Here is a 143,527-nt window from a genome sequence, read left to right as displayed (position 1 = left end):
TGGATAATTTTATAATCCAAAGAAAGCAGAACCTATTTATTGCTGGATCCGCTGCAGAGTAAGATAAGCCGCAGAATGAGCGATCAAGATGCGTTCACCCGGGGACTACCTACAGTACGATGCTCAGTCACGGAAACTCTTCCTCAGAAGGAATATCCGGAAGCAGCTTCAGCCCTGGAAGAAAATCAGAGCAGGAACGTGGCCTTTGCAAAGGGTCATTGAAATGTGTCGGGGGGGGGGGGGCAGCACACCCCCCACGTGGGTCTTTTCCAGAATTCTCGCTCCCCTGGCCCTCTGCCCACCACTGCCGTTCCCATCCTTGAGGGCCTGGGTCAACCCTGCCTCCTACAGCGGCCACCCCAGCCCCTCCCTTGGGTGAACTCCCACGGGACGTGGGATGTATAGGTTAGGACAATCTAGGTCAGGCCACGGCCCTGTACGACCTCAAATCCTACATGGCACGTCCTACCTGGCCTATAAGGCTCTGGTCGTCAGAGTCACCCAAACGGACGTGGGCTCCATCGGTCACGTGTGCCTGAGGTCAGGGCACGTGCAGAAGGAAACAGGGCAAGATGCACACTGACCTTTCGAGGTTCCACTGAGTCAAACGGCCACAGAGCGGATGGGCAGTGCCCTCGTACAAGAGCCCGGAAAGGAAGAGCCACGAAGGTCTGGTAAAGAACTCTAGTGACTTCCACGGGGCCCGGATCACCACATGAGGTGCCAGCTTGGCACAGGGGTCCACGTCTGTGCAAATGCCATAGCAAAGAGCCCCAGGCCGGAGGCAGGGGAGGCCCACTTGGCCAGCCCGGGCCATCGGATCCACACAGAGCGTCCAGTTCTGCATGAGAACAAAGGCCTCGTTCTCGGGGTGGTTGGGCCCCAGCTGCCTGCCCAGGGCCCGTGCCGGGGGCTGCTCCGCCGACCCAGCACGGTAACCGGTGCCTCTGGGCTCATCACGGTCCTGGGATACAAGACGTGCCACCCCTCTTACGCCTTCGGCTTCCTGAGGACAGGGGCTTGTCTTACCCTCCGTGCCTTCGTTGATTCGGTAGCATGTGCTGGGCACTAGACTCAGGATAGGAAGAGCAAACAAAGCCCAGTCTCTGTCTTCGAGGGTCTCAGACAGACCCTACTGTGAAACACGTGATCGACGTGCTGAATGCGGCGATCCCACACCACAGACGTCTTCACGGGGCCCGGGCGGGTGCACGTGGGAGCAGGAAGGGGCCAGGACAGGGTTCCGTCTTCTCCCGAGAGACCAGTGAGGAAGAACACAGAGAGCCAGAAGTGCTTTTTCTCCCCATCGGAAGGGTTAGGGATGGCCGCCGGGGTGGCCAGCCGAACTCCAAGGGCGGAGAGTGAATGTTCTAGGCTTTGCGAGCCACATTTTCTGTGTGTGTGTGTGTGTGTGTGTGTTTTATAACGCTTTAAAAATATAAAAGCTATTCTTAGCTTGCAGCTTGTACACAAACACAAACGGGCCAGGGCACACCCACTAAGATAGAAGGCTTGTAATCGAAAAGACAGATAATGACAAGTATCGACGAGGCTGTGGAGAAATGGGAGCCTCATACAGCGCTGGTCAGGGCACAGAGTGGCGTGGCCACCATGGAACACAGGGTGGCACTTCCTCAAAAGGTTAAACATAAGGGCACCCGGGTGGCTCAGTCGGTTGAGCGTCCACTCCAAGGAAAAGACCCGAAAATCTGAAAACCTATGTCCACAGCCAACTCGTACCCGAATGTTCACGCCACATTATTCGTGACAGCCTAAGAGCAGAAACAGCCCAAATGTCCATCAACTGGTGACCGGGTGGGTGAGACGTGTTCCGTCTGCACGATGGGATATTACCCGGCAACGCAAAGGGATGAAGGGTTGACACGCTACAATGCGGATAACTTTGAAAACACACGAAGTTAAAGAAGCCCGATGCGAGAAACCCCCTGCTGTCGGGCTCCGTTGATACGAAATGTCCCAAACAGGCAAATCCACAGAGACAGAAAATAGATCAGTGGTCGGGGGAGAAAATGGGGAGTGACTGGTAGTGGGTACAGAGTTTCTTTCTGGGGCGATAAAAATGTTCCCGAATTAGATAGTTAGGACGGTTGCACAGCTCCGTGTAAATACGCTAAAACGCACTGAGTTGTACACTCGGAGGGTGAATTCTATGGATGTGAATTACATCTCCATTTTTTAAATGTTTCCATCCTGCCGGCCTGCCCTCTGGATCTCGGACTTGCCCGCCCCCACGATCACGTGAGCCAGTGCCTGGAAATGCATTTCTTCCTGTATCTATGCTATTGCTTCGGGAGAACCCTGACCGTCCCAATAACGTTGTCTACTTTACAGGTGAACTAAACCTTTTAGCACTTTGGTAACCCCCCAAAATCTAACATTGCAATTCAAAATCAGTTGGGTTCCTAGTTTAAATTCATAAGCAGCGACTCTGGTCAGTTTGGGCTGTTCCCCACCCTCACCCCCTTCTTCTTATCCTGGGTGGCATCTGGATTCAGGGGAGTTTTACCCGGCACCTGAATGTCACAGACAGAGACGTCCTTGACCTTCTGTCCTTTCTGGCCTCTCCCGAGAGCTTTCTTTTGAGAAACAACGCGGGCAAACAGCATAGAATTAACAAATCAGGGACCTGGGTGTTCATCTCAGCGGTACCATTACCCTACATGATTTGGGGCAAATTCCTTAATTGTCTTGTGTCTTGATTTCCACCCCAACGTAACAGGGAGAAGGATAGGGGGGAGCTGTCAGCTGTTGCAGGGTGGGCATCATCTGGCGTCCCCTGGGGAGAGCTCAAGGGTCCCGGGATGCGCCCCGCGTGCGCTCAGAAAGTCCTTTTCTGGATTGCCATGAATATCACTCCCAGAAAACAAATTACAAATTAACAAGCCCGAATGACTATACTGATGCTGTCACGTGAACTGTTTCTATTCACACCCCCTCCGACATCAAGTGCGTGAGTTTGTTACCCCACACCGACACCAGCTGGGCGTCCACGAGTTCAGTTCGGTTCTGACCTTACCCCGGGTTAGAGCCAAGCCCACAGGTGAAGGGCTCAGTGCGCATGACCATCCTCACTTCAGATGCCTGGATCACCGGCACTTCTGCTCCAGTGGCCATGAATCAGGGGTTCCCACACCCCCGTCCTCAGGTTGGACAACTTGCAGCTCACAGAACCGAAGAAAGACCTTCACTTACGGCTATTACTGGTTCCCTATAAAGGGGACCGACTCAGGAACAGCGAAACGGAAGAGATGGGTAGGGCAAAGTAGGTTGAGACGGCATGGAGCTTCTGTGCCTTCTCACGTCACCTTCTGGCACCGGGATATGGCCGTCAACCCCCAAAGCTCCCCAGCCCCTTGATCTGGGGGGTTTTATGGAGGTTTCAGTACACAGGGGTGACGGATGACATCTTCGGCCAATGGCCATTAGCTCGATCCCTAGCCCTCTAATCCCACCTCGGGTCTTCTTGGTGACCAACTTCAATTCTGAGAGCTGTCTTTGGGCTCCCCAGCCCTTGGGCCTCTCATTAACATATAAAAGACCCTCATCACTCCAGAGATTCCAAGGGTTGTGGGAGCTGTGCACCAGGAACGGACAAAGGCCGAAGATTTATTTCCCGTGGTACCACTCCAAGTATAGAATACTGCATATTTGTGTGAAGCGGTCAACACCTCCTTGGCCAACAGCAAAATCTAACCCAGTCATCCAACTGGATGTAGGTATGGGACCCATGGGAGAGCATCATGGGGGTGGAATAAGAGAGGGAGCCCCCCTCCACTAGAGACGAGAGGAACCCAACCTCCTGAGAAGATTCCTCAAGTATTAACCGCCCCCCCCCCCGACCCCCGAGAGTTTTTTCACAATGTAGTTGACATGTTTAGAGCAAAATAAATCAACATCAATGGTCGTGGTTGGAGGCCTGGGCGTAAGGGATCGGGGCCGCGGTAGGGCCAGCCAGGAGGGACGTGTGGGGGCAGCCCAGGCCTCAGGCCCTCCAGCTCCTGGAGAACCGGACTGCACTGCCGTGTGGTGCTTCAGAGCCCGCCCGCCTCCCCCCTCCTCCTCCACAAACCGCGTTCCCAGGGAGGCGGAGACTGAAACCAATTTTTCCTGCTGGGACTGGGCAAAGTAGGGTCTTGGCCTCCAGCTTCTGGTTCTTCAGGGTCTTCCAGAAACCACAAAGGCCTGGCTGGGTGAACAGAGCAGAGGCAGAGCAGAACACAAAAGAAGCGACTCATGAGTTAATTACTCGTAAATCTCATTGCAGAAACCACATTACTTTCACATTTTTTTTTTTAAACCACCTGAACATAATAAGTTCCACTGGGGGATGCCTGGGTGGGCTCTTTAAGATCATTGGAATGAGAATGAGTACATACATACATGATACGTTAAATTGCATTGAGGACCCTTTGATCCTCGTCAGTGCCTGGGCGGCAGATTTCTCTTACCCTTGTTGTCCTGGGATCAGGGTCAGAGGATACGGTTTCCCTCTTTCTAAAAACCAAGGATTATGTCATTTCATTACTTTTTCCCTTTTTACTCTATGTTCCTTTTTTTCTTTTACTTACTATTATTTCAAAAACATTTCTATTTTTCCATAAATCTATAATTGGGGGGGGGGGACGAAACCCTTTGCATATAGCCTACATCTTCTCTTTTAAGACGACTTATCTTTTTCCAAGATGTAGCACAAAGAAATGTTTTCCTTCCTCCTCTAAAGAAGTGGGACATCTAGGGGCACCTGGGTGGCTCAGCTGGTTGAGCGTCTCACTCTTGATTTCAGCTCAGGTCATGATCCCAGGGTGGTGGGATCGAGCTCTGTGTCGAGCTCTGAGCTGACAGTGAGGAGCCTGCTTGGGATTCTCTCTCCTCTCTCTCTCTTTCTCTGCCCCTCCCCAACTTTCACTCTAAGTAAGTAAGTAAGTAAGTAAGTAAATAAATACCTTTAAAATACAATTTACATTTCTGACTTCTGGCAACGGGATTACTTCACACCTAGCGTGGATTTACTTTTCACGATGACATTTGTGTTGATGTGAGGCTTGCTTCACCCCGGGCCCTCTGTCCGGAGGGCGGGCAAGCCCCCAGCAGCGATCCCCGATCACTGAGTCCACAGGGAGGCGGTGGCAGAGATGGTGTGTGAGTTGTCGTTCGGGCAGCTCGGCCTGCCAGCAGCCGGGGCGGGGGGGGGGGGGGGGGGGGGTGGGATGCTCATGAACAAGTTCTTTGTCCTCAAGGGATGAAGAAAGCCCAGGTGTTCGTTTACCCGAGAGCTGCCCTCGGCATCCAGGATTCTGCTGACAAAGCCATGGCGGGTCCTCAACGCACACTCATGACCCTCAGCACTCACACCGGCCGGAAGTGTGACTAGATTCTCCTTTTAGGCTGCCTTACAGAGAGCTGCCGTGGCTGTGTTGGCTGGGAGGTGGAGGGCGTCAAGGTCATCAGGAGACCAGAATTTCCCGGTCCTTTTCACTGAGCCGTCTGTGGCCCTGCACCGGTCGGTCCACGTGTAGTTCTGCTGGCCTCGTGCGAAAACTCTTCCTACGGGGCTGCTTGAAACCCTGTGGGCCCAGATAGGACATGTCCTCCTGGGAGCCGGGCAGGATCCGTGGCGGGCAGGACGGCACAGCCTTCTGGGTGCCGCCCCTGACCCGACCCGCTGGTGGGCCCGACCCAAGGCAGTAATTTTATGCTGGCGTAAGGGTCAGGCACTTAACCGATACCACCCCGAGTCCTAAAACCAGCTCTGGTGTTAACAAGCCGTATGCCCACAAGCAAACCCTGCACATCTGTCTGGGCCCCTGACTTTCAAAGTCCCTTCAATTCCCACGTCTATGGTATCGTGATTTCCTTTGCTGATGCAAAGGAAGGAGCGAGAAGATTATACTCTAAAACTCGGAATCTGTCATAATAAGAACACTGTGCTTTGATTTCTAAAGCAGCCCTTTTCATTTGTTTTTATTTTTTAAGTTTTAGTTATTTAATTTGAGAGAGAGGTGCAGAGAGAGAGGGAGAGAGAGAGAAGCCCAAGCAGGCGCCGAGCTGTCAGCACAGAGCCTGACATGGGGCTCGATCTCACAAACAGGGAAATCGTGACCTGAGCCAAAATCAAGACGAGGACGCTTAACCGACTGAGCCACCCAGGTGCCCCATAAAGCACCCCTTTAAAAAAAATGCAACAGATAAGGAAATAAAGAAACATACAAGACACATCTGGCCCAGCCTTGGCTCAGCTTGGAAGCTGAAGGACAAAGCAAAATCCATAAAATCTGATCACGGCAAGCACTCATCCAGAGAAGGGATGTCTCCATCATCCGCTCTACCCCCACAGGTCTGTCTTTATTAACCACAAAGTACCGTCCGTCCTTCCCAGATTTTTTAAGTCAGGGGATTGCTAAGAAATGGCGATACCTAGGGGCGCTTGGGTGGCTCAGTCAGTTGAACATCCTATGTCAGCTCAGGTCATGGTCTCGTGGTTGGTGGGTTCAAGCCCCACTTTGGGCTCGCTGCTGTCGGCCTGTCGTCACGGAGCCTGCTTCGGATGCTCTGGACTCCCTCTCTCTGCCCCTCCCCCACTTGGTCTCTCTCTCTCTCTGTCTCTCAAAAAATAAACAATAAAAAACAGAAAAAAAATGGTAATCCTAGAATGTCTAGTGGAAGTCCAATCTGGCCATCACCCATTATGCTGTTTGTCCCTTCTCAATGAAAAGTTTGGGACAAGTTCATCTCTGAGTCGGCCTGTGTCTCCTGGCGAAAACTGATCTGTTTCCTTTCGCAGACAATGTGCTCTGTGTAACCCATCCCTCCCCGGGCCTGCCTGTCGGAGAATTTCAGAACAAAGATCTGGTTTCGCTGAGTACCTTTTCTTACCTTGAGCTCTCTCCACGGTAATTGTACCTGACACTTCATTCTTGATTTCATGGTTTTTGGTTTTACTGAGGCCCTGAATTGTTTCAAATGAGTTATTTCTTTCAGTCATTCAATCAAGCAGGCTTACAGAAAAATGGACCAGGAGGTACAGAGACTTCCCATATTTCCCTTCTTCTTTCTTTTTTTTTTTTTTTTTTAATTTTTTTTTTTCCAACGTTTATTTATTTCTGGGACAGAGAGAGACAGAGCATGAACGGGGGAGGGGCAGAGAGAGAGGGAGACACAGAATCGGAAACAGGCTCCAGGCTCTGAGCCATCAGCCCAGAGCCCGACGCGGGGCTCGAACTCACGGACCGCGAGATCGTGACCTGGCTGAAGTCGGACGCTTAACCGACTGCGCCACCCAGGCGCCCCTCCCTTCTTCTTGTATATTGTGTCCCCGGTTATTAGCATCTTGCACTAGTGAGGTGCACTGATTCGTTATGAGCCAGCATTGACGCGTTATTATTAACGAAAGCCCATGGTTTACATCAGGTTCACTCTTGGTGTTGTGTTTTAACAAACATAGTGCCACGTGCCCACCATTTCAGTATCCTCCAGAATAGTGACCGTGCCCTAAAAATCTCCCCTCCCTCCCCCATAACTCCAGGCACCCCTGATCTTTCTGCTGCCTGCATAGTTCTTGCCTTTTCCAGAATGTCACGGAGCTGGAATCATACAGGATGTTTGTAGCCTTTTCAGCCTGGCCTCTTTCACTGACCAATATGCGTCTGAGTGTCCTCTGTGTCGTTTTTGTGACTTGCTAGCTCACTTCTTTTTTTTATGTTTTTATTTTTTTATGTTTTTATTTTATTTTTGGGAGAGAGACAGAGTGTGAGTAGGGGAGGGGCAGAGAGAGAGGGAAACACAGAATCCGAAGCGGGCTCCAGGCTCCGAGCTGTCAGCACAGAGCCCGACGTGGGGCTCGAACCCACGCACCACGAGATCATGACCTGAGCCGAAGTCGGACGCTTAACCGGCTGAGCCACCCAGGTGCCCCTCACTTCGTTTTATCACAGAATAATTGTGTTGTACAGATGTGCCATGGTATGTTTGTCTATTCCCCCACCAAAGAACATCTCGATTGCTTCTAATTTTTGGCAATTATGCACCAACTGATTTTCATTGCTATTATTTTCTTGTAAGCCACCTCAAAGCCCCTATGGATGTAGATGGGAGTATAAATTAGGACTGCGACGTGCTCCAAAGGCGGTTCACATGACATATTTCTATGTATTCACATTCACATGTATGTATCTATTAAAATCATACCTCTTGAAAGCCAGCTAATTTGAATCAAGTTCCCCACGGACGTGGCTAAGAGAACTGACCATGTGTGAAGACCGTGGCGTCCCTTGTGCTGAGTCTGATGTGGACCGAGCCCAAAAGACCTCGGGGGGACCTCAAGACGTCTGAAAATTTCCGACGCCAGAACTCTCTCTCGCTACCTCGCCGGACCATCACTGAAATTGTTGTTTATCAGAAACAAGCAGATACAACTGTACTTCCTGCTATTAATGACACTACAAGGTTCTTAGCCTGTAACTAATTATCTTCATTTAATAGCAAAATGTCCGCACTAGGCACTTAGCGTGTGCGCAGCCTGGGTAATATGCCAGAAACAGAAAGGGCAGAACATCTCCATGGGGCATACACTGGGTTAGGCTTGCCTCTGCAAGATCGGAGCCCCAGTTGGGAATTGAGTACAAGCCCAAACTGGTTTTATAATTTTAATTTTTATCGAGGCAAAGCATGAGTGTCTGGTTCTTTGGGGGGTTTTGTATGCTTGTTTTATCAAGTAGTATTAAAAGGCTTCTTACAAAGCAGAAACGGAACAAAAGAGCTGTCGATTGCCCGGCTCAATTTCTTTGGGTACCTTTAACGCTCCGCACTTTCTTCTGATTGTTACTTCCGTATGTTTAAGCACAGCCATACCACTCTGTCGCGATTAATCCATTTCAGAATCATCTGTTACGATAGCGCAGGATTTAGTGCTCTTGCCTCCGAACATAGTCACAGCATTACTTTTGGTTGGATCGGTGTTCAGGATTTATGCTATTAGAGGCATGTAAATGCTCTCCGTTGCCGAATCAAGCGATAGACCATGATTATATTTCCTTTCTTTTACAACATTTTTTGTCCCAAAGTTAATAGTTGCCTTATAGTTGGACTTACTTTGTTTTATTTGCACCTGTGCTGTCTCCCCACACCCCTTAACACCTTCTCACGCTACGGGGCTAAACCTATCTGATAATCAGTCGGTTCCATTTTCGTTTCCAAGAGACTCTTTCTTGGACGCTGGGCTCCCACATCTCAGCTGGTCTGTACTCTTTGCGGCTGTATAAATTAGCCCTTGGACTTTCCATCACCACCACCCTGGAAATTCCCTGGGCGCCTTGAATCCCTCCTTTCTGGGATTTCCTGTCTTCCTTGTTCTTGGCTATTGTCGGTTCCCTCCGCATCCCGATGGACCACATCTTCCAGTAGCTTCCTAAGAAAGTATGCAGAGCTAGCCGAAAGTTGGGTGTTGGAGCCAGAGAGATGGGGATCAAAACACCAGCTTTCTCACCACTGAGGCTGTTTGGAGAAGGCGGCTTCTTGTCCGCTGGCCAAGGAAGCGTCCTCCCACTGCACCCTAGAATTACATGCACCCACTCAGCTGTGCCGGAACATGGCAGCCTCCCCAATGGGCACAAGTGGCGGGACACCTGCTCTCTGCAGGCCAGCAGAGCCCAAAGAGCAGAGGAGGAAGGGCACAGAGGTGGTCCTTCTCGACGTCCCCGGTCACACAAGTCACAGCATGGAGGGGTTTGGGCTGGTCTGAACATCAGCATTTTTCAAGGTGCTCAGGTGATTCAATGCAGCTAGGACAAGAAGCTGGCCGTGAATCGGGCGGAAGCGAGAGAAACGAGAAGGCAGGATCTAGGGCTGCTTATGAGTTCCCCTCAGTCGTCAGCCCTCCCCTCGCCCCGCTCACTCGGCTCCACAGGCTGTAGGATGCTTCCCTGCCTCCACTGCCCTGCTTCCTCATCAGCGACAGTTCAGTTGTATGATTCTGTCCAGTTTCATCCAGGACTGAGCTTGTGTTTCCGTCTCTTGTTCTTCTTGTTGTGAGAGGGATTTCCAAGAGTTGGTGGTAAAAAGGTGTCCTCTGTCATCTCAGAAGCAAACTACTGAGCAAAGCCAAACTGAATGGTCTCTTTTACCAAGCGTTTTGCTTAAACATTTGAGAAATGACCCAGAGAGATAACAAGTGGGTCTCTTTCTATGGAAACATTTGTTGTTTGAAAAAAGGAGTTACAGATAAAGGGTCATGGGAGTCCAGGGCAAAGTGTAGATGGCCTTCAGCCCACACGTGACCCCGGGGGGACCCAGACCTGCCCATGCAGACATGGGGTGGGTGCGGTGGGGGGGGCACCAACAGACACTCTCCTCTTTAAATCGTTTGATATAATTCCGTGTATTACAGCAATTTCCAAAAATATCCCCTTTACACAGCACCGCACAGCATGACCATCCTCCCATTCCCCATGTGAGCAGGGGAGTCCTGACTCTGACACTCCCCTGGGCTGAGGCATCTGACCAGAGGCACCAAGGTGATCACACACGAATGGGTGTTTGTGGACTGGGAGGCGTTCATCAGAGGTGTTGCCATTAGAAAAACCCGCCCGATATTTTTTCCTTCGGGCCAAACAGGTCATCTCAACTCTCTGCCAGTTTCCCCACAGAGTGTATGCTTCTGCACGACCAAATGAGGAAGGGGGAGGGGGAGGGGAGGAGGAGAGAGAGGGTGGAGGGAAGGGAGGAGGGAGAGGAGGGGGAGGAGGGACAGAGGAGGGGGAGAGGAGGGGAGAGGAGGGGGAGAGGGTCTTCTCTACTTTCACATTCAAATACAATCATCAGGGTAAGGAGAAAACAAAACGTAAAGACAAACATGAAATACCCTGTATATTTAAACCAGTTGTGCAGCTAAATTCTTACACCTATTTTGGGAAGGAAGAGTTTGGGGAAGCACGGACTAGATTTCAGTGAGACACCAACTGGGGGCAAACCACTCTGCGGTAGTCTGCCCCGGGACCGCCATAATGAAATACCACACACAACAGCAGAGATTTATTATCTCCGTTCTGGAAGCTAAAGGTCCAAGATCAAGCGTGGTCAGGCTCTGGTGCCATCTCTCTTCCTGGCTTGCGGAAGGCCGCCTTCCGGCTGTGCTCGCATGATGGAGAGAGGTGAGCTGTGGTGTCTCTTTCCCTTCTTACAAGGACACCAGTCCTATCAGATCAGGTCCCCACCCTCATGACTTCATTTCACCTCCTTAAAGGGGCTGTCTCCACATACAGTCACACTGGGGGTTAGGGCTTCAGCAAAGGAATTTGGAGGCCGTGGGGGGGGGGGGGGGGGCGGTACACAATTCGGGCCACAGCAGTCAGCCTCCTTCCACACATCAGTTCCGTCTCCCCGGACGAGCAGTACTAGAAGATCGTAATGTTCTGGGGCTAAGACAAAAGCCTAGTCTAAACCAGAAGTCGAAATGAACGGGAATTCGCATAATTAAGACTATGGATTGAGGCCAGGCTGGTCTCACAGGCTTGGAGAGCTTTCTAGACTCTGGGGCATCATCAGTAAGCACTGTCTCCTAAGAGCCCCACTCTCTGCTGTCCGCACATGAATGCTCTCGGGTAGAGTTTGAACCCTCGTAAACTCTCAACCACGATCCTACAGCACAGCTGTCCTCATTCGAGGATTCTGGAAGCATTTCCCTTTGAAAGCCTGTCAGAAAGGGCTACAGAAAGACCGCTTTTCTGACTCTGAAACCACATGAGGATTGAAGGCTCTGTGTGTTGATGGTGAGGTCAGAGAATCTGCCAGCACAGAATTCAGAGTTCTCTGCGGTTTGACGTGATAGCTACCTATTAAGTCCGCCTTCCGCCTGACCTGTGGGACTGCCATTTAAGAAAGAGAAAGCTATCATCCATCGTGTGTCTTCATAAAGAACTTCTTTAACCTTTATGTTGTGAAACTGTGTTCGTAATTATTTAGCTGAGCTCGGTTTCTGGAACAGTATACAAGATGTACGAACGGAGGAAACTCGTAACCCTCTAGGATCAGGCCAAAAATATCTTCCAAACCCACAAGAATAAAAGGGTACTGTAATTTTTTTTTTCTTGAAAAGGACATAAATCATAATGAAACATGCTCATTTGAGATTGACTTTCAACCAAAACATCCAGATTATGTCCTGGTGTTAGTTGCGTTATTCCTTCAGTAGGCCTCGTCCAACCTCTTTCTGTCGACAACCCCCCCCCCCCAAACGGTGATAATTAATGCTCAAAACTAACGCTGATTCCAAGGCACAGTAAAATCCTGAATCATAATTCACGATTGACTACTGCGCAGTAGAATACAGAAAAAATACACTAAAATATTTAGCTGTCGTTGATAGTTTGCTAACTTTAAGTCATATAAAAACAATGGCTTTATGTATACTTTTTAAATTTCATCATTGTGGAGTGTGTTGTCAAGGTACAAGGTCATTAGCGTGGTTAATTTTTTGAACTTGGACACGACGTGCAAGCCTCCACCTGTACTCTCACCTAAGCCCCACAAAGGTCAGGGCAGGCCTACCCACTACAACATGAAATTTCAGGCTCTTTCTGTCTTTCTGCTCCATCACTCTGAGCATAAGACTTTTAGCTCATGTTTTTTACCTCATGGCCTCAAGATGGCTGCTCCAGCTCCAGACTCATCCTTAGGTCCATATTCCAACAGGAAGAGGAAGACAAAGGGAAGGAAGATAAGGTGGTGCTTATGAGAGCAAAGAAATTTCCAGAAATTTCTGGCACATTCCCCACACAACTCAGAGCCATGTCACCTGGCCAGCCCTAGCTGCAGTGGCCTTGGGAAATGTGGGTATTTTTGTGGGCACTGGTGCTACCCTGAACAAAATTGGACTTCTAATAATTAGGGAAAAGGGGAAAATGTTTCTCAAGTAGGCAAGTAACAGTGCCTCCCACACACAAACGTCAAGAGCAGTGACTCCTAGGAAGGCTTGGTCTCAGGCCTAATGGGTCACACAAGAGACAGAATGGCCCATTAATCACGCCCGGGTGACTATGTCCACACCAGAAGCTACCAGAAGGTCAAAGTTCTGATCAACCCATATGTGGAAACTGGGATAAGGCTCGGACCGCCAAGAAGAGATCATCGGAGAGCCCTGCTTAGAGCAGCCACAGAAGGAAGAGGCAAATGGACCAAAACACAAAGCTCCTGAAGTTGTTCTAGGAGGTAATTTGGCAACTCTTGAGTTGCCAGATCGCCAGAGCTGTTCTGAGACCTGTGACTGGGCTTCTTCCGTCCCTGAGGATCACCTGACACGGTCTTTTGTTCTTTCCTCGGCCAGCGCCGGTTTTAGTGGCGGCCACGAATTTTCCACGCCACGGGCCCAAGGGACAGTATTCCGGCAGGATTTGCACAGCAAGATGCTGGCATTTTCAGATTACGGATTATTTGAGTCGTCCGAGGGTGAGTGGGGGTCAGGAACCAAAGTCCTATTCCCACTCCGTCCATTACTGCTGTGATTGGCCAATCTCTACGGCAGCCCCCAAACCCAACTTATGTAACAATATTTATTTCAACTTTATCATATCTAAGGGGAGACATATACCGTTTTACTTAAGATTAATCACATTAGGAAAAGTATGACTTACCAACAAATTTTAAAGCGATATATTTTGTGATAAATGTAGGCTCAACTGTGGATTAGAAGTCATGCACGTAATACAACATTTAAAAAAAACTGATTCTAGGAACTGCTTGGAATTTTTACATTTTGAAAAATCAGTTTTGGGGGTGCCTGAGTGACTCAGTCGGCTAAGCATCGGACTTAAGCTCAGGGCGTGATCTTACGGTTCCTGAGTTTGAGCCCCACATCCGACTCAATGCTGACTGTGGAGTCTGCTTGGAAGTCTCTCTCTCTCTACCCCTCCCTCCCAACTCTGTCTGTCTGTCTCTCTCTTTCTCTCCTCTCGAAATAAATGAATAAACTTAAAAAAATGAGTTTTAATAACTGAGGTTTTTTTATACACATAGATCTCATATTTTGCTTCTACGTGAAAAGTAGAAGGAAAGGTAGAAGGTTAAGACAGAAGGTTCCAGACTGCTTGTGGTAAGAGCGCCTCAGCAAAATATACGTGGGCATGAGTAATCTTTATTCCTAACAAACGACAAGCAAAACTAGACGTCATAGTCATTACATTTTTAGCTTCTCATATTGGACAAATTTAATGTTGATCCAATGAAAAAGACTAAGAAAGCTGGGAAAATTCATGTTATGGCCAATTTGTAGAAATTTTATCATTCCGTTCTCTTCGTTAGTCCCTTCCTTTTTCTTTTTTTTTTTTTTTTTTTTAAATTGTTTTAACGTTTTAGTTTTGAGAGACAGAGAGAGAGAGACAGAGAATGAGTGGGGGAGGGGCAGAGAGAGAGAGAGAGGGAGACACAGAAGAAGCAGGCTCCAGGCTCTGAGCTGTCAGCACAGAGCCTGACGCAGGGCTTGAACTCATGAACCGTGAGATCATGACCTGAGCTGCAGTCAGACACTTAACTGACTGAGCCACCCAGGCACTCTAGTCCTTATTTTCATAATCACGTTCCTTAAGTTTGCCTTTAATCTGAGATGCATTATGGGTATGAATTTTAAACTGGAAATGGCTTCACAGCGTATCTTAGCTGTTCTAGGGGCGATCGGAAGATCCAGCTTGAGGGCCCGAGGGGTCAGCACCACTAACCGCTCCACCTTCAAGGTTAAGAGACTTTAAGAGTTGTTTTACTTTAAACAAAATGGAATCAGGAGCACTTCTCTGCCTTCGATGATACGAACTCTTTGGTCCACTTTGACACACTTCGTTCTGCCCCAAGTCTTTGTTTACTAATCCTTCAGATCCCCAAGTTGAGGGGCCATCCTTTCCAGCTGACTGACTCTTCCCCAGCTGAACTCTGGGTCAGACGTCCGGAGCAAGGAAAGCGGTCACTTCTGACCAGAGAGAAGCATCCAGCCATGCTGGCCCTCGGTCAAGATGAACTAAGCCTGCCGTCGTCCCCGGGGAGCTGGTAAGTCGGCAGCTGTAGAAACATTCGGCTCTGTGTTTCAAAACGCAAATGACCACATTTCCCTGACCCGGGGTGTTCTCCCAAACATTCCCTACAAATGACTATCAATCCTGCTCTTGGAATGTGGTAAATTGAGAAACGTAACACAAATACCCCAAGCTGATAACTTTCCTTCTGGCTTCCCACAGTATTGTTCACGGAACTAGATTTTACGAAACGAATTCCTCTAGGTTTGAGGTTTTAGGCCTATTTACTTTCTAAATGAGAAACTGTAAATTCGTTAGTGAGAGGAAGTTCCTCTTCCTTTACATAAAGAGACTGGGGGTGGGTGTTGGGTTTCAGCTGTCCTGTGGCCATTCTCCCAGGCTGATAGCACCTGAATTTCCTTTTATGGGATTAGCTCTTCCCCTTTGGGGAAATCTGATGGAATGAAAATCCCAGCATGCTCCTCCCACTGGGGGGGTGTGGAAGAGGCTCTTTGGAGCCAGATTATTTCCACTTCCAAACCCCATGAGTGCCTCAACCTCACATCCCTTCTAGGAGCTCCCGAAACCCTTCCAATATAGTCCCTTTTGCTTAACCTAGACTCTACCTGAGAATCCTCGTGTCTGTCACAGGAGCTCACCCCATCTGCTCCAAACCAGCCTCCCGGGCAGGACCTTGTTGTATCTCAAATGTATATTCTTTGGTCAAAACACATGTGTTAGGTGCAGACTAGTTTCTCAGACTTGGTGGAACTCTGGCCCATAGATACATCCTCAAGGGTCCACGAGTTCTTTACAACAGTGTTTTACAGGTTTTCTTTTCGATGAAAAACTTCAAAGGGTTAACACAATCATCTTCCGGGGGGGTGATGGTGCTCACAGCACTCTAGGTGAAACATTCATATTAATGGATATTGACGCAGAGTTGGAGGGACAATTTCAGGGACATTGACTTTCCAGAACAGTAGGGATCTGGAGGCAGCGATGGGGCTCAGGGAAGCCCAGATTTTCCATTTCTCTCCCCCCTAAGGAACTGCCCTTGCTGAAGCTGAGTTTGGTTCAAGAAACAGGAGCACCCAATGCTGGTAAACATTCTCTTGAACGAAAGCCATTGATTGCTCGAGCAAATTCCTCTTGTTGAATTGTGATCGTAAATGCAGCGTATAAAAGTTCAAGGGCATAGCAATACTCGTGGATGGTGATGATCAGCCCTGGTGGGGAAGCCAGGGGCGTGGCCAGTGCTGGTCCAGGGGGAGCCACACTGAGATGCATTGCTTCTGTTTCCTATATGCCTCTTCCTACTCCTATAAGTTTCGGTACCCTTGCCTAAATAAATAGGGAATTTAATCTTACAGCGAGGGGGGTGTATGGCTTCTTCCGATTAGTCGTTTATCCAACTGACATGCTACAGCTGGTGTCAAACGTGAGATTGGTGTTACCATGCTTACAATACTCGGCAAGCTGGAAGAAGAAACAGCAAACTAAATATTGCTGAGAGAGACACAGACTAGCCCTTGGCGTGAGGCCAGGGGGTGGAAGGAGTTGCATCAGTGGAATTCATCCAGTTTTCCTGCCTGAAACATTCACGTCGGTGATTAAGAAAGGTGAGGTGAGGGTGGCTTAGCCCAAAGGCTGTTCTCTGACTCCCTCCCAACCCCATCAGCCTAAGAAGTGGGGACCTCGGTTCAGCAGCAGCTGGGAGGGAGTTAAGAGCTAAGGACCCTCAGGTGTTCTTGCCAAAACGAAACAAACAAGCAACAACAGCAAAACCGGGAATCGTCTCCAGTCTCTGGAGGGAATTTCCATTATACCAGGAAGATAGAAAGGGCCAGATTCAGAATGTGGGGAATTTCTACCCACCAACAGCCGGGTTTATTTGTCATGGAAGTAAATAAATGTCATTAAAAAGAGAAAGAGAGAGAAGGAAGGGACACTTATAAATTAAAAGAGATTCAAGAGAAGTTAACAGTCAAACGTAGCATGTGGATCTTTTCAGGACCCCGGTTTGAACGAACCAGCTGTACAAACCCATCATCAAGGCACTGGGGGGATATTTGAGCATGCGCTGGAATCACATGATCATGATGATCTTGTCATCTTGGCTAAGCTGGAGCTAGATTCCCCGAAACCCCTTTCCCGGGGTCACTCTAGGCTAGCAGCAGCCAGGAGAGGAATACCCGTAGGAATTGGGATGGGGGCAGACAGCAGTTACTCTCCCAAGACTGTTATGGCAGGACAGACAGACACAGAGGGGTTGATGAGTTCCAGGCTTGTCCTCCTTCCCGTGGGTCCCCACCCAGCCCTTCTCCCTGACCACCAGCTCTGCTGACCAGCTGCGGCCCTGAGCCAATCCCCAGATGCTTGGCCCAAGTCCATGGTGACCCAAGCGGTCATTATGGAAGGATTTTTGTGAACTGTGTTAGGTTGATAATGGCGTTGCCCTTAGAAAAAAGAGAAAGTCCCAGGGCACCTGGGTGGCTCAGCGGGTTGAGCATCCAACTCTTGATTTCAGCCCAGGACATGACCCAGAGTTGTGGGATCGAGCCCCGCGTCGGGCTCTGCTCTGAGTGTGGAGCCTGCTTGGGATTTTTCTCTCCCTCTCTCTCTGCCCTTCCTCTGATCACACATGCACGTGCTCTCTAAGGTAAATAAAATGAAAAAAAAAAAATTTTAAGAAAGAAAAGAGAGAAAGTCTCCATCTGTTATAGGTACAAAGTGAAGTACTTATGGGTAAAATAATGTTCTAGGACTGGCTGTAAAGGAGTGCTTAAAAACAAACAAAGGTTGGGTTTTGTAGGATATGAATGAACAGCAGGGAGCCATAGGAAGGGTTGGGAAGGCTGGGAGGGGGGCACAGGGAGGGCCACTGCCCCAGATGCCCTACGCATCTGCGATGCCACATTTGTGTGTGTTCGAGAAGCAAAGGGGGAGGCAAGAGCCAGTTGAGGAAATGCAAAGATCCTCAGGACTCCCTCAAGAAACCCCCGCCTCCATTGAGCACCAGGCAAAATTGCACAACTGCCCCAAGGTGAGATAAGGGGAAGAAGGAAGGAAGACAGGACAATCCTTCAGTGCTCCCAGAGCATGTGGGCTAAAAACAGGGAGGAAGGTCTAGAGGTGACAGGAGCCTGATTAACACGCTCACACCCAGAAGAAGAAAGAGAACCAATGAAGTCTCACTATTACTTTTAGCCCAGAGTGAGACATTTTAACGTGTGTGAGCAGGTCCTGGTGTGCTTACCCACAAGGGGAGAGAATCTGCGACCTTGGGATCCTGAGTTGGGTGGGAGCTGTTGGTTGTTGTTTTTTTTTTGTTTTTTAATTTTTTAATGTTTGTTTATATTTGAGAGGCTGTTGGGTCTTTTTAAAATGATGTTTGGAGGACAGGGTTTCAGACATACATATGCATTTTTTAAAAGGTGCCTTCAAAATTGACATTTTAAACTATATAATTGAGACATAGAACTTTTTTTATAGGAAAACTAAAAATCCTCATTCTTGGGGCGCCTGGGTGGCTCGGTGGGTTAAGCGTCTGACTTCGGCTCAGGTCATGATCTCACGGTTTGCGAGTTCGAGCCCCACATCGGGCTCCTTGATGGCAGTTTGGAACCTGCTTGGGATTCTCTCTCTCCCTCTCTCTCTACCCCTCTTCCGATCCTTGTGTGCACTCTCTCACTCTCTCAAAATTAAAAAAAATAAACTTAAAACAAATCCTCGTTCTCTCAGGCATTGTTTTGGCCAGGACAGAAGATAATGGTGTAGGACCGAGTGCGGCCAGTACAACGGCGGGGAAGGTGGCAGGGGGCGGGGCCCGTGCTTCTGTGCGCCGATGTTCTCCTCCAAGGCTAAGCTTCTTGGAAAAGGATTTATTTTATACTACTCCCCACCCAGCTCCACTTTTTGGGTCAGTTTAGGATTTCAGCTGGTGGCCACACAGCTTCTTCAGGCTTTTGAGCCAAACTCTGTCTTTTAAGACAGTGAGGATTACTTAAAATGGGAATTGTTTTCTAAAGGGGGATTATTTACGTAGAGGAACGTTGTATGGCCAATAGTAAGCAGAAGGGAATATTTTGTATTGGAAAAATAAAGGATCAGCGTTCATGAACTGTGTTAAGGTCAGCAAATCCAGACAACACGTAAACCCAACAGAAACAAAGTCAAAGAAGAAAAATACTGCATGATGTTTTAAAAGAGATAAAAGGTATTCTGAGTGCCCTCTCTCAGGATAAGAGAGCAGGGAGGGAGGAAGTGGGAGAGTCAGCTGACCTGAGGGGTGCCCAAGGCAAGAGAGAGGGAGGTGCATGCGGGCTGGCAGACATAATGAGGAGGTATTCAGACTGCAAAACACCAGCCCCTAGAGAAGAGTCAGCTCAGTCCTCCAGGCAGACTGACCCCAGGTCCTCATACCTCTTTGTCCCACAAGAAATTGACAGTAAAATGGTTGGGCAGTTGGGTGGGGAGCAAAGGCACAACATCTTCTAAAATGTTCAATTGCTGCTGGTTTTCCCTGGGAAAGGGATCAGAAGACACCACCCCCACATACGCTTCGTTGGCATAAGTATTATTCTGAGTAGAAGGCAACCGAGACTCAACAAGTGCAGGGAGAGATCTCTCCTCTCCGGTCCACTGTCTAAAAGCAGGGCATAAATTTCCCTTTGTGAAGGCATCTCCTGCCCCCCACCCCAAACTCTAGCCAAATCCCATCCCTCCTCTACCCCCATACCAGGAAGACGAGAGAGCCCTTATCACCAGACAGTGACGCCAAAACAGGTTTGCAGAAAACCGACTTTTGAATTTTTTTTTTTAGTTTAATTTGCAGGCCCTGGGGACTGAACAAAAGAGGGTAGAGGAAAAGTCTTTCTTCCCCGACAAATGCATGCGAGGACTATTTAAACACACACAACGGGAGCCCTGTGGGTTAATTACCAGCCCCCACAAAAACAATTCATCTAAGGCGGTTAAAATCCTTGAGGCCACCCATGTCCTAGCGAGAGCAGGTGGAAATAAATGACCGGCCCCAGCCGTTTCCAAGTCCAAACAGAAAATCCAACACCGGGTTGACACAGCTACCAACTACAGAACTGGTGTTAGCATTATTGTACGCCATAATTTTTTTTTGAAAACAGCCTTATTGAGACATAAAGTAAAACAAACATGAGATATACTGCACATTTTAAAAGTGCACGGTTAGAAAAGTTTTGACATACACGTACACCCATGAAACTACCACCACAATCGGGATAGCGAATGTACTGGTCACTCCCCAGAAGTTTTCTCATGCCCTTTTGCTATCACAGGTTTTTTAGGTACCAAAGTAGCCGTATGTTTGTGGGTGTAAAACCATTATGTTGGGCTTTAATGGTCAATTTGCTTAGATTTCTGGTTTTCTCTTCAATCCCTTTTCCCTGTATACCCCTCCCAACCCCCTCCTGAGCATGACACCCTCACCCCAAGACCTCCCAGCTGTCATCACCACTTACCTCCTGAACCTCCCACCAAACCCTCTTGCCCCCATCCCACAGCTAAGTCAGGACACCAGACACTGGGAGATGTCCTGTCTTTATGGAGGCAAAGTTTGATCCAGTCCACCATTACACGAATTTGAAAAGTTTTAAATAGAATACTGATGTTATTAAAAACGGCATTTTAATATTACCTGGGAAAAACACTACAATATCGGTACCATCATTTCAATGTGATATGGGCAAAAGGGCATCTCATGGGACTATGCCACCAGATGACCCGAATTAGGTAACTTTGATCTCTGAGGTGCTCGTGCAGTTAGCCCAGAATAAAAAAATCTGGGGATGCCACATTTTAATCCACTCAAGGATCTGGATGTTTATAGTAGAACTTTCTGTGGCTGTCCTGATCTTGCCTCTGTTTCAAAAATCCCTGAAATGTGACACTTCAAAAATGGTGTATTTGGGAAGCGGATAAAATCAAAATTAAAATTTCAACCGGAATGTGTTGTGGCTCCGATTCCTCTGAGAGTTTTTTCTTTCTGTTTGTTTATCAATTCATTTTAATGGAATCAGACAATATGGGTCCAAACTTCCTTTTGAAACGTCACACTTACATTCAGGGGGTACACTTACACTTAAAGCCTCTCGTAATTTTTGATACGAACTTTAGCATCTTTCTGACGTTCTTAATGAGCTTTAAAAGAGTTACATTGATGTGGTACTGAGGGAATAAATACCTGTTCTTATTTAAATGACCAAACTACCTGCATAAAAGATAAATAATGGTGCTAATTCCATTTTTAAAAACGGACCAAGCGTTTAAAAAGATACATTTATCTGTATTTTTCCCTCTCAGAGATAGGATCTCATAATTGCATGAAATTGCATCTGAGATATCAGATGTCCTGTGCCTCTATCTTTTGTGCGCCTCTGGAGAGACGTGAAAATTCTTCGTGCTTTTCTGACATGAAAGGCGCCTCAGTAAAGCTGACAAACTGGCTGGTCCGGAACTGCACACCGGAGAGCGGAGACCAGGATAGATGGATCGTCCGATACAGAAAGAGAGGTGGAGGGAGGGGTGCAGAGGTGGCTCCACCGGGGGCGTTTGTGTGATGTAAACGTAAGTTCCGAAATGGTGGTGTTTAATACAGTGCTCCAAAGGTGAGAAAACAGAAGCTAAAGAAATGTGATTGGCCCTTCCTGATCTCCTTCCCGTGCCTCTGGCACTTCCTCTCCTTTTTCCCCTCCTCCTCCCCTTCTCCTTTCTTTCTCTTCCTGTTCCTTTCCTGGGCAATCCTGCCCTGAAGTCACGAAGGGACTCAGAGCCCAGATGGGGCAGTCGAGCCTCCGTGCGTGTGGCAGACCCAGCTAGGGCGCAGAGCCGGGCAGGGTGAGGAGGGATTCCACGTGGGGAGGGCGTGGCCAAAATAGACCCCACACAGGGACTCGATCAAAGAGTACCCTTGGAATGACAGCAGCCGGGCCTCTCGCTGTTGGAGAAAGGAGTTACACACGTGGAAAGGGAGGACACCAGAGTGAGGCCTGTGGTTTGGGGTTGGAGCTTGAGGGAATTGGTATACACGCTAAGATTTCAATAAAAATAGATACCAAAACAAATGTCTGTCTGTGAGGAGGCCCCCGGAGCAGCAGGAGCTCGATAGCAGTGAGCACATCTGGTGCCCAGATCTTGGTTTCTAAATACCATTTGCCACGAGAAGCTCCCGGGAGAAGTCGCTGATGCCGAGGCCAGCACAGGGAACGTGAACGCTGGGAACGTGAACATAGAAGTTACACCTGGCACGTCCATCTGCGTCAGAAAAAATGGGGATGCTCAGAGGGTGATGGGAACGTTGTGGAAAGGACACAGAAATCAACCCAGAGGGGCTACCAACTGTGGGGCAACTTGGGCATCCAAGAAAAGACGGTGAGAGATTTTTTACGCGGTGGATAAAGTAGGAACTCATCAGTCGATACTAAATCGAGAGTCTGATGCGGAGGGGGATGTTTTTCAGTACCTCCCTCAAAACACACATTAATTACGGAGTGCAGGAGAGAAGCTTCGCGGTGAAGAAGTCTAGCAGATGCAGCCGAATCAGGTGATTGGTAATGAGGCGGGTCAGAATCCTGCACCAACCCGAGGGTGCGGGGGGAGGCGCACCACCGCCTCTGAGCAATTTCTGCTCTACCGATGTGCGCTTAAATCTAATCATGAGGAACCGTCATACAAATGACAACGGAGGGACAGTCCACGCAGAATAAGACACTGTCCTATTCTCTACAAGAGTCGCGTGAGCACCAAGGTCAAGGAAAGGCAATGTTGACCGTGACCTGGATCTTTTCTCCGTAAAAGACCGTTCCTGGGACAACTGGTGAAACTTGACGATTAGGGGGGTGTGAATGACTGCTGGTCCTCTGATGCTGATGATCTTTGTCACTTACGTAGGGGAATGTCCTTGTTTCCAGGAAGCGTTGGGTTTGATGGGCACCAGGTTGGCTGGGGGGGGGGGGGGGGGGCAGGGGAGAGGCTTTCGGACTGTAATTGCAGCTTTTCTGTAGGTTTGTGGCGGTTAGTAAAAATAGAACAAAAAAATTAAATAAATAAGGGATCGTGTTCTTTTCTTTTAGGTGCATAGCTTAAAGGGGATTATTCACCACCTCAAAGAAGTCAGTCAGCCTTTCAGGAGACGGACTGGAAGAGGGGGGCCTTCCCTGGTCTGGGTGAATCATTCCCTCCATTTTGCCTTTTCTGATTCAAAGTCTAGCCAGGAGCCCTCCTTAGAAGTTTTTGCATGACCCTCGACTTTGCCCATCACAGCGTTGACTCTACTATCATTGTAACTGCCCGTTTGCCCACAAATTCCATGAGATTAGGAACATTGACTTGCCCACCACTGTATTCCTTATGATCAACACAATTTAGAGGTTGTCCAGGAAAAATTATTTTTTTTTCCTCCTCTTAATACTTCACTTCTGACTCCAGATGTGGGGCAAGGGGAAGTCCCCACACCAAATAGTTCTGCCACCCTCCTGCAGGCACCCCACGGGCATCCTACCATTTAACTCAATTCTGACCCCCTCTACCTGGAGGGAGCATCTGATCCCACAGGTGAAGGGCTCAGTCCCCCCGGGACTGTCCACTCCAGAGGCCAATCGGACGTCCAGGTGGTACCCTGGGCTTCTGAGAAACACTGTTATCACCCAGGAAATTACATGGGTTTCAGGAGCTCTGTGTCAGGAGTTAGAGTCAAAGACCCAATATTGGAGCCAAGGGCAGAGACACACATATATACTTACTATTTCACACAGGTACACAACAGTTCCTGAACAAACATCTGCTGAACAAAAAAAAAGAATAGTTCCCACTGACCCCAAAGAAGTCTTCCCTGTAGTTTTAGAATCTGTTTAATCAGATAATGAAAAGGTAAAGACCAAGAGATACAGCTTGATGATTAGCGTGTTCCTCAACGCTGATGGGGTCTTTGGCTTCCCTCGGGGACTATTACAAGGTTTTATTATCGGCTCTTGAGTCTTTGCAGTGGAGGGCATGACAAGGCCTGGCGTGAGTCACTGCCATAGATCAACATGACCTTGTTCTCTGAAGGGCTTACCGTGGGGAAACCTAAAAAGGAAGAAAATCTGAGTTCCACCAAGGCTCCTGAGCAGAGTCAAGGGCTACAGGCCAGACACCAAAGCTCCAGACTCTTCATAAATTATCGAGGCTGCAGACTCTCCTTCCCTTCCCAAACTGAAGCATCATGGCGGGCAATTCTGAAGCATTTAGAACAAATCCCTGTAAAGAAAACTCTGCTGAGAAACCCAGGGACGGACATTTCTGCCTAAACTTTGGAAATAATGTCTGCAGACTGCCCACAGAGCAAATCTCCCTGCATTTTCTCGCTGCAAAGCTGGGCGGCCTGGCCGGCCCATGGAGGCAGGGCTGACATTTTCTTCTGCCTGGCCTGTCCCCCAGAAAGAGTTTGTGTAAAGACCAGAAGAAGCCGGTAGTCACTCCACAACAGGGGCGTGGCCCTGTTCGGAGCTGTCACCGCCCGACCCGACCCGTGAAGTGTTTACCTTTTTGTTTTACAACCCCACAGGAAGTGAGGGGCCCAGGATTTCTGATTCCCAGATTCCCCTCTGCTCAAGGATAAAGGACGTGGGTTGTTTCTCTAGATGCTCAAAACGGAAACAGTAACAGGTAGGAAATTAGCACTTGGCCAAAGACTCTGGGTCACACGTTTGAGTTTCAACCAAATTCTCCAGCTTCCCAGGAAGGGCAGAGAAACGAGCTTTAGTCAACCGTCTCCTGCTTTCCATGTGCCTTGGGGACGTGGAGCGAGTGGAGCTGAGCATTTTAACCGTCGGTCTATTGAACGCCGTCAGCGGTCAAGATATAAAGCTGGGCAGAGGCTGGGCTCTCAGGGCTTCCCCGTGCTATGCCCTCTGCTGCACGTGCATTCCTCAAGGGCAGATCACCACCCCGTGCTGGCTTCTGGGAGAGTCAATGTCGGTTTCAAGATGCATCCACAGAACGGTCCAGCCAGAATGGACACCAGAGATAGAGATAGGAACGGGGGCACCGGAAAGCAGAAGTGAAACCTCTCTGGGCTAACCTCTCCTAACACGCAGGTTCAGGTCATACAGCAGAATACCTCTTAGGCATTTCCAACTTTACGATTGCCTTGCAAAATAACAAAATTTTATTTCAAAAAATTAAAAATTTGTACTTTAGTCTTAAACGAGATGGTCATACCTAAAAATCACTGGTTTGCAATACTTTGATATATTTCTAGATTAAAGTCCCAGTCTCTGTGGGGCGCCTGGGTGGCTCCGTGGGTTAATCATCTGACTCTGGGTTTCAGCTCAGGTCGTGAACTCACGGTTTGTGGGTTCAAGCCTCACATCAGGCTCTGTGCTGGCAGCACAGAGCCTGCTTAGGAGTCTCTCTCTGCCCCTTCCTTGCTCAGGCCCTCTCTCTCTCTTAAAATAAAATAAAATAAAATAAAATAAAATAAAATAAAATCCCAGTCTCTGAGTCTGGAAGGTTTGGGTTCAGATCTTGTCTCTCCCACTTACTGGGTGTGTAAGCCAGGGGACGCTGCTTAACCTCTCTGTGCCCCAGTTTCCACATCTATAAAGTGGGGAGAAATGACAATATGAGTTTCATAGGTTTCCGTGAAGATGAAAACATAAACACGTGTTAATTCCTGGCACATCGCGAACACCCAATAAATGCTGACCTTAATCACTTATTGTATTGCCATGACGCTTTAAGAATTTTCTGTGTGAGGGGCGCCTGGGTGGCGCAGTCGGTTAAGCGTCCGACTTCAGCCAGGTCACGATCTCGCGGTCCGTGAGTTCGAGCCCCGCGTCGGGCTCTGGGCTGATGGCTCGGAGCCTGGAGCCTGTTTCCGATTCTGTGTCTCCCTCTCTCCCTGCCCCTCCCCCGTTCATGCTCTGTCTCTCTCTGTCCCAAAAATAAATAAACGTTGAAAAAAAAATTAAAAAAAAAAAAAAAGAATTTTCTGTGTGAGAAAGAACGTGAATATGGAAAACAGAACAAAACCGAAATGAACAGATCTGCACACAGAGTGAAGATCTGCACTTTCAAATTTCAAATAATTTCTTACCAACACTGAATTTCTGGTTTTTCAGACCACAAAGGGGAATTCACTAGTGCTTTCCGAGGGCTGTTCATATTGTATTTTTAAGTCTCCTCTTATTGTAAGTGGTACAGACTGAATTCACACTAGCTTAGGCAAGAAGAGGTACAGTGTGGGCGAGCCCGGAGAAATGCATTGCAGAAAAGGCAAGGACAGAATTTGAGTCAAGAGCTGGATGGGACTCATGTCCCCTGAATGCCTCGTCACTCTCATCCACTGAGACAATGCAACCAGCATCCGTCAGACTGGCTGGGTTTGAAGCCGCTGAAATGTCATCCTTCTGCAGACACTACCCCCCACACGTGGGAGCCCTGGCCACCGGCAGCACCCAGAGCCACACGCTGAGTCCGAGAGCATGGAGGAAAGTGGATTTCCTCTCTCTCTGGTCCAGTTTGAAAAATCTTGAGGAAGAACTCCGATTGGGGTACTTTGGGTCACCTGGAACCTACACCAGGTCCCAGAACTGGTCCCTGGGTGGGGAGAGGTAGGCGGGCAGACGAGGGGGATCTATCAGAATGATGGCAGAGAGGGAGGCAGACACGGCCGTCGGATGTTCATCACGACGTCTCCTGAATCTAGAGGAACCCAGGCTCCCCTTTGTAAGCGCCTTATGAACCAGAGGGCCTATGGAGTAAACGGACTTCCCAGCGGGAAATCGCAGTCCCGGGGACACAATCTTTCACGATTGTCCACCCGTTCGAAATCCACCGAGATGCCCGCAGGACGTAACGTTTTGTCCATTCAACAACGGGCTGCTTCCCGGCCACCAGGCCCCGGGCAGGCACAGGGCAGAAGGAACGAGGACCACGTCCTGCCCCCTCTGGGGGTGAGACAGGGAGCCACTCACCCAATCCTCAGGGAATGACTTCATTACTAAGCTGGGGATAGATGAAAGAAACAAACCAGCGTTTCCAATTCCCTGAATCCGCCGGAGTTCCGTGGGCTTCGTGTTTATGTAATTTCCACTCTCTAAATGGGTTATAAAGTTGGGTGAAATATTTTTTGGGTCTAGCTCTGCACTCTGACTTCCTTACACCTTCAAGTTCATTTTTGAGTCCCTCAGGTCTGTCTGGAAGTTCTAAGAAAGACCTTTTTTATGGATTTTGCTCGGTGCTGCAAAGGAAGGGTTTGTTTTCATTCGTCATGTACTGACACAGGCCCACCTCCAGGCCTCTGGGGAACCATATGAGGCAGTTTCCAGAGTTATTTCCAGAATAAACAAGGCTTGAAAGGCTGGCCTTGCTTAACCACTGCCCACAGCTTTACTTCTCCGTTCCAGGCAGGAGGAGGAACTCCTTGACCCTTCTGTAAATATTTCAACACAGCCAATTCTCTAAGGAATTAGAATTTGTATTTTTTTTGTGTGAAGCCTGAAACATCTGGAGAAAAGGCACCTTTTTTTTTGTTTTTGTTTTTATCGCTATGTGTGCGCTGTTGATGTTGAAAGTTTAAACGTTGTATTTTTAGGGCGATTAACAAAAGAGTTTCACATTCCAAGACCCTCTGGCAGGAAGGGCACAAGAGAAAAGTCTAAATAATCAGACTATAGGGGTTGCTTTTACCCAGCCATCGGCATGGGCAGAGCTCAGGGACACTCTACATGATTGAGAAGTATTTCTGGCCACTCTCGTGGTCTGCTCCATTGGGAACGCCCAATACTCTGAAAATGGGTCTTAGTAAATGGAAAACTAAGATGGCAAGAAGGCACAATGTGATGTATTAAAAGCATGTAAACTGGCCAGTTTGTCACTGGCACAAATATCCGGGAGAAGCTGTGGCCTGTGCTGAAAAAGAGATTCCTACGACTTCCGCTGGTCCCTTTGCCGTCCACATGCAAGGGTCCTTATACGGATCATTATGGGGTAAGGGAAGCCCGAGACATTTGGGGACTAGCAGCTACTTCCTTGTGCAGCAAAAGGCGGGAACTTGACCTCACCTTTGCCTTCAACCCTCCCCAGTTTAGGGAACTTTCGATGAACCTCGAGTCGTAGAGACTATGTGTAAATGACATCAGCCTCCTAGTGTCAATAAGGCTGTGCGTGTGGAGGGGACCTTGGTGAGCTGCGGAGGACACATCTGCCCCAAAAGACAACCCTGCTCACCTCCAGACAACCCATGGCAATGTTTCATTCCGGCAGTCCCTTCTGATTTTTAAAGAGAAATCAGATCTCCAAGTTTTTTGTATTGCCAACTAAAATTGTTTGGCTGTGAGCTAACACTGAAAAACCATGAAGACATCCAACGAAGTTCTGATCTTCCCATGATGACTTCTTCATGACTTTTCCCAAGATTTCAAACATAAAATTGCTTCAAAGGATGCTTCGGTACCCAACCTGGGTGTCACCCACATCATCCCCATGGGGCCGGCCGTGGAATGAGCAGAGGCAGCAGAAGGGCACCTGTGGTCTAATGTGGAAATAGTTGTTCTTTGTCCTCGGTGCCTGGCACGGAGCTCCTAAAACCCTTGGTATTTCCTGAGTGATGGGAGTGTCTCATTATTCCTAATGAGCCCCTTGTGATCACACCTGAGTGTATGCTCATGGAGTGACGGGTTGGGGCTCCTAGATAGCCTCAGATGGGCTGGTCCCCAGAAAGACCGAGAGATTAGAGGGATGGAGCTTTCAGCCCCACCCACCCACCTCTGGGAAGAAGGAGGAGCTGCAGACTAAGCCCTATAAAAACGCTTGAACAAGATTTGATGTGCTTTCAAGTTGGTGACCACTTGGAGGAGTCAGGGGAATAGTGTATCAAGAGAGGGCACGGAAGCTCCCAGCAGCCCGCTGCTCCCCTAGACTTTGCCCTCTGTGTCTCTTCTGTCTGGCTGTTCCTGACTCGTGTCTCTTATAATGATGGTAAACATAAGTGCCTCCCTGAGTCCTGTGGGCCATTTTGGCAAATAATGGAAACCTAGCGGTGGGTCATGGGAACCCCTGATCTATAGCCAGTGCGTGAGAAGGTGGCCCAGGACTTGCAACTGGGGTCTGAAGTGGGGACAGTCTTGTAGGACTGAGTCCTTACCTGTGGGAACTGCACTCACTCAAGGCAATCAGTGCCTGGATTGAATTGAATTGTTGGAGACCCAGCTGGTGTCGGAGAATCAGAGAATTGGTCGGTATTGGAGACCACTCCACAGCACCCAGATCTCCAGGCTTGGGCCTCGGGCTTTACAAGTCAGTGCATCTGGCATCCAGTCTGAAGCTGCTAGGGTCAATTTCTGTCATACCAAAACTTTCAGCAAAGCTTTTCTGGAAGTAATAGCCTAGTCTTTGCTCACCTTAGAAAGTCATAGATGCACCCTGCATAGATGTCTAGCTATGGACACCCAGCATAGACATCCAACCAGAGCTGAGGTGTCCACCTAGACGTGGTCTTCCCCTGATCTTTGATTATTCCCCCTCTCTTCCGCCTCTAGCAGGTGGAATCTGGAATCATAGGACAAGAGCTCGCTCAAGTGGTTTTGTAGACAAGTAAGTAGCTTTGCGGGCCTGATGACAAACAAAACTTCTTGCAGTCAGGGAGGTAAAAATAAGGATGACTCTAGCTCCATTATTAAAGAAAGTGTGACGTCACAGGACAGCAAACTCCAAACAGGCGGGTTACATGAAAAACATGAAGACACACAGCTGTCCTGTTCCCTGTCTGCCCCTCCTGTATTCCTTTTCCTTCCCAGCCTTGTCTCATCTGCTGGGACCTTGCTGTTTTCGGTCAAGCTCTGAGATACTTTATACATGCTGAGGAATCAAGAATGCAACCTTGAATATCCTCAGTGCCCAATAGTGGTCTAAAATGTATACATTATTTACTATTTTGGGGGGGGGATATTTTATACTTATACTAATTTTATACTTATTTGTTTTTAAGTGAATCGACCTTTTTTTTTTTTTTTTTTAAGCAGCTTTGGGTTTACAGAAGAAATCAAGTGAAAAGTCTAGAGTTCCCATATATCCCCTTGGTCCTTCCAATTTCCCCCATTATTAACAGCTTCGTTAGTGTGGTATATTTCTTACAACTGATGAGTCAATGGAGACACATTGTTTTTAACCGAAGTCCATCTACATCAGGGGTCACACGCTGTGGGTTTTGACAATGTATGGTGATGTGTATCCACTGTTCTGGTGTCATACAAAGTAGTTTCTGTGCTTCCAAATCCTCATACTCACCTCTCCCACCCTCAGGTCCCTGGTAACAATTGAACTTTGCATTGTCTTTGTAGTTTTGCCTTTTCCAGAAGGTCATAGAGTTAGAAATCACCTGGTATGTACACTCTTTGGATCGGCCTCTTTCACTTAATAATATGCATTTAAGTTTCTTCCATGTCTTTTGGGGTTGATGGCTCAATTCTTTTTATCGCTGAAGAACATTCCATAATACAAATACACCAGTTTGCTTGTCATTTGCCCACTGAGGAACATCTTGGTTGCTTCCAAGTTTGGGCATTTATGATAGAGCTGCCGTAAGCCTTCATGCCCAGACTTTGTGTGGACATGAGTTTTTGACTCATTTGGGTCAAGGCATTTGATTCATTCAAATGCCAAGGAATGCAATGGCTGATCACGTGCGAAGACTATGTCCCATTTAGGAAAAGGCTGCCAACTGTCATCCAAAGTGGCTGTATCATTTTGCATTCTTTCTGTGCATTTTTAAGCCATAATAGCTTTGGATTTATAAAACCTACAAATATCTACCATTTTCCGGGGTTTGCTTATTTTTGTATTCTCAGATAGGGAACAGACCGTCTTTCTTCAAAACTTTAATCATTGCGTAGAATTTCATGGAATTTCACGACATTCCCTCTAACTCATCATCCGTATGGACCAATCCATTCTCTTGTCCATCGGAGCTCGTCTCACATTTCAGGAGCAGGGCCTTTGGGAGGATCTCCTCCCTGGTACCAGCAGAACCACAGAGCTGCCTCCATCATGTTTCTCTCTCCTCCCTGCAGGACCTCTCCTCCTACACATCCACCTAGACGTGGTCTTCTCCTGGTCTTCGATTATTCCACCTCTCTCCTGTCTTTTCTTCAAACCCTTCCTCTCTGTGGGATCATGCTTGTCAGCACTCCAACCTTCTCCATGGTCTCCCATCCTCTGACAAGAAAATGAGGGGCAAATAACCTGACAAGATGGGTCTACGCCCTCCTTCTTTACCTTTCCTTCTGCCGCCTTTCATAAACAAGTCCTCAAGAGTGTTCTACACATCTCTCCTTGATAACTTCTTTTTAATATTTTTAAAATCTCCCTCCCCTCACCAAAGCCAATGTGCTTCCTCTTACCTCCAACCCAAGCTTCTATTCCAGACAGTACCACAAATGAGTTTTTAATAAACATCCAATGACAGAAGTTTCCTCTTCTAAAAAAAAAAAAAATCCATCTTATGCAAATTGTTTCAATAGGAAGAAGAAAGAAAGAAAGAAAGAAAGAAAGAAAGAAAGAGGGAATAAGGAAGGAAGGAAGGAAGGAAGGAAGGAAGGAAGGTGCCTGAGTGGCTCAGTCAGTTAAGCAGGTCATGATCCCAGGGTTATGGGATCGAGCCCTGTGTCAGGCTCTGTGCTGACAGCATGGAACCTGCTTGAGATTCTCTCTCTATCTCTAAAAATAAAGAAAAGAAAGAAAGAAAGGAACAAGAAAACTTTGAGGGAAAAAGCTGCTCAACTGGTTTAATGAGAATAATATAACTCTGATTCCCAAACCGAAGACTGGATGAGAACATTAAAAGGAAAAAAACAGTAGGCCATTTCACTTCTAAAACAGAGATGAAAAATTTGGCAGTGGAAATGAATATGTGAATTATAGGAGAGGCTTGACTAGTTTAAAGGTAAATGAAACTTTACTCAGACTCACTAGCAGTCAGATACACTAAGAGAATATTTAAATTTCATTTAATTTTAAATAATTTTAATAATAGTTACATAATAAAACACTGTGTTCCATAAATGCAAGGATGGATTAACATCAGAAAACCCACAAAGGTAATTCACTATATTGACGATTTAATAGAGCAAAAGAATATTACTTTAATAGATACAGAGAAAACATTCAATAAAAGTCAACATTTAGTAAGGCTGTACATACACCAAAAATATCAAACATATATTTTGCTTAATAAATTTTCGATACAAAAAGTCATTTGTGAGAACAATTGTAAAAAATAAAAGCACACACATGTGCACACACACACACACAAATTCATAATCTTACTGTGGTTGGCAGAATTCTGTGATGCAATCTCCCCACCGAAATTCCAGGTTCCTGGAGTGGAAACACCCTCTTCCTCTTATTCAGTTGAGCATTAATATAGGTACTGCCCTGCAGAGGATTTGCAGATTAACTAAGGGGCCAAATAAGTCTAAATTGAAATAGGGAAAATATTAAGTTGGGCCTGATGTAATCACACAAGCCCCACCCACCCCCTTTTTAAAGTATTCTCTTCACCCAACATGGAGCTCAAACTCCCAGCCGTGAGATCAAGAGTCACATGCTCTACCCACTGAGCCAGCCAGGGGCCCCCAGATGTAAGCCCTTTAAAACAGAGTTTTGAGGCACCTGGGTGGCTCAGTGGGTTAAGTGATTCTTGATTTCGGCTCAGGTCATGATCTGATGGTCATAAGATCAAGTCCCAGGTTGGGTTCTGCACTGAGCATGGGGCCTACTTAAGATAATCTCTCTCTCTCTCTCTCTCTCCTCTCTCTCTCTCTCTATATATACCTATCTCTATCTCTGTCTACCTCTATCTATCTCTATCTTTCCCTCTGCCCCTCTCCCCCACTGGCGCACTCTCTCTCTAAAAATAAATAAATAAATAAATAAAGTAAAAACAGAGTTTTCTCTGACTGGTTACAGAAAAGGAAGTCAGAGGAGCTCCTGGGTGGTTCAGTGGGTTGAGCGTCTGATTCTTGATTTTGGCTCAGGTCATGATCAAACCCCAAGTGGGGCTCCACACTGAGCATGGAGTTTGCTTAAGATTCTCTCTCTCTCTCTCTCTCTCTCTCTGCCTCTCTCCCCCCACTTGTGCTCTTTCTCTCTAAAGTAAACGTAAAATAATAATAAAACAAACAAATAAATAAAAAAGAAAAGGAAGGCAGAGAGTCCAAGCATGAGGGGGATTCAGCACTCAATTGCTGGCCGTGAGACGAAATGGGTTGCACGGCAGGGAACGTGGGCACCTTCCATGTGCTGAGAACAGCCGCCAGCTAACAGCGAGCAAGGAAACAGGACCTCAGTCCTCCAACCCCCAAAGAGCTGAATCTCACCAAGAATGAACTTAGAAGCAGATTTTCCTGCTGAACCTCCAAAGAAGAACTAAACCCAGTCTCTACGTTGATTTCAGCCGTGTGATATTCCGAACAGAAAACTCAGCTGCACCATGCCGGACTTTTGACCTTCAGAACTGTGAGCTAACAAACAGGTGTCTTAAACTGCTAAATCTGTGCTAATATGTTGCATAGCAATAGAAAATAATCCCTCCATCCAAATTTTTTCCCAGAGCATTTATGCATGCAGTGCATTTATGCATGCATTTTCACCTTTCACAAAATGCAATCTCATGGTATATACTGTTTTATAACCAGCAACCTAAAGATTCGGTTTGCCAGATTTCACCAAAACCAAACAAAATACGAACCAGTTGTTAAAATTTTCATTGGAATAACAGTGAATCAATAAATCAGGTAGAAGGCGATTGACAAGTTTGGGAAGTTATGGAAACAAGTCAAACAGAGAAAGACAAATACTGTGTGGTATCACTTCTGCGTGCAGTCTGCGAAAGCCAAATTCATAGAAACAGGAAATGGGGGGCTGCCAGGGGGTGGGAGGAGATGGGGAGATGTTGGCCAAAGACACACACTTCCAGTTAGCAAGTGAGCAAGTTCTGGGGATCTAATGCCCAGCACTGTTATTGCAGATAACAACACTGCGCTGGACAGACTGGTAAGTTGCTAAGAGAGGAGATCTTAAATGTTCTCACCACACAGAATAAATGGTAATTGTGTGATGTGACGAAGGTGTTAGCTAACACTAAGGTGGCAATCATATCGCAACACGCAAGTGTAGCAAATCAACACCTTGCCCACTTGAATGTTACACAACGTCGTATCTCAACAAAGCTGGCAGGGAGCAAAAGAGGTTATGTCTTCACACACATGATGGAAGTCTCCATTTATTTAGGTCTTTGATGTCTGTAGGGCAAATTTTAGAATCTTCTGGATAAGAGTCTTGCTCATTTTTATTACGCTTATCCCAAAGCCGTTTTGCAAATGGTATCGTTTTTATTACCTGTTTTTCACTGGTATTGGTTTAGCAACACCATAGAAATGGAATTGATTTTTGTGCTTTGATTTGGCAGCAACCTTTCTAAAACCCTCTATTAATGTATGTGTGTATTCTTTAGGATTTCCTAAGGAGCCAAATACATGTTGAATGGTTTCTATTTTACGTTTTCCTTTTCAATTCTGTAACTTTTCTTTGGTCTGTTATTCTGCTGTGTTGACTGTCTCCATCACCATGTGGACTAGAAGACATAGAACTTGGTGTCTTTGGGTTGTTCCAAATTAAAAAAAATTTTTCTTAACATTTATTTATTTTTGAGAGAGAGAGAGAGAGAGGGAGAGAGGGAGAGAGTGGGAGGGGCAAAGAGAGACAGAATCTGAAGCAGGCTCCGAGCTGTCAGCACAGAGCCCAGCAGGGCTCAAACTCACAAACAGCAAGATCATGACCTGAGCTGAAGTTGGACACTCAACCGACTGAGCCACCCAGGCGCCCCTGGGTTGTTCTGAATCTTAAGGAAAATGTTTTTGGTGTTTCACCATTAAGCTTGAGGTGTGCTGTAGTGTTGTTTGCTTAAACAAATTGTCTTTATTATGTTAAGGATATTCTCTCCTACTTTGTAGTCTGTTAAGATATTTGGGGGGGTGGTCATGGATGAATATCAAATTTTATCATCTGTTTTTCTGCATTGATTGACACAATGACATAGTTTTTCACCTTTAATTGTTCGAGAGGGCAGATTACAATAGATTTTCCTATTTTATCTTCCTTGTACCTTCCTTGATTTTGTTTGTTAATATTTTGCTTAGGGGTGCCTGGGCGGCTCAGTCAGTTAGGCATCCCACTTCGGCTCAGGTCACTATCTCACAGTTCGTGAGTTTGAGCCCCGCGTCGGGCTCTGTGCTGACAGCTCAGAGCCTGGAGCTGCTTTGGATTCTGTGTCTCCCTCTTTCTCTGCCTTCCGCCCCCCCCCCCACCCCCCTCCCTCTCTCTTTCGAAAATAAACATTAAAAATTTTTAAAATAAAAAATATTTTGTTTAGGGTTCTTTCAACTATAATTCGTGAGTGAAGCTTGTCAGGAATTCTCCTTTCTTGTACCATTCTTGCTGGTGTTGGTGTCATGGTTACACAAATTGATTTGAGTTTCAATCAATGAGTTAAGGTGGGTTCTTTTCATCCCTATTACTTGGAAGAGTGTGTGCAATGGTGGAATGATTTCTTCCTTGGATGTACAGTAAAATTTAGCTGCAGCATCACCTGGCCTTGACGTTTCCTCAAAGGAAGATTTTATCTTGTGTTTCATTTTCTCTAATAGGTTTAGAACCAGTCAGGTTTACTATTTCTTCCTGAGACACTGTTAAAAAGTTATATCTTTCTAGGAATATATCAATTTGTAGTCCTGAAGATGTTCATAATATCCTCTGCCCCGTCTGTATTGGTGTGTCCCAATTCAGTCTTGGTACTGTTTATTTGCCCACATCAATTTTATGGGGGTGTGTACTTAGCACGGGGCATGCACAGTGCTTGGAGAAAATAATGAGTGATTCTCTTATGACAGCATGCCATATACATTATGGATAATGCATAATGTATTATTATATCTTGTGCCAGTAATTAAGCTATGCTGCTGTTCAGGCAGAAGGTGAGAAGGGGGTAGGATGAGCAGGTCCTCCTGGTGATGGTCAGAGCCAGTGACCAAGGCTACAAAGGACTGTATCAGTGATATAGAGCCTGCAGACCAATTCTTGTTGCCACACGGGCCAAGATCTAATTTCTGGATAAAAGACTAGAAAAATCTTTCATTTTACTACATACCAACTCTGACTGGATCTTAGCGATACAATTCCATTTACTTACAATCACTAAATAAATGTATTACTAAATACAAGTATTAGTAAGTGATACTAAGTATGACTAAATACTAACAAGATAATCCAAATTTTAAGAGTCTACGGACATTCTACGGATCTCAAATCTGTTTTTTTTCCAAATGTTGGTTCATCTTTGAGAGAGAGAGCATGAGCAGGGGAGGGGCAGAGAGAGAGAGAAAGAGAGAGAATCCCAAGAAGCCACTGCACTGCCAGCACAGAGCCTGTCACAGGGTTTGAACTCATGAACTGCGAGATCATGACCTGAGCTGAAGTTGGACACTCAACCGACTGAGCCACCCAGGCGCCCCTCTTTTGGTTTCAAATGGGGGGGGGGGGAATTCCCCTAAAAAACCCCATTTTTCTTTTTCCTGCTGTGCCCTCACACAGAATAGGTTGTCACAGCTGGACTAAATGATTCATTTACTATTTAATTGTGGCCTTCCAATCAAGAGGCCTCCCATTGGAAAACAAAATTAATAAGATAGACTCTACACACCCAAGAAGCCTGGTTCAAGGAAAAAGAAAAGGTATCCATTTTAAATAGAAAAAATATTTTTGGGTTCGTCCTGAGGGCCAGGAAGGCAAGTAATTCACTAGATTTGTTCATTCACTCATTCATCCGTTCACCATGTGTTCGCTTAATGGCACAGTAATATAATTTGCTTGTTTCCAACATCCCTGCAAATGTCCCCCAGCATTGTGTTTGACTTGATAACTCCTTCCTGGGTCATAATCAACTGCTCAGACTGCATATTCCTCTTAAATATAGTTTAGATGATATTTCCTTAAGTACTTCGCTATATACTTATCCACACGATGCTCACCTACTATTTGTCTGGTCACGCACGCTGTCCATGCAGCTGGGATCCATTACCTTGAAATCTTAGGTAGCTGTGGCCACATTGTCTGCCTGTACAATAAAGGTTTCGCACCTTAGGGTGCTCAATAATCATTGAAATAATAATAGATTCCATCCTCGATAACCACTGACTTCAAAAAATTGGGCAGTTGCCTTTGTACCTCACTACATTCAGTACAAACTGTAATTACTTGCTGCTATGAAATCTATCTGCCAGTGACAATATGAAATTATATGATGTGGAACATGTGTCTTAGCTGCATGTCAGGCTGTGATTTCAGACACATCAAGGTATGTCTATAAAAGCAGAACTAGGAAGTAAGTGTCCCTGGGGCCTCAGGCAATCCCCTGACCCTAGTCTCATTCCCTTTGACTTTCACTTCCCTTTTTCTGTCTAATAGAAATTCTCTTTACCTAATGTGCTCTTTCTTCCCTGCCCATGCACGTCATTATTCTGCCACCAGTTTTAAGCCCACTGGGGTAGGGGATGAGGGGTGGTGAGAAAATGTCCTCCTGCGAGATGGCATTGGTAGAGTTCTGATGGTGACAACCAAGAGATAACACAAGTGACAGCAGGTACCACGAAGAGCAATGTCAATGCAGAAACTGGGACGTGGGGTGAGAGACAGGGCGATGGGGCAAGGAGGAAGGCTGCTGTGCACTATGGGAAATCACTCTAATGGCTCCTCAAAAATTATATTTGAATGGATAAACTTTGAGGATGTTATGCTAAGTGAAATGAGCCAGTCACAAAAAGAGAAATGCTGTATGATTCCACTTCCATTAGATACCTAGAATAGTCAAATTCATCGAGACAGAAACTAGAATGGTGGTTTCCAGGGGCCAGGGGAGGGGAGAATGGGAAGATGTTTAATGGGTATTGAGTTTCAGTTTGGCAAGATGAAGGGAGTTCTGGAGAGTTGAACTCATACATACTCTTTTTGTATCTGGCTTCTGTCACTCAGCATGTTTCTAAAATTTATCCGTATGAATCATCAATTTGTTTCTTTGCATTGCAAAATTATATTTCATTGCATAGGTGTATCATGATTTATTTATCCATTCACCTGTGGATGGATGTTTCGGTTGTTTCTAGTTCTTTGGTAATTACGAATAAAGGTGAACACTTGCACACAAGTTTTTATGTAGACCTATGTTTTCATTTATCTTGGATAAATACCTAGCAGTGGAATTGAATCATGTGTATAACTTAAAAAAAAAACTGCCAAGCTGTTTTTCAAAGTGGTTATTCCATGTTGTATTACTAACAGTAATGTATGAGAATTCCAATCGTTTCATATTCTTATCAACACTTAGTATCGTCATGTTCTTAAATGTTAGCCATTCTGGTGGGTATGTGTGGTTTTAGCTTGTATTTCACTGATGCCCAATGATGTTGATGTTCGTGTGCTAATTGTATTACAAATACAGTCTCCTGATCTGTGACTTGTGTTTTTATTTTCTTCACCATGTCCTTGCCAACAGCAGAAGTTTTTAACTTTGATCAAGTCCGTTGTTCAATTTTTTATGGTTCATATTTTTTGTGTATTTAGTTTATATTATAGAATATGATCCATTTCAAGTCAATTTTGTTTAGGGTGTAAGGTGAATATCAAGGTTCCTATTTTCCACGTGGATGTCCAGTTTTTACTACAAATTTGTTGAAGAGATTCTCCCTTCCCTCAACTGAATTATCCTGGCCACTTTGTCAAAAGTCAATTGACTATATATACATGGGTCTATTTTCAGTAGCTTCTAAACTGTTTCATTGATATATATGTCTATCTTTATACCAATACCACATTGATTACTGTAGCTAAATATTACATCCTGAAATCAGATAATGTGAATCTTCCAATTTTGTTCTTCATTTTCAAAATCATGTTTGCTTTTTGTAGGCTCTTTCCATTTCCATATAAATTTTAGGATCAGTTTGCCAATTTCTGCAAAAATACCGCTGGAATTTTATTTGGGACTGTACTGAACCTACAAATCAATGTGGAGATAACTGACATTTTTTTTAATTGAGTCATCCCATCCATGAATATGGTCTATCTATCTATTACTTTTTAGCTTTTAAAACTTCTCTCAGCAATATTTTGGAATTTTCTGTGTACAGGTTTCGTACATACTTTGTTAAGTTTATCCCTGAGTACTTTGTAATTTTAGAAGCTATCATAACTGGTATTTTTTATTTGAATTTTCAATTGTTCATTTCTAATATATGGAAATTCAACTGATTTTTGTATGTTGACCTTGTATCTTGCAACCTTGCTAGACTCGAATATACCTAATTACATTTTTTTGTAAATCCTTAGAATTTCGTACATACAAGATCATGTTGTCCATGAATAAAAATAGTTATACATCTTGGAGCACCCGAGTGACTCAGTTGGTTGAGCATCTGACTTCTGCTCAGGTCATGATCTTGTGGTTCATGAGTTCAAGCCCCACACTGGGCTCGTTGCTGTCATAAAAGAGCCCACTTCTTTTTTTTTTTTTTCTAACGTTTATTTATTTTTGAGACAGAGAGAGACAGAGCATGAATGGGGGAGGGTCAGAGAGAGAGGGAGACACAGAATCTGAAACAGGCTCCAGGCTCTGAGCTGTCAGCACAGAGCCCAATGCAGGGCTTGAACTCACAGACTGTGAGATCATGACCTGAGCCGAAGTTGGACGCTTAACCGACTGAGCCACCCAGGTGCCCCAAGAGCCCACTTCTGATCCTCTGCTCCCCTCTCTCTGCCCCTCCCCTGCTTGTGCTTTTTAAAAAATAAATAAACATTGAGAAAAAAACAATTTTATGTCTTTCCAATATGTACGCCTTTTATTTATTTTTCTTGATGTTGCACAGGCTAGGACCTCTAGTACAATGTTGAATAGGAAAAGTGGGAGTGGACATCCTTGTTTGGTTCCCAGTCTTGGGGAAAAAGTATTCAGTGTTTTACCATTAAGGACATTGTCAGTGCTAGGGTTGTTGATGTCCTTTATCAGGTTGAGATAGTTCTTTACTATCCCCAGCTTGTCAGCAATTTATAAACAGGTATTTTTGCCAAAAGTCTTTTGTGTTTTGTTTTGTTTTGTTTACATGGGAAGGGGGTGCATCTGTGGAGATACCGCACAGAAGAGTTAACAGAGCAGGGCTGAACCTACTACACTTTAAAAGGCCTGTTTGCAAGGTTGTCCTTTAGCTGCCATCTAGGGACTTAGATTTCAGGAGGGTTCCCACCATTCCCAGGACTGGTAAGGGGGGTTCACTGTGCCTGAACTGTTTGCACCAGCAGTAAGCACCTGCTTTCTTTCTTGGAATCTGGAATCTTGGTATATGCCACCCAGAGGATGCCTATGCAAGCTGCCCCCAATAAAAACCTGAGCAGAGTCTCTAATGAGCTTCCCCGGGGAGGGGGGGTGGTGGCAACTCACAATGTGTTGCAAGGGGATTAAGCACAGAGAGAGGATCCCTGGAAGGCTAAATCTATTCTCTTCCAGGCTTCACTTTGTTGCTGATTTTGCTTTATTATCCTGTCGCTGTGATAAACCTCAGCCATGAGTATGACTATATGCTGAATCCTGTGAGTCCTCAAGAATCACAGAATTTGGAGGTGGCTTGGGGATCACGTACACAAATGCCGTATTCTTTTTCTCTTTTATTCTGTGAGTAGTATTAATTGATTTTGAAAATTAAACCAACCTTGAATTCCTGGATATAAAATTAGATTTGACTTGCTAATATGTTGTTAAGGAATTTGCCACTTACTAATAAGGGATATTGGCCTATAATTTACTTTATTTATAATAATTTTATCTGACTTAAGTATCAGGGTAAATGAGACTCGCAAAATGAGTTGGGAAGTGTTACCTCTCCTAGTTTCTGAAAGTTTATGTGGGATTAGTATTGTTTCTTTCTTAAATATGTGATGGAATTCTCCAATGGGGCCATCTGAGCCTGGTGTCTTCTCTGTTAGATGTTTTAAAGTTACAAATTTAACATCTTTTTGTTTATTTATTTTTTGAAGGGGAGAGAGAGAGAGAGAGAGAGAGAGAGAGAGAATGAGCGGGGGAGGGGCAGCGAGAGAGGGAGACACAGAATCCAAGGCAGGCTCTAGGCTCTGAGCTGTCAGCACAGAGCCCAATGTGGGGCTTAAACTCACGAGCTGTGAGATCATGACCTGAGCCGAAGTCAGATGCTTAACCGACTGAGCTACCCAGGCGCCCCACAAATTTAACATCTTTAGTAGACATAAGCCTTTTAAGATTTTCCATTTCTTCTTGAGTCAGTTTCAGGATTTGAATCTTTCAAAGAATTTGTCTGTTTCTTTAAATTTATCTTTTAATGTTTATTTTTGAGAGAGAGATAGAGCACAAGTGGGGGAGGGGCAGAGAGAGAGGTAGACACGGAATCCTAAGCAGGCTCCAGGCTCCGAGCTGTCAGCGCAGAGCCCGATGCGGGGCTTGAACCCATGAACTGTGAGATCATGACCTGAGCTGACGTCAGACGCTTAACCGACTGAGCCACCCAGGGGCCCCTGAATTTGTCTGTTTCTTATTTAAGTTGTCAAATTCGTTGGCATTAATTGTTCAAAATATTCCCTCGTAATCCTTTTAACATCTGTGGAATTTACAGTGTTGTCCTTCTTTCACTCCTGATCTCCTGATATTGATAATTTGTGCTTTACCTCTTTTTTCTTTTATCATTCCGGCTAGAGTTTTATCCCTTTTACCAATCTTTTCAAAGCTTCCATTGATACTTCTCTGCTGCTTGATTTCATTAGTTGCCATTTTTACCTTTACTTATGCATGTTTTGTTTTGTTTTTTTAGTTTCTCTACTTGGAAACTTAGCTCATTTATTTTAGATGTTTTTTCCCCTTAATATGTGTATTTAATTCTATAAACTTCCCTCTGAGCACTGCTTTAGCTGAATATCACAAATTTTTATATATTGTGTTTTCACTTTCCTTCAAAATATTTTCGGGGTGCCTGGGTGGCTCACTCAGTTAAGCATCGGACTTCAGCTCGGGTCATGATTTCGCGATTTGTGGGTTCGAGCCCCACGTCGGGCTCTGTGCTGACAGCTCAGAGTCTGGAGCCTGCTACGGATTCTGTGTCTCCCCCCTCTCTCTGTCCCTCCCCCACTCGTGCTCTGTCTCTCTCTGTCTCTCTATCTCTCAAAAATAAATAAACATTTAAAAATGTTTTAATATTTTCTAATTTCCATTGTGATTTCTTTTTAGACTCATGAGTTCTTTAGACATGTGTTACTTATTTTCCCAATTATTTGGAGACTTTTCAGAGATTTTTCTGTCCTTTGTTGTTTAGTTCCTTAATTTTCGCTGAGTGCCTGGTGGCAGGGGTTAATAATTGGTGCCATCCCTTGGCTGAAAGCTTCTCAGACATTTAAACTATTGAATTTACTGTACCGCCAATTTTTGTCCATGGCCCCTGCAAAGGTAAATCTCAGACACGCGTGCTGAATCAATGAAATCTTAGTATTAATGTTGACATTTAATATGTGACATTGTATATTTAAGCAAAAAATATTAATGATTTTAAACAACCACTAACTTTAAGTTAAACACTTAGGTTCTTGTGCTTTTGTCAACTTCTGGATTTTCACTCATATTTAGATCATTTAATTTGAAACTAAAAAAATAAGATGTCTGAGGAGGCAGAGCCCAGAGGTTTTTAGGGCAGTGAAATGACCCTGGATGTTACTATAATGGTGCATACATGTCTCTATTCATTTGTCAAAACCAGTGGCGAGCACAATGCCAAGAGTGAACTTTAACGTAAACTATGGACTTTGGGTGATCGTGATGTGTCAGTGTGGGTTCACCGATTGTGACAAAGGCACCACTCTGGTGCCAGACATTGATAGTGGAGGAGGCTGTGTCTGTGTGGGGGCAGGGGGCATGTGGAAATTCCGTACTTTCTATTCAGTGTGGCTGTGAACCTCAAACCGTCCTAAAATAAAAAAATAAAGTCTATTTTTCTAAAGTGGTCATAAGGTCTTGTGACACTCTGAGTGTTAGATTAATGTTTCGTAATAGTTCCACATTCATTACTGCCACTAAATTAGTTTCTCAACTCCCATATGGTCTCAAGGGTGACTTTGAAAAATCCGCCTTAAACTTTAATAAGCTCAACCAGTTGACAGTAAAATAACTTAGATGAAGCCTGTATTATTTTAGAAATGAAGGATTTTGAGGACTCCATCAAGTCCCTGGGATGTGAGTCAGCTATTAAATTAATTACGATCTTAAGGAAAAAGCACCCCTTTTACTACTCACTCACTGCCTTCCCTGCTGAGTGTATAAGATTAGCATTACATGTGTCGTATAGCTGCCTCTCCTAGGCGTCCAGCGGAGCTTGGTAAATAATATCAGAACTGAGTCATTTATGGTTGAATGACACAGAATGAAAAATAAATGACTTTCAGGCAGTTCCTGTTGCCTAATATGGACCAAGAAGTAGACACTTTAACTAAAGGGCCCCACCTGTGACCCAAATGAACCTTTCCCTATAAGGATATTGATCTGATTTCCTGATCAAAAAAAAGGAATCCAGAAACACCGTAAGTGATCTGTCTGGGCCTGAAAGCAGGCTTATTTTCTCTTCCCAAAGGCCTTGGCAATATAAGTGTACCACATTGCTTTTATTTAATTCTTTAAAGTTTATTTATTTATTTTGGGAGAGAGGGAGAGAGAGAGGGAGAGAGAATGAGTGGGGGAGGGGCAGGGGGGGGAGAGAGAATGAGTGGGGGAAGGGCAGAGAAAGAGGGAGGGAGAGAGAGAGAGAATCCTAAGCAGGTTTTGTGCTGTTGCTGCGGAGTCCTATGTGACGCTCGATCCCACGAACCGTGAGACCATGACCTGAGCCGAAATCAAGAGTCGGACGCTGAGCCCACTGAGCCACCTAGGCGTCCCGCCACATTTCTTTCTTGACTAGTGGAGGGTGTTTTGTTTTTGTTTTGAAGAATTACAGGTAAGGCCACGATTTCATCCTAGTGGAAGGACATATCGTCCATCAGTCCTCAGGCGGCTTGAGTTCCCTGCTCTAGGAAACGGAAACAAGGTAATGTGAAAAGAGAACTCACATTTCAAACTTGGAAAACCGGGGCTGGTATTTCCATAGGGTTTTGGTTTTTTGTTTTCAGGACCACTTTCCATTCTGCAGTGATTCGGAAGTTCAGAGCAGTGATGTCTGATACAACTTCCCTCCATGAGTCCCCAGCCTCCCACGTGGTAGCAAAGGTAAGACTGGTGTATAACATCTTCTTTCTTTAAAAGGAAACACAAGGCTAACATGACAGCTTTCAGATAACTGAATCGAACTTTAGGAAGCCATAAAGAAGGGGAGCCCTTCTCTCTAAGGAAGTGATTCGTAAACTGCGTGACTCATCAACTGCTTTCAAGTTGCAAAACTGATTATGAATCACCAAAGAAAAACTTCAAATCTCACCAAATTGGAGTTTTCTTTTCAGAATCAACAAATAGACCCTCTGCTGTGCATGAACATATTCTTATTCACCGACCTGAAATAACATTATGGTGATGCTAATATAGGTCAACCTGTACAACACACTCCTTAGAAATTCTTGTTTGAAAACCTTGATTGGGCTCTGGATTTCTTCTGAATGAATCATAAGAGTCTGGATGATAGAAAGAATTATGTTTAAAAAAAATATTAGAAACAGGCATTGGATAAAAATATAGAAATTTCTTTTGGTAGAAATCTGTGTGTTTCTGAGCCCTTCTTCAGAAGGTGGTTCTTTTGAAATAAGATTCTGGTTAAATAACAATCTGGAAAGGGAAGACGTGGCCTTGACAATCATGACCACCGGTCAAGAGGGGAAATGTTCAAAAGTGGAGTTCTACAGGTGGTTCTTTATATAAAAAACCATTCACAACAGGTGGAAATCTCTAGAGGTCAGAATCCATACTGTGCCATTTAAGAACCTACATTATGCTGTTTCAGAACTGCAAACTAATGGATTACCCAAGAAATGGTGAATAATGTCCACTCGAAGACTTTAATCATTAACTTCAGAGCAACCTTGGACACGTATGTCCAGGTTCAGGAGCAAGTGAGAAAGGACGGTAGCCAGAAAGATGACATCGTTTCCAACTGACTGGAAGCTTCAAGATAGTGAAGGTAGATAAAAATAATATTTGAGTGTTGGGAATTTTTTCTCATGTTTATATAAGGGCAGTTTTACTATCAGCATGTAGGAAATTGAAATATAAATAGACAATAAAAATTTATCTAGACCATGTAAACATCATGGGCTTTACAATTTGGCCTGAAAATCTCCTAAGATTTGCTTGCTGGATTTCCATGCGATAACCTTGTTGAACATTAAACCCCAAAATGAGGACGGGAGGCCAGTGACAAGGGATTCTGAAACCAAACGGCCCTCAACTCCGAAGTCTGTTTGTCAAGAGAAGTTTTAATTCCCTTTACGCCACAGTGTGGGCAATTTGTTTCCATAGATCCAGAGATGAATCTGTTTCCGGAGTTTTGATGTCACGGGGTAGCCTTGAGAGAGCGGAAAAGCAGAGAATTTACAACCTGGGCACCTAGGTTTTGATCCCTGTTCTGCCACTTACTAGTAGGAGGTTGGGAGGTTGGTTATTCAACTTGTCAGAGCCTCAGTTCCCTCATCTCTAAAATGGAGCTGGTAAAACTGCCTCACAAGGTTGCCGCGGTCACTGCATTAGGTAGGATAGGTGAGAGTGTGATGTGGGCACCCCGTGAATGTTCAGCCAGGGTAAATCTTAAAGCCAACGGGAATCATTGTTTTTATGTATGAAGTATTTCCTGGTTAAAAGCATTTTAGGGGCACCTGGGTGACTCAGTCGGTTGAGCGCCCAACTTCGGCCCAGGTCATGATCTCACGGTCTGTGGGTTCGAGCCCCGCGTCGGGCTCTGTGCTGACAGCTCGGAGCCTGGAGCCTGCTTCTGATTCTGTGTCTCCCTCTCTCTCTGCCCCTCCCCTGCTCACACTCTGTCTCTGTCTCAAAAATAAATAAAAACATTTTAAAAAATTAAAATAAAAAAAATAAAAGTATTTTAAAAATAGGGGCGCCTCGGTGACTCAGTCGGTCAAGCGTCCGACTCTCAATCTCAGCACAGGTCACGATCTCACGGTTCATGAATTCGAGCCCCGTGTCCGGCTCCTCGCTTAACAGTTTCGAGCCTGCTTAGGATTCTGTTTCTCCCTCTCTCTGCCCCTCCTCTCTCTCTCTCTCTCTCTCAGAATAAATAAACTTAAAAAGAAAATCATTATTATTCAGGGGAAAAAATATTCCCAGGGTCATTACCAACCAAGGACACTGGTTTCAAAGACTGTATTTGTGAAGGCTGCATCGCATAGCAACAAAGGATTCTAAATTCTCTCCTGCAAATCCCTCTAATTACCTTAGAAACGATTCTATGTAAGTAAATAAATATTACAGTAAAGAACAGAAACCGTCTCCTCTGTGCTGCAAACAACCTTCTAACCATAGTAAATACTCAACAAACGCGTGTTGAAATGAGTGTATACAGGAATTGTGAGGGATTTCAGTGTTTTCTTGCCTTTTGCCCTTCAGTTCATTGCCGTGTGGAAAGCGTCCCTGGGGCTGGACCAGAGGACCAGCCGCCAGCCTCTCCTGATTTATAGCCTTTTCCTGTGAACCGCTTCTCTCAGAGCTAGAAGCAGAATGTCACGTTCATTCTTGTTTTATTTCTTGCCTCTCACCAGGCACTTACATCAACTCGGATTTAAAAACCAAAATGTCCACCATGCTTTTTGATCTTTGGTGGAAGTGTCACGGGTGCAGAAGCTCACTCCCTACACACACACACACACACACACACACACACACACACACCCCACCAGCCCCGTCTCCAGTGGATGCTATGGAGGAGGCCACCACATCTCACTGAGAAATACAGAGCCCACTTGCTCTTGGAGAATGGATGTGTCTCCCTATGAGTCCTTGGTGGCTCTCATGAGAGTGGGGTAGCCAAACTTTTGGGTTCCTTGAAAAAATTAAACCTCTGCCAGGATTTAAAAAGTGAAGTCAATGAAGTGACTTCATGTTTGAATGAAAGAGGCAGTTCATTGGGTGGAGTTAATGAGGGCAGAGGTGACTCATGGAGTCCTGAGTTGTGCATATAATTACAGCTCATTTAGAAATAAGCACGTATGTACATGACCTTTATTCTATTCTCCACCAAAGCTGCACAAACGTCCGCTTCCATGCTGACACAGACAACCAGTGGAAAGAAATTCAAACAGCAGGAGCCCGACATCTGATCACGTTCTAGGAGATTAGATGGTGCTGAGCAGATGAGGCGTTGAGAAACACCACGTGTGCATTAATCAGACACCTCAAGAGGTCAAGGTGCCTGGCTGACGGCAGGCTGGTCTCCATGACTCTGCTGGTTTGAGCTGATATTCGTTCACCAGACTGACACTGCGTCTCTGAACTTTCCTTCCAGCTTCGTGCACATTCAACCCTTTAGAGAAACCTTGGCCTCTTCCTTCCCTTCAATGATCCCCGATGCTTGGGTTGCTCGTCATGGTTCATGGTCCCCAAGTCGTGTTAGCCTTTTTCCCTTCGGATCTCATCCTCGCCCATCTCTCTGATTATTTTATATCTCATCGATTCTCTCCCCTCTCCTCTAACTTGCACTGTTTTGATAGCCTCCTCATTGCTGCTTTCCTTCACCCTTCAGCTCCTCCTATACGTCACTGCCAGATTCGTGTCCCTAACATGCCCCTTGCAAATGTCACAGCTGAGCTCAGAGATCACCCCTTCACTGTCTGCAAGCTTCTCAGCCTGACTTTCAAATATAAACTCTGACCCAAATCTGCTTCACCAGGGTTTTCTCCCAGGGTTCCCTTGTTCCTGTCTAACCGAGGCCCCCTTCTATAACACACCTAGTGGGTTTCAGGCCCATGATACCGTCCTCCTCTAGTGTCCTCTATGCCCGTGAGGTGCTCCTGGCAGGCGCACGCCCTCTGGGAGGCCTCACCCAGCCACCACTTGGCTTCTTCATTTCCTCTACTTGAAAGCACCACTGCCCTCCTTCCCACCTCCGACCCCCAGTCATCATGTCCTCCACAAAGCATTCCCGATCTCCGAGCCAGAAGGATTCTCCTCACTGCCACCTCTGTGGCACCCTCATGACTGCTCGTGACACATATCACAAACTGCCTGACTTTATAGTTATTTCCCTGTTAGATTAAATAAGCTTATTGGCAATAGGCACTGTGTCTTACTCATTCTTTTATGCCCTGCAGCACCCAACGCAGTATGTTGTCAAAAAATATCTGTTGAATGAATAAAGAAAGTATTTAAAGGGGCGCCTGGGTGGCGCAGTCGGTTAAGCGTCCGGCTTCAGCCGGGTCACAATCTCGCGGTCCGTGAGTTCGAGCCCCGCGTCAGGCTCTGGGCTGATGGCTCAGAGCCTGGAGCCTGTTTCCGATTCTGTGTCTCCCTCTCTCTCTGCCCCTCCCCCGTTCATGCTCTGTCTCTCTCTGTCCCAAAAATAAATAAACGTTGAAAAAAAAAAAAAAGTATTTAAAGGGCCTGACCAGAGCAACAGACTTCTTGACCCTAATTGATAAAGGGCCTTTATTTAGTTCACTACTTCAGGCAACGTCATACTGATCATCCTGTGTCTTTAGGGAAGATCCACCATGATCTACCTCGTTCTTCATCAAAAGTGCTGCCACATTATTTGATATTTCACAGTTTTGTTGGATACATTTGTGTGTAACAAGGAAAATAAACATCACATATCTCAATATACCTACAATTATCCATAGCCTATCTGTTAGAGGTCAACCCTGCCAGCCTTTTGAATACACTGCTCCAAAATACAAATTACCCAAATAGGACAACAACTGAGTATAAATAAGGTGGAGAGGTGATACATGGAGTGAGGGCCAGATCCCGGGTCTAGGAGGTGATCACCTTACCACGCACTGTCTCTGTCCTGCATCCTGCCAAGCGTCCACCCCTTTCCAGCAGCATGGCAAAGCCCCTGCCCGAATACATCAAAAGGTCCTGAAATTAAATGTCCTTCTCCTCACCTCTCATCTTTTTCCAGTTTCACCCTAGTCACTCCCCATCGCCCACAGCTTTTCCTGTACACGAACCTTTTTGAAGTGCTAAAACGCCACGTATTTCCGATAACAGTGACACTAATTGGCCACCACTGCGGTTCTGTGTCATGTCCATTTCAAAGACTCAGAGATTATTAACATGTTAGTAACTGACAAAATAATTCCATAAAGTAATTAACAATTAGGCTCTCCACTGGGGAAACTAAAGCTCGGAAAGACTTATGTAACCAGCCCTAGGATGTTACAAGGTCAAAATCGGGACCCGAACTGGAAACACGGCCTCCTAACTCGGTGTTGCACTTGGAAGGTCATGCTTCCTTATCTTTTCCCCGTGGTGTGCTCTAAAAGATACAAGAAACCAGTAGCAGGGTATTAAAAAAAAATGCTATCTTCTAAAAATAACATCACACATTGAATCCCCAACTGCTCAGTTATCTGAACAAGTGTTCTACGTTCTTCTTCTTCCTTGTCTGGAGAGACCTGGCCTGCCTGTAAACGTTGGAAATGGTCTTTCCCTTTTTCACAAGAGCCTCTGTGCCGCAGTCTCGGGTTCAGCGTTCTTTCTGCTTTGGGTGCTAAGATGCAATTCGGGTCAGGTCACTTCTCCCCTAAAACCTTCTAGCAGTTCTGCCATCCTTCAGAGCAAAAACCAAAGTCCTTACTGGGAGGCCTATCATGATGTGGCCCCTGTGCCTCTCTCTCCTTGTCCCTAATGACTCCCTCGCCCTCATTCACTACATTCCAGCTATGCTCTTGTGTTCCTCAGGCACACTCCTGCCTCAGGGCCTTTGCACATGCTCTTCCTGTGCCTGGAATGTTCTTCCTCAGATGTCCATGTGACTCACACACTGTTGAGGTCTTTATGCAAATATCGTTTCCCCAGTGACGCCTTTCCCCGGCCACCTTATCTGTAATTTCAACAGCTCTCTGTCTCTATCCCAGCATGTTTAAGAGCCGCCTTTGCCCAATTTTTTCCCCGTAGCATTTGACATTATCCAACACATTTTACTCATTTGTTTGTTGTCACTACCCAGTACGGCAGCCCAGTGAACACGGTCGGGACAGAAACATACATCTTTGTGTGGCGGATACTATGTGCAATTGTGACTAATACTGTCATAACCTCTGCTTGCTCGATGGCTCTTTATACTACTGCTGAGCATGATTACAAAGTCACTTGTGGTTTGAATTACTTTAAAACTCAGAATACTATTAATTTCCGGTGAATAATTCCAAGAAACATGGTACTTGGGGAAGAATTAAGATGTTTTCAGAACAGCACAAAAGGCTGCCTGCTGTGGATCTAGGGGAAAAGACCATCCTGCTGAAATCATTTTCCTGTTTAGTAAACCACAACAGGCAGTTCAGTGGATATTTTGAGATTTACTGTACTCTGATTCATGCAAAATGAGATTCCACATGACAATTTGTTTCTTTAAAGTGTTTTGGAAGGAAGTCATTCCATTCCAGTTCATGTTTTTATTAAAAAATAAAACATAAAAAAGCATTTATCATTTCCAAGTCTAGAAGTTACTGAATTTATACCAAAAAGTTTCTTCCAGGTTGCTAAGATTTCAAAAAGAGAGCGAGAGAGACATTTTAAATGGACCCACCTAGACAATTAAATTAGCATTCACTGAACGCCTTCCATGGTGTGTCCTGGGCCAAATTATTGAGCCACCCTTTTGCCTCATTTCGTGCACGCTAAGGCGTGACGGGGCCTGTGGCCTTTTGCAGATGCCTCCTCCCCGCCGTGCCATCGGAGGCCTGAGCGGTGGCTGGCGGCTCGGTCAGCACTGGGCCCGGCTCCCACCTCGGTGCCAGCGGTGGCCGCCACAGGTGAGAGCCGGCACCGCGTGCGCCGGAAATGCCTGCCCGTAATACTCCGGAAATGGCCGCACTGCATGCACCGGAAATGCCGGCCCCACATGCGCCGGAAATGCTTGCTTCCTGATGCCATCCCCCTTTGGCGGCACAGCTCCGGGCTCGTGTTAGCCCCCGTTGTGTTCCCCTGTCTTCCCCCGCTCCGGCAGATCCCTCTCCACCACCCTGAGCCCACACGACAGCTGCAAAAGCCAGGACGCAGCTTCTCAACAAGGACTACTTGTTTGGAGGAGCACCGCATTGCTCACACGACTTGGAGCACACAACTGAGATGATGATTGGGGTTCTTCTCGGGAAATCCTGTCTCTGGTGGCGTCCGAATGTCCCTTGAATGCCCTAAAACATCCATAAACAGCCCTCTGTCTTCCTCGTGCCTGTATTCCCAAAGATCTAACGCAGTAATTGCGTACAATCAATGTTCAAGAAATAGTTACTGAGGGGCACCTGGGTGGCTCAGTAGGTTCAGCGTCTCGGACTCTATTTCAGCGCAGGTCATGATCTCAGGGTCTGGGACTGAGCTGCGCACTGGGGTCCTTGTTGAGCGTGGAGACTGCTTGGGATTCTCTCTCTCCCTCTCTCTTTCTGCCCCTCCTCCCCCACGCCTCTCTCTCAAATAGAATAGTCACTGACTTAGGTTTTTGTTGTATGAATTTTTCAGTATTAAATGTCTTAAAGTACATTTATCTGTCTCTACAGAGAGAATCTAATCGTGTTTTAACACTGAGCTTTCTGAAAGGAAAGCACCATGTATGTGTGCACAAGGCAAAACATATAAAGCTGAATTACTTAAAATAATTTAAAAGATGTGTAGCACGGCACTGTAACACCAGAAGAATCTGAAGCATTAGATGAAAATAAGCCAACTCCACATCAACAGAAAATCTACACTGTTCATCCTGCATACACTGGTATGTTTACACAGCAGAATGCTAACACAATAAAAGGAATGAGCTAGAGATACACACAACATGGATGTATTTCAAAGACAGGCTAGAGTGGAAGAAGCTTCATGCAGAAGAGTACACATTGTATAATTCGCTTTTAGGAAGCCTAGAACAGGCCAAACCAAACGATGGTAGAAAAAAACTTAGAATACCGGTTGTCTCAGAGCTGGAGCAGGAAACTTATGAGGTTATGGGAATGCTCTACGTTTTGTTAGGGGTTTGCATTACACAAGTATATGCATTTGTCAAAACGTATTCGACAGTACACTTAAGATTCTTGAGTTTTATTGCGTGTGAATTTTACCTTGAAAGAAATAAAAGTGAAAAAAAAAATAGACAAAAATTGAAACCTAGTTAATGACGGGCATGCCAAAGTGTTTAGGGTAAAAATGTACTGAGAACTGCAACTTTCTGTGAAATGCATCAAAAATAAGGTGGATTCATGGAAGAAAGAAAGGGAAACATAGAGGTGTTCATGAAGCTGCTAACATGTGCAAAAGAAATATAAGAAGGATAAGCCAGAAACAAATGAGATTAGTCACCTGCAAAGAGTGGGAATGTGGTAGAAAGAATAGGGAAAGGGCAGCACTTCTCTGGGTGAACATTTCTTTATTACTCCTACTTTAGAATCATGGCATTGTTGGGGCACCTAGGTGGCTCAGTGGGTTAAGCATCCAACTTCGGCTCAGGTCATGATCTCACAATTTGTGGGTTTGAGCCCCATGTCGGGCTCTGTGCTGACAGCTCAGAGCCTGGAGCCTGCTTCGGATGCTGTGTCTCCCTCTCTCCGCCCCTCCGCCAATCTCTCTCTGTCGCTCACTCTCAAATATAAATAAACATTAAAAATTTTAATAAAATATTTAAAAAATAATCACAGCAGTGTTTCACATATTGCCCACATATACACCAAGAAAGTATAAATTTTTTACATCAATCAAGATATGGAGGGAATCCAAAATAGAATACAAGCAGTAACAAATGAACCTAACTGTATTATTACAAACCAATAACTCAACCACCCTGAAGAGGGTGGGGAAGAAAAGAACTAATCTAAGCAACTTTTGGCCACAAACTATAATGCTAAGGACAAAAAGAATCATGTACTAATATTGGACTCTAATTAGTAAATTTGTCCCTCCAAGGAGGTATGGATTAGCAACTCTGAAACGACTTTATGTGTGTACGAGGATTGGACAAATAAGTAAATATACTATGGATAAGACAGCCAGGTTTTCCCCTGCAGAGCTAGAAGCTGGCAATTAAGAAAAGGGGAAGTCCTGAATAAAACCGTAGTGTTCAGTTGGACTCAAGGGCATCTGCATGAGCTCAGGATTTAATATATAGAGGAATATGTATATGTAAATATATATGTGCACATATCTACTCACATACACAGATGGATAAATACAGAAATATAGATGTTACATATCAGTAACACACATACACTTTCTAGCTCCATCCACTGGGAAGACAATGGTACTCTCACAGCAGTAAGCACACTTAATGCCCAGATCTTGGTTTCTAAACACCAATCTCTCATAAAAGAACCCAGAGCTCCTTAGAGAAAATAGGGAAAGTACAAAATAAGTCTGCAACATCTTGTGTTGCCAGAAAGTAAAGAAGTGCTCAGGAAATGCCAGGGCAGGTCAAAAGGATGCAGGAGCTAATCTGAAGGGAGTTTCCAATGATCCAACAGACAGAGCAACAAAATAAATTGGGATAATACTGGATTGGAACCCAAAGAATGAAAGAAAGATCCCTGACTCCGTCTTGACATAAATAAATAATTGAACAGATAAATAAATGGGGAAGAGGGGACACCTCTTCCTTAAGGTAGAACCCTAGCTAATCAATGTAGAAAGAATGGGGGTCATGGGAAAGCACCATTAGAGAGCCACAGAAATAACTGCTCCAGGCAAAACCCCCCAATGCCTGCTAAAATTAGTAGGCGAGATTTAAGGAGAAGCCAGATATTTGAATGGTCTCAAAGGATCTCCTCCAAAACACTTATTTTTTACAAACTGAAAAATAATAAATTTACAGTGGAAAAGCCTGGCAGACAACTCCTTAACCAATTGATAAAAGACACATCAGTAGCAATTTTACAGGGTGATATGATGCCCACCCCCCACCATGTGATGAACAGAGAAAGGCATAATCTCATTTCTGTGGTATTCTTGTAAAAAAATGCAGTCTTGGTGTAATCATGAGAAAACTTCAGACAAACCCAAATTGAAGGACATTCAAAAAATAAATGGCTAGGATACATCAAAAGGGTCAAGAGTATGTGAAACAGAGGAGCTGTCATAGGCCGGAGACAAAGAACATACTACAACTACATGAGGGCGGGAGCCTGGATCGCATCCTCCACCAGGAAAAGAACCTTAGTGGGAAATTTGATGAAATTCAAGTAAGATGTGTAGATTCATTAATAGTGTTGCAGTATCGTTTCCCAAGTTTTTATTTAAAGTCCAGCTGGAAAAAAAATCTTTTTAATAAAAAAATAGAAACTCACTGTTAGAAAGGTTCTTGAAAATATGGTTATATTACTGGCAGTGTTGTGTCAGATCATTCTAATGTTGACTTGATCATTGTGTTATGGTTCTGTAAGATGCTAACATCGGGGGAAGCTGATGAAAGGTATTTGGGAACCCTATGCACTATTCTTGCAACTTTTCTGTAAATCTAAAATTACTTCAAAACAAAAAGCTAACATGATAAGATGGATTGACGGGTGGATAGATGGTTATATAATAAATAAAAATACTAACTGTGGACTCTGGGCGACAGGTAGAGGGGTGCTCCCTGCACAGTTCTTTCAACATGTCTGTATAGTTGAAGCTTTTAAAAATAAAATGTTGGAAACATCCCTTTTTAATTTTTTTTTTAATTTTTTTTTCAACGTTTATTTATTTTTTTGGGGACAGAGAGAGACAGAGCATGAACGGGGGAGGGGCAGAGAGAGAGGGAGACACAGAATCGGAAACAGGCTCCAGGCTCTGAGCCATCAGCCCAGAGCCCGACGCGGGGCTCGAACTCACGGACCGCGAGATCGTGACCTGGCTGAAGTCGGACGCTTAACCGACTGCGCCACCCAGGCGCCCCAAACATCCCTTTTTTAAATTAAGCTTTTTAATTTTAATTCCAGCACAGATAACATGCAGTGTGATATCAGTTTGGGGGGTACAGTATAGCGATTCCCCAATCCTGTACATGACCTACTGCTCATCACGGTAAGTGTCCTTTTCATCCCCACCACCTATTTCCACCATCCTTCCCCCCCATGCAAAAACAGCCAACGTTTGATAAACTCAACTTGACTTCGATTCTGGTGGTAACTTATTTATTCCTAATTGAACGTCAAGAGCTTTGTGACCAGTGACACCGGCAGGGTGGGATAAGATGACTCTGGCTGACCAGGATGTCACAGGAAAGAGAGCCTCATTCTGGAGGTAGCAGGCAGAATGAGCTTATCTGAACAACAAAGGATGGAGTAAACAATAGCAAGAGAAGAACACTCGAGGGGCACTGGCGGCTCGGCTGGTTTAACGTCTGACTTAGGCTCAGGTCACGATCTCAACGGTTCATGGGTTCGAGGCCCGCATCAGGCTCTGTGCTGACAGCTCAGGGCTGGAGCTTGCTTCGGATGCTGTGTCTCCCTCTCTCTCTCTCTGCCCTTCTCCCACTCACACTCTTTCTCCCTCTCTCTCAAAAATAAATAAACATTTAAAAAAATTAAAAATAAAAAAGAGAGAAGAACACTCAAAACCTCAAAAGTGAAAGTGTAATCCTTATGAGAGGAATGCTATGTTTTTAGATTCACAGCGTCCTCTGCTTCTTGAAGTCCCTGAGTACAGACAGGGCCTGTTGGGAAGCTCCCGCTCTGGCTCCCTGACAAGGCCTATCTCTGCGAGCGCAGATCGACCTTATCAAGCCACTGATAGGAGAGGGCAGAAGTAATGAACCCAGCCGAGACAGGGGCTGGTGTAGGTTGGTACAGTTGCCTTCTTTAATATTCTCTTATTGCTAAATAAACCGATTGGGTGAATCAGCCCCACACTAAAATGATGTAATGAGCCATAAATCTGTACTGCCAACCTTTGGTGTTGTGTTATGAATGTACACTCTTGTAGCTCACATATTTATCACCGAACGCGGGAAACGGTGGAGTTGTAATGAAATACGCACATGTTCCTTGGAGACTGAGAGTCAGGAGATGATGAGGGGAAAAACATGATCTTCAGGCTCTAAAAGATTCACAGATCAGGAAATGTCCTATGAGATAATTCAGAAAGCTTCTGGTTCCCAGTGTAGAACAGGAAACGCCAAAGGTTCGATTCAGCCCTAGGAGGATAGACATTTAGGGAAAATTCCAAAACCTAGTTCTCCTGGGAACTCAGAAAGGAATCGGCCCAGAAGGGGGAGATTCTGTCGGCTGCTGAACTTCCCTGATTCTACCAGTGAACCGTGATCACCTGAAACCTTGTAATACAGAAATCAGTTTCAGAGCTGCTATGGAACTGAAAGCCACTTTCCCAGCAGTACATGGTCTCCTTTGAAGGCGTGGGGTATAAAACCTGGGTATGTCAGTCTAGAACTGAGAGACCATACGGGTAGAGGAGGAAATTGGGTACACAATCGTGACCCTTCAGGGTACACATTGAGCCCTAGGAAGTTAATAATCCTAAATAATAATACTTTTTAAAAATAAAAGCTAATATTCATTAAGCACTTCAATGTGCCAGGCCCTGTGCTCAGCAATTAGACGTATGAACTCACTTAACAAGAATCATTTCCTCCCAGAGTGCTCACCAGACCTCAGCAGGACGCAGAGCTGACCTACCGTTTACTGGAAACTTCGAGAGATAGAGTGATGGCTGCTGAGCGCCTACAGCATTTAAGCCTCCTCCACAGCTTTTTTTTTTCCTGTACACACTGAAGGTTTGCCAAGGGTTGAATCGAAAATTATCCCAGCTGCATTTATTTCAAGATTGCCAAGCAGAGCTATTCCTCCAGCCGGTACCGCACTGCTCATTTCTAATTCAACATGGCGCGTTCCTACCATGCTCAGAGGATACACATTTTTCTCGCAGAGAGAAAAGCCATTTTGTGACAAAGCCGTACCCCTGCAGCATGAGTCGTCACAAACACGTAGATTCACTCGGAGATTCTGCAGTTGGATCTGATGTGTTGAAAGAGTCCCAAGTTTCCCACAACTGTATCAGAAAGGGGGAGGGATGAACATGAATCCCTCAGATCATTTTTTTAAAGGTCAACTAAAAACCCGATCTCTTTTTCTGAGGTAGGACATTAAATAGGCACATTCGACTTGACAGATCTGACATATGATTTCTCACTGCATCTTTCTTAGTAGACTTAAAATCAGTGTTGATTTTTTTTTAAGTTTACTTATTTATTTAGAGAAAGAGAACAAGCAGGGGAGGGGCAGAGAGAGAGAGAGGGAGAGAGAGAGAGAATCCCAAGCAGGCTCTGAGCTGTCAGTGCAGAGCCCGAAGCGGGGCTTGAACTCACAAACTATGAGATCATGACCTGAGTCGAAGTCAAAGAGTCGGACACTTAACCGACTGAACCACCCAGGTGCCCCAAAATCAGTGTTGAGTTTTAAAGATTGATTGGCCTCACTGGTGTCCCTACGGGAGGACTTAATTGTTAGCATGAAATGCAAGTTAACATGTCATTTGAAATTCAGACTTGTGTGGGTGCCTTGTCTGTAAGACAATGATCCGGTTCTCCTGAGTAACAGCTCGAGTGTCTGAGATTTGTGCTTTTCCTTATTGTACGACACCCACCACCCAATGTTGGGCAAACCACCTCACGGATTCGGGGGAAAAGGAGATTTCTGAACACAGCTCGAGACAGCTGTTGGACATTTGCACATTTAAAGCTCCCTGCCTGTTTCTAATCATAAAACTGAAACATGGGCTCCAAGAGGTACTGTGAGGGTCAGGCAGTGTTTGTGCACGTACACAAATGGTAAATGTGTCCCTTCCATGAACGGTCTTAGAGTTTCTTGCTGTTCATCCTCCAGAGCCTGATGCTAGCCTATTATTTGGAGGCGGGGGGTCACAGCGTCACCCCAAAGCAGACACAAGCCCCCCTTCATGAACCAAGTCTTCATGTCTCGGTTTGCCTCCTTTCTACCTGTAACCACACCTGCATCTTCACCAGCCCCGTCTTGGCGATTTAGAGAACGGTGTTTCCGATTCTAGTAGCCGTGTGTCCCCTCCGGGTTTGTATGTCTTCAAGCTCGCTCTCTCCACTGCTCTTTCCCTTTGCCTACAAATGAGCTTCGGTATTCAGCACCTGAAGGAGAACTTTACTTTTCGCAGGACCTCCTAAAGCACTCTTTAAGAGAGAAGGTAGCGTTCTCTCTCCTACCTTCTGATGCTATTTCAGCTCCTGCATGATTCCTGACACCCTCTGCTCCTCTCCATCTTCTCTGCCAGGATGCTGGTCCAAGGTTGTACCATTATTCCTCACCTGGATTCTTCTATTTGGTTTTGAAATGCAAAGCCGTGCGCAACCATCCACAGGTTAGCAGTTTCCTGAATGTTCTTAGACGCAGCTCTTTATGCTCATTGAAAAGACCCAGCATGGGCTCCTGTCGCTGGGCTTCCCTCGCTCTCTGTACACCTCATTCTTGCTTCCCTCATTGCCTAGGATGTTCTGCTCTCTGCCCCCCTTCTCTTCACTATTTCACTCCTATTCACCCTTCAGGTCTGAGCTCAAAGCTCACTTCTTCAGGGGTCCTTCTTTGACCCCACATTAGGTCATGCTTCAGTGCCGGGCACCACATTTCTTCCCAGTTTGTGATGACATGCTTACTCTGTGTCATTATTTGATTAATGCCTATCTCTCCCACGAGACCTTAAGATCCGTGAGAGCAAAGCCTATGTTACCTTGCTCACATTTATGTCTGCAGTGAATGGCCAAGTTCCAGCCCTTCTCAGGAACTCAGTAGATATTCACTCTTGTCAAATGTTAACCTTCCAGAAAGAGAAAGCTGGACTTAACTTCCCGGCTCCCTGAGTCCCATCCTCCACTTATCACGATGTGCCTCCATTTACACTGCTCTCCTGAAAGTCACCAATGACTTCCTAATGGTCAATCGAACACATTCTTTTAGCCCTACCCGACCTTAAGATACCATTTAACCTTGTTGCCCTGTGCCCACGCATTCCATTGCCTTCCGCATCCGCCTGACTTCCCAGATAGATTTCTGCCTTCCCAATCTCTTTGGCCTTTTTCCATGGCTCTTCTCTGAGAACTCCTTAAATGTTGATTTCCCCTCAGAGTTCTGACCTTCTTGCTCTCCTCTTCCCATTCTACATCAGCGATTTCTTAACCTTTGGATACCTCTAAGAACCTGACCAAACTTACAAACACACTCCATCCCAACATGCCAAGTGGAAACTCAAAGAAAATATTGCTCATAACTTCCGGTGGCTATAGAGCCCTGACCTTCCATCACCAGAGCCACTCTGGATCCCAGTTAAGGACCCCATTCCAGGGATGCGTGGGTGGCTCAGTCGGTTAAGCGTCCGACTTTGGCTCAGGTAGTGATCTCGCGGTTCGGGGTTTGTGAGTTCGAGCCCCACGTCAGGCTCTGTGCTGACAGCTCGGAGCCTGGAGTCTGCTTCGGATTCTGTGTCTCCCTCTCTCTGCTCCTCCCCCACTCACACTCTGTCTCTCTCTCTCTCTCTCTCTCAAAAGTAAAACTTAAAAAAAATTAAAAAAAAAGAACTCCATTCCACCTGCTCTCCCCAGGCACTGTCCCCCATTTCTAACGACCACTTCCACTGTTAAATCTCTTTCCAGCCCTGACTTCTCTCACACTTGAGCCCTGATTTCAAATGGTAATTTCTGTCTCTTCTTAGATGGCCCACGATACTGCCAGTGCAGAAACACTCATTTCCCCAAATCGGCTGTTTTTTTCCTGCTTTGCCCCAAGCTAGGTAGCTTTCTAGTTTTCAAGAATTCCTTTTCTTCATCCATGGCATCTCTATAAAGTCATCCAGGGTCCCAGGAAAAACAGAAAAGAAGAAAAAAAGAAACTTTAATGTTCTCAATCCAATTTTCAAATGCTGTTTCAAAATGCATTCCACCTCTTTCCTGAAAACAAACCAATTCCAGAACAAACTGATTAACAAATAAAACATCCGCATGTAAAGAAGGGAAATATGACATCACGTTGACAGGTCCCGCCCACACCTGAAGACTACAATAAATGCGCTAAGGTACAAACGAAAAGTGTGTCCTCAGCATGAGATAGGGAGAGAAAGACTATTACTTTGGTGTCCATCCACCCACAGCACCTCCGAGGGGCCCTGCTGTTGTATTTGGCTACCCTACCGTCCCAGTTATTCTCCAGAACGTCTTGCCAGGCCTCCTCCTTGACCCCATATTTCATACACTAACCCTCTGCTCTGCCGTAGTTACTCTTTCGACCTGGCATGTGTCTCCGCTCTGTTTTGACTTTGCAAGTTCTTCCTCAAGGCCCAGAACGAATGACTCATATACAGGCAGAGTATGTCACTGGCCAACCTCCCCTCTCTATCTAAAGCTGGGCCCAAGCTCTGCCTTTTCCACAAAGCCTTCTCCCATTCAATTATGTCAGCAAATGTTTACCTGGCACGTGTTATGTGTAAAGTGTCGTGTCCCGTGCAGGGGCCGGAATGTACTAGAATAGGGAGATCGAAAGATGAAAATAGCATGGCGTGTGACTCCAGAACAACTTTTGCGAAACAATACTAATACCAGTAAAACACAAGGCTGCAAGACACAAGCACTGGGGCACAGACTGACCTGCCCCGCAAAAAAAAAAAAATCTCTCCTTTCTCTGAAACTGCATCTGATTTGCCTTGCTTTGGGAATCTTTGATTCTCACTTGTTAAATCTGTAGCCACAACCGGTTTGGAGGCTTTCTGAGGCCAGGTGCTGTGCTCTCCCTTTCTCTAGTGAAGCCTTGAGAATGGTCCTCTGGGCAGAGGAGAGGTATGGTAGAGAGTCAAAGAAACACAGCAAGATGCCATCCCGTTTTAAGAAACTAGTTCTTAAGGGGCACCTGGGTGGCGCAGTCGGTTAAGCGTCTGACTTCGGCCCAGGTCACGATCTCACAGTTTGTGAGTTCCAGCCCCCCGTCAGGATCTGCGCTGACAGCTCGGAGCGTGGTGCCTCTTTCAGATTCTGTGTCTCCTTCTCTCTCTGCCCCTCCCCGCCTGCCCTCTGTCTCTCTCTCAAAAATAAACATTAAGGGGCGCCTGGGTGGCACAGTCGGTTAAGCGTCCGACTTCAGCCAGGTCACGATCTCGCGGTCTGTGAGTTCGAGCCCCGCGTCGGGCTCTGAGCTGATGGCTCGGAGCCTGGAGCCTGTTTCCGATTCTGTGTCTCCCTCTCTCTCTGCCCCTCCCCCGTTCATGCTCTGTCTCTCTCTGTCCCAAAAATAAATAAACGTTGAAAAAAAAAATTAAAAAAAATAAAATAAAATAAACATTAAAAAAAAGGAAACAAGTTCTTATAAAGGTGGTTCACCTCATACTGATTGTAATAGTAACAAATAATAACCAAGCCTGAAACTAAGCATAACCTTTGTTCATCAAGAAAGTGATCACGCATGCAGAAAAGCACATGAAGGGCCGTTGTAAATGATGACCGGCCTTCTAGCATCCTAAATCAAAATTACGCTTCCAGGTGACCGCTGAGATCTTTTAGTAAGAACTGAGAAATACAATTGGGGAAAAATGGATCCAAGGGTCTATGTATCTAAAGCCCACCTTTGGCGCACCTGGGTGGCTCAGTTGGTTAAGCGTCCGACTTTGGCTCAGGTCATGATCTCATGGTTTGTGACTTCGAGCCCCATGTCGGGCTCTGTGCTGACAGCTCGGAGTCTGGAGCCTGCTTTGGACTCTGTGTCTCCCTCTCTCTCTGTCCCTCCCTCACTTGTTCGTGCGCGCGCGCTCTCTCTCTCTCAAAAACAAACAAACAAACATAAATAAATAAGGCCTGCCTTTACCACAGCCCATAAAGGTAAGAGCAACAGTTAAGACAGTTAATAGCCAAGCAAGCAGGGGTCCAGCAAAGCAGCTGCTGCGCTGTGGCCGGGCCAGGGTCTGGGGCCAGCTGTTACAGTAGGTGGTTTGCTCACGCCTGTGAGTCACACACGAGGGAAGCTGCAGTCCTTGACCAGTACTGTAGGCGCTTAGATCCGGTATTTGCTTTTAGACCGTGGGAGCAAAGACTAATAAGGAAAATACACCAGAACAGCTGGGAAATCAGCTCCCTTCTGACTGCACAAAAATCGCGACTGCCAAGGCATTTTCTGTCCTTGAGACAGGGAGGTCTTCGAAGGATATGTGGTTTTTTGTTTTTGTTTTTTTTTTGTCCTTCAAATTCATTTCTTTTGCCTTTCCTCCATCCAGCCTCACCGATCACTTTATACTCCGTGCTTGAAATGATACTAAGCTTCAACTGTTTTGTAACACGAAGGATGGCCAAAAAGAAAAAAATCAAATCAAATCAATGTATTTCTCGTATCCTTTCAAACACTGCGTATTTCATGACTTTGAGACTCCAGATACAGGTGATGTCCATGTTTGCTTGTGTGGTGGCCCAATTTTACTTCGTCTTACCACGACAATTTCATACCTTCATATAGTCTTGTTGTCTATACAACTGAAATGGGAATTCAGACTTCATCAAACACTGCTGGCCTGAGAGAGAATTCTATAGCCGAAGAGAATGCAAATTAATGCTCACCCCTTCTCCTGGCTTCAAAAGCGTGTGAACAGCTTCATCAGAAAATCGCCGGTTCTCTTGAAAGACCACTTCGATTCCAGCAAAAATCCTGAATAATCCGAGTAAACCAGCTGTTGGAAGAATGCATCCATTCTAGGAACTATGCTTTGTCATGCGGTGGTTAGAATTAAAAGTAATTTTTGGACCAGGCAAAAATTTTTTAAGTTAACTCAGTGATAAATCCATTTTTCTGGATACAAATATCTAGCAACATATCTGACTTTATTAACATTAATTTTCACGGCATACACAGTCTTCCAGTTTCGAAAACTCTTCCTCTGAAATGGCTCTTTCTGCTCATTGGGGCATCTTCTGTAAAAAATACTATTCCTGGGGGGTGGGGGCACCAGGATGGCTCAGTTGGGTAAGCATCTGACTCTTGATCTTGGCTCAGGTCACGATCTCATGGTTTGTGGGATCGAGCCCTGTGTTGGGCTCTGTGCTGACGGCATGGAACCTGCTTGGGATTCTCTCTCTCCCTCTCTCTCTATGCCCCTCCTCAGCTTGTGTGTACTTTCTCTCTCTCAAAATAAATAAACTTTTAAAACTGTTTTTAAAAAAAAGAATGCTATTCTTGGGGGGAGTATATAAAACTTATCTAGCCGAGGAAAAGGATACAGACCAGTTCTGCATAGACATAGTCATGACTATACTCTTGATTATCTGTATCTTGTCAGATGTCATCCACTAGTAGCTTTTCAGCATCAACCCGGCCCTTGGCCTGTAAGCATGGCCCCCAGCAGCTCAGGCAAAAAGTTAAAGTTGCAGAAGGGAAAATGCAAAACTAGTAACAGCCCACTTATCTAAGAATCACATATGGCAACCTCAGCTCATTGGAACTCGCCGGGAAGGCAAGGAGAAGAGAAAGGAAAAGAAAAAGGTATTTCAACAGTCAGAACAGAAATGGAAAGCAAGTGTGCTAAAAATATCATCTGTGTGTATGTGTGTGTGTGGCGGGGGGCGGGGCGGGTGGACACAAGGAAAAAAAGCGGGAAGGATAGAATGAGCGAACACCATGGCAAAAACTCCAACTCACCCAAGAGACCTCACATACCCGTCACGGTGACAGTGAGGAGAGCTACCAGGACATAGGAGGCCCTCAGCGTGCCCAGCGGGCAGCTGCTTACTCTAAGTGGTGACCCAAGACCTCAGTCATTGGATAAATTGTACTTAGCATCATTTTACTCAGGTATGGAAATAGAGTAAGTTACCTGTTTTTTTCCCCAACAGGCTTACTATAAAAATAAGTTTCTTAGGGGTGCCTGGGTGGCTCAGTTGGTTAAGCATCCGAGTCTTGATTTCGGCTCGGGTCACGATGACAGCTCGGAGCCTGCTGGGGATTCTTTCTTTCTCCCTCTCTCTCTGCCCCTCCCCTGCTCACACCTTCTCTCTCAAAATAAATAAACTTAAATAAAAAAGTAGGGGCGCCTGGGTGGCGCAGTCGGTTAAGCGTCCGACTTCAGCCAGGTCACGATCTCGCGGTCCGTGAGTTCGAGCCCCGCGTCGGGCTCTGGGCTGACGCTCAGAGCCTGGAGCCTGTTTCCGATTCTGTGTCTCCCTCTCTCTCTGCCCCTCCCCCGTTCATGCTCTGTCTCTCTCTCTGTCCCAAAAATAAATAAAACGTTGAAAAAAAAAATTTAATAAAAAAAAAAAAAGTAAATAAATACCTTATACAGTGAAGCAAACATCAGCGGTGCACAACTCTACTGGTTCAAAAACAGGATCCGGGCTGACGTCTACTCTGAGAAACATGGAATCCTAGTGCACGCGCACAGGAAATGGCCAGGCACAGAATTTTACAGAAAAGGGCAATCTTGTGTTTCCATTTCGGGGGTGGGGGGGTGGGAGAGATGTATGGTATTTCATTATTTCCATATATAGATTAAAGAAAATTGCCGTCTTAGATGCATTACTTTAGGACGCAAAAACATGCCGGTAACTAATAGGCATCTTAAGTATGTGGAAGCTGAGCTCCTCATCTTTCCCCCGAAACCTGCTCTACCGGCCACCTGCCCGTCCCCTTACCGGCAGCTCCATCCTTCTGGTCACCCAGGCCAAAGCCCCTGGGTGCCATCCTTGCCACCCGCTTTCCCCACGTCCCACATCCAGCCCATCAGCAAATCCTCTTGGCCCGTCCTTCAAAACAGATCTAGAAGCTAACTGTTTCTCACCACCCCCACTGCTAGCTGCTGGGTCAAGTCACTGCTATCCTTCCGCCTGGATTTTCGAAAAGCTTCCTTAACTAGCGTCCTGGCTTTCTGCCTTATCTCCCTTGAGTCAGTAATCTATACATAGGTCAGAGGGATCCTTTTAAAACGTAAGTCAGTTGGATTTCCCCTACCTCCTCTGCTCAGACCCCCGGCAGAGTAAAGTTCAAAGTCCTCCCTCCTTCCTCCTTCTCCTGGCCCATGGTTCTCCAGCCTCCCGCCCGCCCATCCGCCCTTCGAGCTGTTCCTTGAAACCACCTGCTTTGCAGGCTTCCCTTCCGCCTGAAATGTCCTTCCAGCTCAATCTATAGCTGTGTCGTTCAGTGCTGTATGCCCCGCCCCCAGAACAGTGCCGGGCAGAGTAGAGGATTAACAACTGAATTAATGAGCACCATAGTGGAAGAGTAAATGATATAGCTTTGGCTAGGTGGCACTATCCTTTCTTTAAAAAAAAAAATGTTTTATTTATTTTTGAGAGAACACGAGAGGGGAGGGGCAGAGAGGGGGGACAGAGGATTTGATAGGAAGCAGGCTCTGCGTTGACAGCAGCGAGCCCGATGCGAAGCTCGAACTCACAAACCGTGAAATCATGATCTGAGCCGAAGTCAGACGCTCAACTGACTGAGCCACCCGGCCACCCTGGAACTACCCTTTCTATTAAAATGAACCCATTACAGGCACACTCCTACCTGAGGCACGCCATCTACGCGAGGCACACGGCACTCGGCACGTTCTGGAGGTGCAGAGGTGAACAGGAGAAGCTTGCTCCTGCCTTCATGGAGTTTACAGACAGCTCTACGGGACGAGGCAGGCCAGAGGAAGAGTCAGGATCACATCACAAGGATGCTCAGTCTGGTCTAGGGGGTCAGGAAAGGCCCACCACCAAGAAGTGCCATTAAAACTGAGACCCGAACGATAGTACAGTTGGCCAGGCAAAGACAGAAGAGAATATTCCATGCAGAAGGAAGAGCAGAACTAGGTCTGGGGTGGAGAGAACTGAGTGCAGCTGGTTGGAGGAACTGAAAGCGACAGAGAGAGAGACAGACAGACTGACACAGAAGAGAAGGATCCTGAGAAAGAGCCCTGGCCAGCCAGGGGGGGGGCCTCCCGAAGGGCTCTCGGTCAGTAGGAGTACGATCAGATGTGCATACGGGGAACGTCTGCTCTGTGGGTTGGAGGCATACGGGGAACGTCTGCTCTGTGCTGTGAAAAGTGGGTTGGAGGCAAGAAGGGGAAGTACGTTGGGAGGCCAGAGATGACAGTGGCTTGTGCGAGGCTAGTGGTAGCGGGAGGTGAGCACTAGGCAGGAAGCATGGGCTTCTACAAAGTCATTAGCCTTATTCAGGTAGTCGGCTTCCCTCAAATCTCCAGGATTCCAAGCAATCCCTCCGACAACCCAAACAAACAGGAAGTCCGGAGTTACAGATGAGCCGAGAGAAAAAGGACAAGGCTCTTGTTACAATGTTACCCATCATTTGAGAAATGCTGCAAAGTATCTGAATGTTGTCATTTTTCAGGAAAATGAAAACCAAACAAAACGTCTCAGAGCATTTGCTTATGGCGCCGTGAACAAAAACCCAAACCGCGTCTTAACGTGGCTGAAGAAGATAAGGCATTTGAAGGTGCTTTTTTGCTCCATTTTTCAAGTGAGGATGTTGAAGCACAGAGAGGTTGTCACTCTCCGAAGCTGAGAAGCGATAGCACGCTTCCCGAGAGCACAGGGATGTCTTGGTGATAATGTAGCTAAGCAGTGAGACTACTAGGACTTAAGACTGGCCTTCTGGACCCCAAACCTGGTTTCAATCTGCTGACCTTCCCACACAGCGTAAGTGCCCAGCAGAATCCTTTGACGTGTCACGCTGTCTGACCGAATGCCTCATCCGGGTCTTCGCTCGTGAGAAACACTTCCACTTGTCTACTTACTGTCCCTATGGACACAGCGCCAGGATCTGTGGGCATCGTGATGGATGAGAGCAGGCCCTGACTTCGAAGGGCTTAGGGTCTTGTAGATGGACACAGGTACCGCTACCTGCAAAATGCTCGGGGACAAAAAGTATACAGTGTTAGGGGCCCATGTCAGGGGCGCAACCTGGACTTGGGGAGGGGTAGAGCCGGGGAAAATTCCTTGAGGCACTGTCATTTAAGTTACCCATGGAACGGGGCACCTGGCTGGCTCAGTCAGAAGAGCAAGCGAGTCTTGATCTCGGGGTCATGAGTTCGAGCCCCACGTTGGGTGTAGAGATCACTTAAACAAGTAAATATGAAATTGCCCAAGGAAGACTCTTCCCAATGACTGCTGCGACCTCGCTCCAGAATGAATTCCCAACATGGACGCCCTTGTCCTGCCTGTCTCATGTTTCCTTCCAGAATAATGATGGCACCGTGCTTTCAGAAAGAGCCTGAGCGTTTAGAGAGACTTGGCGTGCAGTGTCTCATCGGATTCCCACAACCATCCTAGGGAAGCAGGCCACCCCATTTTACAAGCGAAGGAGGTGGGGACTCAAGACATTAGATGCAATTGGACAATTTCACACAACCCATCAGTAGGAAGCTAAGCCTAGAACCCACGTGTTAGACTCTGGTCCGTTGTTCTCTCCACCAAATCACAAATTTTTCACTTAGTTGACATTCCATACTCCTTACTCTTTCCTTCCTGACCGGTTTCTTCTCCTAGAGAAGCTTCCCTTCCCGTGCTGTGTGTGGGTGGGAGGACACTTGGAGTCCAGGGGTTGGCTGGGGGGGAGATTTACGGAATAATACACGAATGAATGAAAGAGCTCTGATAGACCAATGAAGAATTTTTCAACACGACTTTTGATGATAATTTTGCAGGAAAGGGAAAGAGAAAGAATGACAGGAATGAAGTGCAATTTACTCCTCCTTCCCAGGCCTGGGACGAAATGTACTCCTAGGTTCTAGGAGTACATATGCTGGTTTTATCTAACCAATTAGTCACAGGTTAAACGAAGCAACTTTTTGAAAAAACGGCGCAAGAAGGAGTCCACGCACAGAGGCTGGTCATCAGAGAAATATAAATAAATGTATCCCGAGCTATGAAAAATAGGAAAACAAAAGCACTTGAAATAAAAACTGAGGGTTGATGGGGAGTGGGAGGGAGGGGAAAGTGGGAGAGGGGCACGGAGGAGGGCACCTGTTGGGATGAGCACCGGGTGTCGTATGGAAACCAATTTGGCAATAAATTTCATAATATCAATCAATCAATAAATAAATAAATAAATAAACAAACAAACAAACAAATAAAATCTGAAGAAAAAAAAAAAAACCCGCCAGCATCAAGGTCGCTTTTACTAAAGAGCGAATCTCAAAATAAATGGGAGGGGAATGGAGGGATCCGTAGGGTTAATCACCACCATGGGTGTCCAGGCTGTCAGTGTGCGTAACCTGAGGATCAGGGACACCATCTCTGTTCAAGGTACTGCAGGGCCGCCTCACTTTCTGACCCTAGAAAGTTCTAGAATTCATTTTCTACAAGTCAGGTCTGAAAGTGCAGCCAGATCTAATGCACTTTTTCTCTTGAACAAAGGAGCAGCCATTCCCAAGGCCCAGTCCAACCTGAAATACCAGATTTCCTAATGAGAAGTCAGCCCAGAGGCCTGTCCTGGCACCCTCCTGCCATGTTTAACCCCTTCCTTCCCTCCTGTAGGTCCCCAGATTTTTACTTTCGAGTATCATGAAGGCCCTTTCTTTAAAAAAAATATATATGTGATGGGGCGCCTGGGTGGCGCAGTCGGTTAAGCGTCCGACTTCAGCCAGGTCACGATCTCGCGGTCCATGAGTTCGAGCCCCGCGTCAGGCTCTGGGCTGATGGCTCAGAGCCTGGAGCCTGTTTCCGATTCTGTGTCTCCCTCTCTCTCTGCCCCTCCCCCATTCATGCTCTGTCTCTCTCTGTCCCGAAAATAAATAAATGTTGAAAAAAAAAATTAAAAAAAATATATATATATGTGTATATACATACATATACATAGTGAAAAATATATATATACATATACAGTAGAGTGAAAATCCCCGTGTCTAACTCCTTTTTAGCTATAAATATGCATTAACGTTCCTTTATACGTACATAATCATTCCAGAGAGTACCTAATAAGAAAACTGTAGGAAGTAATAAATAGTACCACCAATCATCACAAAGTTATGTATTAATCTTTCTAATTCATACCTTTTTGCATAAAAAGAGAATAAAATTAACTGTTCTGATCATTTTTCAAACAATGTCACCAAGAGATCTTGAGTCGCTCCACAAACCATGTATGGCAGAGGTCTCTGGGGGCAGCTGGGTGGCTCCGTCAGTCGAGCGTCTGACTCTTGATTTCAGTTCAGGTCATGATCTCACAGTTCGTGGGTTTGAGCCCCCCATGAGGTTCCATGCTGACGGTGTGGAGCCTGCTTGGGATTCTCTCTCTCGCTCCTTCTCTCTGACCCTCCCCTGCTTGTGTTCTCTCTCTCAAAATAAATAAAAACTTTAAAGAAATTAAAGGCTATCACTCATCAAACTCTACGCAGTCCTATCCAATAAGTGAAAATATTAAGCTCCAGGCCGAGCTTCTTTGATTCCCACTGTTTTTGGTATTCCTCACGTCCCTTTTTAAAAGTGAGTCTTGGGACTCTGGAGTTTAAAGTCTTTGCGAGTCTTCTTATCCAAACTTACTACACACAGTGGCAGTATTAGCAGGTTTCTGTTCATGCACCTCATTTATGAAGATTTAAAAGAAACGTACTGAATACGAAAAGTTTTGATTATTAAAAGTCTGCGGTCAGAAAAAGAGTGGAGTCTAAAGCATAAGTCTCTTATTAAAAATGAATCTTTTATTACAGATGAATAAGGAAGAGAAATGAGGGTGAATATCTCCTCCCCTGTATGAGCAAAACACCTTCTTCGTATGTCTTTTCTTTCCTCTGGCTTATGAAGGAAGGAAATAATTAAAAAAAGAAAAAAACAACAACAACAACCAAGATAAAGCGGTGCCTGGGTGGCTCAGTCACTTGAGCGTCTGACTTCGGCTCAGGTCATCATCTCACAGCCTGTGAGTTCGAGCCCCGCATCAGGCTCTGTGCTGACAGCTCGGAGCCTGGAGCCCGCTTTGGATTCAGTGTCTGTCTCTCTCTGCCCCTTCCCCGCTCACACTTTGTCTCTGTCTCTCTCTCTCTCAAAAATAAATAAATATTAAAAAAAGAAAACGAGATGAATACTCAGTGATAGCAGAAGTGTGGAGGAGACAGGACACTTCCAAGTGCTATTGGTAGGAGTATAAATGAATAAAACCTTGTTTGGAAGGTAAGCTAATAACTAATATCCATTTATTTCCTTTGAGTCAATCATTCTACTTTGATCGACTTGCTCTAAGGACATAATTAAAGGTGCACAAGAGTTTTGGGTAAAGGATGTTCACTTCAGCATCGTTTATAATGGTGAAAAATGGAATCACCCACAGAAAGCGAGGAACCTCATGGCCGTTCCCTGAATCGCATGGTCCAGGAACCAACACCAGAAATCTTTGCTTCTTACCTATGGTTCTGCTGTGTGGTTAAGGTAACTCAGAAACCGAGTAAACGAGCTGGGTAAATTGCAGATAAGCTGCCGATCAGTCAAGGCTCTGACTAAAATTACTAATATTCAAACTGCAGTAAACTTCTCTGCCCAGGAGTATAACAGTCCTTTATTTGAAAAGTTTCTCGTTTTTCTAAGAACTCTACGGACAAATAGCAAGTTGTTGCTACAGATTTTAATATTATCCAATTACTTATCTCACAAGTAAGCACAAGAGCAGAAATAAAATGCTTTTAAAGTATTTTCTCAAATAAGATCTATGCAACTCACATAATGGCTTTTCCGCGGAATCAGTGAAGCACCCAGCTTGTCCCAGCCAGGGTTCCAAAAGCTTTGCACACATTAATTCACCGAATCTCCACTACAGTCCCAAGAAGTGGGCACTATTAATATCCCCACCTTACAAATGAGTAAACCCAAGTACAGAGAACTTAAGCCATTTGTCAACTTAACCCCGCTAGGAAATGCAAAGCTAGAATCCAAATCTAGGTGGTCAGCACACTGTCATTAAAATACAAGGATTAGGGGCACCTGGGTGGCTCAGTCGGTTAAGCGTCTGACTCTCGGTTTCAGATCCAGTCATGATCTCACAGTTCATGAGTTTGAGCCCCACATCGAGATCTGTGCTGACATTGCAGGGCCTGCCTGGGATTCTCTCTCTTCTCCCTCTGCCCCTCCCCTGCTCACGCTGTCTCTGTCTCTCTCAAAATAAATAAATAAACCTTTAAAAATAATAAAATAAAATAATTAGATAAAAACATAATAATTAAAATAGATGGCACCCAGACTGATATTGAAAACACATTGGGATTGTTGTTAAGCAGAAGCAGAGGGAGCAGGAAGAGACTGTCAGGGAAGGCTTACCGAGGAGGAGCCGATGCCAAAACCTGGGGATCGGAGGCAGGCTGGCGAAGAGCATCCTCGACCAAGAGCAGTTGGATCGAAGGAGAGACCTGGGAGCCACCGGCTCGGCCCTGAGGCTAGAATAGCAGGGGTGCCAGAGGAAAGGTGGACAAGGATCATGAAGCGGGGGCTCTGTGCCCCATCTTGTCTTTATCTTTCTTTCGTGTCTGTGTTCTACCTTGTCTTTCTCTTCTGCTCCTTCTCCCCCGCCCCCTTTCCTCCCACTCTTCCTCCTCCTCCTCCCTCCTCCTTCCTCCTTTCTCCTTCTCTTCCTCCTCCTCTGCCTTCTTCCTCCTCCTCCTCCTTTCTCCTCCTCCTCCCTCCTCCTTTTCCCCCTCCCCCCTTCCTCCCACTCTTCCTCCCCTTCTCCTTCTCTTCCTCCTCCTCCTCCTTTCTCTTCTTCCTCCTCCTCCTCCCTCCTTCCTCCCACTCTTCCTCCCCCTTCTCCTCCTCTTCCTCCTCCTCCTCTTTCTCTTCCTCCTCCTCCTCCTCCCTCTTCCTCCTCCTTTCTCCTCTTCTTCCTCCTCCCCCTCCCTCCTCCTCCTCCCCCTCCCTCCTTCCTCCCACTCTTCCTCCCCCCTCTCCTCCTCCTCCTCCTCCTCCTCCTCCTCCTCCTCCTCCTTCTTCCTGTGAGAAATGAAGGCTTTTCAGTGGTAGAGTGACATGATCAAGTACATGTTTTCGAATAAGCCACCGCCATGGTACCAGGACAAAAGTCGGATCAGGGAGTGGAAGATCCTGGGGTCAAGGGAGACCAGTTCAGGAACAAGAGGTAAAGTAGCTATAGGGCGGCAGGATTGGAGGGGAAGGGACAGATTAAGAGCTTCATTTAGCAGTTGGAATTTAGGCTTTGATCAGCAATTAGATGTGAGGGATTAAAGAAACAGTGATGTGACAGAGATAATTGGCTAAAGAAAAATTACTTAAGTACACACACATCTATTTGAGAGATGCTATGCTAGGTAGACTACTTTTCAGCAGACTGCTTACGTTCTGAAGAGGGCAATTTACTTTCTTCCTTCCTTATGTCTCTCCTCTTCATAGTAGAATCCTGAGTCACTATTAGTCTGCTTTCTCATTTAATTACTAGATCACCGCAACATAAACAAAATATAAAAGACGTAGTTTCTCAAACACCTTTCCACAATCAAATTTCCTTGGAATGTGTTAGGGACCGACGAACTCACACTGAGGATAGACACTTCCTAGTAACCTTGTTTTTTTGTAAAACATAAAAATAGTTCGTAAAGTACAGACCTGATTCTGCTTTACAAATTCAAATACTAGGGCGCCTGGCTGGCTCAGTAGTTAAGAGCATGAGCCTCTTGATTTCATGGTTGTGAGTTCAAGCCCCACATTGGATGTGGAGCCTACTTACAAGAAAAAAAACAACAACAAAAAAGTGGAGGGGGGGACATCTGCGTGGCTCAGGCCGTTAAGCATCTAACTCTTGGTCTTGGCTCAGGTCACGATCTCACAGTTCATGAGTTCGAGCCCTGAATTGGGCTCTGTGATGGCAGTGGAGCCTGCTTGGGATTCTCTCTCTCTCTCTCTCTCTCTCTCTCTCTCTGCCCCCCTCACTCTCTCTCTCTCTCTCTCCCCCTCCCCCTCTCATGCTCTCTCCACCCCTCTCTCACAAAAGAAATAAGCTTAAAAAAAAAAGAGGGGTGCCTGGGTGGCTCAGTCAGTTAAGCGGCCAACTTCGGCTCAGGTCATGATCTCGCGGTCCGTGAGTTCGAGCCCCGCGTCGGGTTCTGTGCTGACAGCTCAGAGCCTGGAGCCTGTTTCAGATTCTGTGTCTCCCTCTCTCTGACCCTCCCCCGTTCATGCTCTGTCTCTCTCTGTCTCAAAAATAAAACAAAACGTTAAAAAAAAAAAAAAGAAATTAAACTACCATAAAAATCTCCATTTTACCTGCTTCATCCCTAAGGCAGTCAGTTCAGTTTTCTAAAATACATCTAACGGAATACAATTATAAATCTGTGTTCAGGGGGATAATTAGACAACCAGGCTGAGTATCTCTTGGTCCTCAGTAAATGTGCCCTTGTCTGGTCTAAACTGCAGTTCAACCTTAACTCCGGACAGCAAGTTGTTGACGCAGTTTTCAGAGACGGGACTTAATTAGGAGCAGGTAATTATACATTTAAATTAGGGAATAAAAGCCTTTGGAAACTACTAAAAACACTAGAAAACAATTCTCCCCCAGGAGCCAGAAAGCGGCATCTGAAAAGCCCATAGTAGACGCAGTTTGCATATGATACACCACGGAGACATGTAACAACCCTGCTGTCCCCAGAGACGGGATGCACGTCTCTGCTAAAGCTGCATGTCCCGACCTCCAGGGCCACGAGGCTAAATCGCGGCCTAATTAGATCCCAAAAAGAAGGCTCTGTCTGTCTTCTCCCAAGAGGTGCAAAGGTGAATCTGGAATTGTAATTTGCTGGACGGCCTGGGCCGAGGAAGATTGTGCCCCATCGTCTGAAGTAAAAGCAAAGTGTAGAACAGAAAGGGCTTTAATGGAAATCTAAGACATGGCAACAATTACCAAAAAAGCTATTTTAGAAAAATGATATTTAAAATACATTTGAAGTCATTTTCTAAATCCGGTAACCTTCCCTGTTAGCAATACATGCTGTCACTAAGTAATAATGGGAAGAAGGAAAGGTACACAGGCTTTGAAGTCAGACAGACCACCACCACTCAGTAGCTGTGTGACCTCATATAAGTCACGCAGCCTCTCTGATACGTCATCTCCTTCATTGGCAAAATGGCGGTAAGTATACCTACTTTCACGAGATGGTACAAAGATTAAGTGAAGTGACATATGGAAACAAATACAGCCTCTAGCATAATGCCTGGTGTGCGACAGGCTCCCATAAATGGTCATTAGAATAGTACTCCTGAAGCTTCTTCCTTGACATTGTATTTCTAAAATCTAAGTTATGAGGGATTGTTTTCCCTTTTTTGCACCAAGTGAGGCAAAGTTGACTCTTCTCCTGCCTGCCCAACCCCCCTCATCTCATGATTTGAATCATGGCAAAAACACAACAAAACCCTTGTTTTGTTTTTAAGAGAGAGAGAGGAGAGTGCGAGCAGGGGAGGGGCAGAGAGAGGGAGAGAGACAGAGAATTCTAAGCAGACTCGAACTGCCATCTCGATCCCACAACCCTGGGATCGTGACCTGAGCTGAAATCAAGAGTCAGACACTCAACCGGCTGAGCCACCCAGGCGCCCCAAAGCATTTGAGGTTTGTCTCCTGTATGTGGCCAGCACCTTGCTAAGTGCGACGGTAGATGTGAAGGAAAGAAAGGACAGGCTGTGGCATCACAGGCAAGGAGGCTCCACAGATGAAATGACTAGAATAAAGCTTACCAAAATAAGGTCGAGGGCCAGATTACATGACACACGCCGAATTGCCACCGCGAGTCACAGGTGGGATTCTCAAACTATGTGTCGTGAAGAAGCACTTTTGTTCTCATTTCCAATCCATCGTGAACCAAGTGGTCCTGTTGCCCATGCCTGTAACACAGCTCCCGTGACAACCAGCTCATTGGGTGAGTGCGCCAGCACCTGGAGTGGCCCGTGCCCCATCAACAAGACTAGCTCAGGGACCACGTCCTTGGACATTGTGGCATGCCAAATTGCCCAAGCCTCTTCACTTCCCCACTCGTCTTGTCGCAGACCCGTAACAGTTTTCGAACTGGTTTTGAACTCGTAATCCCCGGACTGCTTTCTGAGTCGCACCCTGAGCTGGACCTAATGGGGGAAGCTTCCGTGTTTCCAGGGGCATCCCAGAAGCGGCAATAAAAGACAGGCAAAGCAACGGTCCAGAAGCTAGGGAAAAAATAAAACAACCTGCGTGTGCTTGCGATAAATATTTTTATCGCAACTTGGAACAAATTGATAGACTTTGGGTCAGGGTCTAAAAAAAGACTATCAAGAACTTCTCTGTCTCATGACTTGAGGGAACAGTTGGTTCGGTAGGGTTCTCAGAAATAACAAAAAGGAGAGGACCGACATGAAGGTATTCCAAAACCATCGCCTAACTGGCTTATCAGCTGGCGAGGAACGGAATCCAGAAGTGCACTCCTTGGTAAGAACAGTCAACGTCTCCTGTTTGGGCACCACATCTCAGGAGGCCTCTTAGGCATCAAAGGGAAGGAGACAGGAATGAGTCCAAAGTTTGGGTCAAGCCCACTCGTCACGAGTTAATGAGCTCAGGCTCTCAAGCCACACTACGGGGCTTCAAATCCTGGCTCTTCCGTTTAGTAGCTATGCAATCTTGAGCCACTGGCTTGATCTGTCTTTGCTTTGGCTTCCTCAACTAAGAGGGGGCAACAATGGCACTTCTCTCAAAGGGTTGTCGTAAGAACTGAAAGAGGTCACGGGTGTAAACCCCTTAGAACAGTGCCTCGCACACGGCAAGGGCCAGCTGCTGCTTTTAGCCTTCTCTCCTCTGGCAGGTTCATCGTCAAGTCCGACTGTAGAGGGATTTAAGAAATTGTGCTCTGATACCCTTCAACTCAGATGATGAGACCCCGGCGTTCAAAAGCCCTAGGTCTACGCAGAGCATGTGGGGACTCAGTTAGTTGCTACTCACATCCTTCAAAGCCCAGTTCACATGCCATTTCCTCAAGTAAGTTTGTATTGACTAGGAACTGCACCCAACTGCGTGATATAGAAACCCCTCTTCTGTGGCTTCATCAAATAGGGGCTCATTGTTAGCACCTCATAAGAGGTTGGGGGATAGAAACCCAAGGGCAGGGGCACCAGGTCCCAGATATCGTCAATGCCTTTGTGACTTCGGTCTTCGTATCACTCCATGGACACCCCTATCAAGGAGGAAGTGGAAAGAAGACTGAGGACGAAGAGGCGGAATCTACTCCAGGAAAGCGAAACTCAGCCGGCACCATCCGCTCCACTTCCACCACGTGAGCAGTCAATGCAATGTCCAGTGGCCATCCCTTGTTGCAAGGGAAGTACAAAAATGGATACTCTGCCCATTCAAACGAAATCAGAGTTCTGTTCATAACAGGAAAGAGAAGAATGTTTAATGAAGAAGAAACTAGCAGAGAAGGTGTCCTTGACCCCTAAGACTAGCTCAGGTCCTACTGTAAGATGCTTTCATGGCATCACATACTCCTTTTTTGTGTATCAATTACATGCAGATTTAATTCAATAACTTCTCCTGAAAATAATTTTTAGTGTCTGCCTCATAGCAGAACAGAAGCTTTGGGAAGGCAAGAACCACATCTCGCTTACTCCAGGACCCCCCAGAGCCTAGACCAGTGCCTCGTATCCAGTACGTACACAATAAATATATGGGGAATTGGTAAGCAGACCACTTAATAAAAGTTCATCGATGAACTTACTAACTATAGACAATTAACTTCACTTTTTTCTTGTTTAAACTCAGATTAGAAATATTTACGTGCCTTATAAGGCTAACGTTATGAAGACTATGTGAAAAGAAATCAAAAAACACTGGGAAAATATGTTGGGTGAAAACTCGATACGTGTGGCAAGAGAGAAAACAGAGCCTTAGAATTCATAAGGGATATGCCTTAAGGTCATGGGAATAGAAAAATGTCACACAGGAGAATGCCAGAAATATAACTGTATTATTTGGTAATAAATATGGGAGATGGAAGCATATTTCGATATGGCTGTCCTTTCTCTCTCTTCTCCCCTTCCTTTCCTCCCCGGAAAAGAGAAACTTTTATAAACTGTGTTTTTATAAACTGAATTAAGCAACTCAGGGGAACTCATTTACTGATAGAAGTTCGTCTCCATTCACTCACTCGACCAACAAACCAACACTTGCGGGAGTGTGCACCTTTTTGGATGCCAGGAACACAACAGTTATCAAACAAACGTGATCTTGACTCACACAGCACTTATGTGTCGGTTGGGGCAGTGGGAGGGCAAGACAATAAAGAAGTGAGTGGATTCACTGCTGGTGATAAATGCTATGGGATGCTGTGGCAGTGGAATATGAGAGGGAGGTGGTATTTAAGCCACCACCCAAGAATGGGAAGACAGCTATTAGAACAGCCAGGGAAAGAAAGCGAGGTGGCCCAAAGATTGTGGGAAAGGGGAGAGGGGCTTGATATGGTCCCTTTCTCCAATCACATCTCCTACTGCTCACTTACACTCACTGGCCAACCCTGTTGTTACTTGGACATGCCAAGAACACTCTTGCCTCAGGCCCTTTGCACATACTGTTGTCCTATGCTCCACTGAAACATTCCCATATATCTCCTCCTTATTCACTCTGATTCAGAACTCTGTTCAATAAAGTGATAGGGCAATGGATGATGCTACAACTATATTCATTCTCACATTAATTCAGCACGTATTAACTGAACGCCTACTGTGTGCCAGGCACCGTTCTAGGCCCTGGGGACATCTGGTCAACGGCAAAGTGAATTTCTTGCTCTCCCAGGTCCTACAATGTACCTGGGGAAATGTGCAGTCATCAAACAAACAAAATATCAGACAGTGATATGTGTAAGTGGATGAGAGTTTCTATTTTAAATAGAGTGGTCGGAAGAGGCCTCTCTGAAGAAGTTTTGAGCAGAGGGCTGAAGGATCTAAGGAGGCCATGAGAAGACTGGGGCAAAGACACTGCAAACAGAAAGGTCATAAGGCAGAAACTATCTCAAAAAAAACACAGGAAGGTATCTCAACAAAGCTGTTAAAAAATGACATGAGGGGCGCCTGGGTGGCGCAGTCGGTTAAGCGTCCGACTTCAGCCAGGTCACGATCTCGTGGTCCGTGAGTTCGAGCCCCGCGTCAGGCTCTGGGCTGATGGCTCAGAGCCTGGAGCCTGTTTCCGATTCTGTGTCTCCCTCTCTCTCTGACCCTCCCCCGTTCATGCTCTGTCTCTCTCTGTCCCAAAAATAAATAAACGTCGAAAAAAAAAAAATGACATGAAAACTATATTAAAATTTTGTGTCCCCCTTCCCCAAAAGATATGTTAAAGTCCCAGCCCCCAGTACTTTACAATGTGATCTTATTCGGGGAAAGGGTCTTACAGGTGTAATTCCTTACGACGAGATCATACTGCAGCAAGGTGGGCCCAGAGTCCCATATGACTAACGTCTCTGCCAGGAGGTCATTTGAAGATGAAGCAGAGATTGGAGAGATGCGGCTCCACATCAAGGAGCACTGAGGATGTTAAGGAATGCCACCATCGGGGGCTTCAGGAAGGATTCTTCCTAGGATCTCGGAAGGAGCGTGGCCCTGCTGACCCTCGATTCTGGACTTGAGGCCTCCAAAGCTGCGTGACAACAGATTTCTCTCGTTTTAAGCCTTCCGGCTTACGGTACATTTGATGGCAGCCTTGGGAAATGAATACAGATGCCTTCCAGACGTCCAACTTCTGGAGTTAGAGTGACAGATGTAAATGAGGAAATATCATTGCAACACAATGAGCAAAGAGACTAGACTTCACCCTTCAGCAAAGCCCAACCGTCTCCTGTCCACAGGAGTCACGTGAACAGGAGCCGATGACAACCTTTGAAGGAACGAGATGGCTTACATTCTAAGACACCTGCACAAATTTCAGAAGAGCTGAGTGGACCGCCACAGTGTCGGATTAAGTCAAGGCCACAGCAAGAACCATGGGCAGATGAAATCACCGTGTAATGGTAGACCATGAAATGGTAAAAACACAACATACTATTCGTGATCCAGTAAATATAATAAAAATGTCTTACGTGGCGAAATGCAGCCAGTAGTATATATAATGGTAACTGGTGACCTCAACATTTATCAAAGTGACAGAATTAGATATGAGAGAACTAGACAGAGCAGTAGCCCGGATGACTCAGTAAGTACAACAGAATTAGCAGGTATAAATGGAGAACAGTAAGGAGGGGGACAATGAACTTCCTTTGCGAGCATACAAGTCTCCCCAATGAAAGTCATCAAATTCTGGGGGAGCCTGGGTGGCTCAGTCGCTTAAGCATCCGAATCTTGATTTTGGCTCAGGTCATGATCTCATGGTTCGTGGGTTCGAGCCCCACTTCGGGCTCTGTGCTGACAGTGTGGATCCTGCTTGGGATTCCCTCTCTCTCCCTTTCTCTCTGCCCCTCTTCTGCTCTCTCTCTCTCAAAATAAATAAATAAACTTTTTAAAAAAGCCATCAAATTCTAGAGCACACGGTCATATTCTTACGTCCAAACCACAATAATAACAAAAAAACGAACAAAGAGAAAAGGTACCTTGAAGTAATCAAAACTTATAAAGCATCAAACAACATGGAGGATGGAATTGAATTCAAGACGTGTCAGACCATTTTCGCAGTGATAAGGGTAAATATAATACCTCAATTTGTAAAAGGCTGTCTTAAATTAAAAATCGCGTCCATTAGCCTCTAGGGTGTGAGAAAAGTCTGCCTGGGAACAGCATCACCCATCTGATTGCTGGGGTTGGCTTGGTGGATAGGTCAGGCCCAGCCTGTCCCTCCGCAGAGCTCAGACTCCATCCGGAGGGAGTGGGGGGGGGGGCTCTTCACGGAGAAGCTGTTGCCCACTCTTACAGAAAACGTACTACATTTTCTTTTGTCTTTCTAAAAAGTCCCCTAACCCTTCGAGGTGCCCATTTCTAAAGAAATCTTGTTGCATTTAAACTCCAGGGCCAAATTTTTATTCCAGCAGCCCGGGAATCAGATGAAAAACTATGTACAATCCATTTATAACAAACGATGATCCTCAGACTCAGATGAGTGTCGGTGGGTGTCTGGCGGTGGTAGGGATTTCTTGCCTCTTCTGGGAGATGAAATCTCTCGTTATGGCATTGTTATGTCACCAAAACACAGAGCCTGCCAAGCCCCAGCTTAGACATTTATGTGGGTTTTCCCGAATTCCCTTCAGCAATTTAAATCCTAGATGTTATTGCCAGCTACCAGGGAATTAAATAGGGAATATTCAGGAAATATAAAGTGACTAACAGTTAGCGTTGCACAACCCTTTCTCATGGGCATTTTGCAGGGCTGGGAAACAGACTCGAGGGTACAGTGGAACACAATAAAACGTTCACAGACATCCTGAGGTTCAGACTCTGCAGACAGATGGAGAAATTACTGGTCCTGTTCCTGGAAGGACTGAATGTTTTCACAGTAAACCTCTTTGCCTGGGGCTTTGTTCGCTCCTATCTTAGAAGTCGTGATTCAGTACAGTTGGAATTGTGCATGACCAAAGTCAAGATTTCAGTTTTATGGAAACACAGTCACCTCTCTCTCCGAAAAATAATGAACTGCTAATCACCTGAAATTAAGAACTGGCATCAGAAACACACTGAGACCTTCCCATTCAAACCCGACATCCCACAACCATTTGAGATTGTTATTACTACACTTTAGTGAAAGACAGAAAATCAAAACAATATGCGCGAATTTGGTGCCTAAAGAAAGGACGGGGGCAACATTAAGAGACAAGGACCTTACTCCACAGTGTGACAAAGCTGTAGAGCTGACAGGACCCAGGAAGGGAGTGTAATTCTTAGAGGAAGAAGGGACATGGACAGCATCAGCTAAGATCGTACTCCCGTGTGTAAAAATGGAACAGCAAAGGCCAGAAAACAGAGAATGTGCCTCCTTGAAACGGACTAAAAAGATACATTGCAAAAAATAGAAAGTAGAGGTTTTTGGCCAGGATCCCTTACATCTGGAATCTCCTGTTTTTTTTCAGCATAACACGAATCAAACCCTGCAGTGAAAACTTCACTTTTAAAACAGGCATGTTTTATCTTAGACTTCTCAGTATTAGAGTGTGCATACTCCCAACGTATGGAAGTTGTGAGGGATGAGTATGTTTATTCTCTCCCTCTCTCTCTCTCTCCTTTTCCCTCTCCTCCTCCTGCCTCTACGTATATGGAACAATAAAACTTTAAAAGCATACTTGTAATTTTTGCTAAACACATTTATCTCAAGTTTTGTGACCAATAATTCTACAGCAAGGAAGCACCTACCTGTGAGATATCATTGTATCTGTAAATGTCTCGTTTCCTCAGGAGAGAAGACCTCTATCTGCAGTCTATATTTGCGATGTTCTTTCTTATTTTAAGCTGTTGATAATAAGGTGTTTAACCACAAAATAAGTATCACGTGCTTTCTCTGTCCCCATGCATCCCGTAGCTAACAAAAACGGGGGGGGGGGGACTCAGAATCTATAAAATCCTGCTTCGGTGAAATGTCCTCTGTACCTATGACCCCATCTCACAAACTAATAAGCTGTATAATGACATGCTAGTCTGTCCTCCAGAATACACATCAGAGCCAGATGGAAATTCCACTGACCAAATTAAAACACACTAATTGGGCATCAAATTTCTCCCGAAAATGTTCCTTCCCAGCATCAGAGATGAGGTATCGTGTGGGTGTCGGATGTACAGCTAAGAGGAAATTCATTCTTTCTGTACAAATAAATCATTCAAATTCACTTCACTGAACTCTCTTATTGGCTCCTAGAAATGATCAAATGTAGGATGTGGGAAATGTAATTGCTCACACATCCAAAAGGTTTATTCAGTGAATGGAAACAAGAATAGTGGAAACAAGACAGCTAAATCATTTTTTAGATAAGATGTGTTTCTTTGCAAAACAATTCTAGAAAATCAAAAGCTACATCTGGGGTACAGATGGATACAGATGCTCTTAGCTTCAAATGGACGTATGCAAAAATCTCTGTTCAAATACGCTAAATGTCTTAAACAACTGATCTTAAGGGGCGCCTGGGTGGCTCAGTCAGTTGAGTGTCCAGCTTTGGCTCAGGTCATGATCTCGCGGTCTGTGGGTCTGAGCCCCACATCGGGCTCTGTGCTGACAGCTAGGAGCCTGGAGCCTGCTTCAGATTCTGTGTCTCCCTCTCTCTCTCTCTCTCTCTGTTCCTCCCCCACTCATGCTCTGTCTCTCTCCTTCTCTCAAAAAAAAAACATTAAAAAAAAAAAGAATTGATGTTAAGACATTCCATTCTAACATTAATTCCTAGTTCGTAGTATCACCAAAAACACACTGTATAAAATTAACCCTATAGTATAGGGGCACCTGGGCGGCTCAGTCAGTTAAGCATCTGACTCTTTGTTTTGGCTCAGGTCATGATCTCATGGTTTGTAGGATCAAGCCCCGCATGGGGCTCTGCGCCCACAACACAGAACCTGCTTGAGATTCTCTCTCTCTCTCTCTCTCTCTCTCTCTCTCTCTGCCCTTCCCCCATGCTCTCTCTCTCTCTTAAAAGAAATAAACATTTTTAAAAATATATTTAAAAAAAATTAACCTTACAGTTAGGAATTCCCACCAACATAGGCAGCTCCATGAATTGCAATGAATTTTCCAGCTATTGTACAATTCTCATGATGATTCAAAAATAATTGAACTTCCAAATTTTTTTCAGAATAGTTGACCTGACCGGAAAGCCACTGATAATGTTTACAGGAGCCTTAAATAGCTCAGTATTCCTCAGGTCAACGTCAAATCATGTTAATAGCACGTACCCTTGATATGATGTGATAAAAAAGGCACTTTACTTCTATGATCTTCCTCTTTTAAACCAAAAGCATCACGAGAAAAACATTACATAAATTCCAATAGAGGGACATTTGACAAAATACCTGACTAGTCCTCCTCAGAACTGTCAAGATGATCAAAAACAAGGAAAGTATGAAATTGTCACAGCCAAGAGGAGCCTAAAAGAGACATAACAACTAAATGTTATATGGTGCTGTGGATGGGCTCCTGGAAAAGAAAAAAAGGCAACATGTAAAAACTAAAGAAATCCAAATGAACAATGGAGTTCAGCTGATTATAATGTGTCACTATGGGGGGCGCCTGGGTGGCTCAGTTGGTTAAGCTCAGCTCAGGTCACGATCTCACACTCCGTGAGTTCAAGTCCCGCATCGGGCTCTGTGCTGACAGCCCAGAGCCTGGAGCCTGCTTCAGATTCTGGGTCTCCCTCTCTCTGACCCTCCCCCATTCATGCTCTGTTTTTCTCTGACTCAAAAATAAATTTAAAAAATTTTTAAAAATATTTATAATGTGTCACTATGGGTTCATTAATTGTAAGTAATGTTAACCAGGGGAGAAACTGGGTGCTGAGTATATGGGAACTCTGGACTGCCTTCTCAATTTTCCTGTAAATCTAAAACTGCCCTAAAAAAATAAAGTCTATTTTAAAAATATTGATGGCTTTTGTTTAAAATGTCATAGCTTTGGAGCACCTGGGTGGCTCAGTCAGTTAAGTATCCAACTTTGGCTCAGGTCATGATCTCAAGGTTCGTGGGATCGAGCCCCACGTCAGGCTCAGTGCTAATAGATCAGAGCCTGGAGCCTGCTTTGGATTCTATGTCTCCCTCTGTCTCTGCCCCTTCCCCACTCACACTCTGTCTCTCTTTCTCTCAAAAATAAATAAACGTGAAAAAAAAATTAATGCCATAGCCTCATGTCTGCCACTTATCTGTAAGTGGTTCAAATAAAAATGTAAAGAATGTAAAAGGGTAAAACAAATGTAATAATTTGTAATAATCGGTAACTACTAATAGCCTACTGTTGGCTGGAAGCTTTACCCACAATGGAAATAGTCGATTAACAAATGTCTTGTAGGTTATAGGCATTATATGCTGTATTCTTTCTTTTAATGTTTATTTATTTATTTTGAGAGAGGGAGCACAAGTGGGGGAAGGGCAGAAGGAGAGGGAGAGAGAGAGAACCCCAAGCACTGACAGTGCAGAGCTTGATGCGGGGTTCCATCTCACAACCACGAGATCATGACCCGAGCCAAAGTCAAGAGTCAGATGCTTAACTGACTGAGCTGCCCAGGCACCACTATATTCTTACAATAAAGAAAGCTAGAGAAAAGAAAATGCTATTAAGAAAATCATAAGGAAGAGAAAATACATTTATAGTACTGTACTGTATTCATCCAAAAAAATCCATGAACCTGCATGCTTATATTTTCAAAACTGTGTTTTTCAAGGGTCAACTATATTGACTATATAAATAATAATAATAATAATAATAATAACAACAACGTCCAATTAGTGGTGCTAAAGAAAGAGAGATTAGAATTCCAAATAAGAAAATAAAAATTGGAAGGCAGTGATGTGAGTTAACATGTTCTTAATCATTCCTTGTATTTTTCAGAAAGGTAAAGATATTAGCTTTAGACTTTACTATGTTAAGTATGCATTTTGCAATTTCTAGATAGCCATTTAAAAAGAGAACTAGAGGGGCGCCTGGGTGGCGCAGTCGGTTAAGCGTCCGACTTCAGCCAGGTCACGATCTCGCGGTCCGGGAGTTCGAGCCCCGCGTCAGGCTCTGGGCTGATGGCTCGGAGCCTGGAGCCTGTTTCCGATTCTGTGTCTCCCTCTCTCTCTCTGCCCCTCCCCCGTTCATGCTCTGTCTCTCTCTGTCCCAAAATAAATAAACGTTGAAAAAAAAAATTAAAAAAAAAAAAAAAAGAGAGAACTAGAGAGTATAATTTTTGAATTGAGGGATGGGATGAAAAAAAAATGTAATGACTACCCAAAAAGCAAGAAAGAAGAAAAAAGAAACTTCTTACAGCGAGACAAATAGAAGGTACAAACTTACATGATAAAAATAAGTTATATTTGTCAGTAAGTATATCAGTAATCACAATAGATCCAAGTGAAATAACTCTCTACTTAGAAGACAAATTAAAAAAAAAAAAAAAAACCTCTGTGCTTTTTATAAGACACAGCTAACACTTAAGGAAACTCAAAGATTAAAAAGAACATTTTGGAAAAAGATTCACCAAAATACAAACTAAATGAAATCCAGTGTGACTATAGCAATACCAAACAAAACAAACTTTAAAGCAAAAGTTATTACTAGTGTAGAAGCTCATTATACATTAACAGAATGTTCAATTTACCAGACAGGTTTAACAATTCTAAACTTGTATGCACCTAATAACATAGCCTCAAAATATCTAAGTAAAAATGTCAACAATATTACCAGAATAGAGTGAGGGAGAGTAGACCAACAGCCAGGGAGAATAAATAAAATAAATGGAAGCTACGATGATGAGCTACCCAGATCCCCCTGGAGGGCTGAAGTCTTACTTCTGGGATTAGACCCCATACTTCTATGATTGCTGCCAGAAAATAGTCCTTACCTGTCAACCCTCTTTAAAGAGTGTCTCAGCTAAATAAAATGGATTTGCCCAATATTGCTCTTCCTCCCAAGGGCAACCCACATCCAATGACTGGCCAGTGGGGGTGGAAGGAATAAAGATCCAGCTTCCTTGCCTAAGTTGGGACAACTCTAGAGGACCAATCCAGCTCCAAATCTTTCCATAGGATCAGCTAAGGCCTATCTTGGATCTGTACCACAGCTCAGCTTCTCTTTCTGCCCAAATCTGCTCCTTCCTCTTCCCTTCAATAGATTCCAAGAGTATACTCTAATAAATTATCCTTCATCCCAAAGCCTGTTGCCCAAGGAAGCCAATCTGCAACAAATATCCAAGGGGGGTGGGGGAGTACTGGTAAGAAACTGAAAGCATGGAATAAAAGTCAGGAAAGAAGATATGGCTATAATTAGATTTGGGCACAATTCATATAGAGGTGGTAGTAAAAGTTTAGGAATTGAATGTGATGGCTTAGAAACAGATAAAAATAGCTCCAGAGGATGCCTACAGCTAAGCATCCTAGAAAAAGAAGACTAGAAGACTAAGGAGGACTCAGAAGAGACACCAAAAAGGTATGATAGTGTAGTGTCATCAAGGTCAAAGAACAGAAAGCTTCAAGGTACAAGTTACGGGGTCAAATGCTTATCCTATAGATAATGAAATTGTTGTGGATACTTGATGTATACCAAAAACATCCATTTCCCTTTTCTCCTAGTCCATTGTCCAATTTGACTGTAGGAGATCACCACCCCTTCTCTGCATTTAGTTGATGTGCTTCAGGTGGAGCTAATTCTACCCATGGTTCCAAGGGTGGCCTTGCACCCAGGCTTGGCCAATCAGAGCATTCGTTCCCTGTCCCTCCATTTGAACTAGTGAGAAGCAGGCCCAGGTTTTGGTTTTTGTTCAAACCATTAAATAAGCTTTTTTTTTTTTTTTTTTTTTTTTTTAATTAAATGGCCCAGGGTTTGCTGGCAGCCATCTTACCTCAGAGCTGCGGGTAGCCATCATGCCACCGAAGAACCTCAAGATGAAGTCACTACAAAATAGGACAAAGCCAAAAGTTAGGGAAAGCCCAGACGTGGGTGACGTTATTTGAGCACCTAAATAAAGCAGTGCATGCAGCCACTAAGACTTGTCCAGAACGGAAGCAGTGAATTCCTTTTTATTTTAATGAATTTGAGTTGGATTTTTCTTTCTTTCTTTTTTCAATGTTTCTTTTTGAAAGAGAGAGAGAGAGACTGGGGGTGGGGGTGGGGCAGAGAGAGAGGGAAACAGAATCTGAAGCAGGCTCCAGGCTCTGAGCGGTCAGCACACAGCCCAATGCGGGGCTTGAACTCACAAATCGTGAGATCATGACCTGTGCCGAAGTCCAACACTTAACCGACTGAGCCACCCAGGAGTCCCTGAGTTGGATTTTTTTCTGTCTAGCACAGTAAAAAGGTGCTGATAACATGAGGATAGATATTTTACATATTCAATTTCGCATTCTACTTTTTACACCAAGCATTATAATGGAAGAATTTGCAGTGGTTGAAAGCAACCGCCTCGGTTTAAACCCACAGTTACCAGCTTTGTAACCTTGGGCGTATTACTTCACCTTGTTCATAAACCAGGCATAGTAACAACATGGACTTCACAGGATTGTGTGAACGTTTAATTAACTCTTATAGGTAAAGCCCTAGAACGGAGCCCAGTTCCTAGCAAATGCTATAAAAGTGTTAGCTATTATTAGTTATTATTCCTAATTACAAAATCTTCATAAGGATCATTTTAATAGCTGAATAGATATTCGATATTTTACATGCCAACTGTCCTACTAACAGGCCAGGTTTTCACTATTATGAACAACACTGCATTGAGCAACCTTGAGCAGAAAGCTTTCTCTATTTATGATTATTTCCTCAATGTATCACTAGTGAAAATACTGGTTCAGGGGCGCCTGGGTGCCTCAGTTGGTTAAGTGCCTCCAACTTCAGCTCAGGTTATGGTCTCATGGTTCCTGAGTTTGAGCCCCACATTGGGCTCTCTGCGGTCAGCACAGGGCTCGCTTCAGATTTCTGCCTCCCTCTCTCTCTGCTCCTCCCCCCTTGTTTTCTCTCTCTCTCAAAATAAATAAACTTTAAAAAAAATACTGGTTCAAAGAGTCTTTGATTCTCAAAGATTTAAGGAGACAGAATCTAGTCTTGTTATGAAGACTTTTTCGCACTTTATATAAATTAAGTTTCCCATATGCTTGTCTATAATCCGACCGCTGAACGTTCTCTAAATGTTTCTCTTGCTCACTACCCCGAACCTGGTATGGACTGGCACATAGTAGGAGTTCAATAGATGTTTATTGATGAATGAATACATGTATGAATGAATAAAGGTGGAGCCCCAAGAAGTGTTGGGATTCATTGACTTCTTACAATGCTACTGTACCTAGTCACTGGGTAATATCTCCTTGCCCTTGCCTTGCAGAGAAAATGGTAATGTTGCCTGTATTTAAAAGTTCTGCAGGTACTTTATATACAAACTAAACCTATTTCTTAAAAGGACAAATGCCTGTGGGTGTTTCTGAATATGAGTTTACAGGAAGGTGCTCATAGATTTGTGGCCGCTTGTTATCTTCCCTTCAGAGATGCTGAGAGCCTCCCATCCGTCGGGTATCTCCCCAAGGATTGCTGGTGCTTGATATTTCCCTATGGCAGACTCTCGTCTTTGGCTTAAGGCTTTATAGACTCTTAAGTGGAAATACTACAGGAAAAGTGAGACAGTTTATCTTAGAAATCGTTTATGCTCCTGAAATTTAACAAATGAAAGCACCTCCCAGACAAATTAAATCATGTATGCTAATAAGCGATAGAGAATTTGGGAATCTTGCAAAGAAAGGTGTCAGAAAATCCCTCAACGAATTTACAGGAATAACACTGAGAATAGCAATGATTAAAAAAAAAAAAAAAAAAGACAGTTACTGTTACTGAACCCCGACTGGGGCCAGACCACGTTCTAAGTACTTCCCAAGTACGATCTCATTTATCTGGCCAGGAACCCTGCAGAGTAGGAACCACTATTATCACCATCTTACAAAAGGCCAAGTGAGTACTTGAGTCACTGGTGAGACAGTCAGGATGTAAACCCCAGGGTCTGCGTTCTTCATCACTGCACCAGATTTTTTTTATTCTCATATTACATGGATACACCAGGATCCCTGGTGACCAAGGGATCCAGTTGGTAAGATAATAGCAAGTCGTTTCAGAACTAACTCCTAAGGGGTCCACCTCTCCAAAGTTTCTTTTTTCAATGCAACAGTTTTGCTCCCCACAGGTACTGTGTTTGCTCAACGATTCACTGTGTCTGTGGGCAGAATACTTCATCTCTGTGGGTGGCAACGAAAAAGTGAGGTATATTTCTGTAATCTCTTGGTGAAGAGGTGACATTCATATTTTTAATTAATTTCTTTTTAATCAATTTATTTATTAATTTATTGATTTATCTGGCAAGGGACTAGAGCACACCCTACTGGCCAGCTGATGGGAAATACAGCATTTGCTTGGGGGGAAAACGAAATGTTAAAATTTGAAGATAAAGTCAGGTTCACGTTCAAAAGAAACCCGAAAAGCATCGTCTTGCAAACATCCACATATTCAATTAACGTACGTACGGGACACTGAAAAGTTTCTGATAGTCATAAGTTCCAGAAGTGGACTAGAACAAGAAATACAATGATCACCAATCACATCAAATGTTTGTTAAGGGAGAATTAGGTAAATGAAAAGTGGTTCAATTTAAATATAAACAACTATACGTGCTATGAAGGCAGTTAAGCCATGGCCCTGACACTGAAACAAGAAAATGATCAGTTAAAACCAGTCTGTTCATGGGGCACCTGGGTGGCTGCGTCAGATAAGCATCCGACTCCTGATTTCGGCACAGGTCATGATCTCACAGTTCTTGAGTTCGAGCCCCACGTGGGGTTCTGTGCTGACATGCAGAGCTTACTTGAGACTCCCTCCCTCTCTCTCTCTCTCTGCCCCACCACCCCAAAAATAAACATTAAAAAAAAAAAGCCTGCTCATTCTTCATGGTCTGCATATCTGCAGTATATACCACATATTCTTTTTTTTTTTTTTTTCTTTTAGGGTAAAATCTAAGAAGGGGGAGGAGTATCCCTAACTACAGAAGGGAAAAAATGGACGTTGTAAAGAAATCTTTTCCCGTGCAATTTTCCAAATGGCTGCTACAGTTGAAAGCTCAGAGGAGACGTCCACTGTGCTGTGGGACTCTTCGTGAATGAATCTCGGCTCTTATCAGCATGGATGTTTTATAGTAACCCACAAAGTTTATTGGATATATATCTGTGCCCAGATGTCTCCAAGCCATAAAGTGGCATACTAATAAATGACCTATAAGAAATGGAATTTTTCCATTGTCATGTTTTACTGCACATTCAGCCATAAATTAGTAAAAAAGGGAAAGTGCATGGTCACATTTATATCATGAACAGACCAAAGTAAATGCTCTAGAACTAAGAGGGTAATCCAGAAAGTGGTCTCACTTTAAAACATTTGACTGTTTCTACGGTTAAGACAAAACCATCTATGATCAAGAAGAAAAACACCAAAATGTGCATCTTCTGCAGGATTCAATAACATTCAAACATAAATTTGGATGGGTTGAAAGGCCCCTGTCCAGCATTGGTATTGCTAGACAAGAGAAAAAGGAACAAAATCTTTAGAAAAGCAGTATCTGTGATTCTACGGTTTCTGAGCCAGAACGTCCCCTTGTTCTCACTCCAAGGACAGCTTCTTCTTACACTGAGAAATGGCCAAGTGCAAAGGGACAATTTGGGTCAATGTGATGTAAGTCTAACATTTTAGATGTTATGTTTAGTTTTTTTCATATTAAAAAATAATCAGCTAATATAAATTCCTTGGGAAGTGCTTCAAAATTAAATGGACTGTGAGAGATGGAAAAAAAAAAGTCTGACTTTAAGTTTCTGTCTTCCTGGAGACAATTTAAAACAAGTTAGGTTCAGTACAAAGAGGATATTTTCCCCCTAAACCTCTAGTCTAGTGTTCTAATCTGTTAAAAATCAGTGAATGATCGCCTGATAAACACAATATGCTAATATTATTGCAAGCTGCTTAGCACCTTCCTTTTAAACTCTTCCCTAAATACAATATCATTGACAGGACAGTATTATTACAAAAGATCACCAATAGACTGTTAGATAAAAGATTTGTGGGGTAGGAGTCTCCTCATGTAATTCAGCCACAGCCGAGAGAGCTATATTACATGAACATAACTAGAAGCCAAATCCAGTAAGCTATCAACTATAACTGGGTTTTCCCCCCACACAAATAGACATAGCTGTTTATTTTGCTCGTTTAACATAGATTAGAAGAGGGGCGCCTAGGTGGCTCTGTCAGTTCAGAGTCTGATTCTTGATCTCCGCTCAGGTCGTGATCTCACAGTGCGTGAGTTCGAGCCCCACATCGGGCTCTGGGCTGATGGTGTGGAGCCTGCTTGGGATTCTGTCTCTCCTTCTCTCTGCCCCTCCCCCTCCCCCCGTGCTTTCTTTCTGTCTCTCTCTCTCTCTCTCAAAATAAATAAACTTCAAAAAATAAAATAGATCGGAAGAAAAGAATGGATTAATCATATATTATACTCACGTGATTTTATGATTTTTGACAGCTTCCCAAAACGGGACACCATACGGTTGACAACCGTAGAGCGAGTATCCCGCGGATCTTCTTTCTCTAAAGAAGGGGTGTGTTTGATGGTTGCTCTGGCAATTATCGCTGTTAATGAATAGGGGAATGGAAAAGCATGCCAATAAGGCCAAAGCACAAATTACAACTGTATTGTACTGGCTTGAATTAGCGTAACGAGGGTTCCTTTCGGATGAAACTTGAGTTCATCTAGGTCCCCATTCAGTAAACGCTCTGCACTGTGAGGTCTGAAAAGATGTTCTCTGGCAAGTTCTCAGGCTAGTTCTTTTTATACACTGATAACAGCATATGGCTAAGTCTTCAACATAAATGACACCAAAATGGGGGAGAACGATCTGGAGTTTCCGCACAGCAAAGAGCCTAATGTGGTGAAGAAAGCCAGAGAGTAGTTGTAACCGATTTCCATCATCCTAAAATAATAACTAAATCAATGGCAATAAGACCATAAGTTGGTTGACCCGACTCAGGACCTATGACCCCAGAGCCCCCATAGACCAGAAAAAGACCATCAGAAAGGAGAGGAGAGCTCTCTGCTAAACATGGGTTTGTCTTGCAACTGGGAGAGGGCAAAGGGATACTTCAGATTTGTGTGTGCGCGCGTGTGTGCGTGAAGCCCTTGAATTCAAAACTGGGCCTTTGAATCGAATTTAAAAGAATGTAAGTGAATAACAGGGGAGAAAAGGCAAATCGTTTCATGGAGTGCGTAAGTTAATAGTTAACCTGATAATGAGGTCAGAATCTCATTCTATGTGTTAAACTCCCCCAATTAGGTAGTGCTAACTGTGTAACTCTCGGGCACAATTGCTGAAACCAAGAAGGGGCTCTCCAAGACCAAGGAGGTCAGCCGGAGGTCTGTGGCCTCTACTTAAAGAGAGAGTACCATTCAGGGGACTGTTCCGGTTAAAACTGGAGGGTTTCTGTCTGTTTGCTTTTTTTCTTACTTTAGTTACTCTTGGTTTGTTATCATTTGTATTATTTATTTTTCGGTTAAACTATAAGCCTAAGTTGCATCACCTTCCAGGGGAGAAGCCTCCTCCTGCAGGCTAGCTGGCGTTTTGTCCTTGGGCATCGTCGGCTACCCGGATGCCCGGAGATGCGGAGAGCAGCGTGGGTCTCATAAGTAAACTCGAGATCGGAGACCGAAGGCGAGGCCCGGTTGGGGCTGGGGGTGCTCCTCCTGGAAGCCACGGGTCAACGGCCACCAGGGCCTGGCCTTGACTTTCAAACATGTGGTCGGAGGAGAGGTGGCCGGGCAGACCCGCGTTAGGAGGGCTCATGAAACGCCCTCACCAGGATGGCCACCCTGTCCCGTGCTGTGCCGCTCTGCCCCGCGGTGTGCGACTCTGTCCCTCGACGCCCCACACCGTCTCTTAATGTCCCGTGCTGCCCCACTGTGTCCACACCGTCCCTTGCGGTCCCTCCCACGCCTCGGCCCGCAGGCCTACGGTGCGCGCGGGCCTCCTGCTCGCAGAGGCTCCACTCGCCATGGCCGGGAGTCTGCGGCCACCCGGTCACCCCGCGGCGGCCGCCACGCGGACAGGGGACACCCGCCAAACCCTCCCCGGGGCAGGAAACGACGGGAAACCCCGCTCGAGGCGCGGCGCCGCCTGCGGTTTGGGCGGAACGAAGCCGAGCTGCCCGCACACCTCACAGAAAGGTTCGATGTCAGGACTCCGGGGGAGGCTCGGCAGCTGCCGCTCTGACTGGGCAGAGCAAAGGCGCGGAGGCCTCCGAGGCCCAGAATCTTCCCCCTCGGAGACAAAGGCGGCGGCCCCGCCGGGCCGCGCGACGCCGGTGGACCCCGCGCCAGCGCCTGAGCCGCGGCATCGCCCCTTTAAGCGGCGCACGGCCCCGATTGGCCGCGCGGGGGAGGTGGGGCGCCGAGCGTCGACGTCACGGCCCCGCCACTTGCTATATAATGCGGCGTCGGCAGCCGCGCCGACGGCGGCCGAGTGCGAGCGGGGAGCGCGAGCGGGGAGCGGCGGCCGGAGAGCGGCGAGGCGCCTGCGCGGTGTCCGGGCCCCTGAGCCCGCGGCGCTGAGCCAGCCGGGACGGACATGCGCGGGAGGGCGCCGTGGGGCAGCGGCGGCTCCGCGGGGGTAAGGGGCCTGCGGGCTGGGGGTGGGGAGGGGAGGGGAAGGGAGGGCGGTGCCGCCCCACGCCCCCGCCCCGCCGGGCCCCTGCGCGGGGCTGCGGGCGGCTCCGGGCTCTGGGCGGGTCCCCGGGGCGCCGAGTGGGTCGCCGCGACGCGGAGTCTCCCGGGACCGACGGCCGGCCGGGGGGAGGGGCCGGCCCGGGGGCGCTGCGTGGGGGCCGGGGCTGCGGGAGCGGCGGCCTCGGCGTCCTCCTTCCACAATGGGGCTGCGCTCCCCCTGCGCGCGCCGTGTGCCCGTCCGTCGCGTCCCGGACGCTGTGCTGGGGGATGGCCGGCCCCGCGGTCCCCCTGCTCGCTCTCTTCGGAGACGGTGGCTGTCGTCCCCGGCCGGGGTCCTTGAACCCCGCGGAGTAGTTCCGAGCCCCCCTCCGCCTGTCTCGGAATCGTGGTCCTTTGCTCTGAATTCTGCTTCCGAAGGAACGGGGAGTGCAGGGTTCTGGGTTCGGAACGTGAGTGCTCGGTGGGTGTTCCTGCGCGCGCGTGCGTGTGTGTGTGTGTGTGTGTGTGTGTGTGTGTATCACAGCCTCGTACAAATTAAATGACTTCTTAACCATGATTGGTGCTGTATCGGTGCTTGCTAGGTCTTTATTAGGATTTCGTCACTGCTTGAAAGAAACCAGTCTCTTCCCTGATAAAAAATATGAATAGATTGTTAGTCATAAACTCAAGTGCAGTCAGAATAGACTGTAGCTTTAAAAGAGATGTGTTGGTGACTTGAGGTACACCTGCAACACAGGTAGGGCCGGACTGGTTTCTAAGCAACTGTCAGAGGTGAAGAAAGGTGAGGTTAAAATGCCTTTTCTTCTTCTTTTTCTGAAGAACAGTGTTCTGCACGGTTTTCAACTTCTATAAATGTGTAAGAATGCAAAGGGTGTATGTTTGCTGAGAATACTGAAATATCTAAGTTCACCATGCCAAGTCTTGCCTCCCCCCCCCCACCCCCCACCATAATTATAGTTTTAAGCGAGGTTTTGCCTAAACAGACCAGACAGTAGGAGGCCGGGTACCCATATCACTAAATGACCAAATTTTGCTGAGACAGAATGAAATTTGGTTTCTTGTTAATGGTGCTATGATTGGTTACCAGTATGTTATCAAATAGCATATTCCCATCTCCTCCAGATATTAGCAGATCTGGAGAGAAATACATGCAGGTTTTAGCCTGAACTTCAGACACTCTTTTGTCATTCTCCTCATTTCACACAGGCTTGTTTTCACCTGTGTGTTTCGTGGGTACTGGCTGATAGGTGCTAAGGTCCTGGACTAAGCATTTATAACCTAACATATATTAGACTGTAAACTCCTTCAGGGCAGGAACTCTTCCTTGTACGGCTTCTATCTCACGCAGCCTTGCGCATAGTTGATGGTTGATAACTAATTGCATGAAAGCACATTTTACGTCTTAAAGCTCAGCAGGATTGGACCAGTCACTGATAAGGGTGGAAAGCAGATCTCTTTATGGCTATTATGAAATGTCTGAATTATTCATATTTTCAACAGATAGGTGAAATTACCGTTTGAGTGAATTGTTTTTCCTCCTTTCAGTTCACAATAGATCCTGGTCCCTCTTACCGTGAGGTTTAATTATACTGTAGACTTGAGTTTTTGTGTGAAAACAACTCCTAACTGCTGCTTCTCAGAAGTTGAACCAGATAATACTCCCTTTCAGCTAATACTAATGGTAGCTTTTAAAAGCAAGTTGCCTAAATTACAGGTACAATCTAACATGCTTGAAACTGACCTGAATGTCTACATACCATCAGGTTGCTTTAGAAAGGTGAGCAGAGGAGGGGAAGGTGGTGCCAAGGGTAATTCCAGGAATTTGAATGTCATCAGCTCCCTCTGCCAGAGAAACAGCTCTGCTTTTAATCTAAATAAATCTGAATTGGAACCTCATCATCAGGATTCCTTTCGCATCTTTTGGTGCTGGTGTTTGGCCATGCTTTGTACAAGCTAATGAATAACTCACTAGATCACTAGATAAACAAGATCCAGTTGTGGCTTTTCTGGCGTTATCCACACAGCATAAATGCATACTTTGGAAAGGTGGATAAAACTGGTGAGTTTCAGAGTTCTGAATGTTAGTTAGTTGCCAGCGGAACAGAGGACTTTGCTTTAAGGTAGGGAAAAGGTAGTGTGGCCTTCAGGTTTCGGAAGGGAAAAGGATTCTGCAATTTGGAGTCATTGTTGAGACTTCAGTCCAATTCCATATACTGACAAATTGGGTAGCATTACTAAAAGACCAGTGTTCCAGGCCTAAGTGAGTGTATTTGTCAAACCCGGGCCTCTGGCTGTGTGAGTTTTAGCCCTTTTCCACTGCAGAGTGTCATGGTTCAGCATTACAGAGGAAGCAGGAGGATGGTAAGGATGAGAAGACATTGTCCACAGCTTTTATTGAAGATCCACAGAACATGAAATTGACCAGCTAGAGATTATTTAAAATATCATTTCCCTGTGCCTGGAATGCTCTTCTGACTCCTCGCATGGCTGCCTCTTTTTCATCCTTAAATTTCAGTTTAGAAAGTCACCTCAGAGAGGTCTTCCCTAACCGCCTGCGTACATCCGGTCTCCCTTCCTGATCCTCCCTTGGAAGTTATCACAATCGGAAATTGCTTGCTTGCTGGTTGTCTCCCCATTACGTTGAGACTTCCTCAGGCAGCGGCCCTGTCTCCTTCACTAGCATAGCATCTACTCCAGAATAAGCATCTGATAACGACTTGTGAAAATAATTCATCCTTGCTTCCTAAGAATTTGTGAGTGAAACCCTGTGAGTGGAGTTCTGATCTCTGTGATTGACTTGTGATGAGGTCTCGTACATTTCACTCGGCCATTCCTGCATCAGTTTCCCAAGAACATTGGCAAGAGAAGGGAGGTTGTTGCCTAAAATGAAGATGCTTTGGAGAGGAGAGGAGAGGCCTGGAAGGATCTCAGGAAGTGCTGGGTCATAGGGCAGGAGAGCCCCGATGGCCCTTCTGCGATCAGGAAGATGTTTTCACTTCCTCATCCGCAAAATGGACAGTGTCATCCCTGCCTCCTCGTCCAGGGATGCTGTGGGGATCAGGTGAGCTAATGTGTCAGAAAGTGCTTTGTAATTTGTAGCATGCTTTACAAATACAAGATATTCTGTTACTAAGTTCCAGACTTGAAAATAGAGCCTGATTATAATGCCATCGCTGGGATCTGTGCTGGGAGAGTATATTAAAAGGAGGCCCATTGGGTATATTGTAATATCCCCTTTTTATGGGTAAAGACAGATCCGTGTGATCCCAGATATCATGTTGTAACGGGTTATGTAATGGTGGGGCATCAGTGTATCATTAAAGATTGAGGGCTTCAAAAGAACTGCTTGAAGTGGTCACAGAATATAAGAGTGATACCTTCACCCACCCTTCTAGAGGATACATAGGCCAGATGCGCAGTTCATAACTTTCACAGGAGAATTTGAGGGAGGTGAAGTAAAACAGGAAATTTCACAGTCCACGGGTTACCCAAGAAAAACTAGTACCAGGCAGCAAATCCCCAGGACAGTCTGTCTGAGCCACCCTTAACATGAGCCTTGTAGTGGGTCAGACCTTATTCCCAGTCTGAAGAGCCTGAGGGGCGTGGAGGCCCAGCGGTGTGGTGGTGAGAGCCTGGCTTAGCTGTCAGCCCCACAGCTCACCAGCTATGACCCTGGAGCAAGTTACTCACCTCCAAGTGCCTCCAGCCCCGCATCTGTGAATGAAGGTAATGGTAGTAACCCGCCCCACACGGTTGTTGAGAAGATTAAATAAGTTATACATATAAATCACCCAGAACAATGCCTGTCAGATGAGTTTATTATTCTTACTGGCTTTATGTTCATTGTAACAATCTGGAGTTACCCATTGGGTGACTCCAGTGCTCATTAAGTAAATTTAAAGTTTTAAAGACTCCTTTCCCATCATTAGACTATTGTGCTCGTTGTCATTAAGATTAGAATAGAACCCACGTATCTTTTCCATTTGGAAATCTATTATGTGTGTGTCTAAAAGGAATAATATTTTCCCATCCTGTGCGCGCGTGTGTGTGTGTGTGTGTGTGTATGTTGCTGCTGGTCGGGGCACTCTGTAGGAAGAGTTACAAAGGACAAGAGACTATCCCCGCTCTCGTACATTTCTGCCATTGCGCGAAGATTGTGTGGGACACTAAGTGAATCAAAAGGCTATTGATGACTATGGCAGTGGAACGAATAGGTTTTTTGTTAGTTTGCTGTTTCTTAAAATACTCAGCTAGAAAATACTCTGGATTATTCCAGAAATTAGGTCACTTAGCTTTGATTTCAGCAGTCTGAAGATAAATTATTTTCCTTGTTGCCTCAGTTTTTACCACCTACAAGTGGGTCGTTCTGTGCTCCCACGCTGGAGAGAGGTGAGGACTGGAGCTGCAGGGGACAGAATGTTCCTCTCAACACGTAGAACCGTCTCCATCGCTGCTGAAACCGGCATGCTTACCTGGAATTCATGCAGGAGAATTCTAATTACATTTTATTTACTAACTTAATATAAAAGACATTAAGTTCTCTATGCTTTTGCTATGAAGGCCATTTTTGCTTTCTGTGACAGCAGGGGACCACAAAGGAAATTTCTGAACCTCCCCCTTCACTCCCTTCGTCCAAATTGCAGTCTGTTAAAGGGAAATCTGAGAAAAAGCCCAAGTTAGGGCCTTTGATTGTGAAGAGTCCTTTGCTAGTAAGTAAACTCAGATCACGCAGCACCCTAACTGTCGTAAACACTGAATGTGTTCAATGAATATTGAATCAGTAAGTTTCTCGTATTATTAATAAAAGTTACAGTTCTGTAAAACGGCTAAACTAAATGATCAGTGTGTCAAATAGCTTGGGTGCTAGTGCTTTAGACACTGATCACAATAAAAGTCATGGATTTTGTTTTGTTTTTAATGTTCTGAAAGGTGATTATTTTAGGCATTTTCAGACTGAAGATAAACACGCAGATGTTGGTTTATTTGGTTGGCTTATCCGAAATCATGGGATTTGTCATGCTCCGAAATCAGTTTCTTTTTACAAATTTTTGGCTCTAAGTAGGATTATCTTTTATCTCCCTTGGTAAGGAAATAGTCGTGTAGGTAGTTGTTAAATAAGGTTGAAAAGACCCATTTATCACCCTGAATAAACAGAAATCAGGTTCTCAAACCAGATTGAGAGAAGGAAATTACATCACACTTTTAAATAAGGAAGCACTGGGCAGAACTGGGTGAGTTGTATGACAAAAATGTGCCCCTCCCCCTCTTGTGGATTGCTTCTGAGATTTATTAATGAGATCTGGTGGCAAGGTAAACACATCTAGGTTACCCTCTGAAGGTAGCCTCGTTTAAAAAAAAAAAAAAAGTTTTCGAAGTGACTTCCCTCAAGCTAAAGGCATGTGATTTCACCTTAGTAAAGCATGTGTGTATGTTCTGTGGTGGTAGCCTTTTTTGTTTTCTTTAAGGAAAGTGACCTTAAATTTAGCAACAAAAACAGTAGGTACAAAAAGGAAGAGTGTGGAGGAGAAGGTGAAATTCGTTATTTTCAGAAAGCTCTTCCCTGGTTGCTTAAGTAAATATACAGTAACAGAAACCAGTCTGCAAATGGTCCATTTTAGGTTTTGGAAATGAATTTAATGCAAATGCCTTGCCTGCTGCTTCCCTGAACTTGTTACATTATTATCAGGAGGTTTATCCCTTAGTTTGCTGATTTACAGTAAACGTGAATCTGTCCTGTCATTACTTTTTTAAAAACGAGATTAGTATTTTCTCAGTATCGATTTAGTAAATATTTACTAGAAATGAATGACACCAGGATCTACCCAGGAGTGGAGGTGGGGGAGGGTCCCAAAAGATTTGGAGGATGGGTAAGGAGTCAGGGCATGGCACAAAACAGCGCAAGAGTGGAGACCCCACTGTGCCTTTTCAGAAGGGAAGTGGTGAGTGGAGAAGGTGGTGTGACAGATGGCCTCCAAGGACAAGGTGGATTCTAACAGATTTGGGGAAGACAGAAGCCGGAGTTTGAAAAAGGTGGGTCAGGGTCTGCCTTGTTTTCAAGGCCATCACCTGAAGGGCTTTGATTTAGAAGCCCTTGAAGATTTTTGAGCAGTGGAAGATCTGAATTTGAGCTCCAGTTCAGGAATATTGATCTGGTCCTGGGGTGTAGGCTGGATTGGGTATTTTCACACGCAGGGCAGTGTGGTTCCAGTGAACGGAAGGAAGACGGGTTTGAGAAGCTGCATAGAAATAGGCTATGGAGGGGCGCCTGGGTGGCGCAGTCGGTTAAGCGTCCGACTTCAGCCAGGTCACGATCTCCCGGTCCGGGAGTTCGAGCCCCGCGTCGGGCTCTGGGCTGACGGCTCAGAGCCTGGAGCCTGTTTCCGATTCTGTGTCTCCCTCTCTCTCTGCCCCTCCCCCGTTCATGCTCTGTCTCTCTCTGTCCCAAAAATAAATAAACGTTGAAAAAAAAAATTAAAAAAAAAAAAAAAAAGAAATAGGCTATGGAACTTGGTCGTTGAATGTATACCTGTAACTCAGGTTAAGAGTGGTGCCTGTGGAAGCTTGATCCTCCGCAGACCCCGAACTGGTTTGGGAAGGGGGATGGGGTGTGAAGTAAGTGACAGGAGTTCGGTCTGTAGAGTTGCAGATGCCAGAGGACCGTCCAAGTGGAAAGATAATCACCAGACAATAGGAAATGCAAAGTGGAAGCTTGAGCCGGGGCTGGAGTGGAGATTCAGGAGAGGGAGGAGCTGTCTGGTAGAGTTGGAGCCATCGCAGTGGATCAAAACTGGGGGTGGGGGGGGGGGCGAGGGTTGCGAGGAGAGAAAATAGAGGGAGGGCTGCCGCAGGAAACAGATGGTTTTAGGGGATATTATATTTTGTCTTGAAGTTTTAAAAAAAAAGTGATGTTAATAAGAAAAAGTCGTTCATATCTGGGATTGCTATTTAACTGACTAGTTGATGGATTTTAGGAAAGTTCTTACACCCAAGGTCATTTAGGTCCCGTCCTACACCGCGCTGCCTGCGTGCACATTCTCCTTCCTACTTTGTGTTTCGTCCAAGAATGCCATCTTGTACTTAGAGACTCTGATCTGCGCGCGTACGCGTGTTTCTGCCACTGCTGCCTAATGAATTGTCAGGTAGACTTAGTTTGACAGTCACACTGGAACAAGATTCGAAACACAGGCTCAGTGGTGTTTCTTTTTGACTTGACGTTGACCTGGCCGATCTTCCCCTAGGAGGAGTGCATATGGAAGGCTTGGGGAGTTCGGAGTTCGGAGGGAGGCGGGGAAGAGGTGGCTTCCTGCCTCCGCGGGCTTCCCCAGGAACACGCAGGAAACGCTTGCTCCCAAACCTACGGCACGTCCCTCTTCCCGAGTCTGCAGTTGGAAGTTATTTTCCACAAGAGAACACGAAGCTCGCTTCTCCGAGCGGCAAGTAGGAAGTCCGGACAGTTTCATAACATGGCCCATTCACAATTCCCCATTGAAATGTGGAGGCAGGGTCACCTTCTATGAATACACAAAGACACTATTGTGGTCAGAAGTGAGCTGGCTTAGTGAACACAATTCTTTTTATACTAAAAAAATTTTTTGCTTAAGAAAGCTAACAAGTCGGTGATGGGAACAATGAATAAAAAATAACTTCCGAGAATGTATACGAAATTTTAAGGGGCCACTGAAATGTGAGTTTAGAATTCCGAGGCCATTCCAGCAGAGGCGATAGTTACACAATCATTCTGTTGAAAGCTAAGATTTAGATGGCATTAGGAGGCTGACACACAGTAATTACGAGAGCACTCGCTGGCCTGCAGACAGGTGGGGGTTGGGCCTCCAGAATCCCCCGCAGCATTTTCCTGTAATCTGGATGAGTGATCTCCAAACGTGTGCTTTCAAACTACTTAAATACCATATTCTTCTTCCTATCTGGCCTTTCGTTTTTTACATCACCCTGGATGCTTGCCCCGTGGTCTTGCCCCAGCTTGCGGGGCGCTGGGGGAAAGCGCCACATACCTACAGGCCAGGTGCCTGGAGGGAGCCCCAAGCAGTGTTTTCTAAAAATGGGTTTTCAAAAAAAAATTTTTTGTAGATTTCCTTAATCCAGGTGAGGTAAGAACACAACATGTTTGATTTCAATCCTCTAAAGACCACAAATGACAAATCAAAAGACGACCTGCCACTAACTTAGATTTCTGAATGGCGGGTGGTGGTTTTTTTCCCCCTGTTCTTAATCCTGTATCTTTGAGCAACGGATCACAGAAAAAGGATGCTTGACTCTTTGAAATAATGTTTGAAACCTATTTAAGTCTCTGCCTAGCGCATCGAAGCAGCTGGCTTTAGGAGGGTAAAAAGGTGAGGACCAGTGACCAGGACCCATCTGCACTTTGTCCCTGAAACTTTGCTGCTGGCTCTCCATTTCCTTTTGCATGAGAACCAAACGGTAAACACTCGCAGACTATGTTTTAGCTCTGTAGCTAAAAAAAAAAAAAAAAAAAGACTGTGCTTTATTCATTGTAGACATTGGATGCTGACGATGGTAAAAGTCAGATGGGCTCAGGTAGTAATCGTCCAGCGAGCATTCACCTCTTGAGCACTTCCGGTGTTCCAGGTAGTGATGATCGGGACCCAGCCTCTTTCCTGGACTTGCAGTCTAGCGGGTGACAGATTGGTCCATACAACAACAACAAAATGGCCCGTGTACCCCCTCCGCCCTCCACCGCGGATGTGCCGCTCATCTGAGTCACCCCGGGTCCTTGGCACACCACCCGGCTCTCGGGGGGCGCACGCATGCTTGGTGAGAGAATGGGAAAGCCTCGCTAGGTGGCTGTGCACGTCCCAGAGGGGGTCAGTGTTGCACAGAGAGTTGACACATTGCGTCCTAGTGTCTACAAGAAAAAAGTCTCGACTGGCTACAAGCAAACACGAATATCTGAAGAAAGCGGAGATGGATGCTGACGAACCCTTCCAGAAAGAGGGTGTGGGGCCTGGGGGACCGCAGACACTGGCCATCTGACAAAGGCGAGGGCCCTCACACTGAGGCACTACTAGATTGAGGAAAAGGCGCCTGCTTCACCTCTGTAATCCTTGCCTTGTAGCACTCGTATCCCCAGGCACTTCGCACAGAAGAATGTGAAGAATGTGCCTTTAAGTTTGTCTTTCTAGAGGGAGGAGGAAGCTGTCCAGTCCTCCGACAAAGCTAGTGGCCTTGCAGAACTTGATTTTTACAGGATAATGGAAATTAGTATCTTCACCTGGAACTCTTTCTTTATTCTCGAACAGGCAGTACCTGGAGAATTTGTCCTCCTGGGGCCAAGCCTGAAATACAGCCTGCAGACAGCTGCCAGGCAGGGGGGTAACCTGGGGCCGCAGTAGGATCTCTCGTTCTGTCGAAGCTCTGGGTTTTAGTGAACGTTCGAGCCGCAGTACTGAACGCAGTAATTTCTGAGATCGCTTTGTTGGCTGGGGGGACGGCGAGCCCCATGGCCGTGACCTCCGCACCCTGGAAGGTCGGATGGGAAGTTAGAGAACTGCGTGCTGGGGACAAGTGAGCGCGATGTGCTGTGTAGCTGTCTGGCCGCAGTGGGAGTCCACTGTTGCCCATCGTACATTATAGCTCACTTTGCTGAAAACGTTTCAAAGCTTTGATTAGTATTTCCCCCCAAAATTGTTCTTGATGTCTCCATTTAAGTACCATGATGAGAAGTGAGAATTCGCTCATGCGAAGATGTCGGAACTGAATGAACGCCTGTCACTACATTTTTCTGCCCGGCATCCCCTGAAGTTCTCTGGTACTAGCTAGTGTGGGTATTTCGGAATTGTTTATTCTCTCGTCTTTTTGTCATCCCCACCCCTAGGGACCTCGAGCTGCTGGTTGGTGACAGATCCCTAGGCGTCCCCAGTGTGGAGACCTCCAGAGTAAGGCACAATGTCCACAGCAGGAGTTGCTGCCCAGGAGATTCGAGTCCCGTTGAAAACCGGATTCCTGCACGATGGCCAAGCCTTGAGGACCGTGAGGGCCTGCTGGGGCGGCCGCAGCGAGTTTGAAAAGTGAGTGCGGGACGGAACGTCCCCTGGAATCTCCCAGCCCGTGATTTTAAAACAAAACCGAGAATATGGTGGCTACTCACTCACGATCAAGGTGTTTTTCCTTCCCTTTCAGTCACTTTTTGAACATCGACCCGATAACCATGGCCTACAGCCTCAACTCTTCGGCCCAGGAGCACCTCACATCTCTTGGTACGTGTCCTGAAACTCCACGGGGAGGGAGCTGATGCTTCAAGGGGAAGTTGACAGTGGGGATGGTGCTGGTGCGTCCTCCGGGGTGACTTTTAAGCGAGGAAGCCACCTGAACTATTTCCAGCAGTAGCCTGACCCCTAGTGGCGGCAGGTTCTGAAGAGAACGCGTTGGGCCCTCAGCCTCCCCGCCTTCACCCTGACTCACTGATGTCCTGACGACCTGGGTGCAGAAGCGCCGTCGTTCACAGTCAGTGGGTTCTAAGCCCGGCTCTGTTCCATGTTTAACTTGTGGAGACCTTGGGCCAGATCCCTCCCCTTTCTTACTGGTGTTGGATCCCCGTGTGAGGGAGATCAGGGAGTGTACGTGTGGATGAACACTTGCGAGGGTGTTCTCTGCTGTCTGGTGCTGGTGACGTGACCGCTGTGGTCCTTAGATTTTTGTCAAGAGCGCGTAGCGCATCGCAGGCAGGTCCACACTCTCCTAATGCCGTGACGGCTCCAACCGTGAGGACCCGGTCTTATCTCCCTCACAGCCTGCGTGCCTCGTATGGTCGCGTCTCTTAAATGGCTAGGCCGGTGTGGTGTGGTATTCACGTAAATTATATGCTGCTCCCTTCTGCGAATTTTGCGCACGTCACCAGACCTGCCCGAGATGTGTGGGTGTGCACCGTGCACACGGCCAAGGAAGATAGAAGAGATAATTTGTTCTTTGAACCAGATCATGTGCATTAGCAATCTTCTGGCCTCTAATTACACCTGTGGCCGTCGCCTGGGTGTCCTCGGGATTGCCGCGACCGAGCGTCGGATACCCCAGCAGAAAGCTGCCGGAGCCCGGGTGGCTGGGGAGGGCACGGCGGCTCTTTGGCTAACCTCTGTCTTGTGCATTCCAGGGCGCGCTGCGACGTCCGCGCCAAGGAGCGGCAGCCACTTTGCAGAGCACGGCCCCTCCCAGAAGCCCACCTTGGCCCCTCTTATCATTCCCCCGGGCGAGCACCCGGGACCGCGGGAAGAGGAGCGAGTCGCGTGTGGTTTTAGGAAACTCTCGGTGAACGGCGTGTGTACTTCTCCCCCTCCGCTCACACCCATAAAGAGCCCCCCTTCCCCCTTCCCCTGCACGGCCCTCTGTGAACGCGGCTCCCGGCCCCTCCCGCCACTGCCCATCTCCGAAGACCTCTCTCTGGACGAGACCGACTGCGAGGTCGAGTTCCTAACCAGCTCGGACACGGACTTCCTCTTGGAAGACTGTGCGCTTTCTGGCTTCAAATACGATGTTCCTGGCAGGCGAAGCTTCCGTGGGTGTGGACAGATCAACTACGCGTATTTTGATACCCCAGCTGTCTCCGCGGCAGATCTCAGCCAGGCGCCTGAGCAGAATGGAGGTGTGCAAAATTCAAATCCTCCTCTGCCTCAGACCCACCGGAGATTAAGAAGGTCTCATTCGGGACCAGCTGGATCCTTCAACAAGCCGGCCATCAGGATATCCAGCTACATCCACAGAGCTTCTCCGAACTCCGACGAAGACAAACCCGAGGTGCCCCCCAGGGTCCCCATTCCTCCTCGGCCCGTGAAGCCAGATTACAGAAGGTGGTCGGCGGAAGTCACTTCCAGCACCTACAGCGACGAAGACCGGCCTCCCAAAGTACCACCGAGAGAACCGTTATCACGGAGTAACTCCCGCACGCCAAGCCCCAAAAGCCTTCCGTCTTACCTCAATGGGGTCATGCCCCCCACGCAGAGCTTTGCCCCTGACCCCAAGTACGTGAGCAGCAAAGCTCTGCAGAGACAGAACAGCGAAGGGTCTGCCAGTAAGGCTCCCTGCATCCTGCCCGTCATCGAAAACGGGAAGAAGGTGAGCTCGACACACTATTACCTACTACCTGAGAGACCGCCGTACCTGGACAAGTTTGAAAAGTTTTTCCGGGAAGCAGAGGAAACAAACTCAAGCACCCACACCCAGCCGCTGTCTGCTGACCGCGGTACAGCCTCGGCCGCAGAAAAGCTGGACTCCAAGACAAGACTGGACCTGGGGGGCCACGTGAGGCGTAAACACTCGTCCTACGTGGTTTCTCCTTAGGCTTCGGCGTCGCGGGTCAGCGGGGGTTCCGTGGGAGCGAGTGGCTCCCCAGCCGCCCTCCAGGCCGGTTGAGGTTCGCAGGAAGAGGTCTCGGATTGCAGAACAGAACAGTTGAACCCTCCGTCTTAGAAAGGGTAGGGGCGGTCGCGGGGCGATCTCGGGCCGAGAATCCCCGATCGTGCCGGCGTTGGAGAAAAGTCTGTTCCGGTCCGTAATTTAAAAGGCGGGCAGGCAGGGAAGGCTGGGGAACCTTGGACATGTGCATACGTTATAGGCCTGTGTAGAAACTCGTGCTGTAACCATAGACCGTAGCTGCAGGGTAACCAATTAGTTGCTACCTTAGAGTAATATATATTCAAGATGGTAAAAGCTGGGGGGCAACTCCTGACTGAAAATTGAGCGAATGGAAGAAAACACAGTATTGTTTAGATCAGAATCACTAAAAAAAAAAAAAAAAAATTTTTTTTTTTTTTTTTATTTTAGTAACTTTGAAGCATTCAGGCTCCTAGGCCCTGTGATGTTCTCCTTTAAACTTTGCAAGCAGCCTTTGTCCCCCAGGGCAGGGCGCAGTCCCTGCCGAGGCTCTGCCTGCCCAGCCTAAAAGTCACCCCGAGACCCGGCTCCTTCTGTTTCATTCCAGGGAGGACAGCAGCATATCTGGCAGCCACACGTGCCCTGCTTCTCGAAAGATGCGAAGCTAACAGAATTCGCACGTCCTTTCTCCTTACGGTCCCTGCTCTGTTCTGCCCGCCACGGTGGCCCGGTCTGGCGTGCGCCTCGCAGCCACAGGGGCACCGCGTTAGACTCCCCTGGACCAGCAGACCGGTCGCCAGGGCTCCGGGCGTCCCGTTGAAGCGATCGTGAAACCACTGGCCACGTGACAGAGTCCCTGGGGGGGGCCGTGTTGTGTTTCCGTGTCGGTTTCCATAGACTGTGTGAATGAACATGGACAACGCAAGCTGGCCTTGTGTTGCTGGTTCCCGTTCAGTATTTCCTGGGGGTGGTGTGCCTTCCACGTAAAACGCTTTTGCCAGTAGCGCAGTGTGTTTTAATGCCACAGGCCGCGTCCGCATCGCTCCGCTTTGGAGACCCTCCCGGCTGCCGCTTCCCTTGGATTCGGTGAGACCCGCAGCCTGCGCTCAGACACCCGCGTGCTTCGATGCATGTATCTTGTGTAGACAAGCACGAAAGAGAAGGTGCTCACTAACGGAGGTACATTACTGCAATGTTCTCTTAACAGTTAAACAAGCTGTTTACAATTCAAACTGCTGAATATTTGAGCTATTTAAAGCTTATATTTTAGTATGAACTACATGAAGGTTGAGACATGCTTTAGAAAAATGCACTGATTTCTGCATTATGTGTACAGTGTTGGACAAAGGATTTTATTCATTTTTGTTGCATTATTTTGAATATTGTCTTTCCATTTTAATAAAGTTATAATACTATTTATGACACCGTTAACCGCGTTTCTTGCCTAAGCTCTTCTATAAAAGTTGATGTCTCCAGTACGTTCACAACCATTACCGTCTTTAAGCACAAGGGAAAGTTTTTTTGCAGCCTCATAAATGCTTGAAATTTATGGTTGGTCCCTAAAATGAAAGTAACTTGAGCAATTAATGTTTAATATTATACGAATGCACAGTGAAGACGGCTGGGCTGTCCGTATTTCCCTTTAACTGTTCAGAAAGGGAGCAAGGGGCAGATGCTGGGGTGTCCCTGTCAAAGCAGGTCCTGCCTGGGGAGGGGCTCCCCCGTCAAGGGGAACATACGGAAGAAACGAGCGTAGGTACAAACCGGACGTGACTTTGAGTTTCAGGACTAGGTCCGGGTTGTTGGGGGCCCTTGGGAGGCTCTGCTTCTTGCTTGATGTGAGGCCCCCAAAGGAACCCCAGCCCGTCCTGGCCTCTCACAAAGAGGACGGACCTGCTTCTCGCAGCTTCTAGGTGCGGGAGGAAGCTGGGCCTCTGTGCTTGAGGGCGCCCCTCCCCGGTGCCGTGGGGCTCTGCGCCCGGCTCCCCCCTCTCCTGGGCCCTGTAGCCAAAACCCAGCTGCTCCTCCCACTCCCCAGGCTGCTGGGCAATATGGTGAGGCTCTCCATGACCTTAATCGAACTTGGTATCCTCCACAGTCGGGAGCGAGGACTCGGAGGTCAGTGAGCTGGGCTGGAAGGCCACCTCCACCTCCATCTGTGTTGGGCAGATTCTTTTCATTATTTTTCTAATGTTTATTTTTGAGAGCGTGAGCAGGGGGGGGGATGGGGTAGGGGTGGACAGAGGATCCAAAGCGAGCTCTGCGCTGACAATAGCCCCATGTGGGGCTCGAACTCACAAACCAGATCATGCTCTAAGCCGAAGTTAGACGCTTAACCAGCTGAGCCACCCAGGTGCCCCAGTGCTGGGCATATTCTTTAAAATCTCAGTCCTTGGGTAAAACTTGTTGGGGGGGAGGGTTGGGGGGGCCATGATACCCACTACGTGGAATTATCTGTGACAACTGCCTGTAAACCGTGGCAGCTGGCACGCAGTGAAGGCCCAATACAGGGACGGATTCTGTGGTCATCGGTTGCTCGCGATTGCCCTGAAAGGTGTTACTTCTGACCTTTTACAGATGAAGAAATGGGCTCAGGGAGTTGGTTCAACAGACACATGTTGGGGAATACCACCCCCTGCTAGACCCTGGGGGAGAGGCATACTCCCTGCCCACTTGGATTTAAAGCAGTACCTAATGACAATTGGCAGTGACAGTGACAGTGACCGTCACAAAGGGCCCTCTTCTCCAAGGTGATAAGAAGGGAAGCTAAACCTCAGGAGGTGGAGCGAACAGGGAGGAAGAGCCCAGGAAAGAAGTCTTGTGTGAGACCCCAAGGCTGGGAAAAAGTCTGGCATTTTCCAGAAGCCAGAAGTAGCAGCAGGAAGATGGACGCTGGGCAGGGTGGTAACTGTGCAAAGGTCTAGGCAGGGGAGTGACGGGATCTGATTTGTCTTAAGATGACAGTGGCTGTTGTGTGGAGAGAAGCCAAGAGAAACAAAGGTGTCGGGGGGGGGGGGGCGTCGGTAGGGGGGGTGTCAGGATGGGAGAAGAAAACTGGCTTTGAGAGATCCTTCAAGGTAGAGGCAGCCGGTTGGACAGCAGTGGGAGGAGCCTGGGGGTGCCCGGCTCCAGTGCCCCACCCTCCAGCCCCCAGGGGTGCAGGGAGTCAGGGGAGATGTGAACAGAGCAGTCCCATTAATCTTTCCCTGTGTTTCATTTGTTGTTTTTGCCTCTTTTCTCCGCCCCCCCCCATCCCCTTTCCTTGTGGTTAAGACGATCTTTAGTTCCATTATTTGCTTCCCTCTGAACTTTCATGTTTTTCCTTGATTTTGCAAGAATATACGTTCTCCCTGTCTTTTCATGGCCAACCAAGTGCACCTCGCCACGGAGCTAACTCTACATGCTACACAACTAAGCGCTGTCTGGAGCGCCAGCTCAATCCTCAACAGACGCAAGGAGCCAGTGAACTCGGGAAGGGCCTGGTTCTCCGGGCACAGGCCGGCAGGGCCTGCGCTCTCAGCTGCTGCTGAGCCCCCCGCACCAGGGGAAACGGCTGTTAGCTGCTGCCGGATACACGGTTATCGGGCAGGTACTACCTAGTGACAAAGTGCTGTCCGAAAGTCAGGAAATGTAGGCTCCGGTCAACTGCCGCCCCCCCCCCACATCCGACGCCAAGGCTCCCCTTCACATCCCCGAGCCTTGCTGTCCCCTCAACCTGAGACCGTGCCCCAGCAGACACAATACCACACAAACCACAGGGATTTATGATTAGGGACTGTCTCGCGGCAGAAGGCAGACGCTAAGGTCAAGAGGACTCACTTGTAAGTCAATTCAAAGTGTGGGGGAAACTGTGAAGTGTTCCCAGGCCGCAAGAATCGATCGTGTATTGTCCATCTGCTATTAGATGCCACGTACATACTAATGGAAGTTCCATCTTGTTTATACGTTGCTTAGTTCTCCCTACGTCTCTAGGGATATCTTAACCATGTTAGGAAAAGAACTGTCTGTAAGAGGATGTCTCTTCACTGCCAGGGGCCCTGTTCCAAAAAAAGAGGCCGACAGATTCTTCTAGACCATCTCATGGTTGGAGAAAAGAGAGCAGTATCCCTTTGTCCACTGGCTCGAGTATCAAAATACATATTAAGCTATACTCTATTTCAGTTCTTAATTTCATCACCTAATTTGTACTTTTGAGGTACATGGAGACTTTTTCTTAAAAAATAAGCTCTTAGCGTGGTTATTTCATACATAGTTTGTTCACGTTTTGTTCTGTAGTAATTATAGACGCACAGGAAGTTTCAAACTTGTACAGAAAGATGCCCTGTACCCATTACCCAGATTCCCCCAAAGATAACATCTTACAAAATTATAGTCCATTATCAAAACCAGGAAATAGACCTTGTCACAATATTCCCAGACGGTATTTTATTTAGAAAGAGTTCCTATCAAAATGGACTTAGGTCCCACTTTTTAAAATTAATTTATAAATTGATTCTGGCATTCTGTTAGGCATTTTGTGAAAAGCTAATCAAGCTTTAAAAATATGTTGCTGTGTAAATAATTCATTATGCAGATAGTAACTGAGATAAAACTGATGCATGTTAACTTTGATGGGCCAAGATTTTCTGCAAGATGAATTTGCATGAGCCCTAGTAAAGCCAGTACTTCAGACCTCGAGGATTCAGGAATAGGTTCCCAGAGCCTTGAGGCGCCCCAACTTTGAAATGTGTAACAAACCAGTACCAAAGCTCTGAGGTATCCTTGTTTTTAGAAAGTAAGTCTGGTTCAAAGGAGGATCCACTCAGAGACATGTTTCTTTGCAGACTAGATCATTTGGCAGATGTTCTCCTTTTCCTCTCCACGTGTGTAATCATACAACTTTTTTTTTTAATGTTTATTTTTATTTTCGAGAGACAGAGCATGAGAAGTGGAGGGGCAGAGAGAGAGGGAGACACAGAATCCGAAGCAGGCTCCAGGCTCTGAGCTGTCAGCACAGAGCCTGACACGGGGCTCAAACCCACAAACCAAGAGATCGTGACCTGAGCTGAAGTCAGACACTTAACCAAGCTACCCAGGCTCCCCTGAATCCTACAACTTTTTTTAAAAGATTTTTTTAAATTTTTTAATGTTTATTTTTGAGAGAGAGAGAGAGGGAGACACAGAATTCAAAGCAGGCTTCAGGCTCTGAGCTGTCAGCACAGAGCCCAGCACAGGGCTCGAACTCACAAACTGTGAGATCACGACCTGAGCTGAAGTCAGATGCTCAACCAATTGAGTCACCCGGGCACCGCCCCCTCACCCCCCCACCCCCCCCACCGACCTACAACTTTCAAGAGAAATCTCTCTGTGTCTTATTTGGGGAAAGCAGAGAGGGGGGAAAGGTGAGGAAAACGGGGAAGAAGGTTCAGATGTGCCTGAACTTGGTTAGCCTTCCCTTTTATCCCTCGCGACTGAGTGAAATAACACGATCTAGGCATGTCTAATGCAATTTGAGGGTGTGAATTTTCATGCTTGCTTTTCACTTGAATGTATTGAACTTCAAGAACCTTCTGCCTAAGCTGCAGAGAATCTGTCAGGGGAGCGTGTCTAAACACGCTCACCCCTGCTTGCATGGTACCTGCCCAGAATTCAATGGCAAACATACCTGGTGTGTCTGAGGAGACCCTTCACATCAGAGCAGCCCTGTAAACCGTCCCTCGACGTCCACCGCCCCTGGGCAACGGAAGGGCTTCGGGGATGGCGAGGGAGCCGGGGACGGTGGGACAGGGCTCTTCTGAGAACGAGAAGAAGAGCTGCCATCAGGCTGTTGGGCTTACGAGTGCCTCCCCACTGCTGTCAGCCCTCACCTGGTGATTCCAGAAAACTGCCAGGAACCCTCAGCAGGTGGGCCTGTGGCAAGTTCACTAAAACAGCATCCGTGACCACGCATAAAACTGCTCCCCCCGCCCCCCACGCCACACACACACGAAGTAAAAAGGCCAGGCGGACGGGGCAATTTGTTTGGGACCCGTCTTTGGGAGTATTCTTTGTCCGTCCACTTGACTTTGTGCCCTTATGGAGAAAGGCAGCAACTTCGTTCCTTGGAAGTAACTTTGGGTCTGCGTCAAATACACATCTTAATCACATGCTTTGTGCATATTTCTTCATTTTACAGTCATGAGGGCTTAGCCCCGTGCCTCCCCACCCCCACCCCCCACCTCCCCGGGACTGCGTGACTTTTATACACTCCCCTCTTGTGTAAGGCGGGATGAGTCTCTCTGGCCCGAACCCTGAGTGGCCTCCGGCACCACGGCTCACAGGAGGCTGTATTTCGGGTGTGCGTGATCCGCCCCCCGCTGCCCTAGTGTTCTCGCATGAACTCGTGTCTTTGTACGCTGTTTCTATGTCGTGACCGATCGACGTTCCTGGCTGAGCAGAAGCCTGGACGGTCGGTGGTTCAGGGAGGCCCAGGCGCCGGCTCACCAGCTCCAGGCTGCAGAGGGAACTCACGCACCCACGGCAGCCCAGACGCATGATAAGACTTGTCTGCGCATCATCCCGGCCCGGGAGCCTCTAATTACACGTCTGGGGCTTGCAGGAGCCCAGGTGGCCGGGCTCACATGATCCCAGAACTGTGAAGATAGCGCGGGCCGGGTTCTCACTGCCTGCGCACCCAGGTGGGGGAGGCACCCCCGAGCCCCGTGCGTCATTTCGATACAAATTATAATAACTGCGTTCCAAAGACAACAAGAGTGCGTTTAACCGCGCAAGCCCTTCCTCCCAAAGCGTTGCCACAGTCTTATCTTCCCATCTGCCTTTTTGGTTGTTGTATCTGCACTTTCCTCCTGCCCCCTTACCTGGTCCCGCAGAAAACCCCCGAGCACCACGCCTGAACGGGCATGCGAAAGAGCACGGCATCGGGTCCCCGCACCGCTGCGTTTCCCTCCGCGTGACGGGATTTGGGCTGATCTAACTTGCCCGTGGGGGGCCCTTCACCCCGTGAACGGCCCCCGGTTGTCAGACACTTGTCACGCGCCAGGTACCGTGCTGGGCGCACTGAGTGTGGTTTGGTGACATCCCCAGAATCAGCCTTAGAACCAAGGGACTTGGTCCGAAAGAAAACACACCTGTCCAGAGCCCACTGTCACCGGGCCGGTCGGTGGCTGGCTGTGCTGTGGGAGTGGTGTAACAAAACAGTTGTTGATGTTGATCCTGTAGTTAATCAGCGTGTGGGAGGATCTGGAGGACCACAGCCAGAAATCTGTTTTGGTTTTTTGTTTCCGAAGCCACATTTCTTTTCCTCAGAGTTTCGTGGTTGCTGAATCGGTCCAAATGTTCCTTATACAAGAGTCCACAAATTTTTTTTTTTTTTTAATTTTTTTTTTTCAACGTTTATTTATTTTTGGGACAGAGAGAGACAGAGCATGAATGGGGGAGGGTCAGAGAGAGAGGGAGACACAGAATCGGAAACAGGCTCCAGGCTCTGAGCCATCAGCCCAGAGCCTGACGCGGGGCTCGAACTCACGGACCGCGAGATCGTGACCTGGCTGAAGTCGGACGCTTAACCGACTGCGCCACCCAGGCGCCCCAAGAGTCCACAAATTTTAATGGTGGGAATAGATTGTCATTTGTCGTCTGGGCATTGATGAGGATCTCATTAAGGAATTGATTTACCAAACTGAAAGGCTCGTTGAAAACGTTTTTCTCTAAAACCTTCTCTATCCGTCTTTACGCAATGTCTATTCATGTCGGGCTTTTTTTTGTTGTTGTTTTTTCTTAAATCATATTCCTAAGGATTCCACGTATCCATTAATTACAAAAAGTTTTCTGGGGCACCTGGGTGGCTCAGTCGGTTAAGCGTCCGACTTTGGCTCAGGTCATGATCTCACGGTTTGTGGGTTCGAGCCCCGCGTCGGGCTCTGTGCTGCCAGCTCAGAGCCTGGAGCCTGCTTCGGATTCTGTGTCTCCCTCTCTCTCTGCCCCTCCCCCGCTCGAGCTCTGTCTCTCTCTGTCTCTCAAAAATAAATAAACACTTAAAAAAAAGTTTTCTAGATACAGAGTCTCCTCTGAACAGCCTTAGTACAGGCAAAAAGAGGTGTTACCACCCACTGGCATGCATTATAATTCTGTCCTTGCTTAATCCCCACCCGAATGCCCATTTCCAGCTATACAATCTCATATTATTCTTTCTGAATCATACCTAAGTGCCACACCCTGAGTTGCACATAAAACTCTGCCATATTACTTAAATGCCAGTATGTAGTGCCACAGCTGTGGCTGACTTAGAAGTCGCCTTCCATGTTTCTGGAATTATCACCTCACTCCTCCATAACTGGTTCCAGGCGGGACTTCCCCACCCCCCCCCCCCCCGGCCCCAAAAGATTTTCTTCTAAAATTTGGTAGCCTAACGTTGAGGATATATTTTCAACTGCTTTTCTGGCTGTAAGTCCTGATGTTGGCAGGCCTCTATCCTCTAAGTCTGAACCTCATCCGAGGCAAGCTGCTAATTACTCAGAGTGGTGCGGCATCCTGTTGTGCAGCTCACAGCCAGGAATGCACTGCGGTAGGGTGACCGAGAATCAGTCCCTCGCCGGACGCAGGGGGGCCCCTGCCGCCCCGCTAAGCATTGCCTGAAAACTCCTGAAATGAAGGCTCAGTCTGTAAGTACAAAACAAAACTCTCGGGGCGCCTGGGTGGCTCTGTCGGTTAAGCGTCTGACTCTTGGTTTCAGCTCAGGTCACGATCTCACAGTTTTGTGAGCCACGTTGGGCTCTGCGCAGAAATCTGCTTAGGATCCTCTCTCTCTCTCCCTCTCTCCCTCTCTCCCTCTCTCTCTGCCCCTCCCCCACTCATGCTGTCTCTGTCCCTCGCAGAATAAATAAATAAACTTAAAAAACCCAAAAACCTTTCTATTGGCATGCCTGACTGTTGCAGGGGTTCATGAAAGATACAGAGCAGACAGATGTGATACAATGGAGAAGTAGGATCAAGGAAGTCATCATAGGACACGACTTTTGTGAAAGCAGCTCCGAGAGTTCTGGAAAAACTGTGCCTTTACGGACACAGAACAGGAAGGAGCCCTGGGGCGGTCGTCAGGGTGATTATCTAGGGAGCCCCTTCTAGGGTATCCCCCAGCCAAGTTCTTCCCATGTCCCCCTGTACGAAGCTGTGTTAGTGAGTGTGAGTTTCCATAAGCTGGAGCATTGGTGACAGAAACATATCAAGGTCCCAGGTAGCGAGAAATGTCCTCAGCTCAGGTCACGGTCTCATGGTTGGTGGAGTTTAAGCCCGGTGTGGAGCTCTGTGCTGACAGCTCAGAGCCTGCTTGGGATTCTCTCGCCCTGCCCTTCCCCCGCTCATGCACTCGCTAGCTCTCTCTCTCAAAATGAATAAACGTTAAAAAATAATAATAATAAATAAAAACAAGGAATGTCCAGGTGGGACTGGAAACCCATCTGCTGGAGAGCGCTCATTCCGACCACACACTCTGTCTGGAAGCACGGCCCTTCCGCTTTCCAAGCCCATGTGATCAGAACTTGGATCCACAGATAGGAGAGAGGGGGTTTTCGAACATAAATATGAGCATAAAATCGAACATCGCCGAGCACTTGAGGAAAATTAGTGTCAAGAAAAGAACAAAATTCAATAAACAGAGACCAGCACCCATACGAACACTTCACAAAGCCAACAAGATGTTAAAATAATCCTCCGACATTAGACAGCATAGTACATCCACGAAAACAGGCTATTGTGAAAAAGAGCCAAGGAACAGAAAATCAGAGGAAGAGTTAAGATGCGTTTAGTATCTGAGAAGAGAAGAATAGAGAGCAGCATCACGTAAATAAAGCATACTATATCGTAATGTATATAATTGTTGGATTACTATGTTGTACACCTGAAACTGATAGAATGTTACACGTCAACTATACTTCAATTAAAAATTTAAAAAGTAATAATCGGGGGGGCCTGATGGCTCAGTCCATTGGGCATCCAACTTCGGCTCAGGTCATGGGTTCAGGCCAAGCGTCGGGCTCTGTGCTGCCAGCTCAGAGCCTGGAACCTGCTCCGGATTCTGTGTCTTCCTCTCTCTCTGCCCCTCACCCACTTGCACTCTGTTTCTCTCTCTCTCTCTCTCTCTCTCTCTCTCTCTCTCTCTCCTTCTTCTTCTTCTTCTCAAAAATAAATAAACACTAAACATTTTTTAAGTTAAAAAATAATAATAATAGGAAAAAATTCGCCAGATCTGAAGAAAGACACGGGTCTTCGTATGGAAAGGACTCTCTGAGGTCAAATGATTTACCTGAAAGTAAGATACACCCAGACACATTTCCCAAAACTGCGGGACACCGAGATTGGAAAACACAAAACAAAACAAAACAAAACAAAACAAAACACCTTCAAAGGGAAAAACGAGCAGGAAGTTACCCACAACAGAGCAAGAATTCTAGGAGTCCCAGCAACACAGGATATGCTGGAAGAAAATGAGAAAATATGGCTTGAGCCATATTATCAAGAGTCTAAGAAAAAGTGACTCTGAACCCACAGTGTTGTACTCGGCCAAAATAGCATTCAAGTGAAAGGTCGGAATGAACTATTTGGGGCATACGAACCTCAGAAAGTCTGTCACTCTCAGATTGGCTTTTTGAAAGAATTTCTCAAGGGTTGCAACACAGCAAGACAAAAAGAATCCAAGGAGGAGGAAGATGTGTCCGATGGGCAATGGAGAGAAGAGAAGACATTATAACCTACAGTGGAGTTTAAATAATGTTTTATGCATCGCTAAAGAATCAAGAACAATAGAGAACTAAGATCCCAGGTTAATCCCAGCAGGAAGGGAATGAGGAAGAAACTGAAGACAGATTAATGCTTTGGTCTCTCAAGAGAAGAGGACAGAATTGATTAACTCCGGAAATAATTGAAAAACTATTAAATGTACATAAAAAATTGGGGAGATAAGTTCCACTTCAGCTAATAGAAAAACTTGCATCGGATTAGCCATCCTGCCTATGACAATGATAAACCCAGGATAAAAACAAACACAAAACCAGCCATGTGAAGGTCGTGGAGAGCAACCAGTGCCCTGGGAAAAAAAGGAATCAAACTAATGCAGATCCATGTGTAAACCAGCTTTCCCCCAGACAGTTCCTTAATTCTCTCAGCCTACGAGAAACAGAGTTCAGGGGGTGCCTGGGTGGCGACGTTGGTTTACCGTCCGACTTTCGGCTCAGGTCATGATCTCACAAGTTCAAGTTCAAGCCCCACATGGGGCTCCGCGCTGACGGTGCAAAGCCTGCTTGGGATTCTGTCTCTCCTTCTCTCTGCCCCTCCCCAACTTGTGCTCCCCGCCCCCCCCCACTCTCTCTCAAATAAATAAACTAAAACTTTTTTTTTTTTAAGAAATAGAATTCAAACAGCAAGTAGCAGTCTTATTGGACTGAAAAGACAGAGGTTCCGTTTCAGGGTTTCCTTCCAGAGTAGATAGGAATAGAGGGAGGGCAGATCGTGGAAAGGGAGAAGCCCCCAAATCTGCGTACAAGCACCCCCCAAATCCTTGGCTGAACTGTGAACTGTGCATGTGCACGTACATGTGCATCTCCAAGGAATCCGGTGGGAAGCAACCAGAAGGCCAAAGGAACTGAGCAGGAACTTGAGTTTGGATATCGAGTCCAGCCAACTTCGAGGTACGTGGTAAACCCATTGGGCTTTCTGATAAAGCCCAGAAAGGCCATGGTTTAGAAGTGAGCACCATATCCCAGACTGAGGGCAAAACTGAGATAAATACCCTAAAAAAGCCTATAATCAAACCACCACAAGATCAGGGTTATTTGCTGGGAATTTAATTGTCTTCTAAAACCACTTACCACTTTCCAGAGGAAGGTCACAGAAACTGTCTATCATCCATAGTGTTCAGTGTATGATACAAATTTATGAGACATGAAAAGAAGCAGGAGAATGCATGTCGTAATCAGGAGGAAGAAGCCATAGAAGCAGACCCGTAGATAACCCGATGCTAAATATAGATAATAAAATAATTATCATAAAAATAAAGATGTTATAGGAAATGATGGGTAGAATGGATGAAGATATAGGGAGTTTTTAGTAGTACAGAAAATATAAAAAAGAACCAAATGGAAATCTTAGCCTGAAAAATGCCATATTTAAAAAAAAATATGTTTTTTGTTTCAGAGGATTGACAGCAGAGGATAAAAGAAAGGATCATAACATGAACATAAAGACAGATGAGTAGAAAGTCTTGGACCTACAGCAAACAAAAAGAAAAGCAGTCAGAAAGTTGCCTCAGCTGGGAATACTAGAAATTGGATGTACAACTTCTAAACCATTTGAAGAAAAAGAAACTGAAACTTTAAAAAATGATCAATCCTGGGGCGCCTTGGTGGCTCGGTCGGTTAAGTGTCTTGGCTCAGGTCATGATCTCATGGTTCGTGGGATTGGGCCCCGTGTCGGGCTCCGTGCTGAGTGTGGGACCTGCCTGGGATGATTCTCCTTCCCTCTCTGTCTGCCCCCCCCCCCGACTCATGCTCTTTCTCTCTCAAAATAAATAAACAAACTTAAAAAAAAATCAATGCAACAAATGGAAAGAAAAAGGGAGACATTTCAACATCAAAAAAATCATGGTAGGGACACCTGGCTGGCTCAGTCAGTGGGCATGCTACTCTTGATCTCAAGGTTGTGAGTTCGAGCCCCAGGTGGGGTGAGGAGATGACTTAAAATCTCAAAAAAAAAAAAAAAAAAAATCATGGTAAAAAGTAAACCAAATGACATTGCAGGAATAAGTCAAAACATATCAGCAAAACAAAAGGAGAATGGATTGAATCCCCATTTTAGAATACAGAGACTTTCAGATTTAGACTCCAGCCTGTACATCCACACTCAAAGCAGGAAAGGAAAAGAAGCAAAACTAGTCACATTGCTTCCTTTTTCAGGAAAAGTAAACATCCTCCCAGAATCTCAACAGACTTCGGCTTGTGTTTCATTAATCAAAACTGTTGTCACCTGACAAAAGAAGCTAGTCTTCCCCCTGCCCCGCTCCCCCAGCCTAGGGGGTAAAAGTATACAAGCGAGAAGGAGGGGCGCCTGGGGTGGCTCAGTCAGTTAGGCGGCCGACTTCGGCTCAGGTCATGATCTCGCGGCCCGTGAGTTCGAGCCCCACGTCGGGCTCTGTGCTGACAGGTCAGAGCCTGGAGCCTGTTTCAGATTCTGTGTCTCCCTCTCTCTGACCCTCCCCATTCATGCTCCGTCTCTCTCTGTCTCAAAAATAAATAAACGTTAAAAAAAAAAAAAGAGAGAGAGAGAGAGAAGGAAATCACAAGTGAGTGTTCAGTAGCCGGTGAATAGTGTCTCCCCCAGTCAAAATAAGGGGAGGGAAAAGATACACTAGGGAAAGGTTGACCAAAGGCTAACAAGAACGGAGCTGTCTGGTGGTTCTGAGCTGAATAGGATCAAAGGACTCGGCAGAAGCTAGAAAGTACACGCTTCGTTTCTGAGGCTCTTTTGCAGCTAGGTTCTAGACATGAACTAGGTCTGGCCGGTTGCCCAGACCTGCATCAGATTTGGTAGACGGAAGCGAGACAGGGGCGGGTCTTTCTGCAACTAAGGTCACGGAAACGAGTGTGAAAAGCAGCCATGGCAGTGGCAGGACTAGGTATTTCCAGGTTTTATCAGCAGCTTTGTGGGCAGATACGGTTGTTCTGGCAACAGCTTCAATAGCCTTAGTGGCCACATAACCCTCGCTTCCTTATGCCTGAATCAATTCAACAGTTCCAGGGAGGCCTGCTGATGACCACTCCCCCGTCTTTCCAAGGATTTTACGAGCGCCTGATGTCCTGTTTTCAACTTCTTTCTGCTTAATGTACATTGACTGGCTTCTATTTTCTGCCCTGGACTCCAAAACTGATACAAAGTGTGTGCATATGAAACACACACACACACACCATCTTGGGAGAATAGGGCCCTCAGGTGACTTTCAGAAGCAAATGTGAACCCTCCCTGGAAGAACTCAACCTCAGCCCAAACCTCAAAGAATTCCTACAGAATGAGCAATAAAAAGAGAGGAAAATGAACACTTCCCAAGCAAAAACCACAGGACACACAAGGAGCCAAAGCACCATAAATAAGAACAGCAGAAACCAGACAGCGACACAGAACTACAAAGACCCAATTTTAGAATTATTGGATACAGGGCCACCTGGGTAGCTCAGTCGGTTGAGTGTCCAACTTCGGCTCGGGTCATGATCTCATGGTTTGTGTGTTCGAGCCCCGCTGGGGCTCTGTGCTGACAGCTCGGGGCCTGGAGCCTGTGTCTCCCTCTCTCTCTGCCCCTCCCCCACTCATGCTCTGTATGTCTATCTGTTTGTCTCTCTCCAAACCAAATAAACATTAAAAACTTTTTAAAAATAATAATTCCTCTACGTGTTAGTCACAAGAGGTGGTTCCAAAACATAAGGATCGTAAAAAATTGAAAACGTAGAAAAAGATAAACTGGAAAACACTACCCGAGAGAAAGCTGGAACAGCTATTAAACATCAGACAAGGGGTGCCTGGGTGGCACAGTCGGTTAAGCGTCCGACTTCAGCCAGGTCACGATCTCACGGTCCGTGGGTTCGAGCCCCGCGTCGGGCTCTGGGCTGATGGCTCAGAGCCTGGAGCCTGTTTCCGATTCTGTGTCTCCCTCTCTCTCTGCCCCTCCCCCGTTCATGCTCTGTCTCTCTCTGTCCCAAAAATAAATAAACGTTAAAAAAAAAAACATCAGACAAAACAAGAAAGCAAAAATCATTACCCATGATAAAGAGGACTCTATAATGATACAAACTTTCAATTCATCAGGAAGAGATAATGATTCTAAACTTGTAAGCATCCAGTAATACAGCCTCAAGAGATGTAAAACAAATATTTACAGATTTATGAGAAGAAACTGCCAAATGCACTGTTAAGGCGGGAAAGTTTAACACGACCTCTCTTATACCTGACAGATCAAGTGTGTAAGAAGTAAGTAAGGATAGAGATTTGACAGGAACATTGACAAGCTTGATTGAAAGAGATTTTTTTTTTTAAGATTTTATTTTTAAGTAATCTCTACACCCCAAGCGGGGCTTGAACCCACAACCCTGTGATCAGGGGTCCCCTCCCTCCACCAACTGAGCCAGCCAGGAGCCCCTAACAAGTTTGATTTAATGAATATATAAACATCGCACCTAGCAATTAAGGAACAAACTTTTTTTTTTTTTTTAAAGTAGGCTTTACACCCAGCACAGAGCCCAACGTGGGGCTTGAACTCACAACCCTGAGATCAAGACCTGAGCTGAGATCAAGAGTCAGATCCTTAACTGATTGAGCCATCCAGGTGCTTCCATTTGGTTTTTTTCCACGGAACTTTTTCTTGAACAAGAAGGTATATAGAGAAGAGTACACAAATCAAAAATATAACTCAAAGGAATCCTGTCTTTTTTATTTAAATTCAAGTTAGTTAACATACAGTGTAGTCTTGGCCTCAAGAGCAGAACCCAATGATTCAAGTCTTACATATGACACCCAGTGTTCATCCCCAAAAGTGCCGTCCTTAATGCCCATCACTCAATTAGCCCATCCCCCCTCCAGCAACCCTCAGTTTGTTCTCTGTCTTTGAGAGTCTCCTGTGGTTTGCCTCTCTGTTTTTATCATATTTTCCCCTCCCTCCCCTCCCCTCCCCTCCTTTCCCCTTCCCTTCCCCTCCCTTCCCCTGTGTTCATCTGTTGTGTTTCTCGAATCAAATGAATTCTCATGGAGTCGACACACTACAGACCTAGTACTTGGATTAGATCAGGAAATGGGTCTTTATGGCACCCTCCGACCCCTCTTTCTGCCACCTCACCAACCCCAGTCACAATCCATGCTAAAGGAAACCACCTTCTGACTTCTAACACTGTAGATTAATTTTGCCCATATTGACTGAATATCGACGAAACCATACAGTAGTACTCTTTTGCTCAATGTTATGTTTGAGAGATTTATGTGTGTAGAAATGTCTTTGTATTCTCATTCCATTGTATGAATAAGCCACACGTACCCATTCTTCTGTGGATGGATATTTAGATTGTTGCCTCCTTGCAAGCAGCATAAATGGGGCTGGGATAAACACTTTTTTAAACTCTATTATTATTATCTTTCAGTATCTTCTACACCTAACGTGGGGCTTGAACTCACGACTCTGAGACCACGGGTTGCATGCTTTGGGCCACACTGGGTGGCTCAGTAAGTAAAGCGTCTGACTCTTGATTTCGGCTCAGGTCATGGTCTCACGGTTCATGAGTTTGAGCCCCACGTTGGGTTCTGCACTGACAGTGCAGAGCCTGCTTGGGATTCTTTTCTGTCTGCCCCTCTCCCACTCACACACTCTCTCTCTTAAAAATAAATAAATAAATGTAAAAAATAAAAAAAAAGAGTCGCATGCTCTACAGACTGAGCCAGCCAGGCATCCCCGGATGAACAGTCTTGTAGGTGTCACCTGATGATCACGTGTACGTATTTCTGTTGGGTATGTTTAGCTTATGTTTAGCCTTTGCAGACATTGCCCAAAAGGTTTCCAAATGGTTGTAGCAATTTGTATTCCCGCCAGTCCTACGTAAAAGCTCCAGGGGCCCCCCTCCTCATCAATGCTTAGCAGTATTCTGTCTTTTCATTTGAGCCATTCTGATGGATGTGAGAAGACCCATTCTATTTTTAAGTTTATTTATTTATTTTGAGAGAGAGAGAGAGAGAGAGAGAGAGAGAGATTGCAAGTGTGGAAATGGCAGAGAGAGGGAAAGCCAGAATCCCAAGCAGGCTCTGCACTCTTAGTGCAGAGCCTGACATGGGGCTCAAACTCACAAACCCCGAGATCATGACCTGAGCCAAGATCAGAAGTCAGACGCTTAACCAACTGAGCCACCCAGGCGCCCCAAGACCCATTCTATTGGATCACACGTGAAATGGTCACAAAGATAGACCAACTGTTAGGTTCCACATATTTCACAGGATTGGCCCCATGCAGACGGGGCTCTCTGACCACACTGCAATTAAGTTAGAAATCAGTAACGAAATACAGCTACATATATTGGGAAAAAGTGCATACACTTGGAAGTCATCAGAACTGAATGTGGACACAAACTGATAGCCATATACAGAAATAATGTATCATGTCTGATACATTAGATATATTCTAACATTTCTGTTAGAAAAGAAGAAAATCTCAAAATGAATGCACCAAACACTCAACTTTAGAATTTTAGAAGTCTGGAAAGGAAAGAATAAGAGTAGAAACTTCTGAAAAGCAGGGAAAACATAAAACAGAAAGTATTATCAAAGTCAATATCAATGTTTATGCCAATAAGTTTGAAAACTTAAAGTAGTAGGTAACATCCTAGAAAAAAAAAACAAAACAACACAGTTTACCAAAACCATCTTAGGGAGAAATAAAGAACGTGAGTAATCCTTTTTTTCTTAAGTTTATTTTATTTATTTTGAGAGAGAGAGAGAGAGAGCGCGTGAGTGGGGGAGGAGCAGAGAGAGGGAGACAGAGAATCTCAAGCAGGCTCCATACTGTCAGCACGGACCCTGATGTGGAGCTCGATCCCACCAACAGTAAGATCGTGACCTGAGCCAAAATCAAGAGTCAGACGCCGAACCGACTGAACCACCCAGGCACCCCTAGAACCTGAATAGTCCTATATTACCTGGAAAGATTTTTTTTTTTTTTTTAATATGGAATGCTTCATGAATTTGCACATCATCCTTGTGCAGAGGCCATGCTGGTCTTCTCTGTATCATTCCAGTCTCTCTCCGTCTTCAATAAACTCTGCTCTTACCTCCTCTCGGCTGCATTTTGGTTTTCATCCTGTATGAGACCAGGGACCCTTTTGCCTGGTCTTTGCAGCACTCCCTCTGGGTCCTCAGACCCAGCCAGCCTACATCGGTTGGAATAACGTCCCCCACAACCCGCCCCCCAAAGATGTCCTGTTCTTCTCTCCAAAACCTGTACATTACCATTCGTGGCAAAAGGGACTCTGAAGACATGATTAGGTTTCAGGACATGATCTTGGGTTATCCAGGTGATCCAGTCTGATCATTCAATCCTTTAACGTGGAGAACATTTTCTGGCTGAAGTTGGTCAGGGAGACGTCGCTCTGGAAGGGTCAGAGATGCAACCTTACCGGCTTTGAAGATGGAGGACAGAGCCACAGCCAAGGGACACGGGCACCTCTAGAAGCTGGAAAAGTCAAGGAAATGGATTCTTCTCTAGTGACTCCAGAAGGAAGCACAACCCTGTCCACACCTTGATTTTAGTCCCGTGAGAGACAGAGTCAGATGTTTGGCCTCCAGAACTGTAAGATAATATATTTTTCTTGCTAAACCTCTAAAATTGTGGTATTTTTAACAACAAAATAAAGACCGAATACTATATATACCCAAAACGACAACCGTACAACCAATGTTATATTCGATTCCCTTTAAAATCCAACTGGACGTAAGTTGCCTATTGTAAGTTGCCTGTAAGTTAGCATTGCACTGAAGATCCTAACCAGGGTAGAATGGCAAGAAAAAAGAAATAAAACATTGAAGGATTGGGAAGAGAGAAATAATTGCCAGTCTTTGCTGATGATATGAATATATGAGAATCTTAAAATAACTTATAGCTACATTATATTAGAATAAGAGTTTTTTTTTAAGCCTGGATACACAATCAATATATAAAAGTATATATCTGCATTTCTATATACAGCAACAATTTTTTAAAAGGTCTTTACAATATCAGAAATTAAGAAAAATGCAAGAAGGCGGGAAAGAAGGAAGAGTTAATAACAAATCTAACAAAAGATGTGCAAGCCCTTTGCTGGAAACATTACAGAACTTTACTGAAAAGACATCAGAGATTAAAGAAGATCTAAATGAATGGACAGCGGACTATATTCTTGGATAAAAAGACAATAACTGAAAGATGTCAGCTGTCCACAAATTGCTGTATAAATTCAACGCCATCCCAGTAAGAATTCCGAGAGTATTTTGTGTGAGCTTTAGCAAGCTGATTCTGACATTTCTCTGGAAAAGCTGAGGCTGCAAATAGCCAAGGTACTCCTGAAGAAAGTGGGAGACTTGCCTCCACCTGGTAAAGAAATTCGAAGTGTGGTATCGACGCGGGCACGGAACAATAGTGTTGGATCAGGATAGAGACCAGAACCAAAGATAAGCGCTCATGGAAATTGGATTTCGGACAGAAGGGGAACTGCAGACTAGTGGGGGATAAATGGATTCACCAACTGGTGCCGGGACAACTAATTAACCACAGGGGGGAAAAATGAAATCGGATCCCTATCTCGACATACACAAAATTAATTCCCGGTGGATTGAACACTTACATGTGAAATACAAAACCGTAAATAATTTAGAACACCATGTAAATGGACATCTTTATGATCTTCAGGTAGAAAAGAAGTTTGCACAAACTATAAAGACAAAAGCTGACAGATTCTACTCTATTAAAATTAAGAATTTCTGGGGGGCACCTGGGTGGCTCAGTCAGTTAAGGGACCGACACTGGATCCCAGCTCAGGTCTTGACTCCAAGGTCCTGAGTTCAAGGCCCTTTTGGGTTCCACGCTGGGCATGGAGCCTACTGTAATCAATTAATTATTTAATTAATTAAAAATGAAAATTGAGAATTTCTGCCTATTGCAGATACCATAAAGAATAAAAAAGGCAAGCCACAATCCAGAAGAAGATACTTGTAACATATATGAATAATAGGAGGTTTTTTTTGTCTTTCTTTCTTATTTATTTGAACAAAAACACAAGCAGTTCACTCATCTCTCCCCATTTCTTCTCATATAAAGGATTCCTACAAGTCAAAGAGATAAAAGCAAAAACCCAACAGAGAAATGAACAAAAGGTAATCATTACACAGAAGAAAAAACTATATGAAAAGACGCTTCATGAATAATCAGAAAAGTGCAAATTAAAATCTCCAGGAGATTCCATTTCATACCCACCAAATTGTCACCAATTTATTTGTTTTAAGATTTTATTTTTATTATTTTTTTATGTTTATTTATTTTTGTGAGACAGAGACAGAGTACGAGCAGGGGAGGGGCAGAGAGAATGAGACACAGAATCCGAAGCGGGCTCCAGGCTCCGAGCTGTCGGCACAGAGCCCGACGCGGGGCTCGAACCCACCAACCTCGAGATCGTGACCTGAACCGAAGTCGGACGCTTAACTGACTGAGCCACCCAGGTGCCCCTTAAGATTTTATTCGAAAGTGACCTCTCTACGCAACATGCCACTGGAACTTACAAACCCAAGATCGAGAGTCACACGCTCCACCTACTAAGTCAGCCAGGTGCCCCTTGTTGGCACTAATTGAAAAGCTGGCCAATGGCTAGTGCTCCCAGGAGAGGAGACAGCGGTCACTCACTGGGCAAGGAGTGTAAGCGCCATAATCTTGGGAGACGGTGTAGCATTTCTGGGGGTGAGGGTTCTTAACCTGGGGTACACAGATGGAACTCGGGGCCCGGGAAACTTCAATGGGGGAAGAAAACCTTATGTATTTTCCCTAATTTCTAACTACAGCTTGGTATTTTCCTCTATGAGGAACCAAACCAAAGTAGTATTAGTCATGCCTGCGACTTCCACCAAATAAGTACAGGTTATCACATTATCACATTAGAATTGTTGCTGATATCTCAAAATATCATTTATGCTCATCACAGCTTCAAAATTTGGGTAGTCATGGAGCGCCTGGGTGGCTCAATCGGTTAAGCGTTCGACTTGGGCTCAGGTCATGATCTCACGGTTCAAGGGTTTGAGCCCCGCATCGGGCTCTGGGCTGACAGTTCGGAGCCTGGAGCCTGCTTCAGATTCTGTGTCTCCCTCTCTCTCTGACCCTCCCCCACTCATGCTCGCTCTCTCTCTCTGTCAAAAATAAACAAACATTAAAAAATTTAAAAAAAAAAGGGGGGGGTGCCTGGGTGGCTCAGTCAAGTAAGTGTCCTACTTCGGCTCAGGTCATGGTCTCACAGTTCAAGGGTTCAAGCCCCGCGTCGGGCTCTGTGCTGACAGCTCGGAGCCTGGAGCCCACTTCGGATTCTGTGTTTCCCTCTCTCTCTGCCCCTCTCCTGTTCATGCTCTGTGTCTCTCTGTCTCTCAAAAATAAATAAAAGTGTCTTAAAAAGAAGCCATTCAGAGAAAGATGTGGGTCCAGTGAGGCCCAGAGCCCTGACCCTGGCTGCAAGGGCCGTGTCGTAGATGCCTCCTCCGTTACCCACGCTTTTGTTCTTGTCTTTGTTTTCTACGACAATGAACTTTTCATTCTAATGCTAACGTTTTTTTGAAAAAGACTTTCATTTTTATTTCATTTTTTTTTAAGTAATCTCTACCCCCAAACGTGGGGCCCGAACTCACGACCCCAAGATCAAGGGTCGCACCCTCCGCCGACTGAGCCAGCCAGGCGCCCCTCCCACGTTCTTTTTAAGCCAAGTAAAAATTTCCAAGAGCGGGCTGAACTCAAAACCAGCATATGTCTTTAAAACGAGAAGACCCGCGGACACGGTGGCACGCAGAAGTGAAAAGGCAAAAATAAAGCAGTAGGGTTGTGAGGCCGGTGGGGCGATCTCCTCTGGTTTGAGGATCATTGCCGCCGGCCCTGGGCTGGCTTGGGAACGTGAAACAGCCCCTTCGGGCTGCAGGAAGCAGAGAGGACGGTGGCGGTGGAGGCGTATGGTGGGCGCAGGGAAGGCTTCCTCCAGGTGTCACGGGAGCCCCGGGCCTGGGGGCCTCAGGCTAGAGCTGGGATCCGGGGAGACGGGCCAGCTCCAGAAGGACCCCGCGCTAGGAGCGAACAGCGCGTGTCCAGGCCGGCTGCAAACAGGATTCCCTGTGGCCCCTTCCTGCTCACCTCACCGCCGGCCCCGCGCGCGGGGGACACGCGCTCAGGCTGGTGACTCACTGGTGTGACTTCGGTCCCCTTACTAAGGGCAGAGACAGGGAATTCCTAAAAACAAAACAAAACAGACCAGAAAAAAACCAAACAAACCGCAAACAAAACGCTGAGATTATTCTTCAGGTGAGTATAATGTTCGCATCCCTTTGGGAACCAAGACCCTCGAATAGAGAGCACATCACCAGACTCTGGGAGGAGACCGTCGGCTACGCTAAAAATAAGACTTCACATTGAATGTTTCCCAGCTTAAGAAACGTACTTGCCTTTCACTGTGGGCTTTGATCCTTCCGACAATCCCACAGCACAGCACAGACAGGTTCTTGACCTCTAAAGAGACGAGGGTTTCCTCCTTTTTACGATGGGTGACGACCTCAGCCCCTTGTGACGGGCTGCTGGCCTCGAGGATCCGGCCGACCGACGCGGCACATGAGTTTCTCCGCGCTGACGGGGAGCAAGGTCTCCAGACGACACTGCGTCAAAACGAGGGGCGGAAAAGTGGAACAAACCGCACAATCCCTTTTGTATGAAGTGTGAAAGACCCGCCTCACCTAGCTCAGTGATCGGCGCACACTAGGCGCTCGATAAGCCGTGTGGCCCCTTCCGGGTCCTACTATTCCGCACCCGGGGAACGGACGGAAGCCTTTCCCAAATCATACGGAAAGACAGGTACCGGCTCCCCCTTCGGAAGGGCAGGCTGGCAGCCGCTGCCCCAGACGGGCCCCAGGAACGGAGCCCGGCCGCCTCCTGCCCCGCGCTGGGCTGCGTCCTGCCAGGGAATTTTCTTTCCCAAGGGGGCTGAGCTCCGGGGTAAAGCTTCATTTCTGGAGCCCCTGGCCTCCCTAGCCGTCCCGGAGAGCTGGGCAGACCCCAGGAGCTCTCGAAACTGCAGCTACTGTCGCTGAGGTTGTGTGGGCGGAGTGGTACCAAAGTCCCTCCGAGTTTGACCTCCGGTGACCCCAGGCCTGGGAGGCGCCGTCCCGTCGGGCTGGAGGGGCCACACTCCTCAACTCCAGGTACTTCCAAATGTAGCCAGCCTCCCCCACCCCCGCCCCCCCCCCCCGCCAAACTCAGTGCCCAGGTTTGATGTGCCTCCCCCCCAGCCCCCCACCCCCCCAACTTCCTGGAAGAAGGAGGGGTGTGCTCAGCACAGAGCAGCAGCTAGAGAGGGTGGAGGCTTCACCTGCTATCACTGTGCCTAAAGCCATAATTCTTGACCAAGCCAGGAAAGGCCCGAGCCTTAGATAAGGCGCCCCGCGGTCCCTGCCCCAAACCCTGCCCGGAAAAAGCCTTCACTACAACACCTGAGCTCTGATAAAGGCTCCCCGGAGAAGTGCTCTTTTCATCATCGGCCATTCCAGAACCACCTTTTCTGGCTGCCCTGAGGGCAAAAGCAAAAAAAAACAAACGTTTCCCTTCCTTTAGATCCCTCCAAAATTCCAGGGAGTTTATTCGGAGCTAGGGGCTGGCTGGTAAAACCCCCGTAACTTGGGAGAGTTTACAACTGCTCACTAGTAACATTTTCAGGTCGGTAATTTGGGACTTTCAAAGTACCAGGTCTCTGGGTTTTCTTTCCTTAGTCAAAGTGTATCTTCTAGACCTGTCAGCTTCGTCCAGCTGATCTCCAAATTCACCCCACTCAACCCCAATTGCTCTCTCTGGCTCCCCACACAGAATCTCCATTTGACCTTGTGTTCAAGATGGGACAGTTGTCCCAGAGGCCCCACTGCCTCCCCCTCCTGTGCCTGGAGCTTCCCATCCGGGGCCTGCAGCAGGCCTTCTCAGCAGGGCCTTTGAGCCAAGTCGGGTTGGGTCCCTCCTCCACGGCTCAGAGTCAGTTCCAGGCCTTGCCTCCCCAGCCTCACCTCCGAGTTCCCCCTCAACCGGCCCTCTTGCTGTCCCTCCACACCCCACGCACTCCTCCTGCCTCAGGCCCTTTGCGTGTCTGGCTTCTCCTTCCTCAAATGCTAACAGACTTGCCTCGTGCACACCCAAGACTCCACATTTTCTGAGGTCCCCTTCCAGAGAGGACTTCTCTAACACGGCTGCAGAAAAAAACCCCATCGCTGCCTCCTTACCCCACTTTGCTTCTCAGAACACAAAGTCTCTCCTGCTGCTGTCTCTCCCCTAGCCATCTCTTTACAGCTTCGTTTCCCAAAATGTAGTTACATATCTGCGTTAAAAAAATGATCTGCCTTGCCTCCTAGCCCAGGGGTCAGCAAGCTGCAGCCCGAGGGCCAAATCCCCACCGCTCCCTGGATTTGTGAGTTTTGTTGGACACAACCATCATCACTGCCTCACGTGTGTCTTTTGTGTTTTGGTGCTACAAGGCCAGCTGAGTAACCGCGACGAGGCTTTGTGACCCACCTTTAAAATGGTTACCAGCTGGCCTTTCCAGAGTTTGCTGACAGCTGTTCTTTGCCAGCGGACAGAGAGGGGGAAAGGAACAGGAGGAAGAAAAGCTCCCACGCGATGAGGCCGTCTGCCTAGGTGCTGGCTCTGCGTCAGTTGTGCGGAGCAGCTCAGCTCCCTGTGCAGAAGCCCGAACTCCGTTCCGCCCCTCGGCCGGGCAGTACACGCCGGTCATGGGGAGACAGAAAAGCCAGGCGAACCTTCTGGGTCCTGTGAACAACCCAGGAGTCGCTCTGGCTCAGCTACAGATGGATCTGCCTTCTTGGGCGGGCTCTCCTCGGGGACAGGGTGGCTGCCGGTGGCTCCAGGCGCCCTGCCCGTCCTCCTGACCGCTCGGCGGAGAGAACGCCGCCAGCTCGGCCGAGGCCCCGGGGTGGAGCCGCGCTGGCTGGTGGGCCCGGGCCCCTGGTGCCGGTCACCAGAGGAAGGGAAAACGGAGGCCGGGCCAGCCTCGGAAGGTTTTCACTTCCGCCTGAAGACTCCTTCTGCGACGTCAAAAGGAACTGGTCTACAAAAATTCACCATTACAGCCAACTTGGTTGGTGTTTTTTAATAGCACGTTAATGATACGCAATTAACAAATGAGAGAACATCACAGCCTCTTAAATCCTTGCTTTTATGCCTTTCCTTCTTCTGCGACAAATGTGTTCACTATTCGTTCACCTCAGCAGCCGTATCAACAGCTAACAGCTGCAAGTGAGGCTGATCATGAACTTGATTTCACAAACAAAAAGGGGAAACCAGAGATAAATGAAAACCATCAGGAGCTCGCTAAATGCCATCTATGGTGCAATCCAGGTTCAGGACCGTCGGGGTGGGGGGGGGGGGGACACGAGGCAGGCGGGGAAGGCCCGTGCGGCTGCCGCCACCGGCCCACACCGCTGGGGGCAGTAACCACGACCCTCCGCACGGTGACGGCTCCTTTCGCTTAAAGTGAACACGGGGACAATGACTGCGGACGGCCCGTTTCTCTAACTCCTTCTCGAAGGTTTCCGCTCTAATCCTTAAGCACGAGCGGAGCCTTCACTTGGTCAGCCACGTCCTTCCCGCTCAGTGCTTCAACAATCGCAAGAGCAAACTCGAAGCTGGTTCCAGGCCCGCGGCTCGTGAGGATCAGGCCGTCCTTCTCCACGCGGTTCTCGGAGTAGCTGTAATGACCTTCGGAGGAAGAACAAGAGAGGGTTACATCCGAACGGGCTCCGCTGGGAACACTATCACTCCGCCCTGCAATCCACATCCCCGTTACCGCACAAGATGGGTCTCACAGAAATTTCCGAAAACCCCAAAACCAAACCCCACGACAAGGGCAGCTGGACGAGGCGGCGGCGGCCCGGCCCCGCGCGGAGATGCTACGGCGGCGTGTGCAGCGGAGAGAGAGGAACTGACGGCCGCGGCGAAATGACACGAACACACGGAAGTCAAGTGTGGCTGCAGAAGACCTTGTAAGTGGGCGGGGCAGCGGGAGGGAGGCCGAGCGTTCACATTCCTGTCACCAACCGACGCTCAAGGGTCCGCCCTGAGCACTGAAGGGGAAGCAGAAGGGGCCCCCCGAAATGTGCCGCTTTGGTACAGCGACTACTCCGGGCTGAAGGCACCGGACAAACGGCAACTGCAGGAAGAGGCTTTCTCTGAGCCCCCCTCGCCCCCGCCCTGCCTGAAGACAGGTCCTAAGGGACTCGGCCGTCGTGTCCCTTCCGGGAGCCCATCAGCCGGGGAGGATGGACTCTTGTCCCAGGAGAGAGGAGACCTGACGTGGACACCAGACAGACCCTGTCACAAACCACCCCACCTCCCATCTAGTCTCCCAAGGGCCCCTTCATCTTTCCTGAAAATCATTTATTCCCTCCTGAGAGGCCTACGTCCCTGCTCCCCCTTCCCTACAGACTGCCTGTCACACGGACTCCCTGTCACACGGACGGCCTGCATCACGCACAGACTCTATCTCAAAAACAAACCAGCAAAAATAAGGGGCGCCTGGTGGCTCAGTCGGTTGGGCGTCCGACTTCGGCTCAGGCCATGATCTCGCGATTCGTGGGTTCGAGCCCCACGTCAGGCTCTGTAGGGGCAGCTCGGAGCCTGGAGCCTGCTTCGGATTCTGTGTCTCCCCCTCTCTCTGTCCCTCCCCAGCTCACCCTCTGTCTCTCCCTCTCTAATATAAATAAACATTTAAAAAAACATTAAAAAAAAAACAACTAGCAAAAACAACACAGAACACACAGGGAGGAGGAGGTGTGTGGAAGGAGAAACGCCACTCATTTCTCAGGAACCACTTTCCTTCCGTATCCCCCGATTGGCTTTTGGGGGGAAATACAGTAAAACCAGCATATGCTTCTCCTATGTCCAAATTCAGTGGATGACGGGACATCTGGGCAGATCACAGCCACAAAGCTGGGAACCTTCAGCGTCAGCTCCCCAAGGCCTCCCCTTCCACACACGTGGTCACCAAACCCTCCTAATGCACGGGCCGCCCGGCCCTAAGTCCTCGGGAGCAGCCGCGCCCCCACGACCCGGCCCCCCGGCTCCCACTGCCCAGAAACCTCTCACCTCCTCCAGCGCCCCTCAGAGGCGGCATCTGTGACCGCTCCCCGGATCAGGCCCCCGGATCGCACCACCGGGGCCCCCGGCACTGACAGGACGTGAAAATAGTGTGTCTCCTGCTTTACCGTCTGCTCTTTAAAAGGCCGGGCCCTCAACCACCCCACGTGGCCTAGGACACTAACGGACCCGCGGAGGTGCCCCCAAGCATCAGGTGAGCAGATGAACATCCCTCGTTGCTCCTCTCTGCATCTGCTGCCTCCACGCAGGATCTCCATGTTCCGGCCCTGCCTTCCACCTGTCCTTCCCTCCACTCTCTGCTCAGCGCCACAAAAAAGGTCACCTTTCCAAAGTGCACGTCGGAGCTTATCCAGTTCTCCCAGGAGAGGCCTTTGCCTACTTTCTCCAGCACCCAAAGGCGACTCTGTTCCACATCCCGGCAGGCACGCCCTCTGGGTCTGGCCTGCACAAAGACTGGACCATAAGGAACCAAAGGGGAGACCGAAAAGAACTTGCCATCCAGGTGGGAGCTCATGGTGACCTGGGTGGGGCCAGGGGTGACAGGGAAATGAAGGTGTGAGAAATCACGTAGAAAACAAAATGCCCACAACTCCGAGCAGGACTGAACACGGGGAGGTGGTGAAGAGAACTTCCCAGCTGTCTGTCCTACAACTGGGTGGATGGTGGCACCACACAGAGACCAAGGACACAAAGAACAGACTGAGGGGAGGGGCCGAAGCCCACAAGGTTCCCCCGTCGCACCGCCACCCCTGAGACTAGTCTCCCCCTACTGCCAGATTCAGTGTCCGCACCACCGGGCTCTCCCATCAGATGGCTTGGGCTCGTTCCTTTTTCTGTTCTCAGAGCCACGGAGGAGCCCAGGAAATGCTTGTTCGAGGTCTACAGACAGAAAATGGTCACCTGATCTAAGGAGCCCCCTTAAAGCAGAAGTGATCTGCTTCTGCCGTATTCACGAGCTTTAGAGACCACGCGATGATGTTCACGTCCTTTCCAAGTGGTGGAGACCTTCAGTAGATCAGGTCTTCCTGTCCTCGTTACAAGTCCAGTCACCCGAGGGACGCCCGGGCGGCTCAGTCAGTTGAACATCTGACTTTGGCTCAGGTTATGACCTCACCGTTCGTGCTGACCGGGCAGAGCCTGCTTCGGATCCTCTGTCCCCCTCCATCGCTGTCCCTCCCTTGCTTGCTCTCTCTTTTGAAATTAAGCAAACATTAAAAACAAAAATCGAGTCACCCACTGAAATAACGAAATACAGCACATGAACATCTTCCTAGTGGTCAGCCAGTTAAGCATCGGACTCCGGCTCAGATCATGATCTCCTGGTCTGTGGGTTCGAGCCCCGCCTCAGGCTCTAGACTGACAGCGCGGAGCCGGTTTTGGATCCTGTGTCTCCCTCCCTGCCCCTCCCCTGCTCGCTCGCTCTCAAAAATAAACAGACACTGAAAGACAAATTTCCTAGTTACCCTGCCGCAGAGGAAGAGCATCTCTGGGCTGACGTCTAACCTCATTTACCGACGGCTGAACCAGGCCGAGACATCTTCAGATGCCCACCCAGGAAACCCACTGGGCCTCGTCTTCCGGGGCGGCGAGATGCACGGCCGGACTGGGGCTGGGTGAGGCCATTTCTGAACGGCTCGCTGAACGCTCTCTTCGTGGGTAAAGTATTACAACCACGGCTCGCACCAGTTACAGACAATTCAAGGTTCCAGGACTCTTCACAATTCCAGCCCGAAGAGCAGGTCTACGCTCGCCGGCTGCCTCCACCTAGCGGCGACGCCGGACAAGGACACCGCGCGCCCCAGGGCTGCGAGGCAGGTGGGCACGCCTCAGCCGACTTGGATTCACGAACTCTGCAAATCCACACCCCACAGTCCACTGGCACAAAGCATTAGTTGCCAACTTCTTTTTAATTTTAACCAAACACTCCAGAGCCAGGAAGACTCTTCAGAGCAGCAGCAGCCAGGGAGCCTAGACACAAGGGGTCAGCACCTAATGGCTGCTTTTTATTGGTCAGTGGCTCCTCAAGAGAGTAGTTGCTGGAGAGACCCGAAGTCCCCGAGAGCCCGAGACATTCACTATCTTGCCCGTTAAGAAAAGTCACCGACCTCCGGGAATGGCAGCCCTGGGTTCCAATTCCAGGTCTGCCATTTAGTAGCTGTCCCATCTCGCTAAGCCTCGCCTTTCTCTTCTGTAAAATGGGGGTGACACCAACCCCCCGGGGCTGCCACGGGAGTCCGATCAAGTGGAAGGCCCGTACAGAGCGGTGGTGTTACCGCAGCAGGCAGCAGCCGGGGGAGGACGGCCGTTCACCGCCATGTTCCCAGCGCTCGGCCCGGAGCCGGGACCGACCAGCCCTCCGCCCCCAGCGCGGGCTCGCGCCAGGCCACGTTCTGGGTGCGTCACACACACTGACTCACGGGGCCTGTCAACGACCCTGTGAGGCGAGGGCTACTGATATCCTTAGGTGTCAGGATGGAAACCGGGGCCGGGAGGGGAAAGGAGCCCGCCCACGGCCGGCCCCACGCTGCCTGGCCCAGGGGCACAGCCCTTCACTGCTCACCTACGTGACGGGGGGCTTCGGGTGCTTTCGAGAACAGACACACAGGAAGCGAAAAGACTATTAAAGTAACAATGTCTTCATTTCAAAACTGAGACACGGGAAGACTGCGTCCTTCAGACCGGATTGCTTATGTGAGTAAAAGCTTCACGCCGCTCTGCCAGGTACGTGAGGAGGACCAGGGCCCCCAGGAGTGATTACGGCCTCGCTCCTCAGGCGCCCTGAGAGGGCAGATACTCACCCGGTCTTTCCCCACAGGAGGACTCACCGGCTGAACCCAGCACCTCGTAACTTAACGTGCGCGGGAGCCGCACCGGGACAGAGGTGGGCCCGAGCTCCAGCCCGACTCCGGGCAAGTGGCCCGGCCTCCGGGAGCCGGTGTCCTCTTCCGGGAAGCCAACAGCTGCCTCGCTGGGCACCGGGGCCCGGGAGGCTCCGTGGAGATCACGCCCGCGAGTGCACCTGACCAGCGCCGAGAGTTAACGACCTAAGCTCTCCTGTTCCCAACCCACCTCCGTGTTCTTGAGGCAGGAAAACAGACACAACAGATCCACATTCGGATAAAGGAGGAACGTGGCCGACTGGACGCGTCCCCCCCCCCCCCAACATGTCGTAACCACTAAAGGAAGCCTGATTCCGATCTTTCCGACTCTCTAAAACGCGTCCGTTAGCCCACGTTAGAAACGCCCGGCAGCCAGAGCCCTCTGTAAAAAATCCCCACTTTTCACACAGATGGTTTTATCGACAACGGGGGATCCAGCAGCTCCAAAAAAGTGATAGGTATTTAAGAAAATACTACCTTGGATCATGCTTGAAAATATTCTGAACATCCAACACCAAGGGCAAACCCTGACGTAAATGACGGATTTGAGGTGGTGATGCCGTGTCCGTGCAGATTCATTGACTGTGACAAAGGTACCCCCTGGTGAGGGAGAGGAGGGCGAGGGAGACCGCGTGTGCGGGCAGGGCGTGCGGGAGGCCTGCACTTTCGGCTCCATTTTGCGGCGAGCCTAACGCTGCTCTAAAAAGCAGCACCTCGGGGGGCGCCTGAGTGGCTCAGTCGGTTAAGCGGGTCAGGATCTCAGGGCTCGTGAGTTCAAGCCCCACGTCGGGCTCTGGGCCGACGGCTCGGAGCCCGGAGCCGGCCTCGGATTCTGCGTCTCCCTCTGTCTGCCCCTCCGCCGCTTGTGCTCTGTCTCTCGCGTTGTCTCAAAAATAAACAAACATTAAAAAAAAAAAAGACAAAGCAACACCGTGCAAATGCGCCGCCCGGCCCGGCCGTGAGAAGATGACGAAGAGATGTTACCCGCCTACTTCGTGTGAGGTCAGAATGAGCCTCGAGTGGGGCTGAGACCGGGGACAAAATCTACCGCCAATGTTTCCCAATCAGCTGCCGCCATTCTCGTTTCCTCTTCCGGTCCATTCGCTGGTGTTTGGCTGGCGATGTTTCACACACGGCCAGCCTCCCGGTTTCCTTGCTGGCTCCATGCCAGCCGAACCACTTCTGGCTTCTAACTAGAAATTTCAGACACTCCTGCAATCATCCACAACAGCGTGAAGTTTTCTTTCTCTCTGCAAGTGCCAGAGTCTCTGTCTCTCTGGTGCGTGCACTCCAGGGACAGATGCCAGAGGGAGAAGCCACCTGTCTGACAAAAGACACCACCTGGCTGGTGTTCCGAGTGTCACACTGAGAAGCCGTGGCTGTTACTGAGGGAGCGTCGTCACACAGTTGTACGTTTACGTGGCTGGTTACGCTGCGCCGTCGTTAATCACACGCTGCCTTCTGGTTTTAAATTCGACGTGTGTGTCCTGTGTCTGTAAGCTGTTCCCTCCCGGAGGACAGAGACCATGGCAGGCTCTGCGCTGTGAGCGCAGAGACCGATCCAGGGCTCGAACTCCTGAACCGTGAGCTCAGGACCGGAGTTGAGATCAAGAGTCCGACACTGAACAGACTGAGCCACCCAGGCGCCCCAATGGCGTGCTTCTCTTCCAGCCTCTGAGTAAGTAACCGGTCACGCAAAGAATTAAAGAAACACCTGATAGATTACTCTCCTGCCCCCAGAAAAGGATACAATCTTAGGTTTAAAAAGCAAGCTGCAGGGGTGCCTGGGGGGCTCAGTCAGTTGAGCATCCAACTTTTGATCTCTGTTCAGGCTGTGATCCCAGGGTCGGGGGAACGAACCAGTGTCAGGCCCCATGCTGGGAGTGGAGCCTGCTTAAGATTCTCTCTCCCCCGCTCTGCCGCTTCCCCGTTTGCACTCTCTTTCTCTCTCTCTCAAAAAAAAAAAAAAAAAGTTGCAGAGCAATACATTTAACAGACTTCATTTGAATAAAATTATGAAACTACAAAGGATAATGAGTGTATGTGGAGAAAATTCTGGAGTTACACAAGAAACTTTCTAACAGAAATTACCTCTGAAAAGCAGAAAAGGGGTGAGGAAGAAAGAGAAAACGCAAATTTATGTTTTTACTTCACCCCCCTTTTGCACGGTTTGCACTTTTTACCACGAATAGAAATTGTTTTTATAAAAATAAATGAAAGTTAACAGTCTAGCTGGTATTTATGAAAGAAACATGTCACCTAAGGAACAGACCTGCCACCCAGGGAGAGAGCAACATTCACTGTACTTTGGACTGTGGGCAAAAGGGCATCTTCTGAAATTGCTGTCGAGGTTTGAAGTTTACCCTCAAGTGTCTGGCACGGTGGTAAAAACCCGAGTCAGCCTGCCATTTCATAACCACGCCCATCCAGGACGACCGGGGCTCCGGCTGGCCTCTGCTCGTCAGCCCTGGCGCCCCGTCAGGGCACACACACGGGCACGCGCACCACCTCCCCCCACCGCTCGCTCCCTCTCCGGCTGCGACACTGGCGAAGCAGGTGAGGAACACGCCATGCCTCAACCCGCGGAGAGTCCCTCTGTATAAGGCGACCAGGCGGGACACAAAGCTGAATCACAGCTTTCTGAGAAGGTCTTTCCATACGTGAAAACAAGCACAGGGGCGCCTGGGCGGCTCGGCAGCTTAGCGTCTGACTCTTGGTTTCGGCTCAGGCCATGGGTTCGAGCCCCGTAACGGGCTCTGCGCTGCTGGTGTGGCGCCTGTCGGGATTCTCTCTCTCCCTCTCTCCCTGCCCCTCCACCACTCACTCTACCTCTCTCAAGAAAAACTTTAAAAGGATGCTTTAAATACATAAAATATTAGCATATACTTACTCCCATTCATCATTTTGTCTTTAGCAAGCGGGTGTGTCGTAACTTTGCTTCCAAAGCCTATTTCATGAGCCAAGAGAGCCGTAGGACCTAAAAAGAAGATTAATAAAAAGACTTAATTAAGTGTGGATATAAAAAAACTAATGGTTTAAAAATTGCAACGGAAGAATTTTTCAAAACCAGGAGGCTCTCACCTAACATATCCTGATGATTCTGAAATTAAACACCTTGTAGTATGAGAGGCACGGTTTGTTTCTAATAAACCATCTGCTGAGCACATCTGGCAGAAGTGTACAAACTCAAAATCCTTCATCAGCCGTCTCACCAAATGATACGGAGCAGCGTCAGATAAACAGTGTGTGGTCCCTCAAGGAACTGCAGGCAAGCCTGCCGGGGATGCCCGGAGCGGAGACCGCCAAGGCCTTACTCTCGGCAAATGGAAGATTTAGTCACACACTAAAGGCAGCTGGCACTCTCCAAACTTCTGGACTTGACTGCTACTTCACAGACTCATTCTGGTTTTCTACTTAAAAATGAGCACTCACTCATCCGTCTATCCATCCGTACATCCCAGGTGACTAGGACACTGTCCAGCCCCGAAGAAGATACACCTGTGAAATGCCCAGAAATCTGGAGACATAAAGGCACCAGCGTTTCTTTATTAATAACCACTAAAGGCCATGCACAGATGTCCGCTTCTGATCCTCTAAAATACGCAGTTGCTAACAGGAGATTTTGATCCAAATGTATTCACTGAAAATGGTCAATTTCACGGAGAATCACAACCATATTTTGTATGTAATGTTTCTCAGATGAGGACTACAACAAAGACATTTTATGACTTTGTCATGTTACCTTGAAAGTTATAAAAAAAAAAAAAAATTCTACCTTTTTTCTCTAAGCCTCACATCACACCTAGAAAAACATGCTTCAGAACAGCAACGCGACCCTCAAAACAGGTCAGGATGCAACGTCGTGGCTGGGACCCGAGGACAGAGCCCGTACGCTTCAGCTTCAGCCACCCCGCCCACCTGCTCTGACCTTTCATTTTTCAACCCAGTTCCAAGGAAAAGGGAGCTACAGACTACACCTGCTGGCTAGATCACAGCAGCTGCACACAGGAAGATCAACAAATACTGCTTAATTACATAAGCTTTCCACCTGACAGGCCAATCCCAATTTATATCTCCTAAATCAAAGTCCTCAGATAGATCCGATGTCTCTCTCACCTTATTTTTACCCTATGTACGAGACAGCTATGTATGGTGGCAAATTTTAAGTCTGTAAAGACTGAATGATTACCACTCAATATTTATGTGAATGGACTCATCAGTTTCCCTTAATTCTTACACTGTAAGATGTTAAGAAGTAACTACCTACATGATCTTGTATTTTATGAAAGCAAACCTCCAGAGGTGACCGTACAGTGAGGAGAACAATCGCTCGTACGTAAGTTAGAAATTTTTAGGCTGCTCCCTTCAGTTGATGAAACTGCTGCCTACGGTAATGTTAATAAATTTACGTTTCGGCCAAACGTAGGACTTTAGTGATGGCTTATTCACCCTGATAAGCCCATAATTTCTGCTTTCTGGAGCTTAAGAATCCTATTTGGAGAATTTGAGAAGAAATATTTAACTCCCATTACTTGAGATTCTGGCAGATGAAAATATTGCTGCGTGTATGCGGGGATCCGGCTCTGAGCCAGAGCCGAGAGCAGAGGGCACCGCAGCGGGAGCCCCTGGGCAGCCAAGACACTACGGCCAACAGCGCCACCGTGTGGTGACTGACGCAAACAACACCTCGGTCACCCCAGCTCCTCCAAGCCCTTGCAGGTTGTACCTAGACCCAGTCTCCAGGCTCCTTTCCCTCCAGACCCAGAGTGAATCTCATTTTACTTTCTTATCCAGATAGTCTGCCCTCCAGTTTCTGTCTCAAGCACTCAATACTCGGGGCTAAGCCAACAGTCTTTCAGTTCAGTAAGCAGCCCCCGGTTCCTAACTGCGACACTGAAGAACCACCTTATTTTTCTCCACACTTCCTACTTTCTGCAGCACCAGAAGGCCAGGCAGTACAGGATATTCAATGATACAAACACCATTAGAGCGATGTTTATGTCAACAGCGATTTAAATGATTCTAAAGTCTAAGCTCCTTAGCACGGCATTCGAGCTGCCTGAGCACAAAACAGTGAACCAGATATGGCCAATCATCCAGCCACCTCAGTGATACAAAAGGACAAACCCACGTGTGGCTTTTCCTTTCAGCAGACTCATAAGGGAACAAATCCAGACCAAACCCTTCCTTAGGTTAGAGAACCTAAGAATGAGGCCGTGGCCAGGGGCTGAGAGTGACTGGACCAAGTCCTCGTACATCGAAGAGGACCTGGGACCCCCACCCAGAGAGAGGCACCTGTGCGGGCGGTAGGGACCGCAGGGTCCTCCAGCGAGGACAGACCTGGGCCCCCAGGGCAGGTCAAGAGGCTGGTGCTGACTGGAACCCAAGGACAGGGCCTGCCAGAGTGGTCACCTCTGTGGTCCCTCCCAGGCTCCAGTGCAGGGGTCCTCGAACATTCAGGTCTTTAGGAACCCCCCTGAGCTTTTACATGAGTTACATCTACCTGTAACTGCCGCGTTAGAAGTCAGAAATTACAACTGGGACATTTTTACGACATAAGAATGCGGGAGCACGTGTGCCACACCCCCATGGTGGCATCATCACACTCTCCATAAGAAGGAAAAGGACAAATAACATCAGTATCTGCTTTCACCTTATGACGCCTTTGAAAGAGCTCTGAGAATGTCTGCTGTAATGCAAAGTCCCCAGGGTCCCCGACTTATAACTTCTTTAACAGATTCACTGTACTGAACAAAACACTGTGTCATCTTATCAGACCATCCATCTATTCATTGATTTACTTGCTCTTTTGACAAATGTCTCATAAAGACCTATAACAAAGAATTGCACTCTGGAAAAATGCAAGATGGCGGGACATCATGATACTGGAGCATTAACAATGGATTTCATGGTGGTTCCAGAAAACAAAGTGTTACTGACTTCCAAAGATGTGGGGACATCCAGGAAGCACGAACAACCTTCTTCTTCTGACTTACGTGACAGATAGTACAGTGCCCGAAACCAAACATTCCACACCGAGGACCAGGCGGAAAGCACCCGAGGCCTCGGAACCCGCAGGGCAGGCACAGGACAGAGCTGTTACGTTCACGTCTGACCGATTCTTGCTGACTGGTGCTGGCAGACCTAGTTTCTGGCATAGAGATTTGCTGTAACAAGCTGTTTACTGAATTCCAGAGGGCGTTATTTTCCTCAGAGGTCAACCAAAGACGGAAAACATGTAGTTTCACAGAACGCAGACCAAAAAGCACAGAGAAGCAGAAAAGAGAGCTGTACTCATTTCTGAAATGACACGGAGTTCATGCCGCCCAAACTAAATATGCCCATACAGATGCCCTGCACGCTCTGTGAAGCGAAAGAAGTATCTGGAACAAAATCTCACAATTAAAGACGACCCCATCACGTATTTTTGGGAGAAACCCAACAACACATTTTAACACACGAGGGTTCCGCACGTTACCTGCACAGATAGCGGCAATAAGGCCCTTCCTTTTCTCTTGTTCCTTCAGTATCTCTTTCACAGCAGCAGACTATTCAAAGAAAACCCAAACACATCAAGTTATCATTAAGCCACAGCCAACGGCCAGCTGGAAGCTGGGAGAGAATCTGCTTCTAGCCTAAAATGCAAGATCTTCAATCAATTTTCTAATAGTATTTCTAAATCATTAATAGAAAAATTCTCAAATTCATAGTTTCTACATTTTTAAACCTAATCAAGGTGTTTGTTACAGGAGAAGGGCATTCTTTTCTTAAAGGTGTTTAAAGATGAGACGAGAAAAGCAATTCCCCTTGGGCACGCTGACCCCTGCCGCTTTGTGCTCCGCGGAGAAAGCAGAAGGGGGGGGACACGTGGTGTCTGGAGCGTTTTCAGAAGGCAGAGCCAGGAACAGGGCCCAGCAGAGTCCCAAACGTCTGATTCCACCTGCCTCGCGCGCTGCTGTCTCTTGCCACTCCCTCCCCTCTCTCTTCCCGCAGGTGGACTCGATGAAGACTTCGATGAAGAAGCAGGGGCCTATTCCGATGCCATTTTCACGCAAGCTGGCATTTCCAGCCTCTGCACCCCCCACCCCCCCCCGGCAGCCCTAGTGTTGTGCAGACAGCCAGTCTCTTATCTTTCTATGCTTAAACCTTCATAAGACACAAAAGTAGGTTCATTTTTCTACTGCGGGGGAGGAAAAAAGAAGTCTTACATTCGGACTGTATTCACAGAATCTGTTGTTTTTCCTAAATAAGCTACAACGCCATTTTGTTCACTTCACCTGTTTCTAGTTTACTCCCAGCCTCCTTCCTGAAATATTTTAGTAACAACAAAACCAACAGAACACGGGCAGATGCTGAAGCACTTCCTTTACACGGTTTTTACCTCGGATAAATTCTGTGCACCCAGGTTACCTCCCGGCAGAACCACTACGTCGTAAGGTCCCTGTAGTTTCAAAACAAAACAAAAAAAGTAAACAAACACTTTTCATCTGAGATGTGCACCAAAGTGACAGTCCGATAATACTTTCACATTTTACACGTGGGTCATAGCAAAAAACTGTTCATGGAAGCACAGCTAAACAAATTAAGGTATGTATCTCTATGATAGATTGTTGTTGTAACTAGCAAAAAATCTGAATATAGTAACAGGAAAGGATGCCCGTGTTGCAGGATTACAGGGGTAGCATGATCTCATTCTTGTAAAAAGGGAGGAAAAAAAAGGGGGCGCTTGGCTGGCTCAGTCGGTGGAGCACGAGACTCTGGATCTCAGGGTTGTGAGTTCGGGCCCCATGTT

The 143,527-nt window shown here is 46.8% G+C and overlaps 2 protein-coding genes, 2 long non-coding RNA genes and 1 pseudogene across 9 annotated transcripts in view; 1 reads left to right on the top strand and 4 right to left on the bottom strand.

The window, feature by feature from the left end:
• Positions 1 to 2,935: 2,935 nt before the first annotated feature.
• LOC123599924 lies at positions 2,936 to 5,164 on the bottom strand. Its single transcript, XR_006713357.1, has 3 exons — positions 4,965 to 5,164; positions 4,091 to 4,207; positions 2,936 to 3,595 (listed from the first exon to the last, which is right to left on the bottom strand). It is a non-coding gene; the product is annotated as an uncharacterized LOC123599924 (long non-coding RNA).
• Positions 5,165 to 62,035: 56,871 nt separating this feature from the next.
• Positions 62,036 to 93,090, bottom strand: LOC123597140. 4 transcript variants are annotated; one of them, XR_006711980.1, is made up of 8 exons: positions 91,392 to 93,090; positions 86,722 to 86,773; positions 83,204 to 83,278; positions 74,963 to 76,612; positions 67,042 to 67,157; positions 65,808 to 65,913; positions 62,873 to 62,982; positions 62,036 to 62,788 (listed from the first exon to the last, which is right to left on the bottom strand). It is a non-coding gene; the product is annotated as an uncharacterized LOC123597140 (long non-coding RNA). The 4 variants fall into 4 exon arrangements; XR_006711983.1 differs by having other exon boundaries at positions 62,873 to 62,960; XR_006711981.1 differs by having other exon boundaries at positions 67,042 to 67,147.
• A 281-nt stretch (positions 93,091 to 93,371) lies between these two features.
• ERRFI1 (ERBB receptor feedback inhibitor 1) lies at positions 93,372 to 107,379 on the top strand. Its single transcript, XM_045475543.1, has 4 exons — positions 93,372 to 93,550; positions 103,460 to 103,652; positions 103,765 to 103,841; positions 104,732 to 107,379. Exons 2-4 carry the CDS (start codon positions 103,531 to 103,533, stop codon positions 105,913 to 105,915), a joined length of 1,383 nt encoding a protein of 460 aa, XP_045331499.1. The 5' UTR covers positions 93,372 to 93,550; positions 103,460 to 103,530; the 3' UTR covers positions 105,916 to 107,379.
• Positions 107,380 to 123,657: 16,278 nt separating this feature from the next.
• LOC123600182 lies at positions 123,658 to 123,756 on the bottom strand (annotated as a pseudogene).
• Positions 123,757 to 130,835: 7,079 nt separating this feature from the next.
• PARK7 (Parkinsonism associated deglycase) overlaps positions 130,836 to 143,527 on the bottom strand; it is a 21,729-nt gene continuing 9,037 nt past the window's right edge. For all 3 annotated transcript variants that reach the window (XM_045475541.1, XM_045475539.1, XM_045475540.1), the window contains exons 4-7: positions 143,117 to 143,176; positions 142,214 to 142,283; positions 138,626 to 138,712; positions 130,836 to 131,458 (exon numbers count right to left, since the gene is read on the bottom strand). In XM_045475541.1, coding sequence (XP_045331497.1) covers positions 131,298 to 131,458; positions 138,626 to 138,712; positions 142,214 to 142,283; positions 143,117 to 143,176 — 378 coding nt within the window. In that variant the 3' untranslated portion in view covers positions 130,836 to 131,297. The remainder of the gene's footprint in view (positions 131,459 to 138,625; positions 138,713 to 142,213; positions 142,284 to 143,116; positions 143,177 to 143,527) is intronic.

The sequence above is a fragment of the Leopardus geoffroyi genome, chromosome C1, assembly GCF_018350155.1.
Source record: "Leopardus geoffroyi isolate Oge1 chromosome C1, O.geoffroyi_Oge1_pat1.0, whole genome shotgun sequence".
In the NCBI taxonomy this organism is placed as follows: domain Eukaryota; kingdom Metazoa; phylum Chordata; class Mammalia; order Carnivora; family Felidae; genus Leopardus; species Leopardus geoffroyi.
Note: the sequence above shows the minus strand (reverse complement) of the source record. Positions and strands in the feature narration are given on the sequence as shown.

What these genes read in the sequence shown, in the direction of transcription:
- ERRFI1 (XM_045475543.1), top strand. Translation starts at nt 103,531, where the DNA reads ATGTCCACAGCAGGAGTTGCTGCCCAGGAGATTCGAGTCCCGTTGAAA. An exon ending in GGCCGCAGCGAGTTTGAAAA is followed by an intron (nt 103,653 to 103,764) that starts GTGAGTGCGGGA and finishes CTTCCCTTTCAG; the next exon opens with TCACTTTTTGAACATCGACC. An exon ending in GGAGCACCTCACATCTCTTG is followed by an intron (nt 103,842 to 104,731) that starts GTACGTGTCCTG and finishes TGTGCATTCCAG; the next exon opens with GGCGCGCTGCGACGTCCGCG.